At 35.2% G+C, this 144,179-nt stretch overlaps 1 protein-coding gene and 1 non-coding gene across 2 annotated transcripts; one reads left to right on the forward strand and one right to left on the reverse strand.

Annotated features, from left to right (window-relative positions):
• Positions 1-1,329: 1,329 nt before the first annotated feature.
• Positions 1,330-1,450, reverse strand: LOC149580293 (U6atac minor spliceosomal RNA). The gene has a single exon (XR_016358082.1). It is a non-coding gene; the product is annotated as a U6atac minor spliceosomal RNA (small nuclear RNA).
• An 11,342-nt stretch (positions 1,451-12,792) lies between these two features.
• On the forward strand, positions 12,793-70,721 carry CLC-F (chloride channel F). Its single transcript, XM_089790231.1, has 9 exons — positions 12,793-13,532; positions 41,742-42,144; positions 51,760-51,954; positions 57,135-57,589; positions 57,789-57,893; positions 59,903-60,142; positions 60,418-60,630; positions 69,974-70,206; positions 70,354-70,721. Exons 1-9 carry the CDS (start codon positions 13,230-13,232, stop codon positions 70,433-70,435), a joined length of 2,229 nt encoding a protein of 742 aa, XP_089646357.1. The 5' UTR covers positions 12,793-13,229; the 3' UTR covers positions 70,436-70,721.
• Positions 70,722-144,179: the final 73,458 nt, after the last annotated feature.

Genomic DNA, 144,179 nt, shown 5'->3' on the forward strand with positions numbered 1-144,179 from the left:
GGTTGAGTAATTTAAATGTAATTATTTGTTTATACATTATGATTTTTAAAATTTTCCTCTACTGTTCAATTAACAAATTTTCTCCCTAGATTTAACTTACTATGAAATGTGAGTAAAAGAGTAAAAAATTTCAACTACTCACTTGGTTTTTCTCATTTATACTTGAAAGATGCTGAAAACAAATGTCCACTAGAAAGGATCTTTACAAAAGTATCATAGAAAATTGCATTGTCCTATACTTTAATATTCTCTTTACAAAACTGTTCCTAAAACATTGTCTAGGATTTTTAAATAAATTACTTCTTCTAAAATCATTAATTAATTAATTAAAAATATCTTATAATAATTATATTTATTATTAATAAAAAATATTAAGATCAAATAGAATATTATTTGGCGTACCTATTGCACCTTTACCTTTAGGTGTGATTACTATTTGGCGTACCTATTCTACCTTTACCTTTAGGCCTCGTTTGGTTTGCTCAATGTAGAATTCAATTATGCTAGAATAAGCTCTCTTTTGAAATTCGTGCATTCTGAAAATAAATTCTAGACTATCATTTGGAGTTGTTTGGTTTTCCTAGAAGAGGAATCAATAGATGACCATTTCGTGTCTGGTTGCATCAATAAAAATAGGAATTAGAATAAGGTTTTTAAAAAAAAAATCTTAATATGAATTTATAAAAAAAAAAAAATTGTTAATTTTTTAAAAGTCAAATTAATTTACTACCCTCTTCATTATAAATTGACTTTATCAATAAGAAAGGTATATCACAACCTTTAAATATATTTCACTTAATATTGAGTTAAACGTGTTTCATACTTTTAATATTTAGTGTGGACCTTGCTTATCCACAAATGTATTTGCTTGCTTAGCCCACACATTATTTTCCCAATGAAAGCAACCCAAGTTTAATCAATTCACTTTTTCATACCAACATTTCTGGATCTTAAATTCATTGGATTTAATTGCTTGCTTAGCCCACACATTATTTTCCCAATGAAAGCAACCCAAGTTTAATCAATTCACTTTTTCATACCAACATTTCTGGATCTTAAATTCATTGGATTTAAATCTAGTTATTTTAAAATTATATTCAATATTGCCTAAAATTGTTTCCATTATAAGCACGATTTTTAAATATATATGTTTATTGTTAAAGAAGTCAAAAGTTAAATTTTTTAATTATAAATATTTGACAACATTTTTAAAAAAATTAATTACATTTGAAGAATTTGATTATAAATACTATTGTATGCATAAAGAATATAAAAAAATAATGTTAAATATAGCTATAAATTTGAATATAATATCAAAACTTAAATCATTTTATTTTTGGGTAAGATTTGTCAATGACTGATAGCCTTAACCATGTGTGAAAGAAAGTCTGAAGACTATTCTCATCCTTATCAAGGGAGATGCCAACCGTCTCTCCTCTTCGACGAACAGAAACATTTTAGTTTTAAATATTAAAAAAAATAAAAATATAAAATATTTGAACATAGTCTTATTTAGAAGGCTAAAGATAAGATTTTTTTGTAATGATAATTTTAACAAAAGTTTATAATAGATATCAAGTTCGATATTAGTCATTTTGTCATTGATAAAAATCCTTATACAAATTATAGCTATGCATTTTTTTGTATATGTTCCCAACAAATAAATGCAATTAAAAGGCAAACTAGACATCGTAAAAAGTAAATTTCAGCCTTCTCACTATTGCAACACTTGCACTCTACTCCATCATCACACACTATACTTGTTGCTTGTGCATCACTAGCCCAATCAAAGAATCCACATCCATCGTATCCCTACAATAGAAAATCTTCATTAGTACCTAGTATAATAATTAATTATTCATTACGCTAATTTCTAACAAAATCAATAACGACCTTTTTCTTATTTGGGCAACACCAAAATTTATGCCCAGGATTTTTGGGTGTGTTGGAGATTTTTAACAAACAAGGGCCAGGACCACATCGACATGTTGGCACATTGATCAAAGCCATCAACCCTGCAACGTAAAAAATACATTAGTTATATGAAAATACACATACTATAATAAAAGTGTTTTAAATCACTATACGAAATCTTTATAATCATTATGAAAAGCCTATTTAAATATCAATATATGTAGCCAAGGGTTCGTTTACAACAGAATCAATCACCGCATCTATTTCAATGGTGCAAAATTGAAATTCGATTGGATTGTTATATTGAGCGATATGAAATCCTAAAAATTGGAAGTATAGTATCTCCTATTGCTGCATTATTCATGGGAGTGAAGAATCAAACAATAGGTTTCTGAAAATGATCATCTGTTTTACCAACTGACAACCCAACTAGAAATGAGGTTTATATAATGAAAGATAAGATTCTTTAGAGCATGAGAGGCTCATATTTAGATTTTCTTTCTTTCATAGAAGTTAGAACAATGTTTTCATATTTTGAATAGCAAATCTAAACTCTTGCACTTTTAAAAAGCAATAAAAGCTATCTGAGTTTAGACATCAATGATAGTTGAATGGAAATAAATCAAGTCATCTGTTGTCATGATATCTATGTTGAAGTTTAGAACTGACTACAACGGAGTGGAAAATAACATCTAACTAAATGTCTGCATCAGATATTTCCATGACTAGAAAGAAGATAACAACATTGTGCAGACCCAAAAAAAATATGACATTGTCCAAATTAAGACATTATCCATAGGAGCCAAACAATACAAGAGTTAAAGTGAAATGTTGATGCAAACATTAGTAATGTTGATGCAGATACTACTGTTGTAATAAATATTGAATAAAATGATAAAAATTCAATCTAAAAACTATTTTAGACACAATAAGTAACTGCAAGATCACCACTAATTCATTCTAGAGAAATTAGGTGGCATCTCATTTTGATAGAACAGTTAGATGTCACGTCATTTTAGTTACTAAATGATGAATTCTCAGGCAGAGCACGTATTATTTAGATGAGAAACATATAGTGTAAAATGTGCCACATGAAGGTGGGAATTAGTCTCATAGATAGAAACTAGAGCTTAAACAAAATATTAGAGGAAGTTGAGGGATGACAAGAACTTGCTCTAGTCTACCATGGAGCAACAAGATGCATGGGTTAAAATCATATCCAAACAAATGACAATTATAGGTCAGGCCATATAAGAATAACATCACAAAATCTTTTAATTATAGACAACTCACATGTTTGAGTAAAACACATTACAATATAGTGATGTTGCTTAAAAGCTTTATACAATAGAAGCAAAGGAATGACTTCTTGTAATCATACACAAACTGCATAAGACAATTACATGAGGTCAAACTCAGGCTGACCGCAGAAACAAACATGTGCATAAACATTATCATTCATATAAACATCTTCAATATCAACTAGAAATAGAGTCAAGGATAAAAGTATACAATCACACTAAGAAATGAAAACATGTTTGCAGCTAATAAAAATCACAAGGCATGCTATGAAGTAGTCAAATATAAAGGTCAAGAAATGAAAATATGTTTGCAACTGATAAAAATAATAAGGCATGCATAAGGTGTGCTATGAAGTAGTCAAATATAAAGGTCACTATAATTTGAAATAGTTTTAACAAAGACTCTAGAGTCCTCCATACTTAAGTTGCATGTATTTGACTCTCTCCCCCTCGATCATTCTCAAGAAGCCTTTTGCTCTTTTGGTTTCAGCCAAAAAATCATCATAGGCCTTTATCATTGAATCTTCACTAATCCCAAGAATGCCTTTGAGGGCATCATATATTTTCTCTCTAACAAATTCAAAATCCTCTTCATCCACTTTGACAACATAAGGCTTTAACATGCCCTCGTGGATCCTATTCATGGCTTCAAGAATAGTATCCATCAAACTAGCCATGCTCGCCTTCTTTCTCTTTCCCTTCCTCGATGAAGATGGTGATATTCTTTGACTACCACTTGCACTTGATTGGTTGGATTGAGAAAAGTCTTCATCCAAATGACTATCAGCATCAACTAGTATACTGAAATCTCCAACATCATCAAGATCAATGGCCTCGTCCATAATGTTCCCTTCCTCCACCTCATGAGTCATGACAGCTGTAGTACCTTTTGCCATGCCATTTCCCACAATGAAGGCTATCTCATTATAGTATTGGAATGGCTGCCTTTGATACACTTTTGCATTTTTGAATTCTTTCCTTTACAAATTAGGAAACAATTGAAATGGTTAGTTGTCTTTTAATACAAAATATACAAATATAAAGTTAAACAAAATGAATATTAAATACCATTTTACCTTAAACAACTCATTCCAAACATTGTCTTTAGCATTCACACACAGTGTACCTTCATTCCAAGAAAATCCACTTGTATTTCTTAAATCTTTCATTACTCTAAATCCTACTTTCTATGTTTTCAATTTATTCTTAAAATTATCCTTGGTCAGATTTTGCTTTAGCTCATCATTGAATCGCCTTTCAATGGCAGTCCAAGCTTCCTTTTTGAAACCACCTTCACCTTTTCGACCAATCTGTACTTGCTCTTGAAGCAACTCAAGGAATTTGTGCTCCATATCCCTAGTCCATAACACCCTATTCATAGAAGGTGCATTGATGACATGTGTCTCTTGAGACATGCTAAGGAACATAACAAAAAAGGGTAAAAAATACTTGACCATATAATATTAGACCTTAATAATGTTTATGGAAAAATGAAAGTATAAGTAACTATAATCAGACCTGTGAAAGTATAATCAGAGATCAGATGTATGCATGTGATTTAAAAGACCTAGTAAGGAGTTTTGAGACCATAGTATGCATTGAAGATGGTAAAATATATAAACATAATACAAACCCACACCAATCAATATACATATAGCCACATTATATATCCAAAAAATCCAACATAGATTACATCAAATATGAAAACTAAATATCATTGAAGACACTAGTCACAACACCATATGCATTGAAATACAAATCAAATAAATAAATAGCATACAAACTCACACTAGTCAATTACTTACAATCACATTATGTATCCTGAAATTAAACATAGAGTACATCAAATATGAAAATGATGTGTGCTAAATGAAAACTAACAAAGCTCAAAATGGAGCCTGAAGTTAAAATTGCAAATCCAAACACGGTGCCTGTGGGGTTTGAGTTTCAATCAATATTGAAAAATAGTTGAAACATCGATATTTTTATTCATGGGTATGTAAGTATGCTTTCCTAGTAATTCTATTTGAGAAGTAAGAAGAGGAAATGATTTTGCAGGTGGATTATGCAAGGATCTTTTTGAACTTTAACACAAAATGATTCAAAGATTGTGTATTGTATTCTCTCTACAACATTGGATGCTCCAAATCCCAAGAATAAGACTCCATGTCCTGGTTCATTAGTGCTTGCGACTCCTAAATGGCAGCAAAAATCTATTGTACAAGGGTATAAAATAATCTTACACATCTGATAACTTACCTAAAGAACTATCTGAATATGGACATCAAGATTTCTATGTACCCAAATACAAATATATAGAGTTATAATATCAAAAGAGCCCTAGATTTTGGATAGACTTAGGGTGTACTTCATTTGTAGCCCTAAGAAGGTATGCTATTATTCAGGTCCCTTGGTAGCTTGAATGCTAACCTAATCATAAACCTATAACTCTACAGGCTGTTTCTTTGAGATGATAGGCAACATTGCTAAAAAACACACCAATATATGAAAGAAGGATAGCTTCTCACAAGGACACTAAGGATTACTAAACGTGGGTGGAACAGGTAGTTAGCTATACACAATACTCTTCTCTTCACACAACTACCCCACGCTCTGCACCCATTTACATAATGTTTGGCAAGGAATTATGTGCTTTTAACATGCTTTCCAACATGGTAATCTCTTCCTTTCACAGAGTACCAAAACATGATATGCTTGAAAAAACATTGTATAACACAGGTAAAGGACCATGCATTCAAAGGACAAAATGTGCAAAATAAGGATACCTATATTTTGTCCTGCTTAAGCTAAGTTTTCTTAAAGTAATGGGGGCAATAGTCTATTGAGTTTCCCCAATTCAATAAAAAAATAGCATTTGGGTACCGCGAAATGGGAAGTTGGGTCATGAATAATCTGATCTCTACTCTCTTATCTCTAAATCAAGGTCAAAATTCAATCAGACACAAATGATCGCAACACACAAGTACACCAGGATGTTCCCAAAACATAGGAGAAGTGCAGTTAGGTGGATTTTGAATGGAAATGATGTATCTCAACTCAACTTCCTCCACTAATCTGGAAGAATGTATGAATGTTTTTACCAAGTTGGAAGCAGCTGGAGATGATAGTAATGATAAATAATTAACTTCTTAAATGCAAACTCAATTGAGAAAGAAAATGAGGAAAAAGAATAAAAGTTGCTAGCATTGCAGGTTGCAGCACTGACTAATGAGTCAAAGCACTAAAAGTATAATCAGAAATCAGATTTAAAATACTACATAAGATGCTTTGAGACCATATTATGCATTGAAGATGGCCAAATAAATAAATATCATACAAACTCACAGCAATCAATATACATATAACCACATATTGTATCCAAAAATTCAACATAGATTACATCAAATATGAAAACTCAATATCATTGAAAACACTAATCACAAGACAACAACGTATGCATTGAATTACAAATCAAAGAAAAAAATATCATACAAACTCACACTAGTCAATATACTTGCAACCACATTGTAGCGATGATGAAAATGTCACATATAATTCATTCATTTGAAATACCACACAAGTGTCAATATATATATCAAAAATATCTGCCAATATAAATTCTACAACAAAATGTAATGTTCCAACTACAACTAAGCCCTCGCTCTATAGTCTTTCCACATCCTTCGAGCTTTTTCATCTTGAAAGTTTCCCCAATCATCTCTATCTCGCTGAGTCATCCCATATGTCTCAAGTATGGGTACATTTATCCCATCGCACTCATCCTCTTCACTTTCAACTTCATAAAGAATGTCGTCCTCTATTGTAATGAAGTTGTGCAAGATGCAAGATGCTAAGACAATCTTAGTTTGTGTCATGATTTGATACAATGTTGCATGCCTCATGATAGGAAAATGTTGCTTCAAAATGCCAAATGTATGCTCTATTGTATTCCAAAGTGAGGAGTGTTAGTGATTAAATAGTTCTCATGGAGAGTTAATTGGATTTGCTCTGCAAAGCTCCTTTAGATGGTAGCATGTACATTGATAAGGGGGGAGAAATCCAGGTACATTTGGATATCTGACATGAACCAGATAAAATTTACCTACACAAATGTACCAAAAGTATATTGATATAACCTTGACATGTCTCTCATAAAATCAAAGGAACTAAACATTAACAAGTTGATTGCACATACTGGGAAGAACTACTAGTGGATATGATCTGGACAAAGCAGAAGTAAGAACATGACTATCTGCTATAGACCCTTCCCAACCAGCAAGAATGTATTGAAACTTATAATCAAAGGAACACACACCCATAACATTCTATGATAGGGTGCCTTTTCTATCACGATATTTAGCTTGGTTGTCGACATCAATTGTAATCGGTATATGGGTCCCATCTATTGCTCCACTACAATCCTACAAATCATGAATTTTCATTTAAAAACATATTATTATGAGTAATAATCAACATAATGAATATATGGCAATAGGAGATGTACCTTGAAGTAGGGATCAAAATGATCCTTCCCAAGAATTTGAGGAGTGTTTGGCTCAACGAACAACATATAGTCAGCATGGAGCACTAAGAAAGCCCTCAAGACCTTGTGGAAGTATCTACTAATTGTCTCTCTCAAGTGACCAAAATTATGAGAAATCTTACGATTCCTCAAATTGTGCCCAAGTGTGTGGAGGAACATCACTAGTTGTTTTTCTAAAGTGATGTTGCAAGAATCTCCAATGATTCCTTTTTGCCTAAGAATAGTGGATAGATGAAAGAAGGTTGTTCTAGTCATACGAAGCTGGTCATGGTAATCAATCTCATCTAAATGAATAACACTCTTATAAAATGGGATTTCATCTCTTCTGCACTTACACCTCTCTTTTCTAGCTTCTTGTGCAGATGCTGCAATGGATATTGCAAGGGTGAAAAGAGCAAGCATGATTCTAGTCCTCCTAGCAACGAGACCATGAATCCTTGGATCATTAGCAAGATCCATCGATGACCTAGATACAAATCAATACCAAAGATGAGGAGAGTGAAATTTGAAACAAAGCAGTTTGCTAACATGAAACAAATTGAGCATAACAGAAGTTGAACTCTTGTTGGAGAGTGATGCACATTTCTAATGATAATAAATGAAACATGTTCCTGGCTCAAATTCTTCACATGGAAAAATAATTAATTATTCAATATCAAATTAACTACATCCTCACTTTAGTTGGAAAGTTTAACATCCCTCAAGAAAAATCAATTGCATGAATTCATTGAATTGTTAAATAATTCTCTCAATACACAACTAAACATCATAGACATTCTGGATAAATAGATTCATTGAACACTAGAGACTCTCAACAAAATAGATAGTAATAATCATCAATACATGCCAATCAAGCTTCCTGTTTTAGCTTAGTTGAATTTGTAGATTTTTGATTCCCATCAACTTGTTTATCTTGCCATTTTCATGCCATTTCATCTAGAATGCTAAGATAAGCTAGCTTGGGTGAGCTCTATATAGATTGTTTGGGATTTACTAAATATGTCTTGAATAGCCTTTTGGATAATGAATGTTGCATTGAAAGAGCTCTAGCAGAAGTTTTTTGCGAGCAAGGCCATCTAATACCCAATAAAGTTGGTTTGGGGAGGTTTTAGATAAAAAGGAGGATTTGTGTTTAATAGATAGAGGTAGCTCCATTTCCATTTGAATTCACAGCAACAGAACAAGAATTGAGAGTGGAAGAGAAATAAGCTTGGACCTTGGACTTTGGACTTTGAAAATACAAGATAAGTAGATCAAGGCAGCCCATGTCTTCTCAATATTACTCACTGATTTGGATAGCTCTGGTTCATATAATCATGGTAGATCATAACTCATAATATATACATTCTAAGCATAATATGAAACTTGCAAGTTACTAGGCATCATATCAATATGTTAGATCGATTAAGGATATATATGGATTTATATTGTCTGAAACTACCTAGACATTACAATGTGCTTTATAGGCTCTATAACACACATTGTACAACACCCTTGTTCTTCCCTTCAATAACTATCATTACACATTAATTATCCACTCATTAAGTCAATATGCAAATCAATGTTTTGCTAAGATGCATAAATAATTATGAATAATGTTGTTATTCATTAATAGTCATTCAATTAGTTAACTCCTCTCGTCAATGTTTAACATTGTAAGCATTTCTTACCTCGATGTTACTCTCTCCCCCTATACTAGCCTTAGTCAATCCATCATAACTCTTGCAACCTCATTACACTTTCATAGTTTTATGTTTACATCATTAATTAATGTCAAATTATTATTTCTCTCTGGTCTTGGTTGATCCTTGGATGTATCAACAATACGTTTTGCTATGATATAACTCTATAGCTTCCATAGACTTGATGACCTTTTGAGTCCTATATTGATGCTCCTAAGTGATGGTTGAATTTCACTAGTAGGATAATATTTGATTTAGATGCTTGTATGGTATTCATCTCATGTAAGTCTAATGACCATAATCTGTTGTTCACTTTACTTGGGGTGATGAAAATGTTGCTTACTGTCTCTCTTTGAAAAGCTGGTCATTTATTTGGCGATCTAGAAATCATTCATCTTAAATTTGAACTTATAATATTATTTATGGAAAATTTTCTTCATTCATAAGACTTCATAATTTCATAAATACTTTATTGTATTAACTATCAACTAGCTATGTACATTTATTCCTAATTATCTTCTAACTAGCCATAGGTGTTCAAGGCCTACCACTCCCTTAACTACTAAAGTATTTTATTGCTTTATTGGGAATGGTTTACAAATGGGGTCATTATAATAGATTGTTTTGTCACGTGTCTTCTTGCAAAACCTAGACAATTACTCCATTTTATGAAATTCAACAAAAATGGTTGTACAAGACAAAATAAAGTGAAACCATTGACTAGGCATGTGAACATACGATTGCGTGCAGATGGTAACATGTACAGAGATACACATACCTAATATAGTATTGCATGCACATGTGGGGTTAAATTTGATAGAAGACTATATCGCATATAAGGTGATTTTTTTGAACCCCATAATATTGTACAATATCATATGAATGCATGAATATAATGTATAATGAGTGTTGTAAAACCATGACATTCTTATAATTAAATATTCATATAAAAAGTTGGAGAGCTAAGAATACCCAAAATACTTCATAAGAGATCTATTCACCTAAAATTGTTTTGACTTTGAAGATAGAATTCATGCAATATTGGAAATCACTTCCTTGGACTTGGATCAGAAATCTCCTCTGATTTAGCAATTGGGGCTCAAATTCTTGAATTTTCTTTTGGTTTAGAAGTACCGTCATACAAGAATGCTGCCCCAAATTGGTATCATATCACTTTTTAACATTTACTTGTTTCAAATGTTGGGGAATACCCTTGTTATTTAGGCATTATCAAGTATCTGAGATGAATTTGGGAATAATACTTATGGAGACTGTACTAAAAAAGAAGATACATACTTGTGAAGCTTTTCATGGAGTTGTTAGATCTAATTAAGAACACAATATCAGGAAATGGTCGAGGCAATGCTCAATATGTTTCTTTCTAAAAGATGCATAACATAGCAAACACTACAACAAAAGGCCACTTCCTTGCTTCTATGGATAATTTTTTTGCATCTTTGGCTTAAAAGTGTACCACATGAAATGAAAGGGAAACTTTCAGGAAGACTCAAATAAATTGTAACAAACTTCCACAATCCATGCTATTCTATGTATGCTTCTGGGTGCGATTGTGTGTTATTTTAACAGCATCAACATTTCAGATCATACTCAATGATCCATCATTAGGATGAGAGAGCTAAGCGAGCTAAGACTCAAATATTTCGATTAGTTTTTGAAGGGAATTTATAAAACTTAAATGGACATTGAAAACATCTACACTGTATCCTATACATATGTCATAAACAAGGTCGTTCCCTATTGTCTGCTGACCCCTACTATCTCACAAAAAGATGGATTGCATAAAAAAAAATCAAAACTTAGTCCATAAATAAAATAAACTAGCATGTCAAAATATTCCTTTTTTCAATTCACATTTTATAAGTTTGATTTAATACTTCATCTATAAGACTGTAAGTATTGAGTTGCAATAATAGACTTTCATGATAGAATGGTAATAGCTATATTGGAGCCCACCAATAGGATTTCACTTGAGAAACTTACTATCTCGACTCTAGAAAATTTAGATCCATGTATATTATTAAACAACTTCACAATTTCCTTTCCACAATTTTCAAAAGTGATCTACTGGCTTCTAAGAACATTGGAAACTTGGAACTCTCAACTACAAACATGGTGTCATCTCCTAACAAAGAAGTTGCTCCAACCAAACCACAACATTTTAAACAAGGGTAAAAAAGAACTGTACTAAAACTAAAACCTTGCTTCTGATTCCAAAAAATAACAAAGACTAATCTATTTCCTTGTTTTCCCTATACATTAGCTAGGTAAAAGAGCTTGATTCCATACTAATAATACCCACAAAACCTCACCTTTCACAACTTATTGAGGCAATGCTAAAACTCAAATGTTTCTTAAAAAATTGCATCACACACACACACACACACACACGCGCGCGCGCGCGCACACACACAAATGCTACTTGATATAGTGTGCCCACACACATGCACTCAAACATATGAATATACACATAAATAGTCGTCCCTACCATCCCCTTGCTCAAGGGAAAATATTCATTCTGAGAACCTATTTCCCTATCCCCCACTACCATTTCTTTGATTGACAAGGGACATTTTCACAAAATTCTTTGGGGAATAGAAACAACATAGCAAAAGGAAGAGAATTAACAACACCAAAACAAATTTTATAAACCTTTGTGTACCCATTTAAAAATTCGGAGCTAAATTGACGCAAAACAAAACTTGACAGCAAACAAAAGTTAAAAATGGAGTCCCAAAAAAGTTCAAAACAAACCCTAGCTTATTTAGAAGCATAGGATAGCATTGTACCTGGAAAGTGGGGAGCGGTAGTTGTAGAGCTCTATGCTTGGCAAGACACAAATATCTCCACCTCCTATGACTCTGTTTGGCAAGACGTTTATGCTCGCGAACATGGGAAAATGCGATGAAATGCCCTAAACCTCAATGTTCTTTGCGGCAAATGTGCTTCGAGCGACAAAGAAGAAAAATCACGGACCCGACAAGAAATTGAATTGAGTTAATTAAAACATGGAATAAGTATAGCTTATTTTTATTCCATGTTTTTTTAAGAATTCCGCTCTGCCCAATTTGAGGCCAAATGAGGAGAGTCCAATTCTAATTCCGATTTGGTGGATTGCAAACAAACATAATATTGATGAATGCATGAATTGCCGATATCTTATTCCACCCGAATTCCTGCTACCAAATGGGGCCTTAGGTGCGATTGCTAGTATAGGATTGTTAAAAAAAGACACCATCATCTTCCTAATTGACGTTACACAACTCTTCCACGTACCCATTGCTTGCCTTAGTGCAATTGCTAGTAATACTCCACTTTGAAATATTGAAACGTTGCTTCGCGCATTACTTCGTGGAGCCATTTTCTCATTTCACATACATACAGACGCTTCGTGCCATCTTTGACAGTGACTCACCAGGGATCCAACCAATAGTTTCAAGGTTTTACAGCTAATTCGGCGCAATCAGGAGGGAATTTGAGAACTCGTTGGGCTTAAGGAGGGCAAATTTAAGTACACAATTTCAATATTCACAGTTTTGATGAATACCTTACATTTATCATGATTTACATGTCAACGAGAATGGTTAAACCCTAGATTTCTTTACGCGGTTAAGAAAATTCACTAGACATGATTCCGGTTAAGCGAGAAACAATTCCGGAACAAAGATGTGTCCATTTTTTGGTTTTAGAATTATTCAGCTCAACGAATTTGATGTAACCGACCTGGGTTAGATCAGGCTCAGGGCCAAATTAGCAGTAGGGATTTCCAGAATGTCTGGGGATCACAGTGATCAGAAGGCCCTGATAAGGTCGCATTCATCCTCAGGTTCATCAGAATCTGATCTTGAGGCTGCACAGAGAGGAGGGAACAAGAAGTCAAATTTGGAGAGGAGGAGGTCTGGTAGAAGGGGAGAGTTTATTAGGAAAATTTTGCTAAGGGAGCGATTGCCATCTGCAAATTTCGGATCTCAGGACCGGCTTGGTGAAGGGGCACCTCCTGAATGGGCTCTGCTTCTGATTGGATGCCTGCTTGGATTGGCTACAGGGTTATGCGTGGCAGCCTTCAATCACGGAGTAAGGGATTTGACTTTGTTACATGTTACTATATGCCAGCTTTAGGAAATTTATAAGAAAGACCCCCAACAAGCGATTTTCCGTAAACAAGAATGAATTCACCAAGTTTTGAGGAATTAGATTCACCTAAGTATACTTGTTCTTTGTAGTGATTCTATCAATTTTCTCTGAAGTAGCTATAATGAGTGATATATTTCTCTTTGTGAGGCTAAGATTTGAAGTTATTAAATTTACCAAAATTTACTTGTGATAGAAACAAATTTAATGTTTTTCCTCAGAATTTGGCTAGAATGGTTGTCACATTTTATTTTTGAGTCCGAGTTCAGAAGTTATTTCCCCAGAATTAAACTACGGTCTTTGATTCATTTATTCAAGGCAGAATTCTGTTGTTAAATTTGCAAAAATAAACATAAGCTGGGAGCAAATCATGTGTTATTTCCCAGAATATACTTACAACTACATTTTGTTCCTTGGGTCTTGATTGCGGGGTGCCTATGCTGTGAGGCACATGTGTGTTCCCTATATTTACTTCGATATATTCAAAGCCTGTCTTGCCTTCAACGTTCCATTGAATTTCCACATCTCATAGTTTTTATAGTATGTTTTCTTAGTTCAACAAAATGAGGAATGAACTTTATGAGGAAATTGTCGTACTGAAATTTGATTGCACCCTGGGTTTGCCGGTAGGAATTGAGATATTGTAATGTCTACATGCATAGGGGTTGTCTTTGTACCCTCATTTGACACAATGTGCCCTAGGAGTTTCTCGTCCATTTTAGCACACATTGCTTTCTTTGAGTTGAGAGATATTCCATTTGATCTGCATCTTTAAAAAATATTTTCTAATGACCTGAGTGATCTTTCTTTGTCTTGGATAAAACTGTGAGATCATCCATGCGGACTACTATTCCCTTATATTTGAGGCCATTAAAATACCATAACCACAATCTCTTTGAAAAGTAGTGCCTGCATTGATCAACTCAAAAGGCATTTTTTTGTAAGCAAATTTTTTTCATAAATTTGTTGCTCTATCTTTTGCATCTTATGAGTAATTTCCTGACAGATAGCACCGTATTCCATGAATATTGTTAGAATATCACCCTCAATAGGGTGATCTCCCTCTGCATATCACCTCTTGTGCATTTTATGAGTGTTTTATTGAGGGTGATTTCCCTGAACATATCACCTCTTGTGCATCTTATGAGTGTTTTGCATCAGGGATCAGGAGAAATCCCACTGAAAGACAAAGTTGTCATCATATCTGCTACAGGCAGGTGATAAAAATATTTATCTTTCAAACTGTAACATCACAAACTATGATATAGAGAGAAAACACAACATGCAACAAAATCTGATCTACTAGGCATGATAAATTTAAATTTTATTCAACAATCTGAATATCATATCTTGTAAGAAAGGAAAGTAGAACCATCACTGAGCGCCACTGCATTTTGTCATGCAAGACTGGCAGTTTTTTGGTGTTTAAATTAGCAAATTCCACGGAAATGATAACATTAACTGGTGCAATGTAGCATTCCACACGTAAAGCTCATTGCACCCTGAAAAAACTCGGTCTTCCCTTACAAATCAATTCCAGATTGCCAAGGATTATGCAGTCCTCTTATCAAGATTGGGGGAAAGAGTCACAATTGTTGCTGATACTCGAGATCAGGACTTCAGTGACTATATTTTTGCCACAGATGCCTAATCTGTGACCAATTATGGCATTTGGGAGTATAGCGAACGCAAGAAATTTATTTCAGCCTCAACCGATTAGAGTATTTTCTGTACCAATGTGGTCACCCTCTTCACAGAGGTTCCTATCCTGGAGTCCATTGGACTAATCAAACAAGAGAGGTGAGATTGCCAACTTAGTTGAGTTGTGTCGAAATCAACTTTATTCACTTTCCAGGGTATATGATGTATGAACAATTAGATGGAATTGCTATAGGATCTCCTTATCCCCCTGTTGGAGTTCTTACTGGTAAGTATTAGGTGGGTTTAAACCTAATACCAGGAAGCATAAGATAGGGACAAGTCTAAGGATCAGCTAAGTCCTACAATCATCAGGACTAAATCTTAGTTCTGGGCTGACATTAACACAGTCATCAGGACTCACTTCACTTTAGGCTCTGCAGGGTCAAGGCGGGCAAATCTTAGGGATTGATCTTACTAATTTGATACTCTTCTCTTCAAGACTACCCCCTATAGCAGATATTGGTCAGTATTCTTCTATGATTTGCTTATAAACTTCTTGATTATAGTAGCTAACTATAACTGAAGGGAAAGTAAATGCAAGTAAGTAATGACCAGCACTTTTAGTTCATCATTACATAAAAATGGTAAAGTGATTTGTTTGTTTGTATATTCTGCAATTATATGAATCATCAACTTGTTCTTGAACTTAATTGACCGGTGTCTTATCCATTGATATATACAGTCAAAACCAGCAATCTTGGACCAATTTGATCAACTTGTAATTAAATTTGTCAACAGTGAGCTCTGAATTTCATTCTTACCATATCCTTCTTATAAACCCTAAACCCTATCAATTATAGAGAGTGATAATCTAATTCTTTGAATCAGCAGCAATCAGTAAGAGATATACATTTTGTATGAATTGCATTAAACTGAATGAAACTTATTCATTTTAATCTCAAGATTATAGTATATAAGAAAGGAGACAAAACCCAAAGACACAAATATATAGAGAATTTCCTTCTTGTACTGATTTCCTTTGAAAATGTTTACAATACTGACAGAGACTCAAAAATGGTTCAGAACTTGACAACTGATAGTCAGTATTCACTGTATATATTCAAGTATACAAAAACTGATTACAGTCATATAGCTACAGAAAATGGACGGATTGTAAAAGAAACATAAGAAATAGAAAATTCTACAGAAAGCCGACCTCTACTCCACATCTTGGAAATCCTTATATAGGATTGCAACAAGCTACAGATGGGAGGAGGACACATGTCAAAATTCGGATGGATATAAAAGTGACAAGACATAAACAAAAAGATATGCAAGACATTCCTCAGTGTTCAATCCAAAAAGAGGATGTAGCTGAAAAAGTCAGTAGGTGAAAATTTATGTCATGCTTTTCTGATTTTACTCCCCTTTTTCCTTTACTGTCTTCAGCAAAATATCTCAGCTACCTCCTGCCGGCAGGGCTTTGATTTCTCCCACTGCTTCCCAAATTTAGATCTCCCTTTTGGTGGGCCACTCTGTAGTTCTAACCTCTTCTAGGTCCTTGGTGGCTTTAGTCCACCTCGTATCTGTAATTGCTTTAGACTCAACAGAACATTGTTCAAGTCCATTTCTGCTCTGAATAGGGAGTCGATCAATTTATTGTAAGGGGTATCAGAGCTGTCTTCAAAAATTGCCATAGTGGCCTCTTGAGTCAAGATGGCACCAAAGGAATTAGACCATTCCCACCAATCCGTCACTGTACTAGTGGCATCCAAAATTGGTGGTATACAAGGCTGAGTTCCCTGAGATAAAACTTTCAGCTTCCTTTGTATAATTTGCAATTTACTAGTGAAGAAGCCAATTAGTTCTCTGACTACCTCTAAGCCCTCCTTCACTGTGATTATCTTATCAGGCAGATCTGGCTTTTTAGCCATCAATACAATAAGCCTCTCTAAGAACTATGTATATGGCCCCCACATATTGAAAGTGGGTGATAGCTATGAAAGTGCCTCATTGCAGAATTGCTCAGCACTTTGTAAAGCAACATAAAAATTATGAGCAGGTTGTGATATATTCTTCAGAGTTTCAACCATGTGGCTCATTAAACTCTTAAGGACAGCTGTCCTTACCTCATCTCCTTGCCTAGTAGGTGGAGCATCAGTGCTCATTCTCCTTGGTTCTGCTACATCTTCTGCCTCCAATCCATCTATTTATGTTGGGGCCTCAGTTGTGTCCTTAGCTAGTTGTTCCTGATCTTTCTGTTCTTGGCTTTGCTCTATAGCAACCACCTACTTAGCATTTACAAGTTGCTCTTTTGAGAGATGCAACCTCAGCCTCTAGTGCTTGGACCTTAGCCTCAAGCTCTTCAATTTTCTCCTTATACACATGGCTTTTTCTAAGCTCATCCTCATAGAGCTTCCTCACATCAATATAATCATGTATGGACTTTGAAAGTCTGGTCTCAATCTCCTCTACCTTGGCCTCATTCATGAATGAGAAATGCTTCATGGCCTTTGAGATATTCGTACTAGAGGTGCCCTGCAGAGTCCACACAGTCATGTTACCCTATTCTGTACTCTGCACATCCATCAGCTTTGGTTTGTTTGATGCAGGGGCAATGCTCCAAACTGCCGAAGATTTGGTATCTATGTTGAATTCTGTTCACTTTTGCAGTCCATCAACACCAAATGTCTCATATGAGATGGCATTCTCCTATCTCCTTATCTAATCAAGCATAAAAGCTTGCTCCAAGCCGGGTACCAACAACATACCACTTCTTTGCACAAGGTCCCTTGCCTCCTCTAGAGTCATAACTTCACTCTCAGGATCATAGGCTTGTAGCTTCTCAGCCAATTCTAGCTTCCTTTCATCTGATTCTCCTGGCTTCGTCATAAGCACCAACTCACTCTATTTTATCTTGTACAAAAAACTCTTGAACTCAGTTGTTTTGATGAACTTACCATCCTCTATTAATTGTTGGGCTTGGATGATCCTATCATCCGGCTTTGCTGCAGCTAGTTTCAGGTCTGTGAGTGTGCTCTCAGTTGCATTAATTCTATCTTGGAGATAGCTTTTCCTTTAAGTCAGCACAATATTGACTATTGCTTGGTAAAATTTGTAGAGTCCTTTGTTTTACCTCTGTAGGTATATGGATAACCTTCTGTTTCTTATTCCCTTTTGTGACCCATGATGCCTCAGGAGCGTTATCTTCCTCTATTTCTAGAGTCACATTAGGTTCAAGACTGTCTGGGCACACCCTCCCTTCTTCTCCTATAGGTCCCTCTGGCAATTGGGCCATGATTTCAGCATGGTCAGTGACCATCTTCCTAATCCTATGAGGATAGGGGATATCTAAATAAAATCCCTTGAAATTGGGATCAATTCTCTTCATCTCCCTTTCTACCCTCAAAACATCATCGAGTTTGGCCAGTTTATCAGCTGCCTCACCCTCTGTAACTATATTAGGAATAACATCCTCATGTGGTAGCTCCTTGGTGCTAGGTAGCACATAGTTCCTTATTTCTTTAAGGGAGGTTGTAGTGGTGGAGGAAAGAATGGATTTGATCAAGGGCCTCCCAATTGACAAGTCCCCCACCTTTAAACATCAACATAAGAAAGCTCCTTTATGCACTTTAGGCCCTAGATACTCCCTATTAACCATAAACAACTGCCATATAAATTCCATTATACCCAACCTAGGGGAATAAACTTCGGTAATATGTGGGGTGGCTGGGGACAACCATAGACTCTCATCAAAGAAAAAGTTGGAAACAGGAAAATGTCCCCCCAATTATGGTCTAATCTTTTACCCTTAGGAAGCGGGATTGGTCTTAACAGACTCTTTAAAATATCAGGTGCCCTAAAGTAACTTGGATCTAACATTCTCATTATCACAACACTACAATTATTAAAGAAAGAAACAGAATCAGAAAAATGGTAATTACTGTCCATACTCGTGTCCATAGCTGAACTGATAGCTCTCCATTTGCATTTGAGGTGTGGTCAATGAAATCAGAGCTCATATACCCCACATTTCTGTAGAGGATTAGGTGCATCAACAATGAATAGTGATGGAACTTGAAATCTTTTAATTCTCCACTTTGAGGTAGGGCAATGTTTTCCTTCATCACCTCCAAAATGTATTCGACATAATCATACTCCCCCCCATGATAGGAGTCTTGCACATCTATGGTTATGATGAACTTAGCACCATACACCATATCAGTTCCATCTTTTTCAACCACCTTGTGGACACCATATACTGTTTTCACAAAGTAATTCTTGAACTTGTCCATGGGAATATGGGAATATGCTGTAGCATAGACTTCCAAGTGTAGGCTTTAGTATTTTTCTCGAATTTCTTCTGCAGATCCTCCAAATCTACAGGTTGGCCCATGGTTCCATCCAATCCAAAAGCTTCAATGAACGAAGCACAGTCAAGTGTACAAAGAATAGTTCCATCTCTCCTATGAAAGGATTTGGTGGCCGGATTGTATGATCGAATTAGGGCCTTCACCAAGTCCACATCCATGAAGACCTCTGGAAAGATCAACTTAGCCAGGTTCTTCCACGAATTACATACTGGGATCTTCTTCTCTTTGTTATGATAAAAATACTTGAATAGTTCAGAACCCGTGACCCTAGGGCATACAACATCTCTGCAAAGAGCATATGGGTCGACGAAAGCATGGTTGTTTGCAACATTAGCATCTTAGAAACCAGGGAAAAGCTTAATCCATTCTTCAACAAACTGTATGAACTCTGCTCTCAGGCATTGAAAACAATTATCTGTATGAACTAAAAACTTTGCAACCACTCAAATTCTCTTTTTCTATAAATAGTAAATTGTATTTGATCAATAGAATGTCTTTATAGCTCAATGTTCATTACCAATGTTCATCTTTGCATTGATTCTCAGCATGCTTGAGCCATAAAATCAGCTTATTCTGTCACCTTAGGGGAGTGTCACCATTATTATCCAGCAGTGCACTTTTTTTAACTATACTCACACCTCATTAGTCGAGAAGTCTTATCGTTTCCAGCTCATAAAAGTGAAACACATTTCATGTCAACTTAGGGTTTATGATCCTACGATAGCCACAAAAATCAAAACCCTTCGTAATATCTCAGGCAAGATCAAAGGCTTTACAATTTTACAACTATCATTGAGGAAAGAGACTCCTCGTATTATCTTATGATTGAAAAAGAGGTTCTACGATCTTACAACACCTTGGAAACAAACCCTTATCGAACAATCATAAACCATGGGAAAAACCCTTACGATTTCATGACACATTAGTTATCGTGGCATTAGAGCTGACTGTTGAAACCTTTATGATCTCATGACAGGCGGTCTACATTGAACAATGTAGCATTTTAAGTTACCCATCAAGCCCCTATGATACTACGAGAAACTGTTACCTTTCTTTTCCGTAGCATCGCCGGCTTTATCTTTCACTTTTACGATCTCATGACACATCCCTCTTCATAGCATCGTAGCACTTTATCCATTGGCTTGAGATCTTATGATACATTGTTTATCGAAAGATTGGAGATCGCAATATGCTACATTAAAATATAACTTATGTAAAAAAAGTTTCTGGCTCTAGCTGTCCAACTAAGCATCCACGTGGTGTACATTTCACAATTGACCAATCAGGATTGGGCACCTGTCACTTGTCTGACATTGTACTGCACCTTACGATCTTACGATCATAAGTACCTCGTCGCATCGTAGCACTTTCAATCTCACTTTTCAATCTTACGGCCAGGGCTTCATCGTAACATCTTACAACTTTTCAAAGACCTTCCTGATGTCTCGATCACCTCCTTGTCGTAGGATCAAAAAACTTAAAATGCTTCCTTGTTTGATACTTCTACGATCCTACAACAAACTACCTGGTTGCCTGGTCGTAACCTTTGTCAAATGTCCTTATGATCCCTGGATCGCCTTCTTTGTCTTAACATCGCACACCGGGCTTAGAACCTCTTCAACATGACACACGACCATATGATACAAAGAGAATTCTAAGATTAGTCACTTTAACTTTTTCATCTACGATACTACGACACATTGCATATCTTAAGATCGGGGAACTAAAAACATTACGCTACGATCCTCCGTTGACCCTTATGTTGTAACATCGGAAGAGACACTGTGAAAGACAAATAAACCCCTGCTTAGATATAAAACCTAGGGTAAGTGCTAGACTTTGATTTTTATGAAATTTCTTGTAGGATTGGATGAAAACATAACCCTAAGGCATCATTTTTCACGTTAGGGCAAGGGAAAACTAATTGGATTTGGGTAAAAATACCATGTTAGGGCTATCCTCTAAAAATGAAAACTGATAACATATGAACCCTAACATCACAACACTCTTTTAAAATATTTATTTAGGAGTCTGTCCCTTATAGTTGATTGCAATTTTAAGTTCATGAAAATAGGGGCTATCACCTCCATTGTCACCAATTTCTTTATGGATCATCTCAAGTATCTAGCTCTTTGTTCTTGACCCCTCAAATTAAAGTGATGGAAACACTATGTTGATGACACTAACATTTGTTGGCTCCACAATTGAGAAAATCTTGAACATTTTGACGTAGTGCAAAGCAGGAGAATCCCCAAAGGAGATGTCCTAGCCCCTAGAAAGTAACCACACATCGGAAACACAATACAAGATACAAGATTTGATACCAAACACAATTCTTTATTCATAAAATAACTAATTACATGCAATGTGCCGGGCTGTAAGGCCTTCCCGAGTACGACCAAATACAATAGCAATTACAATAATAGTTCTGCAATCCTTCAAGATCCAACCCCAAACCCTAGCTAGTCCAGATCCACACTCTAGTAGAAACCTCCAAGGAAGATTTAAACTTGTGCTCGCAAGCCTACCAAGCAATCTCCTTGTTTGCCAAACCTCACCTACCAGTCCTTCTCAAACTTTACCCAAGATCCATGTGTAAACTGCCTCACATTCAATGCTCGGTCCATACACATAGGAAAACTTCGCTCACTCAGCTACTTCATCTTCTCCATGCTAGATCCCACGTTGAATAATGACTCACTCCACCGAATGAATGCCTTAAGACTCCACAAGACCCCCTTACTTATACCCAACTAAGCCACAAGTCGGCCTAGCAATTACAAATTAAATAAACCCTTACATTAAATGCACATTTAAGCCACAAGTTGGCTTACAATAGAAATTAAATACAACCAAATTAAATGCCAAGTCGACTCACAATAACAACCAACTCCCAGACAACTCGGGCAACACAGAAACTGAGTGTCAGTACTACCTCTGAGCATCAGCAAAACCACAAGCATTGCCGAGCTCCACTAGCTACTGAGTAACCAAACCCCTTTATTGACTAAGCTACTCGGGCAATATTGCAATCCGAACCTAGCTGTACAAATTGAGCACAACCAGCATTACCGAGCTCCTTTCGATGACCGAGCTCCACTAGGAATTGCCAAGTCCATTCATTCACTAAGTTTGTCAGTGAGGCCACATTCCTTCCAACTGAGAATTGTCCAAAGATGATCGAGCTCCTTTAGTCACCGAGCATGAACCAGTGCTTAACCGAGACCACTTGGTAAACACACAAATTACCTCCAAAGTAACTACCGAGCAAACCCAAGATTGTCTTGCATCACATTTCCACTCACCTAAATTGCTCATGTCCTCACATCTCCTTCATCAAGGAGAGAAGATGACAACCAGTTGCCCTTTTTAAATATTCTCCTCATCAAAATCCTGATAGTTCCATAGCTTTGTTAGTCTTACACATCCATTTACAAAGATGCCTACCTTTATGACTTGTCGTATCACCATCCAACACAAGAAAATTAGGAATTCTTAAAATCTAAGCTACTAGAGCTTTTGGGATTTGTGATCATGATCTCATAGACTTTGAGATTGACCATCTCATCCGTGTCTTCCAATTGAATGGGTATAAAAGAAAACACATCTCAAAGGCTTTCAAGCAAAGCCAAATCCCTATGTGATCCCAAACCTAAGATTGCAACCCCTCTCCTCTTCAATAAAATCTCTAAAATTCCCCTAGTAAAGGACTTGTATTGTACCTCCAAACCTATTTGGACTAAGTTTTTTAGTACGACTTTAAGTACAAGAATATTTTAATTTTGAGAAAGCGAGAAAAAAAAAGAATGTAGAGAGCAAAAGGATCTTTTTATTAGGCAAAATTATGCAATTAGGAACGTTTTAGGGTTTTTGGATGCAAAAAGAAGAAATCATTTGCTTATTTTTCTTACTTTTAGCACTTTTCAACACCTTTTGGTATGCCTGGGTACATTCCTAGGGGTACCCAAATGCTTGATTACTGCAATGATAATTGATTGATATTCAATATTAAACAAATGACAGGAATAGTCTTCAAATGAGCAATTACAAGATCTTTCCATAATGAAAATGATCACGATTCAAGACCTAAAGCTAGAATAGAAAGTTCTTAACCTAGCCAAAGAGCTTAAAGAAAAAAATATTACTAAAAACTGAGTGACTTAAAAGAAAGTTACTTACATTACCATTATACTAAATATTACAATATTACTATAATAAGTGTATACCCCAGGACATAACCAAGTGAACTTGTTTCTTGACGTGTTGGATATGCCTCAAGGGTGTACTTGATAGTGTAGCATTTGGATTTCTAGAAACCACACCCCCTCCCCAAAGACCCTAGAGACCTCCTCTTTAATGTTTGTGTTTATAGAGTGACTTGGTCATGTGGCACCCTCTTCAGTGGGGAGACAAGTAACTTGATTCAGACTAGAATGAATGAACTTCAAGTTGACATAACCCATTGTAAAAATCTGGGCTCTTGGGATCTATTCTTTTATGTAATTTCCAATAAATATTTCAAATACTATGCAGATTGTTTAACACTGTTATCAGGGACGTGTCCCTGGTATATTTTCAGCTGTCCCCGTTCTGGAAATGTCTTGGAGACTTGGGGACACCTAGGGGACTTTTACTTTTAACTTCTAGAACAAATTAGACTTTGACTCTCAAAGTAACACAAATTTGGCAAATGAATTCTGTTGATTCTTATATTTTAGGTTCTATTATGTATAAGTACATGCTTTATCCATGTTTTCATATAAATATTTTAAATTTCTCTATATATTTTAATTTTCCCTATTGTTATATAGTCGTCCCCATTTGCCATCTCCCCCCGTCTCCAAAATCATCAAAAAAATTTGCCGTCCTAGAAACCCGTCCTATTGTTCCCTGCCATCCCATCCCAAAAACTCGGGGGAACATAGTTATTTAATGAATTAATTATATTGATTACACAGGGAAAGAACAACTGATATCATTTAAATCCTGAATACAATATTGGTGTCTAGACTTCTTTATTCTATCAACATGTATAAAATACAAAGATATTAAAATCTAGTGATGTGCACCTAATGCTGGTTCTACCCGTGATAATCTTTGTTATTACAGAGTCCTTTGACTTTAAGGTAAATGATTCTTATTTGCACCCAGGATCCTGACACTTCTCTCTGTATTTAATTCTTTCTAAGATTAGTCTGGAGACTTGTCCTGCTTTCAGTAACCATTCATTATGCCCGATAATTATAAGAAGACTTGCTTAGTGCAAAAGAACAAACTTCTTGTCACCTCCCAATTATAATAGCCGCTGCCAGATAGGACAAATAATCTCTTACGCTCAATGATAGCAATTCACTATGCCGGATGATTGTAAGGAGATTCGCCGATTTCTGAACAAAACAATTGTCTCTTTCCCGTTGCAATAATCTCCAAATAGGACAAAAGCCTCTTGTACACGATGGGTTACTTGAACCGAATGATGTCTTTTCTCCGCCACGCGATGGGAAAGAGCATTTACCAATCAATTTACATTCCTCTAGACTTTCTCATCTACATTGGTTCTAACAGGATTCCATGTCAATATTCGCTTCTCAGAATTCTTTTGTTTTTTTTTCCTATCACAAATAATACTTGATGAATTTCTCCGCTATAGATAAAGGAAGCCGCCTGATGAAGATAAACTGATTTTTGTTGTTGTCTACACAAATGATTTCCCAAGACTGGTGTAAAAAGAAGTCCACGTTGGGTTTTTCCTTGAATTAATCTTTCTGTATTTGTTGGCTCCTAAAGGACTGTCTATGCTTGGCATGTTTCTTCCACTAGGTTAGGGAGTTCGTAAGGAAAGGAATGCAAAGTATATCTTCTTTTGCAACTTTCAGAAATCAAGCCTGCTATCTTCCTTCTTTCATCTGGCTTTTAAAAGATGAAATTTGGTTGTGATTCCTGTAATGTGCCAACTGCCTTATTAATTAAATAATAGTTTGTTAATAACTATTATATTTTTTATTCACAAATTCGTATTATTTATTCATTTTCCAATACTAATTATAATATAATATTTTTTACTAATATAATATAATTAATATGATGTCTTTCACTATAGAAAGAATTCTAGAGAAGGATCGCAATTCGAAACATTACACCCATGGGAGTCTTGAGATCTTTACTTGCAGAGCATTCTGCCAAAACCAAACACCACATCCCATTGAAGACACCCGATTCCTTGCTAGAGAAGATAATTTCTTCAAGAGGACACTCTTAGAAGCCATTGAAATCTCTAATCATGCTTCTAAACTCATTAAAGATGGTGGTTGGAACCTTACTTGCTCTTGGTAGACCCTATTGTCCCAGCTTTAAAGTTAGCCCCCACCTCCCTTTCACTCGCCCTATTCATCCCCTTTACAGACCAAACGCATCCTGCCCGTCCTTCTCCCATACCTTCTCCCTTACTTTCCTTTTCCCTCATCCCTTCTCCTCCTCCTCCTCAGTCCCCTCTCTCTCCTTTTGCCCCCTCTCTCTCCTTTTGCCCTTCCCCAGCTTCAAAGTCAACCCCCTCCTCCCCTTCACTCGTTTTATTTGTCCCCTATCTAGACCAAAACCCTCCTCCCTGTCCTTCTCCCTTGCTTTCCTTTTCCCTCATCCCTCCGCCCCTCGTCCCCGCCCCCCACCAAGACTCCTCTCTACTTTTGCCCTTCCTCTCATCTTCTTGGCCCCCCTCCTTTTCTTCCTTTGTTGTGGCTACTTTCTCCCCCTCGGGTCTTTCCTTCCTTCCTCCTCCACCCTTAATGTTCTTGGTCATATACCTTGCCCTTCCCATCTTTTTTTCCCTTCCCCTCTTGTTCCATTTCCCATCTTTGTTTTAGTTTGGGTTTTTTTTAATGTTTGTTTTTATGCCTTTTCTGGTGTTTGGATATGTGGAGGTGTTTTTTGATGGGTTTTCATAATTGCAATCATTTAGTGAAATAGCAAAAAAATTGTGGGAAATAGTAGTAAACCTAAAAGCAATGTTGATGGGGAAAACCTTCAACATGTCATGATTCACTACAAAACTGACTTATGATGTTGAAGATGCGGTTAGGAAATTTTGGTCGAAAGTTTCATGAAGTGCTGAAGTGTTGTAGAGTCGAGAAGTAGCATGGGAGATAGGTAATTAGAAACAAATTTTCTCTCTCTCTCTCTCTCTCTCCCCCTCTCTACATTGTATATATTGCATAGCTTGATTGATACTATTTTTTTAACATTAATTTTGTTTGTATAAATTTCAAATATTTAAACTTTTGCAATCGAAAACAAAAAGATGGTAACAAAGCTATTTATTTATTGCGATATGATCTAAAAGAGTATTCTAACAAGTTTTGTCTCATTTATTTTGGTGGAAAGGAAGAATCCTATAGTAATCATTATTATCATTTTAGGCTTGTCAATTATGACATTTAAGCTCTTACAATTAATCAAATTGCTAGATATTTATAACTTTACCCAAAACTAAATTAAATAGTTAATGCAATTTAGTCTCAAAGTTCAACATATATAAAGTTGATTATTTTCTCTTTTGGGATCGATTGTGTGATAGTTTTTATCATCAACATTTTGGATAATACTACATGATCCATCATTAGGATGTAGGAGAGAAAAGGAATTCAAAATATAGATTGTAGACTTAGCAAGAATTAGAAAGAGGAGTAGGGGGGAGAGAAAACACATAAAACAAGGTTGACAAGACAAAAAATGAGAAATTAAAAATAAAAATAAGGACAAAAACAAACACCTTCAAAAAATACAAATAACCTTAGTAAAGAAAAAGAAAAAAGAAACAGTAGGAGGGTATATTATACCAAAAGACAAAAAGGCCTATGCTATATATATATATATATATATGCATGTGTGTGTGTGTGTGTGTGTGTGTATGAGATTAAGGGGCTCTCTAATGAATGGTTCATAAGGCACATCACTGACTAAAGGTTTCACAAATGGGGTTGCAAGCAAAGTGGCCTTAGCCTTGGAAGAAACAATATGGCTAAGCATGCTTAGCTCTAAATACTAGGATGAGTGACCTCTTGGGAAGTCCCAGTGCTTAACCTCTATAAGCATCATCTAGATGCAATAAGTGCTAAGTGTTCCATTCATTTTCATGAGAGATGGGTTCTTGTAAACTGGTATTCATGAAACTTGGGTCAACGAGTTTAACTTAAAAACTACACAAATGAATCTTGAAAGGAATATTACAATTTGATTTGTTGTGGAAAATATCTCCTCGTTATCAATTGACGAGCTTAGAGGCTTTTTAATGAATGGTTCATAAGGCACAAACTTGATGAAGGTTTTGCAAATGGGGTTGCAAGCAAAGTGGGCTTAACCTTGGAGTGAACTTTGTGCTTTAGTGTGCTTGAGTTGGAGTAGTATTGGGATTGTGACCTTCCAAAGGTTTCAATGCTTCACCTCTGTGAGCATCACTTAGATACAATGAGTGTAAGTGTTCCTTTTATTTTCTTCAGAGATGTGTTCTTGTGAACCACTATTCACGAACCTTGGGTCACTGAGTGAGTAAAACTACAGAGTTGAATCCTGATAGCAATATCACAATTTGACTTTTTGTGGAAAATATCTTCTACTCATTAATTGATGTGCTTAAGGGGCTTTGTAATGACTGGTTGATAAGGCACAACACTTGCTGAAGGTTTTGTCAATGAGGTTGCAAGCAAAGTGGGCTTAACCTTGGAGGAAACTCTGCGGTTAATTAAGTGTGCTTGAGCCGGAGTAGTACCAGGATGGACGACCTTTTGGAAAGTCCTAGTGTTTCACCTCTGTGAGCATCACTTAGATGAAATGAGTGCTAAAAGTTCTGTTGGTTAGATATTTTGCAACCGACAGTTTTGGGGTAAAAATCCAGTAGCAAAATAGGATGACCAGCTACAGTGTGTGAGATAGAGTCTCTCTTTACCTTAAAGGGAAGGCTCCCTCTTCTCACCATTCCTTGGATCAACTCAAGGTAAGCAAGAAGTCAAGAGATTTTGTAAAAAAGGTGTTACCAATATCCTTTCTTCTTAACTTTCAAGAAAGAATCCACTTACTCGTAGAGCGAGTAATGGGCAGGGTGAATCTCTAACTACACTTCTATCAAGAGCTGAAAACAATGATACCGATAAACATTCACTAACTCAAAGGCTAGCTGAAAATATACCAGTTTGACTCTAAGTCCGGTCGTACTTCTATATGGAAAAGCTTTACAATTAGGACACAAAGACTCCTAAAAGTAAGAATAACTTAAACTATTTTATGAATTAAGACTGAAAATATAAGCTGCAGACAAAGCTTCTAGCTATATATTCTCACAATTGCTCCTGGTCAAAGCTTTGGCTTCAATTGCTTCTTAACTCTTTTCTATTCAATTCATGAAATACAATTATCAATAACACAAGATAATATGAATCAAAGATAACTTGGATGAATTATAGACAAAGCTTACAACTCACACAAATAACAGTCTCACTTAATCAAAGTTAAGTCTCAAATGCTCTTTTCTATTCACTTTCTCTCAAAAATAGTGCTTACACAAACAAAGTTTTGTTGGCACAATTTCTCCAGAGCTCTCTTGCATAAAGATAATGATGATTTTACAATGAGGGGGCACTCCTTTATATAGGCACAGGAGTTGAGAAAAAGGTGGAGGAAAAAGTGGGAGCAACTCAACCAACTTTGACCTAGTCTAACTACAGAAGAAAATAAAGGGTTACATGCAGTTGCACATGCAACTCACATTACATGTAATCACATTTTTTCATGTAATGCATCCTTTACACCTACTAACATGAAATAAAAACAAAAACAACAATTTTAAAGATTGTTTTTCAGTTTTGAATTTGACAATGATGTCACACACTGTTGGAAGATCAGCAATTTCCATAGTCTTTGATATGGCTTCCACTCTCACTGCATTTTCATATGCTGATTGCACAACTCTGGAATTTGCTGTTGTAGTATCTAACAAGTGTTTTGTCAAGGATTTATACAATACAAACTTGTTCATATTGTTGAGATGATGAAAGGCAAGACTGCTTTCCATTGGAACTAGGAAGGAAGGAGAGCATCTGTAGAAATCAAGGACGCTATAGCACATGCTCCTGTGTTGGTATGTCCAGATTATACTAAAAGCTTCATTATGTACAATTATGCTTCAGAGCATACTCTTTCTACTACTCTGATGCAGAAAAATAATGAAGGTGTTGAATCACCTATTTTATTTATGAGTTGTCCTCTAAAGGCTCATGAATTGAAATACAATCAAATGGAGAAACATGCTTATGTTGTTGTCAAGGTAGTGAAGCATTTCAGATTCTACATTTTGAATTCACATATCATTGCTCTAGTTCCGGATACTGTAGTCAAGACTATCCTGACTCAGCAGCATTTTGGGACAAAAAGAGGGAACTGGATTGCCAAGATTCAAGAGTATGATATGGAGATATGCCCTACCAAGATAGTTTGTGGTAAGGGACTTTGTCAGCATATGGTTGAAAATGAACCATTGCAAGTAGAAGATGAAAACTCTTCCTCACTTCCTACTGTATTGTTTGTTAGCACAATGGATGATTGGTTTTCCGACATGGCTTATTATTTAAGTTATGGTGAATGTCCTCCACACTTGACATGCAAAGAGTGAAGGACTCTCAAGTTGAAAGCTTCTAGTTTTATTCTTTGGGAAAACGGTCTCTACAAGTGAGCACTACATGGAACATTTTTAAGTTGTGTTGATAAAAGTCAGCAAATCCAACTTTTGGATTCTTTTCATAATCAGGTTTGTGGTGGACATTTCTCAGCACCTATCACTGTTCATAAGATTTTGAGAGCACAATATTATTGGCCCACGCTTTTTCAAGATGCTTATCAATGGGTAAGGAAATGTGAGTTATGTTAGCAGTTTGTTGTTAAGCAGAAACTTGCTGCCCTTCCATTAAAAGTCAGTTGTACTTGATGAGCCATTTCAACAATGGGGAATTGATTTCATTGGTACTATTAATCCAACTTTGAGTAAGGGGTCATACTCATATATTAGCAGCAATAGATTACTTCACCAAATGGGTTGAGACAATTCTATTAAAAGGATCTACATTAGAGATTATTTGTGACTTTTTGAAGTAGAACATCATTTCACGTTTTGGTATTCCAAATAAGATTGTCACAGATAATGCAGCTGCTTTCTGTTCCAAGGAAGTTATTGAATTTTGTTTCAATCATGGAGTTGCCTTGGCACATGCATCTTGATTATTACCCTCAAGGTAATGGTCAAGCGGAATCAAGCAACAAAAATTTGGTCAACATCATGAAGAAGTTGATTGATTCAAATCAGTAAACTTGGCACATAGCTTTGTTTGATGCTTTGTGGGCAGATCGGATCACTCCGAAATGGGCGATTGGAATGTCACCTTTCCAATTGTTATATGGGATCAATGTTGAGATTCCAATAACTTTAGAGCTTCTCGCTGTCAAGTTAGTATGTGCTATTGAAGATCAAACTTATTCAGATGCACTAGATAAGAGAATTATGTTTCTTCAATAGTTAGAGGAACAAAGAAAAGAAGTGGTTGACACGCTTGCTGCTCATCAGCAACAAGTAAAAGTTCTTTTTGACAAGAAGGCCAAGTATCGAGAATTTCAAATTGGTGATCTTGTCCTACTTTGGGACAAGAGGCGAGAACGAAAAGGAATGCATGGCAAATTTGATTCTCTTTGGTGAGGTCCTTTCACAATTCATCAGATTGTGGGCAAAAACAGTTTCTGGCTTGCATATCGTGATGGAACACCAATGGCGCTGCCCTAAAGTGGACAACATTTGAAACATTACTTTCAGTAATTATCAAATAAGTACACCTTGTATATAGTTTTGGTTTTTGAGTTGTAGTTTAGTTTTTGTTTTCTTTTGTCGCCTAATTCTATTGCCCAATGGAGTGGATAAAGGCACTTAGAGAATTGGATTCTATGTCACTCTATGTTTCCAAGAACAAATAACATTCCCCAGACAGAGCCAGCTATTGTCTTACATTTTGTCACCACAAAATGTTGGTAACAACACAACTTTTTCAAGCTAGTTTCACGTTTCTCTAAGTTTGAATTTGATATTCAATTGTTTAATGTTGAACCATTGATCAATTTCAATTCATATATCAAATTGTTTTACTGAAGGCCTTCATCAAGTCTTTTTGTTTTGCTTTTTGTCGAGCCTTTGCTTGATTTTTGAAGCCTTCATCGTCCGTTCTTTGCTTTTGAGTTTGTGTTTGTTTGTTTTTAGTCCTTTAGTTTTTCTCATGTCATGCCTTTCGTTTTTCCCTTTGATTCGGTCTAGCCTAGAGGTCAATCGGAGTTGTTAGTCAAGAGTTATGCCCATTTTAGTGCTTCAAAAGTGGACCTTTTGGGTGCAACAGCACAAATTAAAAATATGATGTTATATTTTCAATTTGATTTTCACTTTTTGATAAATATAACTTATATTCACTTTTTGTTATGTTTTTAAGCTACTTTAACTTTAAATTTTTAACTTAAAGTGACTATAATGCACTTTATGCGATAATTTTAAGTTGAGTTACTTTTTAGTTTTTCACTTAAAGTAACTATATAACTATATAGTTTCAGTTTAATTTTTGGTTTTTAAATTCAAATGTTTATTTAAATGTTACTTTTAAATGATGTTTATATGTTATATTTCAAAATATGATAAATAAATATTGTTTATGACCCATTTTGTAACATTTTTATAATTTTAAGTGAATTAAATGACTTAAAAGTCTCCATAAGTGGACATTTTATATGCAATAACATGTAAAATCCATCAAAAGTGGACATTTTACATATCACTACATATAAAGTTTACTTTGGTGGACCTTTTTGATGTGATTAATCAAAAGTACATCATAAGTGGACCTTTTTGATTCTATTGCATCAAAAGTGAAGTTTTCATGCTTAGGCCTCTAAAAGTTGAGTTGCATTTCAAAATATGCTTCCTCCCTGAAAAGGTCTGTTTTGGCCTATGAGCACATATTAAAATATGTAATGGCACCCAAAAAGTGTGATTTTGGAGAGATGCATGTTTTAAAATGTGCAAGTGACCAAAAAGGTCCGATTTTGATCAAAAGACATGTTTTAATATATGCATTGACACTCCAAAAGTCCGGTTTTGAAGAACAACATGTTCTTGCCCTCCAAGAACCCGATTTCGATCATAACTAGAGATTTTCTCAATAGATATGCATGAGATTTCTTCCATTGGAGTTGTTTTTGGTTGGCAATGATCTCTTGCTTTTAAAATGGATTATTTAAGCTCAAACGTTTTTGAAAGCTTCATGATAGAGCACATTTTTGGAGAAATCAACAAATAAATCCATTTTTGATGCATGTTTTAGCTCCCAAGTAAATCGATTTGGCATATTTTGGAGGTTACATTGCATTGTGGCTCATATTTTGGTGTTTAATGATCAAAACGTTTTGATCTTGTATCATGGGGAAAAATGTTTTTACCAAAAATGTCCCACAAGCATGAGCATCCAAAAATGTTGGATTATGGAGCATGGATAGGGCACGTTTTGGCATCATTTAACAAGAATTCCTTGTTTGCTGCCCTCTCCCATTCGAATTGGTTAGGTTGGAAAAAGTCTAAGTGTTTTTGAAGAATATTTCAAATATTGGAGCATCTTTTTCCTTCATTTTTGGCGCATGTAAGTGGACTCTTTCTTTCTTGCTTTAAATTTATGCTTATCTTGCTGATTTTATGCATGTGATTACTTGATGGTTGCCGCTTGTAAAAATCTTTGCCATGGAAAGTGCATTTTTCCTTTAAAAATGAAGTTTTTGTTCATTTTCATATTTTTTGATTCTTTCCCAAGTCCCAATTTCGAATTTGAGTGTTGAAGTGAATTGCATCTTGGTATGTTTGAGTCACTTTCCAAAGGTACGTTGTTTCTTTTGTGTTTTGCGTTTTGTGCTTGCTTGCCAGTTTTCTCCACTTGGAGAAATTGCAAGTTCTTTCCCAAGAACTTGTTTTTGCTTCATTACATGAGAAAGCATCATCACATTCCACTTTTCGTTTCCATGTCACAACACTTCACATTCCATCTAACAAATGCAATTACATGTTTTCCATCTCATTCACCATCTGCACATGCATGTAATCCCATTTTCCACTTCCATTTTCACCCATCTCACTTTCCGCATCCACTCGCACGACACGATTACACAAAGTCTTACATGTAATTACATCCAAAAGGTCCGATTTTGATTAAAAGTCACTTTTTGAAAAGTCAAAAAGATGTCATTTTCATCTCCCATGTACTTTGACTTCCCCTTTTTATCAAAAGTGACTATAAAACTCATTATCTCACTTTCTTTTTCCATTCCTCCATATGCATTTGTGCCTTCATGAGCAAATACATGTTTTCGCATCTTTCCGTGCTTTCCATCTCATCCTTCATTCACACTTACATGTGAAGTGCATCCTCCACCTGTATTCACATCTCATTCCACCTTCCATCTCCCGTTACATCTTGCATTTACATATATTCGTGCAATAATTTCTTGAAAATACTAAGTCACTTTTGAAATCAACAATTTTCATTTGCACGCATTCCCATGCATTCCACTTTCACACATTCTCATTTCATTCCATCTTCCATATTCTCATGTTCATATCATTTCATTCCGCATTTCATTCATTTCATTCCATACTCCACTGCATATGCATATGTTTTCTCTTTAAAGTCACTTTGTCAGATTTGCAAAATCTCCAATCCATTTTCAAATCTTCACTGCTGATCCAGAATCCACTTTGGAGATTCCTTCTGATGATGTATTTATGTTTTGGGATTTTTGTGTTGCAGCGCAAACACAAGACATGTCCTCACCATCAAAATCCAAAGGCAAAATGAAATATCAATATGATAAAGAATTGGCTCATGCAGCTCCTTTGTCAGTTATATCTATTCTGGATAACATAATGGACACAAAGATTGGTCATGTGGATGTGGCTGATTTTCTACAAAGAGTCGAAGCTCTAGCTAGTCATGAAATGAAGCGTATTAAGAGAAGCAACATTCACTTGGTGTCTACGTTTCCCATGGCAGCTATAGAACCTGATTTCATTCTTGGATGTGCACGTCGTTTTACTCCCAAGACGAAGACTATCAAAGACGCTGATGGCAAGGTTATCATCACCCTTGATCTTGAGGTCATTGAGCAAATATTCAAGGTTCCACATAAAGTAGAATGTGCTGATTTGACCAAAGAATCATCATTGGCATGTTGGAATGGGCAAAAGGGTGATTATCAGAAGTATGTCAACCTTTACTGGTTAGACAATAAGAGAAGTAACTTCTCTAGATGGCCAAAGACCGTTCATCGATCTAACTTCAAACAAGAATATAAGGATCTCATCATCCTCCTCAGCAGGATTTGTGGCTTTAAAGATTCTATTGGTTTCAAGCCATGGATGTACAAGTTCATGTTTCAAATTATGGAGAATAAAGAACACATCTTTTGGAGAGAACTTATTAGTACTACACTCTACCAGCAGATATGCAATGTGAGAATATCAGTACCCTTTACATGAATTCTTATCTTGTTTATATTGCTGTTGCCATGGGATCTTTCTCTGGTCTTTCTACCAAGGGAGATCGTCTTCAGGTTCCTATTTGGGATTACTATGACCAAATTACTTTGGCAAATAGTGAATTCCATTACAAAAGAGTCCAAGATGCCTTCTTTGGGCATTTCCGGTGCTTGTTCAATAAGTAGTTATTTGTCAAAAGAGTATCTGATGTAGCATGGGAGAAGGTGAACCAATATGGCTATACTTCATTCAGTTTTCCACTTTCACATACTTGAGAGTTGGATATTTCAAAGGTTAGCCATATACCTTACCTAGGTATGCTACAGATCGAATCATCTTGATGGAGCTAGTTAGACAGCTCATGGACATGCAGAGTGATCAACATGCTTTGCATAGGCTTGGTTTTGGCATTACCTCAGCTAAACTTTTGGCTATTGGCAATTATTCAATCTTTTCAATTCCTAAAGCAGAGAACATGGAAGTAGAGTTACAATTGATAACCTTGAAGAAGTTCAAAGCCAGATATGATTTTGATTATCGAGAGATGAATTCTCAAATGAAAAGAGCCTAGACTCATGTTCATTTCATTGAGGATATCTGGATTGATATGAGGACAGAACTTGACATCATGAAGATGGACTATTGCAGATTAACCCTGCAACAGATAATTGATTTTAACATGTTGGAAATCCCTTCAGATTTCCAAATTGAAGATAATGGCAACATCCTTGATTCAGAATTTCATCAAGCCGGCTTTGATAAGAAGTGCCCTTTTCCTATTCAATGGCAACAAAAGGAAGGCATGTCTATCATGGATAGATTTCAATCTATCTTGGTAAACACCAACAAATTGTTGAAAAGTAAAGGCCTTAAAAGAGTAAATTCTAAGATGGGTTTGGATTGTGGAAGTTTTGGTCCTTCTGGCAGGAAATTACAATTGGAAATCATAGGAAAAGATGGTGCCTCATCTTTTGATGCTAAGGGTTCCCTCAAATTCAAATTGAAGGGTGGAAACAGAGCTAATTCATCTCAAGTTCCTGAACCAATTCAAGAATCAGTGGAAGAATTAGAAGAGGAATTGGAAACAAACTCTGATAAAGGAGATTCAGATGAAGGGGAAATCACGATCATATCTCCTCCAAAGCCTGCACAAGCTTGTACATCTTCTATGCATAAAGAGCCTTTTTTGCATGAGGTTGATGATGATGTGGATTCATTCTCCACTCTTTTCATTCCTTCCATTCTAGTTTCGGAGGTTAATATCATGACTCTTCCTATTTCCTCTGCTACTCCTCGCATCTTGGTATATGAACAATATGATCATTTAGCAAATGTGTTTGAAAATTTTCCAACTCTTACCAATGGTCAAGTGTCCCAACTTGATACATCTTTGACATCATTTGAGCTTTTCATGATAGAGTCTTCTCAACATGTTTCTATGACTTCAACAGTACAAACTGAATCCTGCTCTATTACAACGGAAATACAATTAAGATCAATGCCAATTGTTTCTACTATACCTGCTTCTATGGATGAAAGTTTCACCTTGCTTGCATGGTTGAGCAAAATAACAATGAATAGGAGAAAAGTGGTTGTTCCTCTGGACAATCTTCCTGTTAGGAAGACTAAATCCAAATTTTTGAAAGACAAGATTGTTTCTAGAATTTTGGTTGATTCTGATAAAACCAAATTTGTTGAGGTTGTTGAGCCCTTGGTGGATAAATCTGTCAAGGAACTTACTCGTTTTGGTTACAAGTTTACAAGGTTTGAAATTGGAAAGCAATCACGTTTGAGTTGTTTGTAAGATGCTTAAGATGCATTGGCTAATGTATCAAAGAGCAATCATGAGCTTTGAGAAAAGAAAAATCAATTGAAATAGGTCTCTCGTCTGATTGAGGTCATCCAAAAACAATCTTCACAGAGTATTGTTGTTATGTCTCAAACATCTAAGGAGAGAAAGTTGATTGAGGCCGCTAAGTCTTGGATACATGAAATCATTTCTGAAGGAGTTCAAACCATCACGGAGACATTTGCAGTTCTTAGGCGCATCAAAGAGATGAATGAAATGGAGCGAAACTTAATCTCTTCTTTGACTCAAGAAGCAGATAACCTGAAGGAAATCCTTGATGATTGGGATGAAATGATAAAATTTCATTTGGATGCTATGGTCTCATGTGACATTCTTCCGTCATGTGAAATGTTCTTTAGGTTTCAAGGACTCATCGGTTACAAAGAGGAAACATTGAAGACGCTGATCATGAAGTTGTAGGTAGCCTTTGGAGATTGTCAAGTAGTTGAAACAAGTGTTACTTGTGATTTGGAACAGATGGGATGCCATGTTACTGATGAATTTGGTAATCTTTTTGCAGTAGAGAGTAAATTTAGAATATACAATCAGGATCAACGCTGATGTAGATTTTGAAGATTTTGGTTCGCACACGATGAACAAGTTTGTCTTGTATAAATCCTTGACAAAACACTTGTTAGATACTACAACAGCAAATTCCAAAGTTATGCAATCAGCATATGAAAATGCAGTGAGAGTAGAAACCATATCAAAGACTATGGAAATTGTTGATCTTCCAACAGTGCGTGACATCATTGTCAAATTCAAGGTACTGAGAAACAATCTTTAAGATTGTTGTTTTTGTTTTTATTTTATGTTAGTAGTTGTAAAGGATGCATTAAATGAAAAAGTGTAATTACATGTAATGCGAGTTATATGTATGTAAAAGGATGTAATGCGAGTTGCATGTAACCCTTTATTTTCTACTGTAGTTAGACGAGGTGAAAGTTGGTTGAGTTGCTCCCACTTTTTCTCCACCTTTTTCTCAACTCCTGTGCTTATATAAAGGAGTGCCCCCTCATTATGAAATCATCATTATCTTTATGCAAGAGAGCTTTGTTTGTGTAAGCACTATTTTTGAGAGAAAGTGAATACAAAGGAGCATTTGAGACTTAACTTTGATTAAGTAAGATTGTTATTTGTGTGAGTTGTAAGCTTTGTTTATAATTCATCCAAGTTATTTTTGATTCATTTTATCTTGTGTTATTGGTAATTGTATCTCGTGAATTGAATTGAAAAGAGTTAAGAAGCAATTGAAGCCAGAGCTTTGACTAGGAGCAATTGTGGGAATATATAACTAGAAGCTTTGTCTGTAGTTTATATTTTTGTTCTTAATTCGCAAAATAGTTAAGTTATTCTTACTTTTAGGAGTCTTTGTGCCCTAATTGTAAAGCTTTTCCATATAGAAGTACGAGTGGACTTAGAGCCAAACTGGTACATTTTTAGTTAGCCTTTGAGTTAGTGAAGGTTTATCGGTATCACTGTTTCCAGCTATTGATAGAAGTGTAGTTAGAGATTCACCTTGCCCATTACTCGCTCCACGAGTAAGTGGATTCTTTCTTGAAAGTTAAGAAGAAAGGATATTGATAACACTTTTTTTACAAAATCTCTCAACTTCTTGCTTACTTTGAGTTGATCTAAGGGATGGTGAGAAGGGGGAGCCTTCCCTTTAAGGTAGGAGAGACTGTCTCACACGCTATGGCTGGTCATCCTATTTTACAACTAGATTTTTACCCAAAATTGTCGGTTGCAAAATATCCACCCAACAAGTTCCATCCAGTCTCATGAGAGATGGGTTCTTGTAAACCACTACTCATGAAACTTGGGTCAATGAGTCTGACTCAAAAACTACACAGTTGAATCTTGATAGCATTGAACAATATGTTACAAGATTCAAGAATTGGCAGATTAACGAATTTCTGGATGATTGATTGATTAACAAAGGAACAAATGTGTTCCTTATAAAGAATTACAAGGACATTGTTTCTTTTAGAAACAACGTAGACTGGAGATGAAATTAGAAACTAAACTGAAGACAGGATAGGAAACATTCCTATTTGGACTGAAGACAAAAAGAGACAGGATAGGAAACATTCCTATCTAGACTGAAAGACGAAAGAGATAGGATAGGAAACATTCCTATCTAGACTAAAAGACGGACTACAGACAAGTAGTTGACCATTATAGAAAGTATTTAACTAAGGAGATAATATATTAATAAAGATATTAAAGATATTATCTTAATACCCTCCCTTAATGGTCAATGTACGGATGTCGAAACATTCCGGGATAACTGAGACCCTCCTTGGATCTACAGAATGGTGAAACCAAGAAGCTTTGCCAGAAGAGTGCTATGACTCAAAATAGATTACAATTACAAAACTTCATTTTTGTGAAAAAAAGGGTAAAACCCAAAATCTCACGCAACCTTGCGTATTGCAGACAACATGAAATGATTTTTAAGGAGAAAATCAACAAACCCAGAAACATAGAAACAAATTCAGAAGGTGATAATGCAGCTTCGCTTTGATTAGGAAGCTCGACAACTTGTTGTTGTCGGTAAAATGTATAATATAGCTGACGGGTAGAATAGTATCCGAACGGGCGCGTAACGCTTGAGTCACCCCTTCGGAAAGGTATATGTACACGTCCGAGATGGGCTTTGGAATCATCGATAGATCATTGTAGTCATTGTAATCGGATTGTAATCTGCAAGTGCATACATGAATAAAGTACCTGTTCTGAATTGAATCGTGTTATACATGTGTTAACTTCTTACCCTATGCGGTAAACACTTGTGCTGTTGGCTGGGAAGCATTTTGCCTTGCTTGGGCAGCGAAACGTTTTCGGCACTTGAACTTCATATGGCCAAACGCAGGCAGAACACAGACTAACCAGAGAAAATGTAGACCGACCAAGACAAAACGTAGATGGTCTAGTTGCAGAGCCACGATTTGCAAAGAAGTTCGGCCCCCAAAAAAAGACCATTAATGCCACGCGATTTGCAGACCCGAATTCGGGATTTCCTCTAGGCCAAAATCCTAGGCGGGTTTGACAGAAAATTTATGGAAACAATTTTGAAAAAATTTAAACAAATAATTTCATGAAGAAATTATAAATTTTTTCGAAAAAATTTAAGAACTAGGCTTTGATATCATGTTACAAGATTCAATAATTGGCAGATTAACGGATTTCCGGATGATTGATTGATTAAAAACTGGTTAGTACTTCTGGAATTTGATTGTGTTTTAAGTTTTTTGCATCAACGTTTCGGATCACACACAGTGATCCATCATCAGGATGAAGAGCAAGAGAAAAATAATGATTGATTGATTAACAGAGGAACAAATGTGTTCCTTATAAAGAATTACAATGACGTTGTTTCTAAAAGAAACAACGTAGATTGAAGACGAAATTAGAAACAAAATTGGAGACAGGATAGCAAACATTCCTATCTGGATTGAAGACAACAAGATAGGAAACATTCCTATCTAGACTGAAAGACGGACTACAGACAAGTAGTTGACCATTATAGAAAGTATTTAACTAAGGAGATAATATCTTAATAAAGATATTAAAGATATTATCTTAATACAATATCACAATTGAACTTGTGGAAAATATCTTCTGTGTAATGTCCCCACTACTAGAGTTAGCTTGGTATAGGAATACATTCAAAAGAAATACTAGAATTAAACAATAACAATCTTAACTACAGTAATCTAGGTGCAAGTTCAATCTTAATTCTACCCCAAGCCTTAAGGATGTCTCCAATTTGGGCTACCTAATCCTTATGAGAATCTTCACGGTTTTGAATGATATAAGATTTAGGACCATCCTCAGTTATTTCACTATCTTCTCTGGAGTACATCCTTTGATGTCTCTTCTTAGAAGAGACATTCTCTATCCAAGGCTTATCACATATTTTGGCTTTGATCTTACATCATTAATACTATGGAAATTCTATTATCTTTTAGGTATTTGGTACACAAGATCTATTTAATTTACTCATTAGTGATAACGGCATTTAGGATCTATTGAATAAAGTAAATTGCTCAACATAATTGTTTTCTCTTAACATGTGGAAGATAACTAGAAAAGCACAATAGGGAAAGGATTGAATATGACAGGTTCACATTCATCACTCATTAACAATATACAGTATCAAAGGTCAATATGACATTGATTGGGATGAATTGAATCTCAAATAGCGAAATAAATCTATAACCATTAATGAACACAAAAAATCATTGGAGCAATTTTCAACTGTTACATGGGTCTGTAGTTTCAGGTGAATTGATTGGCAATTGTTCTTTTGATTGATATATGAAATTTGGAGCCTTGGATTCTCCCTTCTTGTACAAATTGTATGTTTTAGTAACATGTATGGGTGCTAAGCAACTGATAACTTGTATGCTTATACTAATACATTCTCCTTATTGCATTTGAGTCAAATGCACATCACCTTTCAACACAGTTCAACTGATGCACTCAAATCTTTCTCTTTGTTTTGTTCACTTGTGCTAGTGGATTTTTTTGGAACTTGTCACTGTTCTAAGGGTTGCTCAACAGGGCCCAGAATCTGCTGTCTGTGGCCCAGGTTGTTTTTCTTTTTGCATTGTAAAGTCACAATGACAAAAACATAAATTCAACAATGGCAATGTGATTTGTCTGGAATTAAAATATTTAGTTTTCAATTTCAGGTTCATACGATACATGAGTGGGCATGGGCAGGGACACCCCAAGAAGGTGCTGCTTGGTTTCGATTACAGAGACTTGCTGATACCTGGCATCGCATACTGCTGATTCCTTTAACTGGCGGAGTTATTGTTGGTGTGATGCATGGTTTACTTGAAATTATTGACCAGATTAAACAGTCAAGGCCTCCTCAAAGGCGGAGCCTTGATTTAGTATCAGGTTTGTGCCCAACAATTAAGGCAATCCAAGCTGCTGTCACTCTAGGAACAGGATGCTCGTTAGGGCCAGAAGGCCCTAGTGTGGACATTGGAAAATCATGTGCTTATGGATGTTCTGAAATGATGCAAAACAACAGGGAAAGAAGAATAGCCCTTGTTGCAGCTGGTGCAGCTGCTGGAATCTCATCAGGTACAGTAACTACCTTATCTTATCTTTCTGTTGGACTTTGGAGATTGAAATAAATCTTTATCAATTCCCTGCAAGCACCTAAGTTTTTGGCTGGAACAAGAATTTTCATTTGGCTATTATAAAATTAGTTGATTTTGACTTCAATATGCATTTTATTACAGCTTGCAAATCAACATTTATAGTGATTGGCATGATAACTTGTGCCTTAAGGATAGATTCAATCCAGCCATCTCCATTTGCATACATATCTGATGCTTGTTGTCTCAAGAGATGTAGTTATCTTAAAAGCATTGCAGTGCTTTTGTATATCAAATCAGGCAACATTGTTATTATTTCCAACTTAAAAGTTTAATCAACTAGTCTAGAAGTTCTTGGCATCAATATGCTTCATAGAAACCTCCATAAGTTGTATTTGTAAGTAGCTTGAATATGACATGATAATGTCAGAATTAATCATGTAATTACGAAGTTATATTCGAGTTACATTTTACATCTAAACAGTTGGAGATTGTAGATGTTCCAGGTGACAGATATGCCACTAAGAAAATGATGATTAGAATCTAAGTTTTTAGAAGTTGAAAAGTGTTTTACATTTCACAAGTTTCCATTAACTAAACAGGTTTCTAGGATTATGTACCTGATCTTTAGTTAGTAGATCTATTTCGTATTGTGATTATATTTTTTCTTGCAATCTTGGTACTGTTGTTCAATCATACATTGTTGCTCCCTTCAAGTCTATAATTAAGTTATAAGTTAAATTTAATTTAAAGATCTTACTTGACTGGCATTGGTATAATCAATATTATATTGGCAGGAAAAAGCAGTGTCAATAGGATACTTAAGGAATATTTGTAATTTATTTTGTATCATCATATATAATGTAATGTATATCACTTGGGAAGTTGTTGATTCTTCAATGAACATTTTACAATACACGGATGCGACTTCAATGGTGGACAGAAATTGGTTATGGGCATACAATTTTGGTTAAGAAAGCTCCAGTGACTGGTTTGCATAAAAGCTAGTGTATATGGAGAAGAATTAACATGGAGTAGAGGATATAATATTGAATGTGATCTGAAGATCTATATGAAGTATTTGAATATTTGAGTATTACCTACAATGACACTTGGCAAACAGATATTGGCATAATATGGCAATCTATTGATCATTTAATGTGCCTTCAGGAAAATAAGATGTTCACGGGTGAACTTTATGTTAAAGTTGTAGCTTTAGTCGGATTGATTCGATCTGATATATATTATTGTTATTGGTAAATCATCATTTCCTATATATACTTATCCATGTTAAATTATATATATATATATATATTGTCATACTTTATTATTTATGTTAATATAATATTATTAAATGATGGTTACACTATAGAGACATGTCTTCTCCTCTCATTTATAAGTCTTCATTTGCATTTGGAACACAATCAATACAATGACATTATTAGTACATTTGCAGCGATCCTAGGAACTAACATGGTATTAGAGCCAATTTGCAAATGTGAGAAAATCAGAGATACGATAATGTGAAATGCACATACTTATTTGTGGAGAATTGATAAAACATGATAGAATTTGAAGTAGAGAAATGACACCTCACAAAACTGTTTTCTCCGTCTCCTATAGTTTGATAGATATAGTTACAATATATTCATGCCATCTTAATACAACAATATATTTTCAATCAATACAATGAAAAGTTGCAATTGTGGGTCCAAGTGCGAACAATGGTTTGAAAACTTGGCACATTTGTCAATAAAAGATTATTTGTTGGGAGGTGAATGAATGTGTGTCAGGTCTTTTGAATTTGTTGTGTTCATTGATGTCAAACCAATTTACCTTATAAGTGAATATAAGATTTGTGAGTGGATTCCCCATGCTGCAGTGAAAGATGTGTGAGAGATATTTGATGGAAATTTGTGTGATCCATCGTGTCTACCTAATCATAATAGCATATAGCTAAATAAATAGAAATAGTGTGGAAATATATGGAATTAGAAGCAACAACCTTCTAATATCCATGTCAACCGCTATCTATGAGAAATCAACAATAATTATGGAAGGCAGAGCACGTAAAGATTACATGGCATTAGCCATCGAATAGCCCAACACAGATATCCGTACCCTGGATTTTTGCAGTGGCCAATTGCTAGAAAATGAGAAATTAGAGAATGAGAAATAGGGGAAATCCTTCAGTTTGAATAGCTTGCATCTCTTGATGAATAGCAATGATGTAACATCCCGTTTTCCCGGGTCTTAATTTAACAACCAACATACTCAAAGAATATAGTTATTACTTCAATTTCATAGGAAGGCAATTATATTAGTCATGTTCGTGTGAAAGAGATTGACGGTTAAAAACAGTTAAACAAAATTTCTCAATTAAGAACTTAAAACACCATCAATGAATTTACTATAGAAAATAAAATCCACATACCATTGAATTTGAACCAAAAAATCATTGTAGGGATGCTTTTGCAATCACTCAAATGAGTCCACAAATACTACTATAACAATATCATATAATGACTTCCATCCATTGCCGCTATATCAAAATCAAATGACAATTACTATTAAAAACCACTATATAAAATTAGGGCATCACAAACCATAGTATTAATTAGGGCATCGATTACCATTGGATCATTTAGGGCTTCAGATACCACTATATTAATTAGGGCTTTAGTTACCACTGTATCATTTCTCTCCTTCCAATTGCTTAATTGTGGCAATAACTCAAGATCCAAAATATGCTCATATTTAATATTCTTATAAATGAAAACAATCCATAAATCTATCTCTCGCTTCTAGGTGTAAAAATAACTGCAAGGATAATATAACTCAATCAATCTTACCTTCTTGCATATACATTATAAAAGTAAAATACTTGTTTTCGACAAACAATTGAATGTATAGCTTATTTTTGTCTGTTGAACGTCCGACAACTTGGGGAGAGGTGAAACATTGTCAAGGGCTTAACCACCCAACTTTAGACCTTAACTTATTCCCCACACAATCTCTAACGAGAAAGGCCCTCCCTACTTAGAATAGACAGGGAAACATCTGTCATCTATTGAGCTTCCTGGTATCTAAACACACCATTTGACAGTAGGAGGATAGAATTAACAGGATCATGCATGAGCTATGAGTGTTTTATTACTTAGATTTTCGCATATGATTTCATTCTTGGTTCTTGCAAGTTAACTCCACCTCTTCACCATTTCATGGCTTCTTTGCTGGTGAATCCTAGGTGCCTGAAAGATTACGATCATTCTGTTTTATTTACACCTCTTCACCATTCTCATGGCTTCCTTGCCGGTGAATTCCTTGGTGTTTGTAAGATTATAATCATTCTATTTTTATTTACACCTTTTCACCATTTCATGGCTTCATCGCCTGGTGAATCCTAGGTGTTTAAGATTCTAAGAGCATTCTGTTCTTTGTTTCGGGAGTTATAATAGCATGGTTATTGATGATGGTTCATAAAATCATTTAAAGCTCCTTCAGCTACCATTCGGTTCCATAAATGATATTTCAATCACAGAGATAAAAACTAAGAAGATCTACAATGGAACTCTAGGAGATGCAAGAGATCAACAACAAAGTATTTGTAAATTAATCTCAGTCTATCAATGCATAGCTGACTACAGTTGGACATTCCAATAAAAAAAGAAGAATTAATGAACATGAATGCATATACTGTATTACTCTTAGTCCTAGTAATATGTAACCGCTTACAATCGGACATACACTTAGAACAGAAAGCATTTATGAAATACAAATGCATTTAATCATGACTTGGGATATAATTGGAACCAGCTGAAGTTTTGTAAATCAAATTGTCAGTCAACTCTTCTTCAATTGTTGTAAACGTAACCAAAGTGCAATGAAGATTTATATCCTCGGCATGAACAGAACAAACACAACAGGTTTTGGAATGGCACCGGTAATGAAAGTTTAAAAGAAACAGTAGCAAATGACATGGAACAATCACCAAGCTTAAAACATAACGAGAGAATCTGAAACAGGAGGAAGTTCTCGAAACCTAGCTGGCCGCTATGATATGGCCTCTTCCTCCAACGCTATTCCAGGCTCAATACCAAATTATAAAAAGAATCACTTATCTTGCAACACACAACTATAGCAAAGATGCTTGAAATCTATGGGCGTTAAGGATTTCTAATGGAAATTGCAGGTTGCCGTATTCTAATAGTAAATCCCCAATAAATAAGAGAGGAAGTCGGTTTAAAATGGTAGTCGGGTGCTTAAAAAAATTGATTACTTCCACTCCAAATTCTCGATTTCTTATATATATAAAAAAGTGGCTCTTTGGCTACCGCTGGTTTCAAGATTATAACCCTTCAAATTCCAAGCATTGAATCGATTGGAAAAAGAGAAGGAAAGAAAATAAAAAAGGTTGGAAGAGAAGTTGGAAAGATTATAAGACAATTTGAATTGCCAAATATTAAATCGATTTATCATGCCAAGTGTTAATCAGTTAAAAACAAGAATATTAAATTGGAAAGAATAGAGTTGGAAGATTATAATTCAAATGTTATTATATTTTGAATATTATTATAATCTTATATGTACATGTAAACATCACTTTATTAAATTATAATAGTGCCAAATCATTTTTATATTTATATGCACGTATTTATTAAAATAATATGATGAAAGATTGAAAATCCTTTGAAGTATGTTTTATATTATAACTACATTATTTTAATTAAATTATTTTACGTTTTAAATTATTTATTTAATAGCTCATGTGAGTCCCACAAATGTATCCAGTTTCAAGTCGCTAGGTCCTCAACCCATTTGCCTAGTGATGGTGATGCTCCTGCCTAATTTTTTTCTGACAATGCTTCCACCCCTTCGACGTGTTTCCTGCAAGGAAATTCTCCGCAGTTAAATTATAAAATTATTTAATCATAAATAATCATAACGGTTAACCATCTTCTCAATTCCATGAATTCGTGATAAATGATCAACTAGCTTGTTATCTTCACTTGAAATTATAACTACCAACCATCTTACCATTTCATAGGATTATAACCAAATTAAATATCAACTGACTTCATGTGAATCTCAATGGCTATATTCTAAATTAGGTCAAAAATTGGAATGTAACAGATGACATGTGAAAGGCGTCAAACAACTTCCCTTTCTGTGTGCTGGATGTTGTCAAATGGAAAATAGAGCTTTGTTGAAGATGTGAAATGACCATTACACCTTTTTTCAGTACAAGTGGAATGACAAATGAAAGAAGCATTCCCATAATTAATGGTATTAATGTTTTGTTGGGAAGTGCGTTACCTTTCATGAAGACAAAAATGAGAGACCGTAGAGATTTGCAAAATCCTCCAACGTGGTTGATCCCTTCTTGAAAAGTAATAACATTTTTAACAGGTGTGGAATGAATACAAACTTACATCTCCTTCAAATCTTTCGTAAACATTATCTTTAATTTGAGCGGAAAAGAGGTGCATCTAGAATGGAAGAACATGCAAAATTCTCTTAGAACAATCAACAAACACTACCAAGACCATGTCCCCTGTGTTAGAGACGCACTGCCATCTCAAGGAGTAAGTACATTTCGTGGGTACTAGGGGACCTGCTTACAAAGGTAACACATATTACAATCCATACATTTTCAATTTGTTATTTTTATGGTTATATTAATAACTATGTTATTCCTATTTTGGATAACGGTAAAGAATTAGTTTGTTAATATTGAATATATACAAAATGGAAGTTTCATTCTCATTATAATAAGAAGTAATGATTAATATATTGTTTTAGATTACAATAGATTCATGAAGTAGATAATTAAAATATTGTTTTTAATCATATTTACTTATAGATTTAAATAACAATGGAGTTAAAGATAATACAAATGAATATAATCATTAAGTATTATGTTATTTTATTTCTATTATTGAAAATATCTTATGAAGAATCATCTATTAGCTCGCTCTTATTTTTCTATATATATACCATAAGAGCTATGTGCCTTGATCTTTTCTTCCGAGAATGTTATTGTAGGAAGGAGATTTAAGTACCCTCTGTGCAACCTCTGGAAACTCTCTTCTATTTATCATAATCTGGTGCAATCTATTCCCACATTTTATGTCCGATGAAATATATGAAGCGCATTCTCCACTTAAATCACAGAATGTTTCCAGAACAAACAATGCCTTCACGATACCTGAAATGCTCTCTAAGGCAAATCTGCACTAGTGCAAGATGAAATAATTCACTGTAATGGCCAAAACCATTACAATTTAGTAGTCAATTCAAATGAATCTAAAGACTTCAAGAAATGCTTGTCCGTTTGGAAATGACAAATCAAAGTTTGGCTACGTAATATGAAATATACCATTGTCAACATTCTAAATGCACGTGGAGAATCTATATTAAAAAATTGATTGATATAATTCCTTCCTAGTAAAATAAATATAGATTGACAACTATCATTTTATATTGGTTGAGAACATACAAAATCAATGTTAGATGTAAGCTTGAAGTAATTTATTGACATTAGTTTAAGAGTTACAAGCAACTATTACAATATTTAACTAATTGATGATTAATCTAGGAAGATTATCATTAATTAAATGGAAATTTCTATTGTTCAATTGATTGGCAATTTGGAAAGTGATGTGACTAACTTGTAAGGCAAAGAAGAAAATTTGAACATACATTGTTCTTGGGAACAGCCTATCATTACAATCTGCAAGATTTAAAGAAGATAATTAATACTTTGTACCAAGTTAATTATTGGCAATCTTCCTATGATAAGGTTCTAGTACAAGAGTTTGAGGATGTCAAGTTAAATTTCTTCATTAGTACTAATGGTAACATGACAATGATTCCTTACTAAGATTAATACTTAAAAAGAAGTTATAGATAGAGGTTGATATCATTAGACTTGATATTGATTGAAAACCATATAAAAATTATGTGGGAATTTTACATTGTGAGGAGATGAATAATTACCTAATGTTTCATTCCCATATGGACCTTCATTGGAGAAATTAGTTCCATGGATGCTCATGTGCAGATAAGTATTCTTATCTTTTACATCTATCTACTCATTATAGTCTCTCTCTTATTTGTATTTCTATATGTACTATATGAACTATTTATCCTTGATCTTTTCCCTTGTATTTGAAGATGATCTTGTAGGAAAAGAAGGTTGGTACCTTACACTTGCTATCAAATATTGTGCAGATTCAATCTTATGACAATAGCTCCAAAGAAGTTGTGATCTAGAATTCTTTAGTCATTTGATGATCAGGCTAGATAAAGTAAGGCTCTTAAAAGGGAATAATCTTGATGATGATTAAGAGGGAGTCTAACACTTCTTCAAAGGCAATATAAGAGTTCAGAAGGTTGATATTCAGAGGGAGTCTAAAAATACATGGTGTGACTGCATGATTTTAAAATGGGCTTACCTATGTATACATCATGAGGAAGTAACAACTTGTCACTAGAAGTCGGAAGATTAATATCAGATTCAGAGGGAGTTCGACAAACATCCTTAGGCGAAGAGAGCTCTAAGGGAGTAACTAGAGGACCTAACTTCCTAGGATCATTGTTCAGAGGGAGAATTTTGAGGTACAATCCTTTGTAAATGATATCTTCTCTATGAGGAGAAGTTCTAAGTGAAATTCCCTGTAATGCATTCTTTTGTGTGAGAGAGAATTGAGGTGAATGTCGTTGTACCACCCTCTGACTTGGTTCATGGCGGTTACTATCACATATGATATGCAATGAAAGGTGACGACTTTTCATGTGTATAAGGTCACTATTGCAAGGTGACGACCTTATCAATAGTTTGACCTATCTCCTAGATACGCTACATTAACTTGTAGCACCTAAATGTGCTGAATGTCTAGGAGCAAGTGTTATCATTGTTCTTTGGGCCGGATTTTTCCGAACACCATGATAACCAACTCATCATGTTTCTTTGGGCCGGATTTTTCCGGACACCATGATAACCAACTCATCATGGTTCTTTGGGCCGGATTTTGCCGGACACCACGATGACCAACTTGTTATGGTTCTTTGGGCCGGATCTTGCCGGACACCATGACATAGTTACTATTATAGACAACACTTAAGGTGGTGTTTAAGCTTATATTAAAGTTATGGAAATTGCTCCAATTGTGTATTATGAAAGGTGAGAAATGTAGCCTCATAGTGAATAAAATATCATACTGAGATGATATCTCTTCACATACTTGAGAGCATAATGTGCTCTACAAATCCTCCTTAGCTAAGAGGGAGTGTTAAAGTTGTAGCTTCAGTCGGATTGATTCGATCTGATATACATTATTGTTATTGGTAAATCATCATTTCTTATATATACTTATGCATGTTAAATAATATATATTATTGTATATAATACACACACACACACACATATAATATAGTATATAATATATATTATATATATATTGTTATACTTTATTATTTATGTTAATATAATATTATTAAGTGATGATTACACCATAAAGACATGTCTCCTCCCATATTTATAAGCCTTCATTTGCATTTGGAACACAATCAATACAATGGCATTATTAGTACATTTGCAGCGATCCTAGAAACTAACACTATAATGATATGTATTAAGTTATTAACTTGTCAACTGATCCATGGTTCAGTTATAAGGTGGAGTGATTGCTGTCCTGATGATCTAGGTTTGAACCCAAAACATGGAGAGTGGGAACTGTGACTAGGAGATGGAGTAGTCATAATGAGGGACAATCTTTTAAAGTCTAAAGATGATATTCGTGAAGAATGTAACAGAAGCATTTGGAAATTCAAGTTCTTATATCTTGAAAATATAATGAAGAATTATGTCTATGCCTGAACAAGAAACTGTATAAATGTATTCTCATTCCTTTAATAAGATGATATGTGCTAGTGTTTGAGCTATTTTGCTTATGCCTATGCGTAAACATTAGTTTCACAGTTCACCAATTCACAATGCTTAAGTAGCGCAACAACGTCATTGTCGTGCATTTTTACCTTAAAATCATACATGGAAGTTTCTGTAATTGGCATCTGATGAGTAGCTTATGATTTTAGTGTGCCCCCTGATTTTTCGAATTTAGAAATTTCCCACAGCATAGTAAAGATGAGATTTTGAGGCAAATCAATTACCCTTGACAATGTGTATGATATTGATAAGGACTTAAATAACTGAATTTGTTTTACATTTTTGTCTGTTCGGATGGAAAACATGCTAAAATCAATTCAGATGTAAAGTGGAGCTATCCCAAAATATATAAATTGAGCCTTGCATGTCTTCCTTATGTTATTCAAATTCCTACTTGACTGATGGATAAACATCATGAATGTTAGTACAATTTTAGGCAGTTGTTGTAAGATTGAACACAAGATGCAAGCAGATGTACAGTGCTTTCCAGTGTTCTCAATCTTATATATATATATATTTTAATTTATTTTTTGTCTACGGGACTTTTTTTTTTTTGTCTGCAGGACATTTTTTTTTTCCTACGGGACCTGTTACTAATTTAGTATTTATCTCCTGCATCATTTTTTATTTTTTCCTTCAAATTGGCAGGGTTCAATGCAGCAGTTGCTGGTTGCTTCTTTGCTATAGAAACAGTTTTGAGGCCGCTTCGTGCAGAAAATTCACCTCCTTTTACAACTGCTATGATAATTTTGGCATCTGTTTTATCATCAACAGTGTCTAATGTTATGATTGGTGGAAGGTCAGCATTTACGGTGCCTACATACGAGCTTAAATCTGCTGCAGGTATTTCCTCTTTTTCTTGAGTAACAATTGCATTCATTGTATATTGAAAAGTTATATTGTGTATTCCTTGAGATTGTGCTTTTGGTTATCGTCATTATAGGCCATTTTGATCAACTGCTTTTATTTTTAGTTGAACTTTTGAAATCCACATCTGATGTTTTTGAAGACTATTGTTAGGAATGCCTATGACAGGTGATGTCTTAATTGATGCACAAATATTCTTTTGAACATTGTAGTGTGGTATGATAAGAACATTGTGGTGTGGTATGATAAAACCTATCCATAAGCAACATGTTTTTGTTCACATGTCAGCATTTTCATTAACTTATCTGAAAGTAATTATTAAAAAATTGGCATGAACAGCTTTCATCAAGCTGGATTTCCTTAACATTACAATTAACTGCATTCCAATATCACTTCCAACAATTCATTGATCTTGATTCTTAAATTACATCTAAGAATTGATTGAAATTGCCAATCACATAATAATTAGCATAACCACAGACCAATTCTGTCTGGCAAATACACGAAATTGCATCTTAAAAGTTAGTAAGCTTATCTTTCTAAGCCACTTGCAGGCAAAACATGTAAGCTTATCTTTTGAACATTGTAGTGTAGTATGATGAAACATATCCATAAGCAACATGTTTTTGTTCACATGTCAGCATTTTCATTAAGTTATCTGAAAGTAATTATTAAAAAATTGGCATGAACTGCTTTCATCAAGCTGGATTTCCTTAACATAATTTTCAAGGTTGATCTCTCATATTTTCTCACATTTTTGTTCGCTCTGTAATGAATATACAATTAACTGCATTCCAATATCACTTCCAACAATTCATTGCTCTTGATTCTTAAATTACATCTAACAATTGATTGAAATTGCCAATCACATAATAACTAGCATTTTCCTAATAGGTGGGGTGACAACTGCTAGGGCTTTACCCTATTTCTCTACACTCTCTTCCTCTTCCTTAGCATCACTGTCATTTTCATTTTCCATACCCCCTCGAAGACCTTGTGTTAGCATGGAATGTTCTTTTTCTTTGTTTCTTTTAGTCTTTTTAGTTAGGTGTTAGTTTTCTTTGTGTCGAGTCTACATTTTTTTTGTTTTTTGCATCTTTTTGCTTCTTTTTTTAATAGAGTCTTTGAGTCAAGGAATCACTGTGTTTTGTCAGGGTTGTTCCCAACATGTGGTCCACCCAACTAGTCTCAATATTTGGAAGGGGTGTTTTTTCATCAAAGCGTTTGGATTACTTTGTTTCTTGTATGAACTAAATACAAATGTCACTCATAGGTAGAGAGGACTTTGAGCCTTAAAAGTGGATTCTAGATTGATCGCTCTCAACAGTTTTTCAAATTTAAAGAATTTCATCTAGGTTTCTTTCAACCCAAGTGGACAGTGGCTAAGGGATAGTCCAAAACTTTTTGATTTGAACAAAGGATTTCCCCTAGGGCTTATCAAAATCACTTGTTGGCATGTCAGTTTTCCAAAGTTCATTAAAAGAGGAATGCATGAGTCATCATATAGGAAAAGGTATATAAGAAAGGAACACCAACACCTTGACCATACAGTCAAATCATTTTCAAGAGAATATATATTTTTGAAGAAAAACTGGTGTTATTGTTGGTCATTTTGTTCCCATTCAGCCCATCATTGATAACCGATCAGAGAGATCTTCAATGGGTTGGATTCTTTGATATGGGTTAACACACTTTTTGGTCGGGTTAACATTTCGTGTTAACTCAGGTCCTTCATATGCCGAGCTAGTCGACCAATTTTGTCTGGCAAATACACGGAAAATGCATCTTAAAAGTTAGTAAGCTTATCTTTCTAAGCCACTATTCAAAATGTGTAAGGTGTTTACAAATTCTCATTTAGGAAAATTTCAACCAAGAATGAAGTACTCAAAATGTTTAAGGTGTTTACAGAGATTGCAGAAGGTTTTGAAGTTTTATCTGGACACCTTGGGTTGTTCTAAAACAGAACTGGAGGATATACTTGAGAAAAATGAGAAAAGCAGGTCCAATCTTGCCTGTGAATAAACTCCCAGTTGCAGCAGGGTGGTGCTTGTGGAACTGCCTACTGGAGCAGATGGGGGTTAGGCAGGTGCCATCGTGGTTGCTGATTTCCATGACAGTTGTGCATGTGTTATAGAATTGCCATGTTGTGTTTACCCATGGCTGTAGCTGTTGCATGTGTGATGATGTTTGTGTAACTGCCATGGCAGGTTTGCCCATGACGATGGCTGTTTTGTTTGTGTAATGGTGCTTGCAGAACTGCCAAAGCAATTTTACCCATAGGTGGCATTTTTGTTTTGCCTGCAAGTGACAGTTCGTCTAAAATGGTGATTCTGCTTTCAGATGGAAATTTCACCCTTTTACTGTGAGTTTTTCCTATATAAACGAAAATACAAGATAATGGTAAATAGGCAAAGAGACACTGATAAATTTACCTCCCTTAATTTATAACAGTATCACTTAATCTGCATCTATTATAATGCTTGACAACTTTGTATAGCCTGCCTAAGCAATGAGTAAAATATCAATTTCACACAGTAAAATGATTAATCATCATCACATAATCAATACTCCTATATACATTAATATATTTATCAAATATTGAAAAATATGCCCTTACACAAAATGTTTGTTTCCCAACAGTTAAATATATCAAAGAGAATAATGATGAAACGAGAGTTTGAATTAACCGTGCATGTTTGTATCCCAGTAAGAACTCTTTAATGTAGAGAGATGATTAATTAATGCCGATAGGCATTCTGCAATGACAGAAAAGGTAGAGTGGTATGGTGTGAGTGTGTCAATGTTAACTTTTATCTTTCTAGATTGAATTTGACAACCATCTACATGAGATCTATTAGATTTCTACAATCCATATTAATGCTTTTTGATTTCTGGATTAGATTGTGTATAGTTTTTTTACATCAACGTTTTGGATCATACTATGTGATCCATCATCAGGATACTACATCTACATGTCAAAATTCTAAATTTTATTATAAACAAAATATACTGTTACAATAATTAATAAACACCACATTAAATAATTGTTCAAATTATAATCTTTGAAGATATAAATCATTAATGTTTTTAGAAATTGAAATCAAAAGTTAAAGTTTTTGCAAAAAAAAAATGGAGATAAAAGAAATATAAATAGTTTTGGGTGTAGTAAATTAAATTTTAATCATTTTGTAGTGGATATCTATTGGTATTTCTTTAGATAGATTTGTTTAAGATATCTATACTAGTCTATAATGTAAACTAGTTTATCATATCTAACTAGTTGCAGTTATTTTATGACAAAATTAATATTTTTGGGATCGGTATGTGCTCAAGGTATCCAGAAATTGGTATGTGCCAAAGGTATCCCTTTGATTGCTAGTAAACATATTAAAGTGATTTTGATCATGGCATTTAATGCTTTTCAATCTTGCAATATATATAAGAAAAGATAATTGCTGCACATTCTATAGCAATCAATTGATCTCAGCCTTGATTTAAGTCATTTTCGATTTCCTTGAAGATTTATTCCTTGTGGTTTACGTTTGGGAGGCCTAATCTGATACAGAAAACACTTACGGGTATCTATTAAGGTCATTAGATTGATCATTTTGTTTTTTCAGTTTCAGGCTATTACTAGTGTTTGGAGCATTAAGCAGCCATTCAATGCAGCTGGTTTACTGGAAGATGGTAACAGTTGGCGTGACGACATCCACCTCCCCTACTGAATGTCTAGAGCACTTTAGTTCCACTTCATCCACAACCTTACCATGAAAACTGTAGAAACCCAACTCTTAATTAATGCAAGCCTCATTCCTATCTGTGACTGCTGTAATAATTGATTCAATGATAAATTGTTGCAGAGTTGCAGATGTAGAAAAATTAAAAATAGCCAAACAACATTGATTGTAAATGCAGATTGATAATAGATCCTCAACTAAAAAATGCTGAATTCATAACGTTATAACAGGTGCTCAGTTTTTACATTAACAGCAGTAAATACATCAAACAAATGAGTGTCCAAATTTTTCATCTCTAAGGTCTGTGATCAGACAAATTGCTAATGGCAACTTCTAATATGAGACTATATGTTGGTGGCTGCGATCTGGATGTTTGATTACACTACCTATCAGGCCTGAGATAACTAACTTCTGAAGCAATCACAGGCTGATGATGGCTCGATTTGGCGCCTTGAAGTGGTACCCCTATGTCCTTCCTGCGCCTTCCCAGACGCATCTGCAACAGGTGAAAAATCTGGATGTTTGATTCTGCTACCTATTGCCATGCCTGAGATAATGTGCTTCCGAAGCTGTAACGGGCTGATTGTTGGCTTGATTGGCGCCTTGAGGTGGTACCCTTATCTCCTTCCTGCACCTTACCAGTCGTGTGTGCTACAGGTGTGACTGTGTGTTGGTTTCAGAATATTCACTTACATTGAATTGCTAATTATCCTTCAATTAATCTCAACCCTTCTCATTCAATGATTGTGCCTTGTACTTTAAATCCATAACCGTACAGGGCTATGATATTGCAGTAGAGAGTCTATAGGTAGGAGTTTCATCCCACCTGAAAATGCTTCTGAGATTGGTCTCCCAGAGAGCAGTTGTGCTCAGCAGTGGCTCCCCAAATTCGTTGTGATTAAAATGAAATTCCAACACCTCTTAAATAGCTGTTTAGAAGTTCTCCAAGCTGGCTAAGGGTCGGCTCACAAAACAGGTCAGCCAAACAAAGTAAATACTATAATAGTTCTGGCCATTGGGAAATGTTATACTCCTAAAAGCTAAAATAGAAAATATTTATTACTTTATTTAATTTCCTTATGAAAATATTCAATATTTTTATTATTCATATTTAAGTGTTTAAAGATATTTTATTATTCATATTCTATATTGTGACATTCTTTATGAGAGGACTTTATGTTGGTGTTTTAAAATGATTTATTTACTTAAGTGTAGCATCTATTATCCAGCTATGTTCATTGATCTGACTAATTAAAATCTAGTTTGGGACATGTTTTAATTTTTTTAACTAAATTACATTTAGTCTGCAGAGTTTTCTTGTATCTGATATATATTCATCCAGCAATGTTTGATGGTCTGACTGTTCAAAATCTAGTTTGGAGCATGTTTCAAATAATGTTATTCTAATTTATTTTGCAGAGCTTCCTTTGTATCTTATATTGGGAATGATTTGTGGAGTGGTAAGTGTGGTCTTCTCTCGTCTAGTGTCATGGTTCTTAAAGTTATTTGAATTCTTTAAGGAGCGATTAGGGATACCTGCAGTTATCCATCCTGCTTTAGGGGGCTTGGGAGCTGGATTAATAGCATTAAGGTATCCTGGGATATTATATTGGGGCTTCACAAATGTTGATGAAATATTGCATACTGGCAAGAATGCAACAGCACCTGGAATATGGCTGCTAACTCAGTTAGTTGCTGCAAAAGTAGTGGCCACAGCCCTTTGCAAGGGATCTGGACTCGTAGGAGGTTTATATGCCCCAAGTTTGATGATTGGTGCTGCAGTTGGCGCCGTGTTTGGTGGCTCAGCAGCTGAGCTAATTAATGCAGCCATTCCAGGCAATGGAGCCGTTGCACATCCACAAGCTTATGCTCTGGTAATCTGCTCCTCTTTTGCCATATTCTTAGCAGTGAATTTTGTTCATCTTTACTAAAATTTATCTAAATATCAATGCACAAAAGTATCTATTCAGTTTGTTTTATAGAATGATACTGAACAAACTCATGATCTTGGGTTTTTTGAATTTTACCACTGTAAAATTGATTTATTTATTTGTTTGTCTATTTCTCTTACAGGTTGGCATGGCAGCAACTTTAGCATCTGTTTGTTCAGTTCCTCTTACATCAGTACTCCTTTTGTTTGAACTGACTAAAGATTATCGGATTTTGCTTCCATTAATGGTATGCTTTAGAGGTTGCTCATAGTATTTTGAGTTCGATTTATACTTTAATAATATTTACATCTGAAAAAAGTTTTTTGATGATCATATTGATAGAATCAAGGAGTTTCTATTGAGTACAATGTGTTTCAAGAACAAGTTAAGCATATATTAATCAGGATATGTACTTTATGTACATGACATGGAAGCAAAAAAACTTATGAAATCTTGTAGTGAATGTAGAGTTATGATGTCTTTATTAAGGAGCTCAGCATGTTCATAAAGCACCCAAGTGATAGCTGAATTACAAGGCGCAGTTCCCAACACCTTTGATGAAAAAACACTTCTTTAGGAGGGAGTGTTTATCAGTCTGTAGTCATTGCCTAAAACTATTGACCCTGCAATTTTTGCATGAATTCACGATCAATGAAATTGTCAGCTAAGGTCATTATATACATGTAATTCCAGTTGCAACATAAATAGCACCAATGAGTTCTACCCAGTACAATCTATACAATAGAGAATGATAGGATGTTACCTGCACCTTAAAGAGGAAAAACCTTGACGTTGTGTGTATTGAGATAGGGGTGGAAGAGATTAAACAAGTTCCTGTCACTACTTGAAGGGTTAATGCCTATATAGGGACATATACACACGACTTGGTAAGCATAGAGACCCTCTAGCAATTTTTTCATATTTGAGAATCACAATGTAATATGTGTCTTCCACATGGACAAGTGTACTTATTTATTTTTGTTGTGCTTTGCTGTTTTTTCCTACACACAAAGTTAAGATTTCAGGGTTCAGCTGTATATATTATGAAGCAAAAATTATGAAATTTGGAATCGTTATAATACTCTAGTTTTTACTTCATATGATGTTTTCGGTAAATTGTGCCTATTTAGATTCAACAAGCACAAATTGTATTCTGTAGTAAATTAATTTTTCGTAGACCTTTGAAAGGTCTATAAGTTTTCATGCATCTAACCAGAAAGAAGAGTGTTGTTAGAAGGAAATTGTTAGAAAGAAGACCGTTGTTAGAAGGAAATTGTTGGGATTTTATCTAGAAACCAAGGAAATTAATTCATCGTTTGCATTTGATGGCAGAATTTTTAGAATTAGGAAAGAAAAGAATTCAAAAAAGCTCCGTTACCAGATTCATACAAGCAGCCCCCACATCCGATGTGGATGTGCTCGGATGCACATTTGGAGAGCTTCTGGGCCCCATAAGCAATTTTTCACTTATAAACATATTTTAAAGTGTTATAAAATATTTTTTTAGATAAAACCCTAAAATGGCCCTTTATGAGGATCTTACAAGACTCACTACAGCTTATGATGATGATGACATCCCTACAAATGGTGCATCTAGTGTGAGTAGGGATTAAACAAGAGGAATTTTTAAAATGATACATTACTCTTCAATTCGCTGGTTCGACTCAAGCTATATGGATGCTCGATGGATAGACTCAAAGTGTAATGGTTGTCTGTAACCTCAAAAATGCATTGAAACTTGGTACTTATGCTCTAAATCATAGCACATGATGTTGAATCAGATTTTGCTGTTAATGTTTTGATTCCAGTGACAAACACCCGTAAAATAAGGTGCCACAGTGAAAAATAACTTTCATCTCCTGTTTCCAATTGGGTGATATCTGTGTTATATAGGTTATCTGGGATTGTGAGAACATGAATTTGTAAAAGAGCGTAACATTATGCAAAAAAGATGTGATGCCTTTGTTTCTTCTTGTTATCTATCATCCTATATTTATTTTATATGGAGGATTACTGTACTAGATTGGCTTTATCAAATCTGTTTTGATTGGAAGGTTTTATTTGGTGTCTAATTTAGATTCATAAGATGATGGAAAACTAATTTCCTACTATTTGTGGACTATGTTATGCTTTAACAAAAGCTATAGTAAGACCTGAAAACACCCATTTATTTGCTCTTTGTTGACTCTAAGCCCATTAACTCAATGTAATTATCACATCTTTCTACTTAAGGAATGAATGCCATGCTTTACTCAGGGCGCTGTTGGGTTAGCGATTTGGGTGGCATCTGTAGCAAGTCAATCAAAGGACACTGAGTCTAAAGACAAACAAGGGTCTGTTCATGCTTATTCACCTTTGACAGATAATAGAGTTCAACATGATGTCCAGGACCTTTTGAGGAAAATGGCCAATGGGAAGGAAGTGGAATTATGTGTTGTAGAGAATGGAACCGGACTTGACATGATACCCGAAGACGATCTCCTACATGAGTTGAAGGTATGGTTTCAGGTTTTAAAAATTATCTTTAAATATTGGGTGTTAGCCATTTTATAAGTTTCCATTCTTTATACAGTAATATACCCATGCTATCATATGTTTTGTATTATATTGTGTAACTATGTGTTAAACCATGTGTGTCTTATGCATGGTTGGGCAAAGTTTTGTTTATATATTTTTTTGGCCAGATGGATTAATTGCATATCGTCCCTCGTCAATATTCCAGTTCCATCTGGAGAAGATTTGGTAAGCACACTGACTCAACATTTTTGCAGGTTGCCCAAGCAATGTCAAAGAGTTATATAAAGGTGTCTGCAAATCATTCGGTAAAAGATGCAATACAATTAATGCTAGAATATCAGCAAAATTGTGTACTTGTAGTTGATGATGAAGATTTACTAGAGGGCATTATGACACTTGGAGATCTGCAGAGAGAGGTGCAAAGCACTGCTGATGATACTGTAAATGGTGATATGACAACTATAGATGTAAGTTTGTTTTCTTATTGGGTGATGGATTTTTTATACAAAATTTTAACCTTACTTGGTAATATTGAAAACTGGGTAGTCGATGGTTATAGAATGAATTTTTCAATTGGTTGTATGTATAATAGCAGCAAAAATTGTTCTTGGGAATAAATCAGCCAACCAAAAGAAAAATTGTATATTAGAAAACACAATAAAAGGAGAAAGAACTGCACTTAAAAATATTTAATGGCATTTAAATTGTAGAGAAACAAGATAGCAAATAAAACTGAATTTTCCCCATAAAGTTATGAATATAGACATTGTTTGTTAATATTCATGGTGCCTATTACATTGCATTGCATAATGCTGTAATGCCCCCATTTAAGATAATCGTAAATTTTGTCCTAAAAACAATAGCAATAACAAAATGTATTTGCAAGAGTATTTTCTTATTAAATTACATATTAGTAATTGCATCAAGGAAATTAATTATTTGGTATTAAAACAATGGCAATGTAAGATTCTCATTTACAAACACACTTTTTAGACTACAGCCTTATTAAAAGCTTGAAGGAAGAAGCATCGTAGGATGCCGAGAGACTATCCAACCCAGTTAAGCCCAAGAACATCAAACAACCAACAAACTCAATGCCCTCATGTAAATGTAATGTTCCCTTTTTGAAATAGGATTTAATAATAAATTATAGTAATATAATTAAAAAATAAAAGAATAAAAATAAAATTTAAATGAAAATATAGAAGAAGAAAATTAAAATATAGCATAATTAAAAAATTAAATATTAATTAAAAATTTGAGAGAATAGAATAAAATATAACATAATTAAAATTTAGCTAAGTTAATAAATGCATAAAAGGCATGAAATGAGAAGTTGTGACTGCCTCAAACACGAGATATAAAAGAGAAGAGATCTTCATTTGCTAGGAGGAGAGAGGGGAAGGAAGAGAAAAGGGAATGTGTAAATCAAGAAAGAATTTATAGAAGAGAGAAAACGGAATGGGAAGAAAATAAGGCAGTGGCTTCTTCAAAAGGCAAAAGTTATGAAGGGCTGTGACTCTTCAAAAGGGTGGCAATTATGGAAGGTTGTGATTCTTTCAAAGGGTATAAATGATGAAGGGTTGTGACTCTTCCGAAAGGGTGGTTATCGTGAAAGGTTGTGACTATTGCAAAGGAAAGACATGATGAATGTTAAGTTTTTGAACCAGAATACATGAAATGAAATATTCAGAAAAACAGCAGTACAAACAAGACAAGATGACCCAAAAAGCTAATTTGGAAAAACCCTCCACTTGATGATGAAAAACCCAACCCACAAAACTGATCCTTTATTGAATGGCCTAAGCTTGGGGATGATAAAGGTGGGGTGGCAGGGGGCGGCACTGATATACATATAGTACTAGAAAAACTAGTTATGAAAATATGTATAAGAGTTATATTTTAGCAAAATTGCAAATACTAAATGCCAAGATATGAATTGTATGTGTCAAATATGATTGCTGATTATGACTGATGTTTTATGGACAGTGATACTGTCATTCACTACTGATTATATGAAAATGGAATTGGATAATGAATTGATTGATAAATATGACATTTAGCACCACATGAATTGCAAATTGGGAAATACCAACATAGGAATCCCCGTTCTGATTTTTATTTAGGGTAGCCAGTGTAATGTTTTGCCCAGAAATAAATATAAACATATAGTTCTAGAAAAACTAGTTACGAAAATATGTATAAGAATTATATTTTTAGCAAAATTGCAAATACTAAATGCTAAGATATGAATTGTATGTGTCAAATATGATTGCTGATTATGACTGATATTTTATGGACAGTGATACTGTCATTCATCGCTGATTATATGAAAATGGAATTGGATAATAAATTGTTGGATAAATATGACATTTATCATCACATGTATTGCAAATTGGGAAACACCAACATAGGAGTCCCTATTCTGATTTTTATTTTGGGTAGCCAGTGTAATGTTTTGCCCAGAAATAAAGATAAACAGCAGTATCATCAGAACATAAGCAATAATAAACACTAAAACACAACAATTTATCCTCGGAAAACCCTCCAACTTGATGGGAAAAATGCAGCCACGCAATAAAATCACTTTTTATTGAATAATCTGAAGTCTGAAATACAATATGCCCAAACACAAGGTTCAAACTGCAGTAATATTCAGAAGTGCAAGATGTCAATATGTTTTCATATGAACTCCTCTTGAAGAATATATAAAATTGCCTCGACCTTTCATTATCTTGCTGTTACAAAGTGAAGATCCCTTTGTTGTCTTGACCTTCCATTGTCTTGACTCTTCAATGTCTTGACTTGAATATCTACACATGGTATCTTCATCAGCCAATGCTGAAGATTCTTCATGCTCTTCATATGAAAGATCGTTCATAAATAAAGACTCTTCACAACCTCATCATTTTAAAGGATTAGATAATGCAGCAAGAAGTATCTTAAATCTAACAATCACAGGTACGCAGATATCTCCTGCAGCTACCAAACTTTAACACCTTTTTTAGCAAGGAGATATCATTTCAGATTTTTGTCATCATGACAAACACAATGGCTACACCCATGTGTGTGAACAACAAAACTTTATCACGTGATATCGTCATCTCAATATGATGTTCACCATGGCTACTCCCAGAGGGGAATTACAAAAGAGCTAAGTCATGGAGTCTTACACATGACTACCATCATGGCTACTCCCAAAGTATGGATCCTTCATGGCTATTTCCAGAGGGTGGAACAAGGTTTTCACGTCAAATTTCTCTTGCAGAGAAGAATGCATTAACAAGGGATTGCACCTCAAACTTCTCCCTCTCGAAGATATCATTAACAAGGGATGCACCTCGAACTTCTCCCTTATAGACAAGAACTCATTAACAAGGAATTGCACCTAGAACTTCTCATAGAGAACTCCTAAACAAGGATTGCGCCTCAAACTTCTCCAGTTCTCCCTTATAGAGAAGAACTCGTTAACAATGGAATGTTGTTAATGCACCTCAAACTTTTCCCTCGTAAAGAACTAATTAAAGCACATAAAAGGTCATCTAAATGTTGAGACTCACTATCAGCCGAGACTCTTTCTCGACAATGACAACATACTCATAGCTTTGATTATCACAATAAATTAATCAACTCCAATGTTTGACCAGACAAGGATTTTTTGCAGTCCCATTGCTACACGAGCTTGTTGATCTTCTGCAAAGAAATCAACACTCTCCCTCTACCATACAAGCTCCCTCTGAATCTTATTGAGCCTTAAAAAAGACCTCCCTTCTCAGCTTGTCAAGCTTTCCCTTGAATTCCTTATGTAATTTTTCATTATCCTAGGGCTTCACGATCTGTCCTGGAAGCATTTTAGCAAGACTAGTAATAGTCTCAACCTATGTTCGGAAGACAAATATACAAATTAATGCTAGAAGCATACACAATTCACTCTTTCCTATGTTATTGCATTAATTAACTACATAAAATTCATAATTAATATTAAAAAATACTTCTCTTTTTTGTTGATCAATTTAGCAAAACCCTTTTGGATTTTGATCATCATATCCCATACAATTCAATGGATCTAACTGCTACAGAACAGGCGTCCATATCTTATCCAAGAATGTCTTATAGAATCACATAACCACATGTAATGTCCCCATTTTTTGGTAGGCTTCTGCAATTGGACAAGTTATTTCATTATGGTGACCCTCGTGAGCTGATAGGGTGATTAGGGTGTCTCAGTTGCGGTTACTATTTTTAGTAAGTCTATTTTTGGCAGTTGCCATTTTTGTTAGTGCAGTAGTGGCTCTAGCAATTGGGTGTCATCTGTAGTGAATGTGGTTGTTAATTGTGTGAGCTTATATGTATTGATTAATTATTAAAGTCACATTATTATAATAATGTCATTAAGAGATATTACTAAAATAGTTGTGTTGGGAAGTTTCAGGAGCTGAGCTCTTTTGGGAATCTTTTGCAGTTTATGAAGTTGGGTTCATTTGGGAAACTTTTGCTAACAAGAGATTATAAATATGAGATCTTTTAATTGGAAAAGGCATCCGATTGAATATTATTCGCTTTTGTTGTCTTTGTGACATTCTTAAGGTTTTGATATTTGATGCCCTTGCTGAAATAAAAATGTTGAGTTTGAGATACTAAGAAGTGCCTGGCAATTGACAGCTGAGGTATTGTGAGTTGTTTGATCTGAATTATATAATTCCCCCACTGTGTTGTTTGTGTCTAAGGAGATTGATTTTGCCGGAGGTAATTGTGAGACTTGTTAAGTGAATGGTTGTGGATTTATTGCCAACCTGCAAGCTGATTTGAAGCCACAATCTGGGCATTGTATACTGCTGGTTAACAATCTGGAGGGCAGCATTGTAATCATTTCAGGCACAATTGGCATTTACCAAGCCAACACATCTCTTGGGAGGCTGGGTGACATCTCTTTGGTCCTTCGAATTGAAATTGACCAAAATAGTGGCCGTAGGTTTGTTTTCAAGGATCTGTGCTAAAGTTTATAGACCTGCAATTTACTATCTTTCCCTACCATTCCCATTTGAGAGCCAACGTTTCATATCTCCAGCTTGTGATTTGTCTTTCCAAGGGCCATGGTTGCATAACATGAACCCATGTGGGAGTTGTTTATTGTACAAGGTAAATGGATTCTTATCGCATTATGGTATTAGAATATAACGCATAACATGATACTTTATTCATATAAGTAGTATGCAAACAATGATTACAATGATAATGCTGATCCAATAGTTCATTTAGACGATGTACATATACTTTCCCTAAGGAGTGACTCAATTATCATGCAAACAATGATTACAATGATAATGCTGATCCAATAGTTCATTCAGACGATGTACATATACTTTCCTGAAGGAGTGACTCAATTGTCACGCACCCTTTCGGATACAACTCTACCCGTCATCTATAATACTTTTTATTGACAAAATCATCCCCCCCAAAAAGTAAAGTCGTCTTTGGACAACAAAATAGATACAACTTTGACAACAAAACTCAAATTAAAAACGACTAATTACATCAAGATTTAGACACTAAGAAGAGGGATGCATCCCTGGTGTAGTAGACATCCGTGCTGTAAGCTCGTTTAGCTCTGCTCGTAGCTCTTGCACTTGTCCAGTCCGTACTCTTAAATCTGCTTCAGCCTCCATCTGAATCTCCAAGGCTGTTTGCATCATTTCAATAATCTCTTCAAGCTCCCTCTCCTTCGTTGCCACCTGCTCCTTCTCTGCTGCCACCTCCTGTAGCTGACTCCACTGGTCCAAAAATGCTGTCCTCTCAGATTCCCAGGCTGCTCTCTCTGACTCCCAAACTGCCTTCTCTGCAGCCAGTTCTGCCTTCATCGTTGCTACCCTAGCAGTTAACTCCTCTCGAACCCTCTCTGCTGTTACTTGGTCTGCTTGGCTCCTTCGAAGGGCATAATAAGCATCCCTATGTATCTGGACTATCTCCTCAGTCAGAGCCTCTATGCGGCTCTCCATGCTTGTTTCTCTTGTAATGGCCCAATCCTGGCGCATCTCCATAGTTTGTACACTCGCCCATCTGCGCTCCTCAAAACAAATTGTAAAAGCCACTGGACATCTCACTCTCATGAAGGATATGACATTGTCTAGCTCCTTTATCCTTGAATTCAAGACGTGTTTTTGCAGAGGCCACCACTTGGTGAGCCCGAGTCGCTACATCAGCGAGGAATGTTTCCATAACCTCTCTCATCACTGTCTCTAGTCCCATTGTAGGCTGCTATTGGGCACCCATGGCCGTCTCCACTACTTCCGCCATCCACTCAACAATGCTATGTGGTATCCCATTGGTCTGTGTCAGGTGACTCTCCTCCACCTGAGTCTACGTGCCTACAAGATCTCCTTCCGGGGCTACTACTTGTGCAGGTGTGAGAATGTAAAGCAAAACAGGATACTTTATTCATATAAGCAGTATGCAAACAACGATTAAAGTGATAATGCTGACCCAATAGTTCATTGGGACGATGTACATATACTTTCTTGAAGGGGTGACTCAACCGTCACGCGCCCTTTCAGATACAACTCTACCCATTGGCTATAATATTTTTTACCGATAATAGGAGCAAGGAGGATATAAATTTATTTCTTAGGCCTACGGTTAATGTTTTTGTGGATCGGTTCGTTCTCTAGGCTTGTGGACATCGATAAATTGCTGCTGGAGGCAAGATTAATTGCCATTGCAAAATCCGGTTATTTTGTATTTGTTTTGGCCAAGTAAATATAAATCTGAAGCATTAAATTCTAATGTTTCTTATTGTTGCATAATAAAGATACTCAAATTGCTTGTGATTATTGAGAGTTGAATATTACAGAAACATCAGTATTTGTTTGAGAGTCATCCATTATATCTAGTGTATGCATCTATCCATCTAGAATTTATATGCTCTGAAGATTAAGGTTGCTAGCCAAGTGTTCAACAAAATGCCAAATTACTGATTAGTGAAGGAAATTAATGTTGTTTAAACTATAACCAAGTCGGTATTATTACACTACAGAATTCCAACAAGTCATACAATTGCAGATGCTGATCCTTGTCCAGCACATACAACACCGATGTTACTCAATGATAGATCGCATGTGTATCCAACAAAATCATATTACTCATCAAGAAAATAATGAGTCTATCGTAGAATGACCACAACAGACTGTAGCATCTATGCTCACCAGTATACTCTGCTAACAGAATTTGTAAACATAAACTCTAGTGGTTACAACAGCAATAGATTCTTTTACAAAAATTCCCCATCAACATACAACAGGGAACCAAATGCTACATCAAGCACACTAGAAAGATCACAGTATGTGTGCTGGTGAAACCATTGCAGGTATGCAGAAAGGACTGTATACAAGGAAATACAGTGTTATCCACACAACAATAGCTGTATCTTGAACTAAATAAAGGAAAATCTCTCAAGTAATAACTACTACTGTCACTTCGATCCTAATGATGTTTAAATCCGCTGTCATACCATGTTAATGTGTTGTCCAAAAATAAAGATAAACAACAATAATATCAGAACAAAAGCAATAATGAACACTAGGGCACAAATTGATCCTAGAAAAGCAGTCCAACTTGAGGGAAAAAGCCCAACCACACAATAAAATCACTTTTTATTGAATAATCAGACGTCTGAAATACATATATGCCCAAACACAAGGCTTAAACTGCAGAAATATTCAGAAGCACAAGATGTCAATATGTTTTCATATGAACTCCTCTTGAAGAATATATAGAATTGCCTTGACCCTTCATTATCTTGCCATTATAAAGTGAAGATCGCTTCATTGTTTTGACCTCTTTCATTGTATTGACTCTTCAATGTCTACACATGATCTCTTCATTAGCCAATGCTGAAGACTCTCATGATCTTCAAAATGTGTGGCTCTTCATATGAAAGATCATTCATAAACAAAGACTCTTCACAACTACATAATGTTAAAGGATTAGATAATGCAGCAGCATCTCAAATATAATGCTGATACAATCACAGCTACGCAGATATCTCCTACAGCTACCAAACTTTAACAGTCAGCATAATCAACATAATGTATGCCATAGCAGCTGGAAACCCTTATAAATTGCCCATATTGGGTTTGCAAATGATCTGAAAATGTCCTTTAATCAACTAAAAATATATGTATAAATTTGGTTTGCTTGCAAATTCATAAAATCAAGGTTGCATGGGGATGAGGGTAATTAGGGTATGGGTACGTGTACGATTTTTTTTAATAGGGACGAGGATACTTGTGTACGTCAATCGTTTTCAAAATATAATTTAATATTTTATAGAGAATCTAAAATATAAGTCATGACAATGAGTTTTCAAAACAATAACAGTGATAAAGTTTGCAGATGTAATATATTGTTTTCAGTGTCAGAATTGCAATATGTTTGTAATAATAATATATGCTAAATATTTAGATGCATAAGAGAGAAGGCAAACTTTAAACATGAACAAGATCATAAATCATATAACAATGACATATTGCAAATGATAAACTTCTGACTTGAACAATGATACAGTTTACTGCTAATCAGTATTATTTCAAAGTTTCAAACTGTTTACGTATTGAATTAAGCTTGATAAATATCAAGCTGATAGGCAAAAAAAAATCAGAAATTTAAACCAAGGTCCTCAAACATGATGCTCTCCATTGAGTATATGCACTGAGTGCTGGTACATGGGTACATGTATCAGTACATACTACGCGTCCCAGGGTTATGGGTACGAGTACCCATGCAGCATAGTATGTAATTTTAAAAAAAAAATTACACTTTTGAGATGTCTAGAGATGGGAAACTTTACAAAGTCATTGAGATGCTCTGGGGACTTCTAGGCATCTTGGAGACTCCTGGCTGTCTCCTGCTGTCCCAGTGGTGATGGCAGGACCTCAGGGGGAAACACATCCCAAATATCATGTCCCCGAAACTGAGAGAAATGCTGATATTTAGTGGAATAAGAGAAAACAGCTTCACGAGTAATGAAGTTTGTGGTAGAAACTATGAAGATAAATGATCAATGGTCAATAGGAATTGTGAACATGCATCTTCCTTCCTCTGCAAATGCTGATATAAAATGGGAAGGGTTTGGAATATTTTAGAGTGTTTATTTGCAGCGTTTTGAAAATGCGTTTTTGGGCTTAGTAGGGGCATGTTATCTGTGGGGATGCCTTGACATCCCGAGGATGGTTTTGGATGTGTTGCTTGCAGCCAGGGAGGTGTCCTTGTGGATCCATGACAAATATTTATACTAATCACAAATAGCATGTTTTTCCATTGAATTTGACTTCTATCCACTCTACTAAAAAGTTAAAATCCATCGGAAGCTTCTCAGTAAACGTAGCTAAATCATATGAACAGCAGCCAGGTTCACAAAACAAACAGAGTAGTTCCCACAAACAAAAATTAAGTTTGAGAAAAAAGAGAACTGATCATGGAATTTCTAAATCAGGACAATTTTAGCTGGACATGTAGGTCAATTGAGGTTAGGATGAGACATTATGTCAGTTAATGTGGATCCACTCTGATTGAAATAAACATGTGGTTTTGTGGTTTTTCATTTAGAATTTTAGAAAGGTCTATTGCTACCATTATTTCATTTCATTCATACTGTAGGTTGTGTGCAATATTTGTGTTTTATTTGATCTGTGTCTTCACTCCTGTGCATTATAGAAATCTATTTGACTGGATTCATAAATATGCAAGCTTAGTCTTTTGTTTCAATAAAATAATTTTTAGTTTCCTGGAGTAAGAACTAATAAATCTTTGCTTCAGGTAAATTCAACACTTGTTTCAGCAATTTGTACCCGGCGAATACATTACAGAGGCCATGAACGTAGAATTCTGATTTGTTATCCTGACACAGATCTAATGATGGCTAAGGAAATAATGGAGGCTAGGGGAATAAAGCAACTTCCTGTGGTTACAAGAGTGGGTGAGCGAAGGCAAGAGCAGGGGCATAAGCTTGTTGGTTTACTATATTATGATGCCATTCCTGATTGTGTCAGGTGGACTTTTTCATCCAATCTTTATAATAACTATTTAGGAACATTGAGTGTTTGTTGTTTTAACTTTACATTTGTGGTTTCCTACTGAACATGTTTTTGTAATTAAAATTTAACCGAATTTCTGGTATTTTCAATTATGTGATTCAGGGAAGCTAGACAACAGGTTGTGATGCTAGTCAACCAATCAAGAAAGGATAAAAATGATGAGATACTGCTTGCTGGGCATTGAGAGTATACATTTTGAATCAGCCCTCCAGAAATTGCCTAGGTGGTACCTGCATATGAAATGTAGTTTTCAGGCAGAAAAGCTTCCTTTCTGACATTTATGAGTCATTAATTTGAGTGGCATTTGACAGCTCTACATAATAATAATGTTATGTATGATGCTTGGAGCTACTGAGAGATAGGACGTATGTTTCCATATGCCAACTTATTCTGTATACTATGACAAGCCATCATCCATTGAAAATATAATAGCATAATATAGTATCACAGATCTCTCTCTTTCCTCAGCATTTGCCATGTTGAAATGTACTGATTTTTATTTAGAAAAGGCAAAAAGGCAAGTCATTATTATAATTCATTTTTCCAATAATGCGTTATAACTTATTACATTATATCATACAGATCTTGATGCCATAAATGTGTCACCTCTAGGTTTATCTCACTGAAATATATTTGTCTTTAATTGTCCTCATCTGTTTTCTTAAAGGCACTTTGCCTGTACTCCCCTTTGCTTACCTCTCAAATTAGTATTTCAGAATATTCAATCAGCTGAACTTACTGAAAACGTTGATAGCCATGTTTCAGTACACTGTGTAGAAGATATTGGTAGGCCAGGTGGCATAGTTCACATTGGAGCATTGTTTTGAACTGTTATTGATACATTTCTTGAAGGCACTTGTGCTTAGTCCTGGTCTTATGTATCATTCCAACATAGTGTTCCAGTGCCTTCTCCACTCCTTTCTCTTGTGGGAATCATCAAGGAATTACAAAATTGCATGATTGGCAAGATTGGGAAGATGTCGGTGCAATGAATCATTTTTTTCCTAGCAAGACAACTGATCATGAAAAGGGAACAGATTTTTCTTGAACAGCCCTTCAGGCATATGACAGGCTATTGGAAAGAAATAATTATCAATAGGATTCTCAAAATAGAATGGAATTCAATTACATCAAATACGAGGATTTCTTCACTAGGTATGCACATTTGATTCGTTGTCCTTAAATTAATGGTGCTGTGACAAATGTAGGAGCTTTGTTGGCAAAACCACTTATCTTGTTACTTGACTTGACCAACAAAAGTTAATTTATCAGTTAAATGTTGCTTCAGAGTTATAGTACATATAGCTCAAAACTCAAGTGTTAGGTTAAATTTAATCTTATTGCAAGTCTTCATGTTTCTTGTATTGGTTGTCCACCGGTTGACTTTCATGATCTCCCACATGGTATTAAGTGCCCAATGGAATGGGTGATGGGTAACATATCCATGACTACTACTAATTATTCACATACAAAAGTATGCTTAAAGTTATGCAGTCATATCTATGGTTATGAGTAAGGCAATTTTTTTTGTTTGGAGGTTGAGACCTGCAAGCTGTACTTGAAGAGCACAGGATTATATTGGGGGGCGGGTGGTGAATCAACATAACAAAAACTTATACCTTTTAAAACTTTTATCCAAACAATTGCCTAATTAACTTTGAATGCTGAAATAAACAATTATGCACATGAACACAAAAACTCAAAGATTTACGTGGAAACCTAATGCGAGAAAAACCATGGCAAATAATTGCTTTTTACATAAATTTGTTCTTTACAATGATTTGTAAGCTGACCTACTAGAGGCACCTACCCCTATTTTATGAGCACCAACACTGAAAGCACAAACTCCCACACTTGCAGGCACCAACCTACTACTAGAAGAATCAACTCCACTTTTGACTTCGTGAGCACCAACCCCCTGCACACACACTGCTTTTTCACCTTGGCGATGTCACTTAACTGATGATGAATACGCTAAATGCACAATATTTCTTCTTTAATCTGAAACTTGTCTCTGCATGGACTCTTTTCTTTCGACACATACACACATACATAATGAAATATTTTGATTTACTGTATATATATATTCTTGTAAATTCTTATATTTCTTATACTTCTGCATTAATCATCTTCTATTCTCTTTTATGTCTGCTTATCTCATTCATTCTTTTTCTCCACATTATAATCTTTCTCACACATTTTCTTCTCTTCCGCTCTCTTATCCACAACTTTCATCTCTAGATGAGTCTATGTTTATATCTTTTTATTCCAAGAGTTATGTCTCTTGACAAGAGACGTCCCTTATCAACATAACTTTTCATTTAATAACATTCACTAAGACCTTAATCACATCTTTATTTTTTTAATTTTTAAAATTTTTTATGGTAATAATGCACTCCTTCAATTTCTTTGATCATCGGGCATCTTCTCATTCATTGCCACAAATTTGGATTGCTGGAACGTCACTTGCTATTGCGTCTTTTTATCATTCTCTATGTCGATGCTATACTTGTAATATGTCAATCATTGTCTTCATATATTGTATCTCACTAATCTTGCGCGCTTCCTTGATTGTTTACATATGCTCACGATAGTCATCATTGCTGACTTATCTCTATTTATAAACTCCGTGTTACGTTTTTGTACTGAATTGAAGTCTTAACTTTGTCATTTTGTTTCATATCGATATATATTCCTTCAAACTTATTTTGGTTTCATTTTTACGTAGTTTTCTATAAAGTTGTATTATCTCTTGGGAATAATTAAGTATGTGTTAGGAAGTTGTAGTTATCGAAGGGAGTTATAACGTGACGATTGAGTCACAACCCTTCAGGTAGTATCTGTATGTTTTGTCATTTACGAGAAAGGCATCAGATGATTATCTCATATTGTCTTGTATTGGCATGTGATGTACTTGAGAGAAGCATTAATGGAATAAACAATTGTGGTTTCCTGAAACATTGTATTTGCATTTAATTTTGTATTGCCTTCCTATCTCCGTAGCATGTATTAAACTTAGTTTATTGTAGCCAGTAAACATTGGGCGTCGTTACCTTTAAAAGATTCTGGGAAGTAGCGGTGATTAAATGATGAAGGGAATGTGATTAGACAACCATCAGATAACGAGCGTAACAAGGAAGACGAGAACCTTGAGTTGTTTGAGGGTGAAGGAGTGCTAGCAAGAGACTTTGTGTCACTACTTCAAGCATCCGTAGAAACACACGTGCGTAGAGAAGAAGCACAAGAAGGAATTCCTGAAGGTTTTGTTTGGAGTGCACTCGGAGTTAGTCCTATTGTTGACTGTTTGATGAGTCGTCTTCCACGGTTACTAGCACAAACATTGTTGGCATTCATAATTGAAGGGTGGAAATTAACAGAGTGAACTGATGTCAACGAATCTTGAAAAACTTCTACCGAGAGTAGGAGGAATGTCGTCATCAGGAAGAGGAAGATGAACCCTGTTGTAGGGGAGACATGAAGTGAACCTGAAGGGAAATGAATAAAGAGAACAAAATGTCATGATTATGTCCAATAGAGACATGAATTGTAGATAAAAGATTATATAAATAAAAATGTTCTTAAATTTTTAATTGCGTGTTATTACTTTTGTGTGGATTAAGTGAAATATTTATGACAAACTAATTGAATAGGAATAGAAATACAAAAATGAAATAGAATGGGAAGCCATTAGAAGGGTTGTACTATTGCAACAACAAGCCGACAAAAGCCGACAAAAGGCAAAATTTTTGGAGAATCGTTGAAAGACGATTAGAAGAGGTCGAAGGTGAGGCAGTAGGGAGTGGACACGAAGAGGAGTTTGGCTACGATGATGAACGAAATAGTGAGGACTTCATTGAAGAAACGAGAAGTTTTCTTGGGAACCCAACCTTAATGTATGAAGGTAAGGGAGGCTCAAAGGAGGGAGAGAGGAAGTCGAGAGTAGAGATGCTAAGGATACTAGTGTTGCCACAAGTATCAAAGTGACTGAGGGGCATAGGAATCAAAGCACTTTACCATGCTTAGATACTCTCAGTGGTTCATAGACACCAAGTAAAGGTGTACGAAATACTTTCGGCAACTAGACACTAAGCTCAAGGATACCAACATAGCCTATGGTATCAACACCACCTACACAACTGACACAACTAGTCGCACAAGAAGCACTTACTCTAGCCATTATGGTGGGGTAGAAACAAAACTGCCTAAATTCACAGAGACGGGAAAGATCTTGTGCGACACTGCAAAACATGCAAGGTGATTTGGACAACCAATGGGGTCACAAATTAGGATGATTGGGTAAGGCAATTCCCAACCACATTGTGGGGAGTAGTCATTGACTGATTCTCCGATGTTGAGAATACAAAGGTGGCCACATGGGCGAACTTGAAGAAAGAATTTCAGAAAGAATTATGGTTGCTAAGGGATGCCAATGAAATTTTGGGGAAAACCCATAATACAAAACAAGCCAAAGATGAAACCATTGGAGGGTACAAATAGAGACTCAAAGAATTGGTGGGGAAGATGGAAAGTCTACCGACAAATTGAAGAAGCATTTGTTTGTTGAAGGGTTAAAGCCTAGCCTTCGAAGGCAAATGAGGATAGTATCTCGAGCATTGTACATCGATGCTTATAACCAAACAATGGATCTCAAGAGAGACCAAAATGACGAAGAAAAAGAACAAATTGTTTGATGACAACAATGATGACTCTTCTGGAGAGAGTAGTAGTGAAGAGTCAAGCAAGAAGATTCAAGCCCTAAAAAATGATACGCTCCAAATGATGAAAGAATTAAACACCATGAAAACAACACCACTAGAAGTGATGAAGGGGACTTGTGTTGTACGGATTGCAAGGAGGAAGGTCATACGAAGGGTTCTCGTTTGAAGAAGCAATTTTGTGACATCTGTCAAATTGCTAGACATTCCACTAAAGAATGTCCATACAACATGAAAACAAGAGGGCCTCAACAAATCTTAATGACAAGGTAAGCATCCACTTTAAGTGTGGATGCGACAAACACAAACACAAATATGGCTTTGTGTAGCAGGTATAGAAATAATTGGTGTGGAGGAAGAGGTGGAACCAATAATAATAATAATAACGAGGGTCGTAGCTGTATCCAATATGATGAAAGTGGACGCCCAATGATATACTGTTGAACATGTAACCAGTGGGGACACTTTGCAAGAGATTGCACGAGGGCAAAACTGCCACAGTTTCTATGCAAATGGTGTGACCCAGAGACCACGATAATGCGAAGTGCCCGAAACTTGGAGTAAATCATTTGAACCTTGAAGGGAACAGAGAGGAGGTCCTCGCAGTCACTCGAGCACAGGCAAAGAAGGCTACCTACCCAAACCTCAAAACTAGGAAAAGGAGAATGTGGGAAGCAAAGGCAGACATCAAAAAAGAAATGATGACACAACGAAGGTCGATGAGCGACACCTCTAGCACCTCATTAAGGTGTCAGGGGAAACAGAACATCGTTCAACATGTGTTGCAAACTGAAATCCCCATCAAGTTGAAAGACCTAGTTGCTATGCCGCAACTAAGAACAACCTTGCTAAATGTGATACCATCCTTGAAGGCGTCGAGTGGGACAAAAAATAAGGTAACCCATGGTAAAGGGGAAAACTCTTTCAAGAAGGAGAATCCTCTCAGTATTGCAGAAGACCCCATGTTTCTCGCGGTAAACACTAGAAGGCATCCAACAATGGTAGAAATGGGCATTTGGGAACCATTTTGATAGTTGTGTACGATGGTTTCAGGGTCAATACTTTACTAGAAGAGACATGGAGAAAATTGGGGCGCCCTACATTGTGGCTGCAAACATTTAAGGTCAAAAGTGCCAATCAACACGACATCAAACCCATCAAGACTCTAATGGCACAATGAGTCATGATTGGGACAAAACCCTTTGTCTTGGATTTCGTGGTGATACCACCGAAAAGAAAAGGGTATGATGCTATCCTTGGCAAATTTTGGTTGGTGCAGGCGAAGGAAAATTGTGACTGGAAGAGGAATGCTCTCCTAATGGAGAGAGGGGGTCAAAAGTTTACAATCGACCTACTCACACAAATGGTGAGCGAGGACTTGGCATCTTTAGAGTTAGAAAGAGAGGGAGAAATGGATGAAGGGAAACAACGAATGGAACCAAACAAAGGTGGAGTTTTGGAAATAGAGGGATGTTCCGACAATGATTTGGACTCATTGAATGGACTCTTTCATTGGTAAATGGAAGATTATGAACTGTTCCATTGCACCATGTTATAGGTGGGTGAAGGAGAGAAAAAACCTAACTTCCCTTCAGAGCACACTGAATATAAAGGAGAGATGCAAATTATGGATGTAGTTGAGCATTAGTTTGACAAAGAGAAACCAATTAAGTATGAGGAGCCTTTGGTGAAGGCAATGAACTTGGGAGACAAAGCCAATTCGAAGAATATTTTTGTGGGTAATGACTGGAACCCCATACAAAAGGCAACTATGTTCAATTTTTTTTTATCGTGTATAAATATGTATTTGCTTGGACTTATAAGGATTTAAAGGGGGTTCCACTTGAACTTTGCATCTATTAGATACTGCTAGTCCAAGGGGTCGTACTTGTACGCAATTGTCTGTACATGATGAATACAAACAATGTAGCAGAGGTGAGCAAAGAGATTGAAAGGATGCTTGATGTAGACATCATCTTTTGGCTGTAGATGAGCGAGTGGGTGTCCCCAATCGTCATTTTGTTGAAGGATGCTAATCAAATTAGAATGTGTGGACTTTTGATGTTCGAATGGAGTCACCATCAAGGATTAGTTTCCAATACCTTTCATGGATAGCATTCTGGAGGAAGTGGTAGGACATGAGCTCTATTTAGTCATGGTTGGGTTTTCTAGGTATAACCATATATCCATCGTTGACGAGGATAAATTGAAAACAAATTTCATAGTGGAAGATGGAGTTTATGCCCTTCAGACTCTCTAATGCTCCAACAATATTCCAGAGGATCATCCTGCACATTTTGATGAGATGTCAGTTTGGAACTTCAAAGCTTTTCTTGATGATTGGTCCATCTTTAGTGTTGAGGACAAGCACCTGGTAGCCCTATGGGAATGTATGGAGAGATGCCAATGAGCTAGGTTGGTACTTAATCCTCAAAAGTGCAGTTTTATGGTGCCTCAGGGGAAACTATTGGGACACATCATGTGCAAAACTAGATTGAAGATTGGGACACATCAGTTTTATGCCCTCTATTTATGCGTACAATTGAATGCCCTTCAGACTCTCTAATGCTCCAACAATATTCCAGAGGATCATCCTGCACATTTTGATGAGATGTCAGTTTGGAACTTCAAAGCTTTTCTTGATGATTGGTCCATCTTTAGTGTTGAGGACAAGCACCTGGTAGCCCTATGGGAATGTATGGAGAGATGCCAATGAGCTAGGTTGGTACTTAATCCTCAAAAGTGCAGTTTTATGGTGCCTCAGGGGAAACTATTGGGACACATCATGTGCAAAACTAGATTGAAGATTGGGACACATCAGTTTTATGCCCTCTATTTATGCGTACAATTGAATGCCCTTCAGACTCTCTAATGCTCCAACAATATTCCAGAGGATCATCCTGCACATTTTGATGAGATGTCAGTTTGGAACTTCAAAGCTTTTCTTGATGATTGGTCCATCTTTAGTGTTGAGGACAAGCACCTGGTAGCCCTATGGGAATGTATGGAGAGATGCCAATGAGCTAGGTTGGTACTTAATCCTCAAAAGTGCAGTTTTATGGTGCCTCAGGGGAAACTATTGGGACACATCATGTGCAAAACTAGATTGAAGATTGGGACACATCAGTTTTATGCCCTCTATTTATGCGTACAATTGAATGCCCTTCAGACTCTCTAATGCTCCAACAATATTCCAGAGGATCATCCTGCACATTTTGATGAGATGTCAGTTTGGAACTTCAAAGCTTTTCTTGATGATTGGTCCATCTTTAGTGTTGAGGACAAGCACCTGGTAGCCCTATGGGAATGTATGGAGAGATGCCAATGAGCTAGGTTGGTACTTAATCCTCAAAAGTGCAGTTTTATGGTGCCTCAGGGGAAACTATTGGGACACATCATGTGCAAAACTAGATTGAAGATGAATTCGGATAAGGCGCGGGTAATTTTGGAGATGGAACCTCTGATGGATATGATCGGGGTGAAGTCGTTCTCGGAACCCACTGGACAAGTTGATTTGGAAGGGAGAACCCTACATGTGGGGAACAGAGTAGGAGAAGGCATTCAAAGAGCTCAAGTCGAGGCTAATAGGAGCACCTATTCTCACTTACCCAAACTAGGACAAGGAATTCCATATCCATGTGGACGCATCAAATTTTTCCATCAGGGCAACCCTAGCACAAATAGCTGACCATGGACTAGACAACCCTATTTATTTTGCAAGTATGCTTCTATCAAAGACTGAGAAGAACTACAATACAATGGAGAGGGAAGCACTCAGGATGGTTTACACCGTACAAACATTTGACACTACTTATTAGCGACTTTATCTATTTTCTTTGTGGACCACTAGGCTATGATGTGTTTGGTGAATAATGCCATCATTCAAGGGCAAGTAAGTAGATGGCTAGACTTATTGCAGGAGTTTACATTCAACATTGTGGTACGACATCATAAGAGCCATGTAAGCAACGGTCACTTATCATGAATCAAATCGGGAGAGCCACTCGAAGGAATAAATAATGACTTTCCATCTGTACATGTGTTTCAGATAACAGTGCTACCATGTCGTACATAAGTATTGGAGAATATCTCTTCGAGGGGCAGTTTTCATGAGAGAAGCAACCAAGTAAACGCTGAAAGTTGGTGTTGAGGAGCATGATATTCTAGTTGACTAACATATTGTTGTACAAGATGGGGCTTGATCAAGTCCTTTGCCAATGCGTTATGGAGGTCTCGAGTGTATTGAGGGAAGCACATGAAGCTCCCACAGGAGGACACATGAGACTAGACACAATGACATGAAATGCGGTGCTAGCTGGATTGTGGTAGCCAATGGTCTACAATGATGCACAAGAATGGGTAGTAAGCTGCGATGTGTTAGAGAGAAGGGAAGTTGGGGACTAGATTTTGTTGAGCGACTCAAGACAAGTTGAGCATGGTAGTGCATGTATATCATCGTAGCAACTGAATACCTTACTAAATGGGCTGAGGCACGAGCTCTCTCGAAAATGATATACCCATCCAACTTATGAGCGATCAAGGTGGACACTTCGTCATGTCATGTGATAAAATTGGTCATGATCAAATTCAATTTTTTTAATCCTATTTCAAGCCCATACTGCTTGAGAGCAAATGGTTAGGTTGAACCCATAAACAAGATATGGGTGTCAGTAATATACAAATCATGCATAATTGAGGAGGATTTCTATTATCATCCATACTATGGGCTTATCATACCATTTACAAGGTCATCAGGGGACATACACCCTTCCAACTGAAGTATGAACATGAGGCTATCATACCAGCTTAGTTTATGGTGCCAAGTCTTAGGATTGCTATTGAGAGCGAATTGGGAGATATGGAGAGCATGAGGGAGAGACTGTATAATCTCAACAAATTGGATGAAAGATATCTCATGACACAGTGGGCAACCAAAATAGTGCAACAACAATTGAAAGTGTGACAAGATACACACTTGAAGAGGACAAGATTTGCATCGGTACAATTAGTGAAGATGCTTGGGCCTTACAAAGTATGGGAGATTGGTGACAATGGAGCAATTAAACCGTGGAGTCTAGATGGAAAGGAGATAGTAGACCCAGTTTATGGTTCAAAGCTAAAGATTTACCTTTAGAGGCATGAGAGTCCATGAGGTAATGACCCATGCCCAAATAGGCGAAAAAAGATAGACTTAGGCAAAGATTAAAAAACAAAACAAAAACAAAAAAAAATGAAAAAAGGAAGCTACCATATCATACAACATTGTACAATCACGAAAACAAAGACATGAAGCACAACGTACAACTAATGCATTAAAGTAAATAACATTCCAAAGGCAAAATATAATTTCTAGTACCGTACGGAGAAAGGAAAGGAAATTGGAGGTGAGGATAGGAAAACAATATAGGATACAAGGCAATTGAAGGGATAAGATATCATATTGTCTTATATGAAAGCCATTGTGCACCCTTTCTAGGAAGATACAAGTCTTTCGGTGAATGAGAAACACATCTACCGCCCGCGAGTGGCACCGTACAACAAGAAGGAAAGAAAATTTGTAAGGGTTCATCGTACAATAGTGGAAAAGTGTGAGTAGAGCATAGTGAGATTGACCATATCGTACGGTAGTTCAAGAGCACTTCAGATGAAGAGAAAAGTGGACCGTATATTACAAGGAAGACGAAGAATGAAGAGAGAGAGTTTGTAAGTGTCTGTTGGTGTAATGAAGTATTACTAATTACACTTTACTTAAGTTTACTTAATGCATTTCATATTAGTTGTCATGTAGATACATAGGAGTTTGCACTTTGAGCACATGAAATCTCACACCTCTCTTTGTGCTCTTATCCTCTCGTTGTTGCACATACTTTCATGCACAATTTTGGATAACCCACCTTTGGTGGACATGTGCTTAGTTATTATGCTTATCACTTGCATGACTCCTAGCGATCTTGCATTGCCTATATATTCAGGCACATCTACATGTATTGTATCTCATTATCTGAATCCAAATAATGGCATGAACATTGTACTCTTGACCATTATTGACTTAATTGATCATTTTTCCCATCTCTCTCTTGTGTTATCTATTGAGCTTCTAGATCTTGGCATTATATTCATTGCCTAAAGCAAATTCTTACATGGTATTAGAGCCATAGGAGTTTCATTTCATAGCTTATTTGGAGATAATTTTGTTACACGTCAAGATTGGAGTTTGTTGGTGCAAATCAGATATTAGCATCACTTTTAGACAGTCCAAAAATCCCTACATTGACTTTTGTTTCATCTGAATTGGACATCTGAGGCCAATCTAGAGTCATAGAATTTTGGAGGTGCGACGATGGTGATTGAGAAAAATAATTACATAGGTGATTTTTTCAAACATCATCTCACTCATCCAAACTCCTTTTTTCAAGCTTTTTTGTTTTGTTTTGGGGTAGAATTTTGTGATCTACAAATTGGTGAAGGTTGTTTGTGATCTTTATTCAGCATTTTTCTTCTTCTGAAAATCACAAATCTCAAATTGTACAACTTTAGAGGCTTTGTTTGGGCTCATACAAACACATTTTTAGGTACACTTCTTTTTTAAGTGCATAATTTCTTTAATCCCCTTTCTAGATCTGCTAGCAGTTTGGAACAAATCTAATTGGACATAGCGCTTTCAGTATTTGGTCTATTTTGGCACTTATAACTGATTAGATCTTTGAGAGATCTTGTGTCTTATTTTGTTGAGTCTTCTATAGCTTCATATTTGTTGTTGTGATCATCCAAATCAGATGTCCACTTTGGTCCATTTTGACAAATGACAATTGTACACGCACTACGTATAAAGTGCCAAAATCTTTTTTCTTTTTTTTGTGTGGGGGGAGGGCATTTTTCTTTTATTTATTACATTTTTGGGAGGTGCAATGCTTTGTTGATCTCGGTTTTATTTAGGAGATAAGTACATCAAGGATAAAATCAATGAATATACCAAACATCTTACAGTTGTATTCTTTATTGGGGATAATTAGGCATCACGAGAAATTGGCATCATCACATATTGTAGATGGCTAAAAATATTGCTGAATCTTTATGGACTTATTCCTAAGACAAAGTCCAACAACATAAAGTTTTCTTGGAAGCAAAGGAATTTATATATCATGGGATTTATTGATTACACCACGTGTCCTTACTATTATGAAGTAAGGTATATTCTTGATGATATTAGCCCATGCACATTTTGGACCATTATTTGGGAGCACTTTAGAGATTCACATTTTCCTCCTTTCCCAAAAGACCCAGTTAAATATTGTCTCATTCCATTTGACGATGAAGATAATATTCCCTATGATGAGCATACATTATCAGCGATTGCATTTTGTGAACATATTAAGAGTCTTGATGATCCAAAGCCTCTTGTTGCAGCTTCTACTTCTTTGGTTGATATCACATCTATTGTTGTTCCTGAAGATGCCTTCATTAACACATCTATGGATTCAAGTGATTCAATGCAACATGATATTCATTGTCTTCAATACTCAGTTCCATGGGACGACTAGTTGACAAACATTGCAGATTTGTTTTAGAGCCCTACATTGTAGATTTGGGAGACATCCTTGATGCTATTCTTCTTTTTCATGAAGATGATCCTTCTTTAGTTGTTGTGAGGGAACATGCTGACCCTCATCTTCATTCTCTACTTGATCATTCTTTCAAGGATGAAATGATGGTGGATACTTTGATACAACAGTTGGAGGAGGTCATTTTATTTTCAGAGGAGACATCTTTGTCTTTAGAGTTTGATCCACATTCTTACATGGGCTAGTTACCATTGGTCCTTTATTTGTCACCTTCTTTTATCGGGCTTGATCCTAATTAGTTTGTGGCATCTTCATCAACCAAGGACATGGTGACACATCAACAAACTTTAGAGACACCATACTTCATTTGGATGCCCCTTCTTCCTATCTGCAATGGGAAGTCTTCTTGCACTTGTACTTGGTTTATCTTCTTCCTAAGTGGATAAATGTTGTTTATAGACATTGGACTACCTTTTATCTTCAAGCACTTGTCATAATTGTAGAACATTTTTCACTATGGGGCATATATCATGTCTCCTTTTTTCCTTCCCGTGGGAAGATACTTTATTATTGTATGTGCATGATGTATTTCATAATGGGGGGTCTTGATTACTCCATTCATGCATGCATTTTTCTGTTATTTTTCATCTCTCTTTTTGGGGGAGGGGTTTTCCCATGAGGTTTTCCTTTTTTCTCCACTTTATGAGAGATTGCATTATTTTGTACTTGCATATTGTACTTGGGCACCTAACATGGCCTAGTACTCGGGACCCATCTTGCATTGTCATCTAGCTTTTGTAAGCTTAAGTACATTACCCTAAGTTACACTTTAGGGGAGTGTTGGTGTAATTAAATATTATTAGTTATACTTAAGTTTACTTAGGATGATACATTTCATATTAGTTGTCATGTAAACACTTAGGAGTTTGCACTTTATTTCGGCACATGTTGTCTCACACCTCTCTTTGTGTGACACACCCTTGTGTTCTTGTCCTCTCATTGTTGCACATACTTTCATGCACAATGGAAGATAATACACCTTTGGTGGACATGTGCTTAGTTGTTATGCTTATCACTTGCATGGATTCTAGTTATCTTGCATTTCCTATATATTCAGACAGATCTACATGTATTGTATCTCATTATTTGAGTCTGAATAAGGTCATGAGCATTGTATTCTTAAGATATCATTATTGACTTAATAAGTCAATCATTTTGCGTATCTCTCTTATGCCATCCATTGAGCTTCTAGATCATGTCATTACATTCATTGCCTTATAGTGTCCAAATATAACACACCCTACAGTAAATAAAGGAATCACTCAAAAGGCCGATGGATCACACCATACAACACAATAAAATTGCCAAAATACAAAGTTACTTCACCATATGGTGATGCAAAGAAGAAAATTCTTTAAAGTCCAAGTATGCTGAAACTCCAAACATTGGGGAAGAGATATAGAGGACCGTACACATAGAGTAGGAGGAGGAATGACATTACACAAAAGCATCTCAGAAATACCATTATTGCAAGATCACAACTCATAAGGAATGGCGAAGGAAGGATACTACATTTCTTGCTTAAGGAAGAACATTAGAAGTTGATGTACATCCTAAGACAAACAAGTTGGAGACCAAAAGAGAATAAATTCATGATGAAGGCAACAAGATGCTAAGACAGGCAAGTACTCACAAAAACCCATTTAGGGAACACTGCAAAAGGTGCTAAGGAGATGTAGGCAGATGAGTAATTTGAACAGAGGAATTCACCAATGACAAGCAAAGAAAGGGCTTCCAAATTTACTAGACGACCATCATATGAAGAAAGGAGTTAAACACAAGTGAACGCAAGACAAGGACATTGGTCATATTCAAAACCTTGTACCATTTAGAAAAGAAATGCGCCAACGACACTAGAGTAGAGACAAAGTTACTCACGACAAGAGAAAAAGTAGAGTCGTACAACACCAAAGGAGGGAGTAAAGGAAGAGCTAACTGAGCCCTACTCATTTTTTGTTCACAAAAGACAAGGCAAGAAACCGTTATGGACTCAGTCAAAAAGAGAAGTTGGAAAATGACACTACTGACATAGGCAAGTGTCTCTGGTTCCATTAGTAGTATGAATAGAGTGCACTAACTCTACCTTCAGGAGTACGAGTTGCATGTTGCATTGACATGGGAAAGAAGAAAACAAGACAAAAAGTACAAGTGCCCATGATGTTTGCAGTCTTATCAAAAGACTACATCACGTGTCAGATCATACCTTTTGAGGGTCTAAGTGGATTGGGCTGTCAGAAATGGTGGCAGGAGACACCTGAGAATGACTAGGTTAAATATAGTCTAAGAAAGGAACATGCACATTTTGCAATCTAGTGTATTTTTTGTATCAAGGAGTTTGAGGCTCCTCTGTGTGCTATGATCAAAAGTCTAGATAGGTTCTCCAAGACGAGTACCTTTTCTTACCTTGGTCATAATTTGGATATTTCTTTTACTATAGTTGAGTTCACATGAGTATTTGACATATCTGTCAAAGGGAAAAAGATTGATTTGAAGGCTCATAAAATGAAGGGGCGAAGGACTTTTACATCAAACTGGTATGTAGGGATGACCTCTCACAAGAAAAATTAGGGTCTCTTGGGAAGACTTCTAAGGGAAGGTGAGTGAAAAAATCCTTTATCAGATAATGATATTGTCATTGCCTTATGGATGTGGTGAAAATTAGGCTCATTGGATTAGACCATGCCTCAAATATCGCTTTTCCATAGATAGCACTCATAAACAAATGAATGGTTGGTAAGGTGTATGATTAGGCAATATTACTATTTGAGCACATGTATGAATTTATAACATTACAGTGCAAGACTTCTACTTGATGTCAAACCAGTACCCTTGGCACCAGGAGAACCTTCTATCATGTGTTGGAATCACTTAGACACACCTCAAGGAGATAAAGCTTCCGTAGGATCAACAACTACCATGGGGTAGAAATGAAATAGGCAAGAAGTGGTTTTAGGATTAGATCATGGAGAGATAGATGGTGGTCAACATGATACTTCTAAGAGTGAGAGTGACATGGACGAGGGAGAAAACACTTAGATGGTCAAGGAGGATGAGGTAGAGGTAGCCACTCCAACACCTATACTATTTTCATGACCTCTCCAACCTACCACAACACACTTGACCACCATCGTGAGCACAACATCTATTCCCAACTTTGGACAGGTTAGGCTGCCCATCGATAGGACTCCATTAGTAGTGGTTAGGGAGATGGTGATGGAGAGAGCTCCTATGATTCTAGAGATAATAAGAGTCTTGCACATCACGACCTAGAGATGTGTTGGAGGAGGTTATGGAGATACCTAATGAGACACCCGAGATATAGGGTAGTGAGATGCATGAGGAGCCATAGGTGAGACTAGAGGTAGTCGGTTTGGATGCATGGTGATTGTGGATGTTGTGTTGTTGGTTGAGCCAGTTAGGATTAAAGAAACAGAAATAACAATTACATGTAAATATAACCAATATCAAAAAATAATAAATTGCATAGAAAAGAACACAAGACAAAGATTTAATGTGGTCCAAGGCTACATCCACCAATAACAAGCCCAATATTATTATTATCCAGTGATTATAATCTGCAATCTCTTACAACTTAATACTGCCACAAGAAGCTACAATCTCATCATACATTACGAAAATCCCTAACCTTAAGCCATTTTGTACAAATGTTTTGCCACTTACAAAAATTAGGGCTAGAATAAATCATCCAATAAAAAATAACAATCGATGCCTTTTACAATAGTTAATTTATTTTTGGCTTTGAGGGTGTTGCCTCTCAACCCCACCCTATACTACAACATAAAGCGCATCTGGAGCTTTGCCCCAGAACCCCGTCTTGGGGGTGCTACCCCCAAATCCCTATGCTAAAATCAAGGGGGAAATTGTGCCGAATAAAGTGGGGAAAAAATTAACCTTCAAGTCTGATTAGGCTCCACATCACAACAGAGCCAACTAGAGAGAGTTTTTTGGTTGAATGGGTACATAGCCAACCATGTTGGTTAGATCATGTGAGTACCTACTTGACATAACAATTTATCTTCTCCAGTCACACGTGGGCCTCTTATACTCTCACTTATGAGAGACACACCTGCTTTCGAGGTTGGGAAGTTAGAAAGAGGAGAGGAGGAGAGCCTGTCATGGCCGCCACACTTGCACTTGAGGAGGGATGATGTCATCCAATGGAGATTGATGAAGGGCCCCCTGTAATGGAGACCTCGTAGGCTATGGTAGAGGTCATACAAAAAGCACTTAGTGCACATGGGAAACCAACCACAAAGACATCTAGAGACATCCTGGTGAGGATGTAGAGGCATATTTGGTGGATTTTGTGACTCAAGACTGATAGGCGGTGGAGGCATACTTGGGAGATATGATATCTCAAGGCCAATGGGTAGTAGTCTCTACACAGGCTTGAGCTTTAGAGGATGTAATTTGAGAGTTGGAGCATGTATTGTCATTCATGCGAGTAGGGTGTCTTGCTACATTTTCCACCTACTTTGAGGCATGAGGATGGCTTAATAACTGAGACTCCACAAATGTTAGAAGATTAGACTATTGGGAAGACCATAGCACAAAAATACATAGAGTCCCTTACCCACCAGATAGTGTAGGTGTATTGAGACACCTATGATGCTCAGAGGTGTAAGGCAGATAGGGTATTAGTAGAGTGGACTCAAGAGGAGTCACAGTGGATTTGCGAGGAGCGAGCTACTCGGTTAGTTGTAGTGGAGAGTGATTTGGTTAGCCAACAGTTGGCTTGGTATACAGAGAGAGTGAAGCTCATGGAAGTTGGAGGCCACTAAGTCTCACTTGAATCAGATGCAAAAGTTTGAAGGGAAGGAGACCAAGTTAGTGTATATTGTAGTGATGTTAAAAGAAATAATAGAGACAGAGATGTGGGAAGAATAGGATTTGTAGGTGCGGACTTAGTAGGTGTATGCATTGCGGGCATGATTGAACCCTTCAACATCATAACCAACATCTCTGGGTACGCTTCCTCAACCCCCTTCAATCTTCATCTTAGTTTTTCTTCTTAGTATGTATATAGTAAAAATCATTGTCTTTATTTTGTTGTGCATTGTCACAAGATGACTTTATTTTTAGGGGGATGATGTTGTCCATAAAGTTGTATTACCTCTCATGAATAGTTAAGTATGTGTTAGGAAGTTGTTAGTTATCAAAGGGAGTTATGACACGATGATTGAGTTGTAACCCTTCAGGTAGTATATGTGTGTTTTGTTGTTTATGAGATAGAAATCAAATGATTATCTCATATCATCTTGTATTGTCATACGATATACTTGAGAGAAGCATTAATAAAATATATAGTTGTGGCTTCTTGACACATTTCATTTGCATTTACTTTTGTATTGCATACTTGTCTTTGTAGCATGTATTAAACTCAATTTACTATAACCAATAAACAATGGGTACCGATGTCATTTGTACAACATGTGACCTTCATTGCATCTTCACTATTTCAATTAAATGATAACACAAGTTTCCATAATCAGTTAGAACTGATAGCCACTTCTTGTCTCTTGTCTTCATCTGTCTTTTTTACTTCAAGAATCGCTATTGGTTTTGTCTCTCAATTGATAAACACTCCCAAAGGATTCTTGTGATATTCTCGACCTTTTATTATAATTTGTTCCTCTATTGTTGTTTTAATCTGCATGCTTCATACTTGGGTAGACACACAACTGACAAACCCACATTGTGACTGTTGATTCATTTAAAGTCCTCATCTTCATGCTGCCATGTGGAACCACTAACATTTTTCCTTTTGTTTGATATGATCAATATATTTATTCCTGTAAGTCAATGTTCTATTCTATCACATAATTTATGATTTGTTCACATCACTTCATTGATTTTGTGTTTCATGGGAATAAGAACATGATCGATCCATTGGCTATGCTCAAGAATAATTATTCTTGTCTATGAATGGTCAATCACTTCATTGTTATTTCCTCTGATTGCCTTCAAAAAATCCTCCACATGAAAACACTATGCTTCCCAAAAAAACATGTCATCCTTTCATTAGATATATTTAACATATCAATATTATCGACTCCAATGTTACCTATCTTTGTCCCTGAATTGTCCAATAAGACCTTTTAAAAAAAAATTCTTTGAGTCCAACTAGTATATCAAAATGATAGTTTGTATAGATTTCCATATTTTGTCTTTGACTGTTGCCTCTAATAATTAGTCACTGTTCAACATACAATCATTTCTTCTCCCCATCTTTATTTACTAACGACATGTTGTATGTGATATTCACTATTTCCTTATTAATGTTTGTTGTTTAAAGTATGATATCATTTTGCTTATTTCTTCTTGATATTGTTGTTTAAATCTTTTAATTTAAACAATCTCTTCCATTCACTCATATTCCTTTTAATATATTTATATCTATACTTCATGACATGTTCGCCCCTTTGACAGTGATGATGCTTATAGTTTTGTTCATCCTTTGACATCAATGACAATGCTTCCATTAAGGCTGCCGAACAGAGTCATGAAGCCTGAGAGCAAACTAGTCCAAGCGAGGGCCAACATGGAGAATCTCTGCCACCCAAAATGGGAGTAGGAGGCTATATACTGAAATCTCTTTGGCTAAGAGCCAAGGACTGAGGGGTATCCATTCTGCCATATTCGCTTGGAGCATGATCCATTCCTCATCTCTTATGATGTTAGAGCTTTGTACTCAACAAGAATTGATCTTTGGTGGGCTCATTTAGATCCATTCAACTTCACCAATAGACCAAAGACCTATTCCTGAATATGACATTTTTTGATATATATATATATATATATATATATATATATATATAGAGAGAGAGAGAGAGAGAGAGAGAGAGAGAGAGAGAGAGAGTCTTCTTATTTGTTATGTATTTCTTGTACTAATAAGATTTTATCTATTGGCCCAATCCACACTCAATTTCAAATGTAAGATCATATCTAATTTCAATATAACACATTTCTTGGGGATTGGACCATGAGACCCTATCATGGAAGTCACATCTAATTTGAGGTTTTAGTACTTATTGTTGGGGAAGTTCTTGATAATAAATAACATCTTGAAAACCAGTTACTACTAAACAAGGATTGGGTAGTTATAATAGGTGTCTTAATTTATTGTAGGTAATATGGCTTTACTGTAGACATTTTTAACAGTTTGAAATTTTTGTGTAGTGTTGATCCATGTATGACTTTGAATGATTTATTTTTGATGTTCACTAGACAGGTTTAGATTGTATTGTTAAAATCCTTTGGGGATTCAATAATTGTGTTTCAAAGTGAGGGTGATGATTATTGCTTTAAAAGTAAATTGACCAAATTCTATAACATGACTCTTTAATTAATCAAATTCCAAATAAAACATGACATTGCACTCTGAGAAATTACACTATATTCAAATTGCAACTTAAGTTTACAACAATACTAGATCATTGAATAGCCTATTAAACATGTTTTAGTTGTAGTTGATCTTAAGCGAGAATGAGAAGAACATGTATAATAATTTGCAATGAAAAATGGAGAGCGCACCTCATGAATGTAATTCCAACCTAGGTTGTTCTATGCATGGATTCATAATACATTTGGAACAACATGATATTGATTATAGCAATTTTTTTTGCAGAAAAAAATTAGAAAACCAAGCCAAGTATTAAATGCATATCATGCTAAATAAACAATCAATTTGGTTTTATGAACATATAAAATATTGAGTGATATCTTTTTTTAATACTAATGCGTTTGTGGCTCAAAAATGGTCCCCAACATTTTTGGCATGGACAAAATCATAACTAAATGTGATTCAGAGTTAGATTCTCATTTCTAAAGGTAGGTTTGAGTTTAGCCTAAAGATTCTCTAAGATGAATTTAGTGATCTTGAGCATCTAGATTTAAAATGTTCATAGAATAGAGTTAAATGTACAATTGCCTTTAATTTAACAAAGAGGATTTTCTAGACCAATTAATGTCCGCTCCCATGTCTGCGACCACTCTTGCTTCTACACTTGTTGCTGCTCTGGCCTCTACTTCTGTTATGTCCATGTAGGCTTCTTCCAAGGGTGGTGATGTTGCTAGATGTCTGCGCCGGTCTTCTCTTGACCTTTCTTAGGTAGACTTTGGTTAGGTTTTTGCCCTTTGCCCATAAGGGGGGGTGGCCCCTTTGCAACTTTTAGGGCTAGGGCTTCTCCAGTGGGTCCTATTGGTGAGGCTATCCATTCCCCTGGCACTGTGGTTGGTTTTTCCATTTCTTATGCAAATGTGGTAGCCTATGAGGCTAGTCTTGGTGGTCAGGCTATGCGTCCAGGGGCCCGTGGTGCTGTGCCTATTGTTGTAAGTAACCCTATTATGACCAATCTAGAGTTTGATATTTTTGATGAGATCTCTACTTATGTGGAGGACTTATCCTCTACAACTGCCATTTTTTTGTTTTAGGGGTTTTTGGCCCTCTTTGTCATATCTGCATGCTTGGATTTCAAAATTTTGGGAACCTATCAATTTCATATTTAATCCAAATTTTCCCTATGGCAAGGGACTTTTTCATTGTGAAATTTTCTACTAATGATTATCAAAATGCAAATCCTTTGGCGTGGTTTCTCTTGGGAGGAGAGGCTCCCCTTGTGGCCAAACCTTGGTATGTGGATTTTGATCTGTCGATTGAATTATTTAACAAGATTCCTTTGTGGGTAAGGTTGCCTAATCTTCCCCTTCACTTATGGTTGGATTCTTTGGCGATTTTCTGCTAGTCAATACTACATCTTCCAATGTGTTTTAGATAGTGTATGATCATATCCTTGTGGAGATCGATGTCTCCAAGGGGCTCCCAGAAATGATTATGCTAGCCTCTCCTAATGGCTCTTGGATTTAACTATTGGATTATGAGGGAATCCCCTTTAGATGTAGGTAATGCCATAAGACTGGCCACCTCATTGCGCGCTGCTCCTTTGGAAAGATTAGATCAAAGAAGTATCCTACTTGGTGGATGGGGGTTTCAGATGATCATTGCACGGTTCAGAAAGCTCCCTCTAATGGGGAGGGGTTGGGTGATTCTTCTCAGGTTTCTTTGGTGGAGGATTCTATTGCTGCTTCTAATGCTTTAAATGTTACCCTTATGGTGGGGACAATACAGTTGTCCCTCCCTTGGATGCGACAACTATTTTTTGATCTCAAAATTGGTTTTGACAATTGAGTGTCAACACGCTTAAGAAATTTACTAAGTTCATGCCGAGCTAGTAACATATGTCGAGTATAATATGTATAGATGTCGAGTTGTAATGAGTGCCGAGTCACTCATTTGCCGAGTAAATCAAGTGTTGAGAAAATAGTAAGTGCCGAGTGAACAGTTAGTGCTGAGCAAGTTCAAGTGCCAAGCCAAACAGAATTATAGCATGTGTCGAGCACCAATATCAACAAGTGCTGAGTAACACAAAATTGGCCTAGTTGTTTGTGATGGCACAAACAACTATGTAAACCATTTTTGAGTTGACATATGGATAGATCTTGAAGCTTTGAAGATAAGATCAAATCTATTTGTATTCCCTATGTGATCAACATGCAACCAATTAGAAAAATGGAGGGAATTGAGCGAGAAAGTTGGATGAATCTCAATCATAGATTCATACCTAACCCTAAGCCACCAAAGTCTTTTTAAAGAGAGAAGAAGCCCCATAATTCATGTATGAATGAGAGAGCATTAGAGAATGCATGCGAGAAGGTGATGATAGCAGTGAAAGGGGTGGATTGATCAACATACATTCAAGGTGACTTAAAAAAAGAGAACAAAATTGTAGAATCAGTTGTCAGAATAGAGGATCTAGGTTACAACAATTTCATATCAGATCAGAGAGTATTGAGATGAACTGAATTGAGATCTAAAATCAGAAATATCGAATTGTAAGTGTATCAAATCAAACATTCTACTATACTTTCTAACAACTGTATCAGTAGGATGAAGTCCTTTGTATTAAGGTTGATTTAACAATCATTGATAAATCCTTTAACATGTTGACATTCCAAGTGAGTGTTCTAAAGTCCTTTAACCAGGAACACTTCTAATAGGGTGTTAAAATCTTTTAACAGGGTAGGATCTAATAATCCTTTATAAGCCTTTAATAGGACAAGCCTTTCACAGGGTATATCATGAGAATGGTCAAATAATGTAACTTTAATAGGTGAACTTTATTGCTGCAGTAGTGAAGAATTGTGAGTGTCATCCCCACCCCAGTTTTACATTCCCATTGGAGAGTTTTTGGGTAATCATATCTGGTGTCAAGTGTTTATGTGGATGCATTTACTTTACATGTTATTTCAATGTGTTTATGCATGCATTGTTTTAAAATTGAAAGTTTAATTGGTTAGAGTTTAGTACTTCTGATTCACAACCCCCCCCCGCCACACTCTTAGAAGTATACATTTCCCATTTGTATTTTCAACAATTGGTATTAGAGCCAGGTTCTCATCTAGAAAAGCCTTACAACTTGGAGAAAAGATCTTGAGATGGAAGTGTACAAGTTGGAAAATACTATTGAGAATCAAGAGATTGAGATACATCTCTTATTGCAACAACTGAATGAAGCTAGAGATGTCTTGAGAAGTTCGCTAAAGAGAAGGAAAGAGATTGCTATAGCAGAAAATGACATCCAATACAAAGAGATTAATACCACAAAATTATTTGCAAATAGTAACTCTTGTGAATTTGATGCAACAATTGTAGATCTCATGGACAAGAACATAACACAAGATGAGGAGATCAAAAATCTCAAATTGGAGCAAGAATCACAAGCAATGTTACTATGTGAAGTGACTGAACAAAAGAAGAAAGCTATAGAAGACAAGGCCATGATTAAAGAAGACAAAAGAATTTTGTCAAATAGATGGGAAGAAAAATCAGCAGAGTTGTCTAGGATTTCAAACATGCAATTGGACACCCTAAGCTAAATGATGAATGCCCGTCATGAGTTGAATGTCAAGGACATTGAGATAACTACATTGAAGTTGTAGAATGAGCAATTATAGAATGATTGAAAAAGAGAGGAGTTTGCTGAAAGCTTCGACAAGCCAAATGAAGCCATCAAGTACTCTAAGCAATTACTGAAATCCCCTAGATCCAGTAAAGACACATTAGGATTGGGCTACACAAACACTGAAGAAGGAGAATCATCCAAAGCTATTGAGGAAAGAAGTAATAAAGGTAAGAATTCTAAACCTACTTGTCATCATTATGGAAAGAAAGGACATACAACTAATTTTTTTAAGAGCAAGAATGGTAGTCAGAATGCCAAGTGAAAGGATATGATTCATTGTCACAAGTGCAACAAGCAAGGTCATCAGGCACATTAATGCAAAACAAGGACCATGCATGCACCAAGATATGAAGGACACTGCTACAATTGTTAGAAGTTTGGACACAAAGCCTTTGAATGCAGATCCAAGCCCACATGGTCATCAAACAAGGGAAGAAGCCATGAAAATTCCTATAATTTGGATTATAATATAAGACATAGTTGTCTTTATTGTCAAGAGTATGGACACATTCTTGAGAATTGCATAAGAACACATTTAAGAGGTAGCTACAACAGATGGTTGAGCCAAACTACATGCTTTAGTTGTTTGAAGACTGATCATATCAGCAAGCATTTCCCAACAAGGACAAAGGCACCTAACTCAGAGTCAAACAAGGGAAAAGGAAAGGTAGATATTGAGCACATTAGAGGAGAGATGAACAAGACATGGAAGAAGAAAGATGGATGTAGCACATCAAATGAAGGGATCACTTCACCTGAAGGATTAAGTGATCACATTTCATCAAACTAAGAAAAAGGAGGTATGTGGGACTGGTATTTAAATGCCTCACTATACATCAGTTCCAAGATAAAATTAGTATTGAAAAGGAAAAATTAGCATGAATAAAGATGCAAGTCGACAAGAAAAAACCAAGGTAAAATCTTTAAGTTTTCATCTTATTGCCGAGTGCAAAAAGTTCTCTTCAATTGCTGAGTAAATTTTAGTGTGTGTCAAGTTGTCAACCAAAGCCATTTGAAGCTGAGTAAGGGTAATTCTAGTGACTTCCAAGTGATGAAAAATCAATGGATGCTGAGTAACGCAGAAATTGCATAGACACTGAGTTTATAGCTGTACATACACCATGCATTAAATGAGACGTTTTGAAAAGGTATAAGGCAAAATTTTGCCCATTTTTTGTCATTACAAATACAGAGCAAGAGCAAGCAAAATGAAGAAGTGATTGGAAAGAAGAGATTGAAGCTTTTGCATATATTCCAACAGAGATCAAGCATTATTTCATCGATTTTAAAGGTATTCTTTATGTGTCGAGTTACGTAGTTACACAGTTTAACATCTATTGAAACCCTAGTTTTGCAAAATGGCCTTTAACTCTAGAAATACCAAGGATAAGGAACCTTTTGAACTTTAGTTGTTTAGTAATGAGGTTAAGCAACCATATTTTAGGCCTATTCTTGAAGTTGCATATAAGAATGATCCGACAGGGGCATTGTCAATCATTTTGCCCAAGGTCGTAATGGTTCAGGATGTAAGAAAATGCTATAACTACCAGGTTGGAGGGATAAGAGATATGGAAATTTGACAAGCATATGACAAACTATGCGAGAATGGAGTGTTGAAGGAAGAATTTCAAATTGTTGAAAGGAAGGGCTTAACTCGTGCCCTAGATTTCCCCATTGTCTTTAAGACTGAATGGATAATAATTATTTTGAGTAGAATCCATGATGGATTCCTATGGTTGGAAGGAGGACCCATTAATTTTTCAAAAAGGATTGTGCATAAGGTTACAGGATTTCCAACCCTAGAACGACCCAACACCCTAAGGAGCGATTCTAAAGAAGCAATTGAGAAAAACACAGGGGCAAGGTGGAATAAGAGGGGAATGACCATTGATACCATCAAAGATCCACTTCTTGAATTTGCAGTGAGAGTCATATCTCACAAATTCTATCATTCAAGCTAACTGAATAGTGTGCCATTCATAGCAATTGATTTAGGGTACAAGAGTGTAAAGAAAGATCACACTTATGATCTGGCAGAGCTATAGTTGCAACAAATCATGGAGAATCTAGGAGCAATAAGGAGATCAAAAGGTGCTCAATGCAAATTTGGTTCAATTTTGATATGTATATTTCTCTATTTTCAAAATGAGTTTCCTTATTTTGGTAAGGTGGGATGGAAGACCAATAGGTCTATGGCAGTACAAATAAATGAATAAGAAAATCGTGAAACAAAGATTGAGGATCCCAGTTTCCTTGGTGGAGAAGTATTACAATGACATATGTTTCTTAGTAGACATTGATTACACATTTATCCAAGATGTAGTACCCAGAGTAAGATGGCTAAGGCCATTGGGGTATGAAATTAATATAGATGAAGCATCAACAACCATCACTACATTACTTGCAGAGGACATTGATAAGTCAATAAAGATCTTTGGAAACTATGATTTTGTGAAATCCAAAGTTGAAATGGAGTTGAAAACTACCTCAACTCTAAAGAAGAAAGATAAATTGGTGAAAAATCTAAAAGCCAAATTTGGTGAAAGTGCTAAAGGAGATGAAGAAGAAGAAGAAGAAGAAGAAGAAGAAGAACAAGAACAAGGAAAAGAACCTCTTGCCCTAACACAAGGTATGGGAGAAGATGAAGAAGAAGGTGTTGAGGAGGAACAAGCTGAGGAAGCACTAGCAGTACATGAGCCAAAGAAAAGAAAGGCTAAGACACAACCTACAGCTCAGCCCAAGGGTAAGAAGATTGCAAAACCTAGCCCTACCAAGCATAATGCTCTAGCCACAAGAGCAATTGCAAGGGCCACAACTCAGAAGGCTAAGGAGAAAAAAGAAGAGAAGAAGAAGGCTACTGAGCAACCAGGTCCAGTGCAAAAGAAAATAAGGAGGGAATATGTTGCACAACCTGAATCTAATGAAGAGAGGACCGAATCAGATGACAACAACTAGTTTAGAGTGGTAAGTCATTCACCCAAGTCCAATATTGAAAATATTTTTGATAATATCGGGGATAATGCAAACCTGACTAGTTTGAAAACTATTGAATTCAATAAATTAAGTAAATAAGATCAGAATAAGATTGAGGAATCAATGTATGCCATGATGGAAAAATTCAATTTTACTCCACTTGAATTTGATACTACTATGCCTAAGGATTAATATTTAATTGTTGAGAATAAATCACATTATTGCGTTATCCACATTGGCATAAGTAATGTCAGACTTGTCAAAAGGCCAAATAAAAGAAGAAAATAAAAAGCATGGTAGAAAATTTGCACCTAAGTATAGGGCCTTCAACATTCCTCAAAACAAGATTGAAGATGCTGTAAAGAAGTCTACTCAAATGTGGAAGCTAATATATGGGCTAACTACTATTAAGGAAGGAGAGGAGGATCTCTTTTAGGGAAGAAACGATGGAGAAGAGGAAGAGAATGATAAAGAAGGAGAAGTTGAGAAAGAAAAGGAAGGAAACGCAATGGAGGAGGCACCACAAAAAGGAGAAGAAATGGCAACTGCTGAAGAGCAGCAAACAAATCAAAGTGTGCATGACACACAATTGCCACCACTAAGCCCTCCACATGACACCAATACACCTACATAGACAATCAAAGTAAAGGATGTTCTTGAAAGCTCAGTTTAGAACATAAATCCACTAACTGCAGTGGATCTAAAGAAGATCCTTGACCAATCAATGTTACAAGTAAAGTTTTGTGAAAATCTAGTATTGGTCAGTGTAGATGAGTTGCAAAAAGAAGTAGTTGACTTAACTAGTGATAAGGTGAAAACACAAGAACCACCTTCTATCATCCCTATAGCTACCAGTGGACAACATCAAGAGCAAAGATCAAAAGATACATCAGCTAAGGTTGATGCCACAGTTAAAGTTGTTATGATTGAACAAAAAACTCAAACTGCAAAGGAGCCAACAAAGGAACAAACATGACATATAGAGTTATATGTTCCTACTACACAAATACAGGGTGCACCATCAATAATTGTGATTGATCAAGGAAGAATAGAGGAAAAAAAGGAAATTTCAAAGGAAAAGGAGCATGAAGCAATTCAAACATTGGTTATTCTACCGACTACTGGACCTCCTACAAAAGTTTTTCAGCAGCCAAGCACTGAAGCAATGCCAGTTCAAATTTCAGCACCAAGCTCAAGCTCCACAAAGGTTGCAAGGGTACTTCACTATGGAGACCCAACATTCGATGAAGAAATTTTCATACCAAAATATGATTATGCAACTATGAACATTGAATAGATCAATGAGATGTAGGAGGCTTTGGAAGAAAAAAAGAACTAAGAGATACTCAGAAAGGAGTATAAACAAAGACAAGCACTATATGAAATCAAAGACATCTTTTTAGATGCATTTAGCTTGCAAACACCTGATGAAACCAAGCCAATATTGGAACAACTGTTAGAAATTGTTGAATAGGTAACAAATGAAGACCAAGAGACTAATGCAAAACTCATGGAATGGTCTAAAAAGAAGTTTCAAGGTAAGGTAAATGAGAAAATATCTAGTGGAATAGCACTATTACAAGTGGAATTGGCTACAAAATTAGAAAAAGTGAAGAAGGTACTTGAGAATATATTCTCACTGTACACCAAATTGTGTGATCCCACACTCTTCACACAAGAAACAAGCCAAAGAATTTTGAGTCTGGAGAGAAACTTGAAAAAATCTGGTATGCAATTACCACAAAACCTAGCTCAAAGTGAGAAACACTTTCATTCCACGCTTCACACATAAAACAAACTAGTTGTATTGACAGCAAAAGAGGCTAATACAAGAGCCAAGTTAGTTCAAATTCAAGCCTCCCTGACCCCACACATGGAATTCCTACAAAAGGAACTAGCCTATGCTGAGATAGTACTCAAGAAAGATCCTAATCTTTCAACATTAGATGGCTTAGTTCACCTTGTAATAGAGAGAACCATCTAAATCAAGTCACTAGATGTTGCAATAGACAAGTAGGATGCTGCTCTCAAAATTGTAATGGAAGTTATCAAGAACTTCGTGGATAAATACACACTTAGTGTATAAACCCTTTGACATCAATGTCAAAAAGGGGGAGAAATATTTAAAGGGGGATAAATAGCTATGCAAGGGGAATTAGAGACATGTGAAAGGGGGAGAAAACAATAGGCAACAGTAGGAAAAACTTCAGATAAAGAGTATCAGAATGAAGACAAAGAGTTACAACAGAGGCAAATTTACTTAGAGAGATTTTGGATATAGCAAAGACACATTAACTCAAGGGGAGTTATACAATTTTGAGGTATATAGTTCTTTACAAACTTTTGAACATCTTTTTTGGAGTTTTCTATATATGTCGAATTGGATGTATATTATACTTGAAGAGATTAAATTCATAATGTATAGTTAAGTGTTTTTGCCACTCATGTCAAAGGGGGAGATTGTTGATCTCAAAATTGGTTTTGACAATTGAGTGTCAACAGACTTAAGAAATTTACTAAGTTCATGCCGAGCTAGTAACATATGCCAAGTATAATATGTATAGATGTCGAGTTGCAATGAGTGTTGAGTCACTCATGTGCTGAGTAACTCATGTGTTGAGTAAATCAAGTGTTGAGCAAATAGTAAGTGCCAAGTAGTTCAAGTGTCGAGTGAACAATTAGTGCCAAGCAAGTTCAAGTGTCGAGCCAGACAGAATTATAGTATGTGTCGAGCACCAGTATCAACAAGTCTCAAGTAACACAGAATTGGCCTAGTTGTTTTTGATGGCATAAATAACTATGTAAACCATTTTTGAGCCGACATATGGATAGATCTCGAAGCTTTGAAGATAAGATTGAATCTATTTGTATTCCCTATGTGATCAACAAGAAACCAATCAGAAAAATGGAGGGAATTGAGCAGGAAAGTTGGATGAATCTTAATTGTATATTCATACCTAACCCTAAGCCACCAAAGTCTTTTTAAGGAGAGATGAAGCCCCATAATTCATGTATGAATGAGAGAGAATCAGAGAATGCATTCGAGAAGGTGATGATAGTAGTGAAAGGGGTGAATTAATCAGGCATACATTCAAGGTGACTTAAAAAAAGAGAACATAATTGCAGAATCAGTTGTCAGAACAGAGGATCTAGGTTACAACAATTTCATATCAGATCAGAGAGGATCGAGATGAACTGAATTGAGATCTGAAATTAGAAATATCGAATTGTAAGTGTATCAGATCAAACATTCTATTGTACTTTCTAACAACTGTATCAACAAGGTGAAATCCTTTGTATTAAGGTTGATTTAACAGTCATTGAGAAATCCTTTACCAAGGTGACATTCCAAGTGAGTGTTCTAAAGTCCTTTAACCAAGGACACTTCTAACAGGGTGTTAAAATCCTTTAACATGGTAGGATCTAATAATCCTTTGTAAGCCTTTAATAGGACAGATCATGAGAATGGTCAAATCATGTAACATTAACAAGTGAACTTTATTGCTGCAGTAGTGAAGAATTACGAGTGTCATCCCCATCCTAATTTTAAGTTCTCGTTGGAGGGTTTTCGGGTAATTATATTTGGTGTCAAGTGTTTATGTGGATGCATTTAAATTACATGTTATTTCAATGTGTTTATGCATGCATTGTTTTAAAATTGAAAGTTTTATTGGTTAGAGTTTAGTACTTCTGATTCACCCCCACTCTTAGAAGTATACATTTCCCATTTGTATTTCCAACACTATTGATACTTTTGTTGCCTCGATTGCAGCACTATCTCATGTCAAAGTTGTCCCTTCTACTGCTGTGGTCCGTATTCTGAGTGGTGGTGGAATTTCTTCTCCTGCTACAATAGTTTTGGGGGTGTTTTTTGGTGTGGAGGACTTTGTGTGGCAGAAGGCTATTGGGTTGGTGGAGGATGGATGAACAACAGTTAAAGGAAAAAAGGTCAGGCCCTCCAATCCATTGTTTGATATCTTTATGCTCTCAAAAGACAGGACATAAATGTAAATCTTGAGGCTTGGTTTTCTTAACCTGTTGTTCTCCTATTCTGTTTGAGGCTGTCCCTTTTTGTTTGGCTCTCTTGGCCTTTTTGACTTGTTGTTTCTTTGTAGTTTGTCAAGGTTCAGGAATTGGAACCTTGGGGTTATAGGATCCCATTCAAAACCTGTTAAGATGGTAGTAGTGCACTATGTTATCTGGGTGTGGTGGGGTGACCTGTTTCACCTTTAGATTGTTGTAATTTTTCTTTGGGCTTCATTGAAAATCATTTGATCTGTAAAGGGTTTCAGGCCCCCTTCAAAACCTGTTTTCCTGAATAAAAAACAAAGAGGATTTTCAATGACTTCTCAACATTATGATTTTTAATTTTCATTAATTTAAGTTATAGATTTTTTTGGTTAGAGGTTCATATTTTTTTGGTTAGATTCATATGGGGCACAATCTTGGCTTCATCTCTTACTGTATTGGAGCCTTTACACTTAGTAAGACTTGATATGTGGCAGGCTCATTCAAAACCAAACAAATTCACTAAAAAATCTAGGATCTATTGATGAAAAATTATTTTTCAAGTAAAAAACATATAAAATATATATTTTCTAACTAAAGTTAACATATACATTGTTTATCCATATTATATACCTAAAACTGTGGGGCTCCTATTTTGAGGGAAATGATTCCAACTAATCCTTAAGCCCCTCCAAAAAAATTCTCATGAGGCCTCTATTTAAAAAATAGTGTTTTAGGCCCCCTCATGGGACTGCTACATAAACTTGTTATACTTGGCTTACAAATGATGAACAACAAGTTTGGCATACCTTGAGATTCATGAATTTGAATTTCATAAAAATGAGGATTTAACAAGTTGACATTAAAAACTCCTAAACTAATGAGTTTTATGAATATCCCTAATAAGTGTCAAGCATGGACGAAATCATAACTAAACCCGATCGAGAGTTGACTCTCCTATATAAATGTAGGTTGGAGTTTAACCTAAACTTTCTCTTAGATGAACTTAATGATCTTGAGCATCTAGATTTAAAATGTTTACATAATAAAGTTCAATGCAATTAAAGAGGGGATATTCATCAATATTATGATATTTTATTTGTATAAAATAAAGTTATGGAATGATTTATTTTTCAAGTAAGCAACATATAAAATTTGTATTTTTTCAACTAAAATTAACATATAAATTGTTTATGCATGTTATATACCAAAATATTCCACAAAGTTTAAGTGAAAGAAGAATTGAGTCTACCTTGTTTTATTTTTATTTTTTAAATTTAAGAATTTAGGTGCAAATAATTACACTATCTAAATAAGAGGAAGAACATATCAACATCATTGTTAGTAGAGTGACTGTCATGGAAAGGTTTTAAATGTACGAGAATTTGATTGTGAATCTATTTAAATTAGCCTTTATTTCTTTGATGTGGGTCATCTTATTAAGAATAAGGTGTCATGAAGGAATTTATATTGTTATTTATTTTAAAGAATCAATGAATATGCATGTAGAGGTAGTCAATTTTAATCGAAAGAGGTAGCAAAGAATAACAATTTGTAAAAAATGTAGTCAAGAGAAACCACTATAGCCTTCCTTGTACTAACAATTGAGTGGGGATTCACTATCTAAGCATATTTTCATTTGTCAAAAGCTTAATTTTTTAAACTCCTTAGAACAATTTAACTAATTGACATTGTTTTGTGAAATAATAGGTAGATAGAAAGCCTTCTTGAAATTGGTAATTATTTGCTTTAACATTGTTTCTCTAAAAATTTCTAACAAATTCTCATTATTATATTGGTTGAGTGATAAAGGGGTTTTGATGAGGTTATATGATAAGTTTCTTGAATCAATAATACAATCTTATGTGGGAGAATCTTGACGTGTAGTAAAGTATAAATCTAACATTTATGTTTAAAGAAAAAAAAGCAAGTTGATTTGTTTTCATTAGAAGAATATTGAGGATGGATCACCTTTGCGAGACTAGGGTTGTGTTCTTTTAATAAAATTTTACTTCTACGATTTTATCATAGTATATGCAGCTTAGAAAACCTTGTCATGGTTCATTTTCCATGGAGTTACGTGTGTTTGGATGAGTATGTGTTTTTCTTGCTCTTCTTTACTATTCATGATAACAAATGGTTAAATATTAAAATTATTACAAGATTGATTATTGATATAAAACATGTAGTTAAATATTGAATGTGTATCTCAACACCACAACAATCAAACAAATAAATTTCAATTGATATGTTGAGTTTAAATAAAATTTTTACTTTTGACCTAAACATGTTATGTGAGGACCTTGGATAGTTGGCATTAACCATATCTTGACAATGTGAAGGATGAAATTAGGTCAATTCAAGAGGTTGACACTAAAATAAAGTAGTAATTTTGAATAGGAATTTTCCTTTAGAGAGTCATTTTAAAGTATGCTTGAGGAAGTTGAGATATGTTTTATAACATGACAGATAATTGTTTCAAATGATTTTTATAATTTATTTGAAAGTATAATTTTTTTTGTCTATAATAATTTTTATTTATTTATCATTGAAAATGAAAGGTGTTTGGTTTTTATTGAAGTTTAGGTTCAGTTGAACAAATTGATAGTAAATTGGAAAATAAATCCATAAGATAAAATCTAATAACTCTTAAAGAGTTTCAATGAACCAATTTTATTTGATTATCTAAATAATATTTAAAAATAATAATTGAAAGCTCATATAGTCTGCTCCATTTTTTTACATTTCTTTTGTCCAAATTAACATATAATACTAGGATTATACTAGTAACACATCGCTTAGGATTTTAACATAGAGTTTCGTTATGAAAATACCAATGGTTTTATACTTCTTTTGTTTTTTTAAATAGCTCTTGATTTTAAAATTTGACACTATTTTAGTTTTTAAATCTATAAATGTTATATATAATAATTCTCAAAGTTTACAATATTAACTTGTTTTCTAAGATTATAAATCTAATACTCTTTAGTATTCAAAATTATTTTGAAAAGTTATTTTTATAAATATTTTTAGAATATTATTATTGGCTTTTCTAAATTTTTATGGCTTCAATTTATGGTGCAAATATATGTTTATAACTCAACAATAACAACTTGAAATTAGGATAGTTATGATAAGTGATTCATAGAACACACCAATTTGATATGCCATCCTCCAATTTCCTACCAATTTATGTTTGTGGATGGTGCTCATATGATACATAACAATGATCTTCTTCCACTCCAAAGTCACTTGACATATCATATTTTAAACTTCATATACTTTGTTTAATTTCTTATTTGTATAAATATTTTTATTTTATATTTTAGTATATTCCAATACTTTAATACTATTGAATAGAGGAGTGTGAAAATCATGTGAGAGGACATTTTACAAGTCTATCTTCCATATTTGATCTCCCATTGTGTAGGGGGAAATGTAAATCAAGAAAAGTAAACCTAAGTTCATCACATAACCCTAACACCTCAAAGGGGAATTAAAGAAGTCGATCTTTTCAATCATAATTCTAAAGTAACTGGATGTACAAATATTAGTGCCAACCAAATGATAAAGGAGCATTAATAAAATGGTGGTCTAGTCGGGCCAATGCACAAAGCCCTCTCAACAATGTATGGAAGTATGATTTAGGAAAACTAGTTACTCCTATTGTTTTTCTAGATGTTGACCTACTGTTAGGGTTGGTAGAAAAGTATGACCCTATGTCACACGTAATCAAAGACCTAAATGGGGATGTCCTGTTAAAAATAGACACTGATTCCATCAGAGAAGCTTTTGGTCTTCATCTTGTTGAAGATGTGACTAATAGTGTAAATTTCAAGATGTTTGTGGAAGCTTTTGATCAAGTAGGGAAATATGTGCAACAAAATTTGATAACTTCCTTCTTGAAAAAAATAGATGGGATCAAATTAAAACCTTTGGCTATTTCATACACCATAGGTAACTGCGAGCATTACAATGGCACTTTGGGGAACATCCATACTATCTTCTATCAGGTACTAGGGTTGACAAACAAAAGAAAATTCAATAGGACCACAATGTGGATGTGCTTGAGAATTAAAAAGTATGGGGATGCAATAATTCAAGACTTCCCTAAATACTTGGAAATAAATATCAATGAGTGATTGACAATTTTAAAGAAGGGAGAGTCCACAGATTTAAGATGGTACACATTTCTTATGCATATGATTCTCTTCTACATTAAGGACTACTTTTCAGAGTACATGGATCTTGAGCTTGAGAGAAATGGTGAAACATTGCCTCTTCAACTGTGGTCAACTATTATATCTGTGGATTGAGAGGGTTCTAGCTTTGTTCTGCTTGAAAATGAATTTGGAAACACTCAGAGGAGAAGAATTTCTCCAATGGTTGATGAATTTCCCTATCCATTGAAGATTTTCTTGAGGCCTGTTGACTATAAATCAAAGCCCAAGATGTGCCACCAAAGGGGAGACATTTATTTCTACCTTTATACCATAGTCACCAGGATATATGGATTGCTAATGAGGCCTTTTGTGCTTCCTAAATATGTCCCATTGATAATTAGTTTCCTTGAAGTCATAAGGCAGATTGTTGTGTTGTAAGATACTGGCTTCCCTCTAGATAAGGCTAGAAAATGAACTTTCTTTCCTGACCTCACAGTTTTCCATCATTTTGCAATTATTAAAGATGGGAGGAATAATCTGGTTTAATTTCTCAAACCCTATTACTTGGAGGTTATCTTGAAGAGGATGAATAATATAGAAGGTTTCTATGAAAGATTAATGCACAAGATAAACAAGCCTCCAAGGGGTAAACATGAGTTTGAATACCCAAAGGACATCATCATAAATGATGAGGATTTAAAATCTTAGAGAAGAAATTTTGGTGTATATATAAGGAGACCTTGGAAGAGATTCGAGAAAAGGACCCAAATTATGATCCACTCTCAGATTGCAAGAGCTTAGAACAGAGATTGAAAATAATTTTGGGAAATTTCCAAAGTATATATGATACCATGATTGAGAAGTTGGGGAAAGAAAAAAGAAAAAGGTGACTTATTTTGATGATGAAGAAAGCTTAAATGTATTGTTACAATCTACTGATATAGCCTTGAAAGAAAGAAGAGGACAAAAGAGAATAAGAGAGGATTCACAAGCCCATGATGCTGAGTTAGAAAAAGATCTTGAGACTCCAGAGGGTCTAAGGTTGTATCAAAGGAGGAGAATGGAAGAAAAACCCAATGACCCAAGAATAGTTGAAATACCAAGTATGGAGGAAATAATACCAGATGATCCAACAAGAAGATCTCCATCACTAGAGTCTCCAAGACCACCTCCTATAGATTCACCACATGAAAGGCATATTGATGACATACATCAAGAAAATGAGGAAGAGACTAATAAAGAAGAGATTACATGAGAGGCAAAGAAAATTCAAGATACAAAACAATTTGGAGAATTGAATCATCCTTATGGGGATGATGATGACGATGAAGAAGAGTATAGAGTATATCTATGTCCTTGAAGAAGATGTGGAAAGGAAAGATCTTCAAGTCCCTAGGAAACCAATCTCTGATATTACTACCCAAGTGATAAAGGGAGTATTCCCAAGGGAATTGAGAATATAGTCTTGCAAGGTGGATGTAGTTGATGATGATTTTTTAAAATCAATCCCCTATAAGCAACTACTGTAGCAGTACTACAGAGAAGATTGCCTCAAAATGGTTGAGGAAAAGAAGATACAAAGGCCAAATGATTATTTTGATGACCTTGCTAAAGAGGTTGAACATGAAATGATGATCAAATTTGATTCCATTAGCTTAGATGAAGGGAGGAAAATTGTAAAAGAATGAGGAGTCCAGTTGTTGCCAAATTTCAATATTATTGATGCAATTGCACTTGACTCAATCATGAAAGATATGAGATTGAAGAGACCTAAGAAGGAAGCAAAAATATATACCTCTAGGATGTACTATAGTTAAGATCTAATTGTCTTGGCTACTTGGTCTCTCTCACCTTCTTCTTTTGGTCAAGCTGTTGGTGAGGATAGTGGAGTAAGGGGAAATATGGTTTTGCAAAGAGTTGAAGATGCTAAACTTTCCTAATCCACAAAGAATATGCAAAGACATGTGGCCTATGTTCACAATGTAGTAGAGGGGATAGAGAAAAAATATCAACAACTACACGAAAGGTATAATCATGTATATGTGGCTTATTAGCATAGGACAAAGGAAAATGCTCAACTGCAGAGCTAGGTAAGTTTGTTAGAGAAAAGGATAGTCTATGTAATGCCCACCCATAGTTTTATTTATATTATATATGTTGAGTTCTTTTAGGCCTATTTCATACATGTGTTAGTTTTAGAGATATATGGTATGATGTTATTTGATTACTTGAAAATATCATTTATGATTACATAGTTGATTATATTTCACATGTTGTTTAATGATTATGATTACTTACGTGTCAATGTTGCTTTAATGATTCTTAGTTAGTAAATATGATTGCTTTCATAACGATGTTAGATGACATGTATTTAATGATGTTTTTAAACATTCATAGTAATGCATTGATATCTGATCATTTGATGAGTTGATTCGTGATTCATTATGGTACTTACCCCATACTTGCATGTGTATGGTGTGTGTGCCTATTTTACTTTTTTGTCTGATGTTTTTGATGTGGTTAAGGGAGGGAGTCATAGTCACCAGTTAGTCGAGATCTACATGATGTACCACTCCCTACCATTGCCTTTCTAGTTTTGTTAAATATATATGCATATGCAATGCTTGTCTTTAATGCAGGTTGCAGGTATTAGGCATTGACTTCCCTAAATTGCCAGGATGAGCATGTCCTACACAATAACTCAATGGTAAGAATGAGAAGATAATGATCAGATCTAATCCCAACCATAGCCTAAACACTTATCCTGCAAGGAGGACTCGTATTTGACTCTCTACCCTTGTTTAAACTAGCAAGTTTGTCTTTGTCTGTGTTGTTTGAGTTTGGGTTTTGAATGGTTTTGCTTATGTGGATTTGACTATGTTTTTAATTTGGAAAAAGGTTTAATTATTATATTTAGATCAATCACATAATATTGAAATTATTAAATATTATTTAAATAGAAGGAAGAATAATTATATAAGGATATTTAATTAATTAGGAAATTAAATTAATTAAATATTTATATATTTAAAAGACTTGACTTAAAAGTCTAAATGTGAAAGTTCGAAAAAAGATAAATTAAAATATTGATTTATCATGAATATTTAATCTATGATAATTAAATTAGAGTTGCACATAATTAGTGGGCTTTAATTAGTATTAATGATTAAACTATTTATATGCAATTTAACTGCACATTAATTAATAAAATAAAAATAAGATTTTTGAGTGGGGAATAAATTATTTAATTTAAAAGAAATTATATTTATTTATTTTAGTATAAAAAGATAAATCTATTTTGTGAAAAGAAAGTAATAAATAAAGAATATTTGTCTATTGAATATTAAAATAAGGGGAAAAAGTAAAAATTGTGTATTTCTTTTCTTAAAAAATAAATAAAGTGATTCTATTTATTTTTAAAAATATAAAAAAACAAAGAAAAACTATTATTTTTATTTTAGTTGAGTTACCTTTTTTTGTAAGCTTACTTATTTCAGAAACTTTAGTTTTATTAATTAATTAATTATTCTTTATTAAGAGGCCATTCTAGTCATTTTGAGTGAGAAGATTTTTGGAGAACAATAAAATAATTTAGAACAGAGATTTTAGAAGACACATTACAGGTTATGCATTCAAATTTTGAAGTAAAAGATTTTTTTTCAAAACTTGGAGTAAATTCCACAATTGGATTTTTCTTCTTCTTCTTAACAAATCAATTTGGTGTTTGAAGGTACGAGTTTCAAAATCTCTTTGTGATTTATGTTGGAAAGATTGTCTTCTCTGTGTTTTCCTAATTATGAATAAATTTGTTTGTAGTTACTTGTGTGCAGTTTGAGGGTTGAAGCATGTGATTTTGTTATAACTTTTATTTAATATATTTTATCAAAAATGTAAAGATACTTTTAGACACCCATTTGGATTTATTTAACATATATGATTTTTTTATATAGACATGGTCAACTATTGATTGTCATGCTAAAACTAGGCTTATTTGAGCTTGATTTTTCAATTAGAGACACATGAACAATCACTCATAACTTTTGCAAAATATATAGTTAGGAAAATATATTCTTTGCCATTATAAATAAGTCTATTATGAATAATTTTCTTGATTTTGATGAAGATCCAATAGTTAAAAAAAAAGTTATGATCTTTCTTCTAAACTGGTAACCTTCAAATCTGAATAGTGTTGCTAGGAAGATTTATATTTTACACCATTCATATGAACTTTTCTTTAGGATTGCTAATAATTAAAGATATGAAAAATTTAATTATCTTTCCATTGATATAGGTTGTAGATCCGTATCATTCCACGTGAGATTATATCATTTAAATTACCAGTTGATTTACATAGAGAAAATGCATAAAAATTCATTGTTATGAACTTTGAAAATGTTTCATCTTTATTGTTAAATATTATTGATTTAAATAATAATAATAAATTATAAAATTATTAAATAATTAACATACTAAATTTATCTACACTTATATATTATATAATCAAATAATTTTTTTGAAAACAATCTAATCCAAATCATTCGATGAAACCTTGTATTATTTGATGTGTGTTTATTTGACATTCTGTGGCATTTGTTTTGTGATGGGTTTTGGAAATTTTAATGTGATGTTTTATTTTGTGATAAATTTTATATGAACTATTTAGCCAACCAAACTAGGATGTGCACAAAAGGTGTGTCTTTTAAGATTTCTTTTATGATGGTTATTTGACTAGATGTTAGGATGTACTTTAAGATTCAAAATTGAGGCTTATGGTTATGATATTTTTATTTGGTGAGCATATATGATGACTTGAAACCAACTTATTTTTGGGTTTCCTATTAAGGAACCAAATTTGATCATTATGATTGTTGTGATATGGGACACAACTATGGTTTATGTGAGTTTTAGGAAGGTAGTCTAGGTGCATGTTTATAAGAGTAGCTTGCAATGGGGGCTGGGGCTCAAAGTGGCTACCAAGGTAACTCATTATAAGTTGTGTAACAAGTGATAACATAGTAATTAAAAAAATTTCCTTCCCCACGCCTTGAGATAAATTAAAAAGATAAGTTAGAGGATTTTCCTTGTCCATGCCTTGAGTACTTGTATAGACTAAGGATGAGAATGCGATGATACCTTGAGAGGTATGACTAGTCTCTTTGTCTTCACAAGAGGGTATTCTGGTTTTGCATAGAATCACTAGGGGGCTAGGGTGCTGAGAGACTTCCAGGGTGACCTTAGAGTTGGGTCATGTGATGAAACTCTATACTATGTAGCCTGAGTCTCCTTCATAGTTTTTTTTTTTTTGCATTTTATTTGCTTTAGTGGTGTAGTTATTGTTGGATGTATTTATTGTTGTGTTGATCTTAGTTTGGTTTTGACAATTGAGTGTCAACACACTTAAGATATTTACTAAGTTCATGCCAAGCTAGTAACACATGCCGAGTATAATATGTATAGATGTTGAGTTGCAATGAGTGTCGAGTCACTCATGTGTTGAGTGAACAATTAATGCTGAGCAATTTCAAGTGCCAAGCAAGATAAACTTACAGTAAGTGCCGAGCATCAGTATTATCAAGTGCTGAGTTACACAGAATGGACCTGGCTATTTGTGATGGCACAAACAACTATGTAAACCATTTTTATGCCAACTTATGGATATATCTCAAAGCTTTGAAGATAAGATTGAATCTATTTGGTTTTCCTATGCAATCATTATGAAACCAATCAGAAAATTGGAAAGGATTAAGCGAGAAAATGAATGAATCTCAGTCGTAGATTCATACCTAACCCTAAGCCACCGAATTCTTTTTAAGGAAGACAAAGCTCCATAATTCTGTGTGTGTATGCGTATGGAAGGAAGTGATGCGAGGGAAGAATTGAAGGAAGTGAAAGGGGTGAATTGATTAGAAAGCATTCAAGGTGACTTAGAAGTGTGAAAGAATTGCATAATCAGTTTGCAACCCAGAGGAGAAGCTATACAACATTGTTATAACAGATCAAGAGGATCAAGATGGATAGAACTATGATCTGAAATCAACAAGGAAAATTTGTAAGTTATCAAATCAAACATTCTACTATTACTTTCTAACAACTATATCAATAGAGTGAAATCATTTATACTAAGTTTGATTTAACAATCATTGTAAAATCCTTTAACAGGGTGACATTCCAAGTGAGTATTTTAAAGTCCTTTAACCAGGCACACTTCTAACAGGGTGTTAAAATCCTTTTATAGGGTAGGATCTAACAATCCTTTATAAGCCTTTACTAGGGCAGGCCTTTCACAGGGTAGATCATTAAAATGGTCAAACTATGTAACCTTAACAAGTGACACTTAATTTTTGTAGTAGTGAAGAATTGTGGGTGCCATCCTCACCCCAATTTCACCTTCTCATTAGAGGGTTTTGTTAGATTGTGGTGACTGATCAGGAAAGTACTATACATACTTCATAAATAGTGGGGTTCGGGGCATCGCCCCGAAATTTTTTTTTGGGCAGTAGCCGACATGGTAGTCGACATATTATGGCCGACATATGGCCGACATGTTATAACCCTAAAGCAGTTTAATACTTGTACGAAAGGGCTTAGGGTTGGGTATTTTTCATAATGTTGTGATACGAAATTGGTTCTTGCGGCGGTATTGAGCTGTAAGGGATTACGGATTGTAATCAGGTTGTAATCACTGGATTGTAATAAGATCGGACTTGCTGTTTGGTGGACGTAGCCCAGGGATTGGGTGAACCACGTTAAATCTTGGTGCCTTGTGTTCATTTCTGTGTGTTCTATTATTTTCTGTTATTTGTTATATTTGCATGTAGTTTTTATTTCTGTCCATGGTTTATCCTAACAAGTGGTATCAGAGCAAGGTTGTCTTTCAATTATCCTCTGCAGGAAAGTCTCACGGTTAAGTGGGAGTCTCACAGTTGAGTGGGAGTGATGGCAGATGAGGGTAAGTTGAGGGTTGACAGGTTTAATGGGTAGAACTTCCAGTTATGGAAGATGCAAATGGAAGACTATTTATATCAGAAGGATTTATGGAAGCCGTTGGAAGGAAAAGCCAAGAATCAGGGAACTATGTCAGAGGCTGAATGGGATCTTTTGGACAGAAAGGCACTCGAAAGCATTCGGTTATGCTTGGCACCATCAGTGGCATTTAATATTACAAAAGCAAAGACAACAGAAGATTTGATGAAAACCCTATCGACACTGTATGAAAAGCCCTCCGCTTCAAATAAGGTATTTCTCATGAAGCATTTATTTAATATGAAAATGGCAGAAGGTGGATCTGTTGTAGATCATTTAAATGAGTTTAATACTATTACTAGTCAATTATCTTCTGTGGGTATCAATTTTGATGAAGAAATTAGGGCTCTCTTGATTTTGTGTTCTTTTCCTAAAAGCTGGAATGGCTTGGTAATGGCAGTGAGTAATTCTATTCCTAGATCTAGTACCCTAAAATATGATGATGTGATCGGTGTTATTTTAAGTGAGGAAACTCGTAAAAAATCCTCAGGTGGATCTACATCAGGAAGTGCTTTAAATCCACAAAGCAGGGGTAGAACGACTGAAAGAGGAAGTAACTTTGGAAATCATGGGAAATCAAGAGGAAAGTCAAAGGGGAGGAGGTCTCAATTGAGAGGACCAAATGATTGCTAGTACTGTGGGAAACCAGGGCACAAAAAGAAAGATTGCTGGAATCGAAAGAAAAATGAAGGAGATAAATTAGATGAAGACAAGGAGGCAAATGTGGTAAGTAACAAATCTGAAGAGGATGCTTTGCTTCTGTCTTTAGAGAGTGTTGATGATTCATGGGTTTTAGATTCTGGTGCTTCATTTCATGCTACACCTCATAGAGGTTATTTCATTGATTATGTCCAAGGGGATTTTGGGCTTGTTTATTTGGGGGATAATGAACCCTGTTAGATTGTTGGAAAGGGAAAAATTAAGATTAAGTTGCAGAATGGAAATCATTGACTACTACATGAGGTAAGACATGTTCCAAAACTAAGTAGAAATTTAATTTCAGCAGGGCAACTTGGTGATGAGAGTTGTGTAGTTACTTTTAATGATAAAAATTGGAAGGTTTCCAAAGGTTCCCTTGTAGTAGCAAAAGGTGTGAAAGTAGGCACCTTATATCTTTGTACAGGTCATATTGTTCCTTCTACTTTGATTGTTTTAGAGAAAAATGAATATTCAGGAACAATTACTGCAGTTGAGCAGGGAGAACAAATAGCTGCTGTAGATTCTGATACAGCGCTGTGGCACAATAGACTTGGGCACATGAGTGAGAAAGGTATGAAAGTACTTCATTCAAGGAAAGTTTTACCAGGTCTAAAATGTGTGAATATGGATTTCTGTGAAAGTTGTGTGTATGGAAAACAAAAGAGAGTGAGTTTTGTAAAGACAGGGAAGGAAAACAAAAAGGAGAAATTAGTGCTTGTGCATACAGATGTATGGGGATTAGCCCAGGTATCTTCCCTTGGTGGCTCTCATTATTATGTTACATTTATTGATGAAGCAACTAGAAAAGTATGGGTTTATTTCCTTAGACAGCAATCTGATGTATTTCAAACTTTTAAGAAATGGAAATGCTTGGTTGAAAATGAGACTGGTAAGAAATTAAAATGTCTCAGATCTGATAATGGTGGTGAGTATTGCAGTCATGAATTTGAAGATTATTGCTCCACTAATGGTATTGGTAGACAAAAAATTGTTCCAAGGACTCCACAGGAAAATGGAGTGGTTGAACGCATGAACAGGACTATAATGGAGCACGCAAGGAGCATGAGGTTGCATGCTGGGTTGCCCTTACACATGTGGGCGGAGGCTGTCAATACTGCAATATATTTGATTAATAGAGGTCCCTCTACTCCTTTGGGCTGTGGTATTCCAGAGGAAGCATGGACTGGTAAGAAGGTGAGTTATTCTTTTCTCAAGACCTTCGGTTGTGAAGCTTTTGCTTATATAGACTCTGAAAATAGAACCAAGCTAGAAGCTAAATCAAAGAAATGTGTCTTTTTTGGATATGGCATTAATGAATTTGGTTATAGGCTTTGGGATTTTGAAAATCTTAAAATTATTAGAAGTCGGGATGTCATATTCAATGAGAAAGTGTTGTACAAAGATCTGTTGCAGCAACAGGAGAAGAAAGAAGATGATTATATAGTGCTAGTTGATACTCCAAAAGCTGATGTTCCAGCCATTCCTCATGATGTGCAACAACTGCAACAACAAATACCGCACACACCAGTGAATGTTAGACGGTCAACAAGGAAAATTAGACCTCCACAAAGGTTTTCTCCCTCTTTGTATTCTATTTTACTTACTGATGCTGGTGAACCTGAAAGTGAAAGTTATGATGAAGCTGTGCAGGTGGATACTAAGATTCAGTGGGAGTCTGCAATGAAAGATGAAATGGACTCTTTGCTAAAAAATAAGACATGGGATTTGTGCAAGTTGCCTGCAAGTAAAAAGGCTTTACAAAATAAATGGGTTTATAGGTTGAAAGAAGAGGAAGGAGGTAAGAAAAGATTTAAGGCCAGGTTAGTTGTAAAAGGATTTGCACAGAAAAAGGGAATTGATTTTGATGAGATATTTTGTCCTGTTGTTAAAATGACTTCTACTTGTATTGTTTTAAGTCTTGTGGCTACTGAAGATTTGCATTTAGAGCAGATGGATGTTAAAATAGCCTTTCTTCATGGTGATTTGGATGAAGAAATATATATGGCTCAACCACAGGGTTTTGAGGTCAAAGGTAAGGAGAACTTAGTGTGCAAATTGAAGAAAAGTTTATATGGCTTGAAGCAAGCACCTCGGCAATGGTATCTGAAATTTGACAGTTTTATGCATGAGCATGGATATAATAGGTGTCATTCATATTACTGTGTTTATTTTAAGAGGTTGGATGATGATAGCTACATTATTTTATGTTTATATGTTGATGATATGCTTGTAGCTGGGTCTAACATGGATCATATTAAGGGGCTGAAACGCCAATTAGCACATGCATTTGCTATGAAGGATTTGGGGGTAGCAAAAAAAATCCTTGGTATGAAGATTTGCAGAGATAGGCAGAACAGAACATTGACGCTATCTCAAGCTGATTATGTTGAGAAGGTGTTGCAACGTTTCTCTATGGAGAATGCTAAAGCTATCAGCACACCTTTACCTGGTCATTTGAAATTGAATAAGGAGATGTGTCCCAAGACACAGGAAGAGGAGGATAAGATGTCCAAGGTACCTTATGCTTCAGTTGTAGGAAGTTTGATGTATGCTATGGTATGCACTAGGCCAAATATTGCACATGCAGTGGGAGTCGTTAGCAGGTATATGAGTCATCCAGGATTTGAGCATTGGAATGCTGTCAAGTGGATTCTCAGATATTTGAGAGGAACATCCAATAAGTGTTTACACTTTGGGGGCTCTACTACTAATTTATAGGGCTATGTTGACTCAGATTTGGTTGGGGATATTGATACTAGGCAGAGTACTACAGGTTATGTCTTTACTGTTCGTGGGGCAACCGCGAGTTGGGTTTCTAGGTTACAGAAGATTAATGCTCTCTCCACTACATAGGCAGAGTATGTTGCTGCTACAGAGGTAGCCAAACAGATGATATGGCTTCAGTTCTTCTTGGAAGAATTGGGACATCCTCAGAAGGATAATTATTTATTCATAGATAGTCAGAGTGCCATTCATCTTGCTAAGAATTCAGCTCTGCATTCTAAGACCAAACACATACAGTTGCAGTACCATTTCATTCGATCAGTTTTGGAGGATGGACAGTTAAAGCTAGAGAAGATACATACCAATGACAATCCAGCAGATATGTTGACAAAGGTTGTAACAAGGGAGAAGCTGAACTCCTCTTCAACTTCGGTTGGTCTTTTAGACTGAACATGAATCAAAGAACAGGAGAGTCTAGGATGGTTTGATCCAGTGGGAGCCCCATGTGGTAGTGGTATTGCTACAGGATCAGTCTCCAAGTGGGAGATTTTTGTTTAGTGTGGAGCCTGATTAGTCCCCAAGTGGGAGATTGTTAGATTGTGGTGACTAATCAGGAAAGTATTGTACATACTTCATAAATAGTGGGGTTCGGGGCATCACCTCAAAATTTTTTTTTGGGCAGTAGCCGACATATTATGGCCGACATATGGCCGACATGTTATAACCCTAAAGCAGTTTAATACTTGTATAAAAGGGCTTAGGGTTGGGTATTTTTCATAATGTTGTGATACGAAATTGGTTCTTGCGGCGGTATTGAGCTGTAAGGGATTACGGATTGTAATCAGGTTGTAATCACTGGATTGTAATAAGATCGGACTTGTTGTTTGGTGGACGTAGCCCAGGGATTGGGTGAACCACGTTATATCTTGGTGCCTTGTGTTCATTTCTGTGTGTTCTATTATTTTCTGTTATTAGTTATATTTGCATGTAGTTTTTATTTATGTCTGTGGTTTATCCTAACAGGTTTTTGGGTAATCATATCAGGTGTCAAGTGTGTGTATGACTATATGTTTGATGCATTTTTTGTACATTTTATTTTAATTTTTGCATGCATCTAATGAATGGTAAAAATTGGTTTAAGTATTAAAGTTTGTACTTCTGATTCACTGCACCCCCCACCCCCCCACTCAAAAGTATACGTTTTCCATTTGTATTTCCATCAATTGGTATCAAAGTTGAGTTCTCATCAAGAAAAGCCTTATAGCTTGGAGAAAAGATCTTGAAATGGAAGTTTACAAGTTGGGAAAGACCATTGAAAACAAGGAGATTGAGATACATCTCATTCTACAACAATTAAATGAAGCGAGAGGTGCTTTGAGGAGTTTCTTGAAGAGAAGGAAAGAGATTGCTATGGCAAAAAAATGACACACAATACAAAGAGATTGACACCACAAAGTTATTTGTAGATGGTAACTCCTATGAATTCAATGCAACAATTACAGATCTCATGGATAAGAATAGAACACAAGCTGAAGAAATCAAAAATCTCAAGTTGGAACAAGAATCACAAGCTATATTGCTATGTGAGGTAATTGAACAAAAGAAGAAAGCTATATAAGACAAGGTCATGATTGAAGAAAACAAAATAATTTTGGCAAACTGATTGGAGGAAAAGTTAGCAGAGCTATCCAGGATCTCAAATATGCAATTGGATTCCCTAAGCCAAATGATGAATGCTCATCATGAGTTGAATGTCAAGGACATTGAGATCGATAACTACATTGAAGTTGCAGAATGAACAACTACAGAATGACCTTAAAAGAGAAAAGGAGTTTATTGAAAGTTTCAACAAGCCAAATGAAGCCATCAAGTACTTAGAGCAACTACTGAAATCCCCAAGATCTAGTAAAGATACATCAGGTTTGGGCTACATAAGCACTAAAGAAGGGGAATCATCCAAAGCTACTGAGGAAATAAAAAATAAAGCTAAGAACTCTAAACCTACTTGTCATCATTATGGTAAGAAATGATGTATAGCTAATGTTTGTAGGAGTAAGAATGCTAGTTAGAATGATAAGCCAAAGAGCATGACTTATTATCACAAGTGTAACAAACAAGGTCATCAGGCACATGAATGCAGAACTAGAACCATGCATGCACCAAAATTTGAAGGACACTGTTACAATTGTCATAAGTTTGGACACAGAGCCTTTGAATGCAGATCCAAGTCCACATGGTCATCAAACAAGCCAATAAAGGTAAGAAGCTATAAAAACTCTTATAACTAGGATTACAATACAAGGCATAAATGTCATTATTGTCAAGAGTATGGAAACATCCTTGAGAATTGCATAAGAACACACTTTAGTGGTAACTACAACAAATGGTTGAGTCAAACTACATGTTTTACCTATTTAAAGATTGGTCATATCAGCAAGCATTTCCCAACAAGGTCCAAGGCACCTAATAACAAAGGAAAAGACAAGGTAGATGTTGAACACACAAGAGGAGAGATGAAAAAAACATGGAAGAAGAAAGATGGATGTAACACATCAAATGAAGGGATCACTTCACTTGATAGGTCAAGTGGTCACATCTCATCAAATTAAGAAAAAGGAGGTATGCGGGACTGATATTTAAAATGTTTTATCATACATCAGTTCCAAAAGAAGTTAGCATTGAAAAGATATATTAGCATGAAGAAAGATGCAAGATAATAAGGAAATTCCAAGTTCAAATCTTTAAGTTTTCATATCATGGCCGAGTGAGAAAAGTTCTCTTCAGTTGTTGAGTAAAACACTATTATGTGTTGAGTTGTCAGCCAAAGTTAGTTGAAGTCAAGTCAGTAGTAGTTGTCGGGTGATAGTAAAATGAATGGATGTTGAGTAAAATAGAAATTGTATTGAAGCTAAGTTTAGAGTTGTACATGTACCATGCAATAAATGCTATATTTTGAAAAGGTATAAGATCGAATTTCACATATTTCTTTCATCATTACAAATTCAGAGCAAGACTGAGTAGAGCAAATGAGCAATTCACAAGCGAGATCAAAATCATTTGCATGGATCATCGTGAAGATCAAGCATCAATTCATCAATTTCAAAGGTATTCTTTATCTACCAAGCTACACAATTTCATATTTGTTAAAACCCTAGCTTGCATAATGGCCTCAAGTTCAAAGAATGTAAAGGAGAAAGAGACATTCAATGTTCAATTAGTTAGAAACAAGGTCAAACAATTAGATTTCAAGGCTATACCAGAAGTTGCTTATAAAAATGACCTAGCAAGTGCATTATCTATGATTTTTCCTAAGGTTGTAATGGTCCAAGATGTGAGGAAGTGTTATAATTGCAAGGTAGGAGGCATTGGAGACATGGAAATTACACAAGCATATGACAAATTATGTGAAAACAAGTTGTTAAAGGAGGAATTTAAAATTGTAGAGAGGAAGGGCTTAACCCTTGCCCTAGATTTCCCAACAATTTTCAAAACTGAATGGATAAAAATAGTTTTGATCAGAATACATGATGGATGTCTATGGCTAGAAGGAGGGCCTATCAAAATTTTAAAGAGAATTATACATAAGGTTACTGGTTACCCAACTATAGATCGGCCCAAGACATTGAGGAGCGATTGTAAAGAAGTAGTTAAGAGAAACACATGGGCTAAGTGGAACAAGCGTGGAATGACTATTGACACCATTATAGATCCACTTCTTGAATTTTCCATTCAAGTCATATCACATAAATTCTCTCTATCAAGCGGACTAAATAGTGTTCCCTATATATTAGTTGATGTAGGCTATAAGATTGTCAAGAAAGATCATACCTATGGTATTGCAGAACTTTAGTTGCAGCAGATAATGGAGAACCTAGGAGCAATAAGAAAGTTAAAGAGTGCTCAATGTAAGTTTGGATCAATATTGGTATGTATATTTTTCTATGTGCAAAATGAGTTCGCATCTTTTAGCAAATTAGGATGGAAGACCAATAGGTCAGTTGCTATGCAAATCAATGAGTATATTGAGCAAATGGGAGAGAATTTTGTCAGTAATGACTAGGTATTTTGAAGACTTTGTGAAGTCCATGAAATAGAGGTTAAGAATTCATGTTTCCCTAGTGGAGCAACATGATAATGATATTTGTTTCCTTGTAGACATTGACTACACTTTCATCCAGGCTGTTGTACCTAGAGTCAGATGGTTAAGGCCTCTAGGATATGAAATTAATATTGATGAAGCCTCAACTACTATCACTACACTACTTGCTAAAGAAGTTGATAAGACTGCCAAAATTTTTGGTAATTATGTTGTTGTAAAGTTAAAGGTTGAGATGAAATTGAAGACAACCTCAACTTTGAAAAAGAAAGATAAAATGGTGAGAAAACTAAAAGCTAAGTTTGGGGAAGGTGCAAAAGATAATGATGAAGAAGATGATGAGGAAGAAGAGGTACAAGGTCAATAACCTCTTGCTTTGACCCAAGGCATGGGTGAAGATCAAGAAGAAGAAGGTGCCAAGGGAGAAGAAGTTGAGGAAGCACTAGCAAAGCCACAACCAAAGAAAAGAAAAGCCAAGACACATCCTATTGCACAACCAAAGGCAAAGAAGACTACAAAACCAAGTGCAAAAAAGCCTACAACTCCAGCAACAAGAGCCACTACAAGGGCAACTACTCAAAAAGCCAAGAAGTAAGCAAAAGAGAAAACTAAGGCTACTAAATAGATTGGTCCAATGCAAAAGAAATCAAGAAGAAAATACATAGCACAACTAGAGACAAATGATGACAAGACAGAGTCTGAGGACACAAGTTAGTTTAGAATGGTAAGTCATGCTCCCAAATCTGATCTTGAAAATATTTGTGACAATGTTAGGGGTAATGCAAATTTGATAGGATTGAAAAACATTGAATTTGGAAAACTTGGTAGAGAAATCAAAACATGATTGAAGATTCAATATATGCCATGATGGAAAAATTCAAGAACACTCCTCTTGAATTTGATAATATAATGCCAAAAGAATTGTACACCATTGTTGAGAATAAGTGGCATTATTGCCTGATCATGGAAAAAGAAATAAGAGAATCAACATTAGCACAAGTGATGCCAGATTTAACAGGGGGGCAAATTACCAAAGAAAAAAAAATCATGGAAATCAATTTGCACCCAAATATAAAGCTTTTAGCATTTTGCAGAACAAGATTGAGGATGTTGTCAAGAAACCCACCCAAATGTGGAAGTTAATATATGGATTGACAACTGTCAAAAAAAGGAGAAGAAGATCCCTTTGAGGGAAGAAATAATGAGAAGAAGGTGAGGACAAGGAAGAAGAAATAAAAAAAGAAAAAGAAGACACCATTATGGAGGAGACGCAATAGAAGAAAGATGAGATGGAAACAACTCATGAGCAGCAAACGGAACAAAGTGTGGAAGACTCACAATTGCTAGCAATAAGCCCTCCACATGACACAAACACACCTATAGAGACCATAATAGTGAAAGATGTTCCTGATAGCTCACCTTAGAACATTAATCCATTAACTATTGAGGATCTGAAAAAGATACTTGACCAATCCACATTAAAAGAAAGATTATGTGAAAATCCTATATTGGTCAGTGTGGATGAACTTCAAAAAGTAGTAGCTGATATAGCAAAGGAAAAGATGAACACACAAGAACTACCTTCTGCCATCCCTATAGCTACCAATGCTCAACCAATAATACAACCAAAGGATAAATCTACAAAGTTTGACACTACTGCAAAAGTTGATGTAGTTGATACAACTTAGATTGCAGAAGTAAAAGAGCCTACAAAAGAACAAGCAGGACAGACAGATGTTTCTATACCTAATGCACAAACACAAAGTGCACCACAATTAATTGTAATTAATCAAGGCATATCTAATGAAGAAAAGGACACACCCAAGGAGAAGGAGCAAGAATCCATACAGGCATTGGTAAACTTACCAACATCTGGCACTCCTACAAAAGTCCTTCAAAGGCTGAGCATTGATGCAATACCATTGTAGATTTCAGCACCAGGTTCTAGCTCAACAAAAGTTGCTAAGGTATTTCACTATGGTGATTCACTTTTAGATGAAGAGATAGTGATACCCAAATATGACTATGCAACCATGACATTAAAATAGATCAATATAATGCAAGACGCATTGGAGAGAAAGAAGAATCAAGAAATACTCAGGAAAGAGTACAAACAGAGGCAAGCACTTCAGGAGATCAAAGACATCTTTTTAGATGCGTTTAGCTTGCAAACACCTGATGAATCTAAACCTATATGAGAACAACTATCAAAAATTGTTGAACAGGTGACTAATGAAGACCAAGATACTAATGTTGAACTTATGGAATGTTCTAAAAAGAAATTTCAAGGGAAAGTCAATGAGAAAATATCCGGTGAAATAGCACTATCACAAGTTGAATTAGCTAACAAAATTGAGAAAGTGAAGAAAGTATTTGAGAACATATTCTCATTGTACACAAAATTGTGTGATCCCACACTCTTTACACAATAAATGAGCCATAGAATTCTAAATTTGGAAAGAAACTTGAAGATATCAGGTATGCAATTACCCCAAAATCCAGCTCAAAATGAGAAGCATTTTAATCCAATGCTTCATACACAAAATCAACTAGTTGCGTTAACAATAGAAGAGGCTAACATAAGAGCCAAGTTGATTAATATACAAGCCTCCCTTACCCCTCATATGGAAATACTCCAAAAGGAATTAGCATATGTAGAAATAGTATTAAAGAAAGATCTCAATCTTTCAACATTGGACGAACTAGTTCACCTTGAAGTAGAGACAACCATTAGAGAAAATCCTTAGAAGCTACATTAGACAACTGGGATGCTACTTTAAAGATTATAATGGAAGTTCACAAGAACTTTTTGGACAAATACACAATCAGTGTATAGATCATTTGACATAAGTGTCAAAAAAGGGGGAGATAATAACAAATAAAGGGGGAGACAAATATGAAAGGGAGAGATAAAGAGTATTAGTATACAGAGGAAGATAACCTAAAAGGGGGAGAGCAAACAAAGGGGGAGCAAATAACAAAAGAGCAGAAATAAAGTATATCAGATAGAAATAGAGTGTCAGTACTTTTGAAGACAAAGAGTATCAACATGAAGCAAATCTACTTAGAAAAGCAAAATTTTGAGGTATATGAGTCTATTACAGAGTTTTGAAAATTTTGAAGTTTTGCATATATGCCAAACTGTGTATATATTATACTTGAGGAAATTATATTTGTTATGTATAGTTAAGTGTTTTTGACACTCATGTCAAAAGGGGGAGATTGTTGATCTTAGTTTGGTTTTGACAATTGAGTGTCAACACACTTAAGATATTTACTAAGTTCATGTCGAGCTAGTAACACATGTCAAGTATAATATGTATAGATGTCAAGTTACAATGAGTACCAAGTCACTCATCTGCCAAGTGAATAGTTAATGTCGAGCAAGTTCAAGTGCCAAGAAAGACAGAATTACAGTAAGTGTCGAGCATCGATATTATCAAGTGCCAAGTAACATAGAATGGACATAGTTGTTTGTGATGGCATAAACAACTATGTAAACTATTTTTATGCCGACTTATGGATAGATCTCGAAGATTTGAAGATAAGATTGAATCTATTTGGTTTTCCTATGAAATCAAGATGCAACCAATCAAAAAATTGGAAAGGATTAAGTGGGAAAATGAATGAATCTCAGTCGTAGATTCATACCTAACCCTAAGCCACCAAAGTCTTTTTAAGGAAGACGAAGCCCCATAATAGATTGTGTGTGTGTATGTGAGGAAGTGATGCGAGCGAAGAATTGAAGGAAGTAAAAGGGGTGAATTGATTATAAAGCATTCAAGGTGACTTAGAAGTGTTACAGAATTGTAGAATCAATTTGCAGACTAGAGGAGAAGCTATACAATATTGTTATAACAGATCAACAGGATCAAGATGGATAGAACTGTGATCTAAAATTAGCAAGGTAAATTTATAAGTTATCAGATCAAACATTCTACTATTACTTTCTAACAACTATATCAACAAAGTGAAATCCTTTGTACTAGGGTTGATGTAACAGTCACTGTAAAATCCTTTAACAGGGTGACATTCCAAGTGAGTGTTTTATAGTCCTTTAACCAGGCACACTTTTAACAAGGTGTTAAAATCCTTTTATAGGGTAGGATCTAACAATCCTTTGTAAGCGTTTAATAGGGAAGATCATGAAAATGGCCAAACTATGTAACCTTAACAGGTGACACTTTTATTGCTGCAGTAGTGAAGAATTGTGGGTATCATCCCCACCCTAGTTTTACCTTCTCATTGGAGGGTTTTTGGGTAGTCATATCAAGTGTCAAGTGTGGGTTCATTGGTCTTGCCCTTGAAGCTATATGGGTAGTGGATCCAGTTGTCTTCCACAACTCCTAACAGGGTTGGAATCTCCTAACAGGGATTCAAAGTCTTCTAACAGGGACTCATATGTACTGAATGTATTCATAGACTCCTAACAAGGTCCATCCTCTAACAAGAAATATTTATATTAGTACATCATCTTGTGGGTACCATCCCCACTAGGGTTTTCCCTCTGATCAAAGATTTCCCTAGTTAACATATCTGGTGTTATTGTGTATGAGTGTATTATTGTGGTTTTAGTTTATTTTACTTATATGGTTAGGTTTGTTTAAGGTTGATAATTGTGATAATAGTTGTATAATTGATTTACCCCCCCTCCCCCCCACTTAGTTAAATCAGTGGACTATATATTCTAACAATTGGTATAAAAAAATAGGTCCTTGAAGGATAAGTTTAACATCTTTGGGAGATTGGTGGTGAATTTTTCAGAAAAGGATAGTCCTATATTTGATTGGGCCAACTATGACAGTTGGAAGAAGAAGATGAAGACTCATTTGTTGTGCATGGGTCCAGGATATTGGATCTTGACAAAGGGTAAGAAGACAATCATTGAAGAAGAAAAGATTGAAGGATGCAATGAACAAGAGAGAGATCTATTCATGTGTAACATGAGAGCAAGCGAAGTTCTGCTAACATTTATTCCAAAGAATGAATACAGTCAAGTAAAGTCACTTGTAACATCTTATGAAATTTGGAAAGCATTAGAATCTACTTTTGAAGGTGATGATCATGTAAAGAGAATGAGATTACAGAATTTGATATGTGCATTTCAAGATGCTATAATGATGGAAGATGCATCTATAAGAAGTTATGTTGGCAAAATATCAGAAATTGTTATAGGAATTTGGTCTCATGGTGGAACCAAGGAAGATGATGAAGTCATATGGAAGATCTTGAAAAGTTTTACACCAGCATTCAAGCTAGTAGCTTAGATGATTTAGCTAGCAATGCCTTGCACTAAGGATTTCACAAAGGAAACATTTCTTGAAATATTAGAATCGGTAGAAGTAGATTTGAGAAAGTTTGGAGATCTAACAAGAGTCAAAACAACTTTTAGTGCCTTGAACTTTTGAACTAATCTGACAAGGATTGCACGTACACATGGAGATTTTTCTAGTAGCGGTAGATCTAATGAAGAAAAGAAGATTGAGGAAGGAATAACCCTTCTTGTGAGAAGAGAAAAAGGATGGTAAGAAAATCTTTGAATGTTGGATTTGTAATGAAATTCGGTCATTATACGTCTAAATGTCCTAAAAGAGGGAAAAATTATAAGGGAAAGTTCAAACCTAGAAGAGATAGGGATAGAAATTATTTGTATGCAAATGAAGATGAAGAATTTAATGAAAAAGGTCAAAGTAAAAGTGATGATGAATTGGGATTTGTGGCTATCAAGGAAGATGATATTGATAGAGAAATTACAGAAGAAAGAGCTCTAGTTTCCCAAGTGGAAAAGAAATCTGATTGGATAATTGACAATGGTTGTTCACATCACATGATTGGTGATATGAATAAATTTATTAAGTTCAAGAATCATGATGGAGGTATTGTTAGAGTTGGTAACAATGCAACCTATCATATAACTTGAATTGGATCCATTACTCTTGATGGTAAAAATAACATTGATGATGTTTATTTTGTTGATGGATTGAAGCATAACTTGTCGAGTGTTGGACAGTTGGTGGACAAGGGTTATCTGTTATAGTTCACTGAGAAGACCTGTATTATCAAAGACAGAGATGGTAAGATGATTAGAACTAGCACTAGATATAGAGGTAATGTATTTCAGTTGAATCCCACTAAAATGAAATGTTTGGTAGCTAAAGTGGATAATAGTTGGTTGTGGTATAGAAGATTCTATCACATAAAATTTGATAATATTGTGAAGGTTAGTAGCACTTTTGCAGTCAAAGACTTGCCTAAGATTACTAAGTCTACTAATGTTGTGTGTAAGGAATGTATTTTGGCTAAGCAAAAGAAAGTATCATTTCCTAGCTAGGAGTTCACTACTACAGAGAAGCTGGAGATTGTTCACACAAATATTAGTGGTCCCTCTAGATTTTTGTTGATGATTTCACTAGAATGATGTGGGTAGCATTTCTTAAAGAGAAATCTGAAGCTTTTGAGAAGGTTAAGGTATTTAAGAATAGAGTTGAGAATGAATTTGGTGTTAAGATAAAGTGTTTGAGATCTAATAGAGGAGGATAATTCACCTCTAGAGAGTTTAGCATATTTTGTGAAGAGAATGGAATCAAAAGCAAACTATCTGCACCTAGAACACTTGAGCAAAATGGGATTGTTGAAAGAAGAAATAAATTAGTAGCAGAAGCAGAAAGAGTGATGTTGTTTCAAAATGATGTTTCTAAGACATTTTGGAGAGAAGCAATCAATATAGTAGTATATAGTTTGAATAGAGTACAGATCAGAAAAGATATTTGCAAGACACTTTATGAACTATGGTTTTCTCATTCACCATCAGTTAAGTATTTTAGAATATTTGGGAGAAAATGTTACATTAAGAGAGATGATGACATTAGTAAGTTTGATCCAAGAAGTAATCAAGGTATGTTTCTTGGTTATTCATTGAAAATATAATCTTACAGATGTTTCAACTATAGAAATAAGACAATAATTGAAAGTGAAAATGTAAGGATTGATTAAAAGTTTGGAACTAAAGAAAAGATGGTAGATTATAATTCAGATGGAGAAGAAGATAATTTTGGAATTGTTAGACAAAATGTTGAAGTTTTCTTTGAGACTAATAATTATTTGCAGAATGATGTGCTAACAATTGAGCAAAGAGGAGAGAAGAGATTTGAACTAAGAGAATAGATAAGAGTTGAGATGTCAACTCCTACCTGTAATAGGAATGCGACAAAGAATCACACTCCTAAGTAGATAATTGGAAGACAAGACAAAGGTGTGATGACAAGGAACATAGTAAATGAGGAGATATGTCTAATATATCAAGTTAAACCTAAGAGCGTAGATGAAGCATGTAAAGATGATCACTGGATTCAAGCAATGAAGGAAGAATTGGATTAGATTGTGAAGAATGATACATGGGAGTTAGTTCCTAGACTTAAAGATAAGAATGTGATAGGAACCAAATGGGTACTTAGAAACAAGATGAATGAGCAAGGAAAAGTTGTGAGGAACAAGGCTAGATTTGTATGCAAGGGCTATTCATAGCAAGAAGGCATAGACTATGAAGAAACATATGCATATGTAGCCAGAATGGAAGTAGTAAGGATTTTCTTGGCTTGTGCAGTGAATAAGAAGTTCAAGGTTTATCAAATGGATGTTAAATCAACCTTTCTGAATGGAGAACTTGAAGAAGAGGTATATATTGAGCAGCCTGAAGGTTTTCCTTTATCAAAAGAAAAAGACATGGTATGCAAACTAAAGAAATCTTTATATGGTCTAAAGCAAGCACCTAGAACTCAGTATGCAAGGTTGGACAGTTATTTGGCACAGCTTGGTTTTTCTAAAGGTATAATAGATAGTAACTTGTATTTGAAAGAAGTTGGAAATGGTTTGTTGATTATTGTAATATTTTTTGATGACATCATTTTTGGAGGTAATGATGAAACAAGTGATAATTTTTCTAAAGAGATGAAGACTGAGTTTTAAATCAGCATGACGGGAGAAATGAAGTTTTTCCTAGTATTGTAGATTGCATAGAACAATGATGGTATTTTTATTTCACAACCTAAGTACTTGAAATATTTTTTGAAAAGGTTTGGTTTGGAAAGTTGTGAACCTATTGATACACCTATGATAACTAGTTACAAGTTATCCAGCAAAGATGAGACACCTACAATAGAGCATAAAAAGTATAGATCCATGATTGGAGGTTTGCAGTATCTGATTCGCACCATACCAGATATAGCAAGCGCAGTGGGATTGTAGCTAGATTTCAAGCTAATCCTAAGGAATATCATTTTGCAGCTATGAAGAGAATATTTAGATATTTGAAAGGGACATTTGAGTATGAAAATTTGGTACCACAGATCTAGTTATTTCACTCTATGTGCATATACTGATGTGGATTGGGTAGACAGTATGGATGTGTTGGTACACATATGGACCCATAATTTTAAACTTTTAGTTTCAAGTCTTGAACCTTTTAGTTTCAAGTTTTGAACCTCTTTGAAATACTTCAAACTTGGTTCAAAGTAGTTCGAAGTGGTTCGAAGTGGTTCAATTTGTTCAAAGCAGGGTTCAATGTGGCTTCTTCTAGGTTTAGAAAAGTTCATGTGGAGTTTTGAACCTCTTTGAACTAAGATTCAGAGCAGTTCGAAGTAGTTCAAGGTGGTTCAAAACAGTTCAAAGTAGTTCAAAGTGGTTCGACTCGATTGGAACAGGTTCAATGTTTCTTTGTTTCGAAAGGGTCTATCTCGTAGGTTCATCTAGTTATCAATGTTCAAGTTCAGCTTCTAGTTTCCAATCCGAGTTCAAGTTCAATGGTCCAAAGACTCAACGTCTACAAATTTAATTTGCAAATTTGAAGATCAGTAGCTCAAAGTTCATAACTAATTTAGTTTAAAGCCACATTCATTATTTCAAAAGTACAAGTCTTGACTATGCCATACAAAATAATGATAAAGAGACTAGTAATTTGAAGATGGTTGGAATGCATTATAAATCCACCAAATTGATATAAGAAAACACGAAAAATATAAGACTTGCTGTCAACTTTATAATTTTGATTTTCTGATAGTCATATAGACCATTTGACTTAGACATTATTTTCAAAATCGCTTTGGTGAGAATGTGGAAAACTAGTATTGTGACAACATATCCAGAATTTAGCAAGATCCAACGGTGCAATAATTAGTTATGCCCCCCGAAATCAAACTTATTTTTACTATCAAAATTAATTCTAATCTGCCCAACATTTTGAATATTTTGTTTAAAACTAGATCATTCAAATGACAGGTGGCATATGAAAACTCTCTCACACAATGCTGATATATGATAGGTGTCATGGTCTAAAGATTTAGATTCTACAAGTATTCCTAATGTTATCTCTATAAAGACAATTTTAAAACAAACATCGGGTCTAGGGAAGTGATAATAAAGAAAAGCTTCTAAAATGTAAAGAAGAATCAGTTTTAATAACTAAAAAGTTATGAGGAAAGGAAGGAGAGATAGATTTTGAAAAGAATCAATTATGCTAGGAAATCGAAGAACAGAAGGAGGCTTATTTATTGAGGATTTTCTCATTACATGGGGTTCCACTTTTCCTTCTGGTGACTGCAGACTGTGTGCTACAGTAGGAAGAGGAAATTTTCAGATTTATTCCAATCCTTTAGAGATTGTGAGAGGCAGAGCATGGGCTGATTTTCCTTTCTTGAATTGTGTGTTAGAGATAGGAGTAAATTTTGATATGTTGTATTTAATCCAAGAAAAGAGTTTCAGTTTTTCTTTAGGCAATGATTTTAATTGTAAATGTGTAAGGGGATCTTTGTTGTCTTTTACATTTTGGAGAAGGAAGGCTGGGGGATAATTGTATCAGAACTTTGATTATGATGCATTTTCCTTCCACTGATCACAATATTTGTGTTGTTTTCAGTTTTCTCTAAAAATACATTTCATTGTCATTGTTTTCAGATTATGCTATCACTTCAAGATATTTCCTAAAGGTTTATTTCTTCATTTTCTCAAGAGGATGGAAAATACTTCTTTGATCTCGTTTGCTTTGTAATGCAACATTTTAGCAAGTGAACTTTGTGTCATCTGTTGTTCTTTGTTGTTCTTTTCTTTTCAGTTTCTTAGTTTCCGCATCTACTTTGTGTTTACGGGTAGATGTTTGTAATCCTTTCATGCTTTCTGGTTAAAAGCATCTATATTCAAATTCATTGTAAATCATACACGGGGAGCTATACCTGGATAAACTTAGAGGGTGCTTACACTCTTCAATAGTGAAGTGACCCAACTGTTAGTGCTGATTAGTCTTCTTACTTGGGCATTTAGAGTTAATTTGCATGTATTTTCCTGGAGGGGAATTTGTTCACTAACAGGATGACAAAAAGAGCACATGTGTTGGAGCATTCTTTCTTGGAGGAAGATTGGTTTTTAGGTTAAGCAAGAAGCAAGATTGTATTTTACAAAATACTACTGAGGCAGAGTATGTTGTAGTAGAAAATAATTGTAATCACATTATGTGGACGAAGAAGATGTTGAAGGATATCATAATTGAATTTGAAGAATTTGTTATTATTTAATGTGATAACACAAGTACTGTGAGTATGTCTAAGAATCATGTATTGCATTCTAAGACTAAGCATATATCTATCAAGTATCATGTGCTGAGAGAGAAAGCAACAAAAAAGGAGATCATATTAGAGTATGTGAGTACTAAAGATCAGATTGTAGATATCTTTACAAAGCCTTTGCCTAAATATACTTTTGAGTACTTAAGAGGTATGCTTGGGGTTATGCCCCTGCCTACTTTTGAGTAAATGATGTAGAGAGTTCATCAGTCCAGTGGTACATAGCACTATTGTTAGCTTGGACTAAATATTGATGCTTCCCATATGGGGGAGTATCTGTGATGATTTGAGTCACTGAGGACTCTTGGTATTTGGAATTGAATAGTGTCTTTAAACACTAGAGATGGTTGATGACTTGGTGCAACATATTGGCAATTAGTATTTAATAATTGGTGTGTTGTAACATTGAGATTGAGGTCTTTGACATTGATGTCAATGGGGGAGAATATGCATGCAAAATGCATCTCCTAAGGTATGGGTAGAGCATCTCCTAAGGCATGGAGGAGAGATCTCTTTAGAGAGATTTAGAAAGATTCATGAAAGGAAGTAGGAATATGCACTTGATGTATTGTGAATTGTTTAGTGTGAAGTAAAAAATTGATTTCTAAGAAGGAGTATGCACCTGTGTGCATCTATTATGTTTGAGATTCTTTTTGGCGTATGGACAATTGATGCTGGTTAGCAGCAACAACAAAACATTGTTTGGTATTCTTTAAACTTAGATGTTTTTTCATCTATATTGTCATCAATGCCAAAGGGGGAGGCTGTTAGCATGAATACTAATGATACTACATTAGGGAGTATCCTAAGCCTTGGAGAGTATTGACATGTTGCATTCATGACTATGTTTGTCATTGATGTCAACATAGCATGGTTTCTATAAAGATTGGCTAAGTAACATACATAGATCTTGATGGTACAGACAATGGTTTAATTATCTGGCGATGCACAATTACGAACATGTTTGGCAAAGTATCCTAATGATGATGTCAAGTGCGTAGAGTCTGAGTTGAAGACATACAGAAGTTGTACCTAATTTATAGAGAGTAGTTTAGAGACAGAGTATTGGGAAAGCAATTCCTGATGTTTTTTGGTTAGCTTACATCTGAGATATAATGAAGAGATGCGTAGTTAGGCAGTGATAGAGGATGGTCAAGTGGTGACATTTGCAAGTGCACAAGCCCTAGTATTGCACATGTGAAATTTTCTATAGACTGTGAGCCGACAATGCTATTGTACTTGTAATTAATTTATTATCTTACTATAATTAATAAGAAAAGCCTCAAGGTTGACTCAAGGAATTATTATGAAGATATGGTATAAAGGAAATATGTTTTCCTTGATTGTAATGGGTGTTCATTTATTATGATTGTTGTATGAAGTGCGAAGTGTGAAAAAGAGCAGAGTTCTTACTAAATGTGTGTAAGAGATCCAAGGGATTATTGGATGTGAGATTTGTGCTTTGGTTACAAGATCAAAAGGAAAAGAGGTCTGATTGACAGGATAGAGAAAGAGGAAGGAACAATACAATACCATTATATTATTTTGCAAGGAGTAATACAAAGATCATTTGGACAGTGGGTTCATTGGTCTTGCTCTTGAAGTTGTTTGGGCAATGGGTCCAATTGTCTTCCATAACTCCTAACAGGGTTGGAATCTCCTAACAGGTATTCAAAGTCTCCAAACAGGGACTCATATGTATTGAATGTATTCATAGATTCCTAATAGGGTCCATCCTCTAACAAGGAATATTAATATTATTACATCATCTTGTGGTTACCATCTCTACTAGGGTTTTTCCCTCTGATCAAGGGTTTCCCTACTTAACATATCTAGTGTCATTGTGTATGAGTATCTTGTTGTGGTTTCAATTTAGTTTACTCATATGGTTAAGTTTGTTTAAGGTTGATAGTTGTGATAATAGTTGTATAACTAATTCACCCCCCTCCCCCTCTTAGTTATATCAATGGACTATATATTCTAACAATATAGTTTATGATTTAGATATGAGATGGGTTAATGGTGAATGCACTTGATTTGCCATTTGTTTCAAGAAGTGAAAATTTTATTAGATCCCAATTCACCCCCCACCCCTTCTTAGTATCTTACTTCTGAATAAGTGGACTTCTTAGTATCTTACTTCTTAGTAACTAATTCACCCCCCTCCCCCTCTTAGTTATATCAGTGGACTATATATTCTAACAATATAGTTGATGATTTAGATATGAGATGGGTTAATGGTGAATGCACTTGATTTGCCATTTGTTTCAAGAAGTGAAAATTTTATTAGATCCCAATTCACCCCCCACCCCTTCTTAGTATCTTACTTCTGAATAAGACTTCTAATACTTACTTCTTTCTCAAATTTAGCTTGTGATTTCTTCATTTGTGGTGGAAATTAAGCTTGACTCTAAGTCATTATTCTTCTCTTTGTAGCAACATGTTGTATTTTTTCTTCTCTTCAATACTTTTCCCTTATTGGTCTTTATCACTCTTTCCCTAGTGGTTTCTCCTCGATTATTATCTACTACCTTCCTCCTCTTTTTTTGAAATAGTAACAATAACTTCTCCTATAGATTATATATCTATGTCTTTTCCTTTTCTTATCAGTGTTGATAGCTGAAGTGTCGATGTAGCTTGTGTGACCTCATGCACTGATAGACTGTTGGATGCCTATTGTACAACTCCAAATTTCCTCTTTATCTTTTTCTCTTTCTTGGCTGATGGGGCCTTCGAAGATTTTCTTTTAGAAACTTCCTCATAAGTCCTAAATCATGTAGTTAAGGTTTTGTTCGATAGACTTAGCATATGGTGAGCATAACTAACCAACTCTTTTTATGAAACTTCATAGTCTAGATAAGGAACCCAAGAAGTTCTTGACTCCATTGGTTGAATCTTATAGTTATTAGCGTCGACAACAAAACATAGAGTGTCTTTATACCTGTTGACTACTCCACCTAGGATCTAATAAGGTTCTTACACTCTCAGTTGAAATCCTTTGAAGTAGCTCCACATTATTTTCTTAAATTCATCACCTAAATTCTTGACACACTTATTAATTTTATATATTATAGGTGTATTTTCATTCCATTGTACATTTCCTATATCAAGGAAAAAGTTCTTAACATAGAAATATATACATACAAGCAGAGTACCAAATTTTATATCTTTTTGTCATTCCTTCTTCAACCTTTCCATATTTAAACTTAATTGATTAACAACCATTCCTGAGAGATCATATGATTTACCCCGTGTGGTGATCTCGTGCATTGTCCATATCATTGTTCATGGAACACTGTTGGGGAAACTTGATTGATATATTTTGTACCTAATTATCATTGTAGTGAAGCCTATTTTTTCATGTTTCACTTTATCTATCACCATAGCTCTTTTTTATGAAGTGCTCTCAATTATCTTTCTCAGCTTGTTCATATTGGTAACTCTCAATGGACATTCATTTCCTTGTGTTGATAGACCCATAAATTTATTGACAATTTCTCTTGTAATCTTTATAGGTTCCTCCATGTCTAACCAAATTTCTCCATGGTGTACTCTACACATTACGAATCTAATCCATTCATCAACAAAAAAAAATCAGCATATGCACCCTATGTGTGAGGCCTTGAACTTCTAGATGCTTGTATTCATTTTTCAATTCTCCATCTACACATAATTATTTTCTATACCTATCTTTAATTCAAAGATTTCTCAATACCAAAATCTTTTATCAATGAAGGAAGTGATATCCTTAGTATTACCCTTGGTGGTAGAGATGATAGGGCTCTACCATTATCACATAAGCTTGAATCTACTAGATAGACTTCAACTTCTAGCTCTGGTCTTTTGTTCATTCTTATAACACAAAGATTCTTTTCCATGGCTATCATTTCTTCAATAAATTTTCTTTAAAAAATGTATGAAAAAAATATTATTTTGCATACGGTAACTTTTAGGAAATGAATAACTCTATTCAACTTTTTCTCAATAACGCGTGCAATAAATCACTTTAAAATTTCACTTGTTACACACAATAACCTTTTAGAAATCAAGGTATCAAATAAATTAACCTTTTCATGTAATTATAATACAAAAAGTAAGAAAATAGTTAATTGTGCAATTAATGCATTCACAATAATAACTTTTCCCCAATAGTCTTCAAGTTGATAGAGTTCATCTTTTCTTATCAATAGTATTGTACTTACTCATTACACTTCTTTACCTTTTCATGGATGCAATAGTGTTTTACCATTATTAGTTGTCCCTAATAAGTACTTCCACTATCTTAGTTTGAAGATGTTCCTTCTTGACTAGAATTTGGTGATTTATTATCAGTTGCACTTTTATCTTCCTTCTTGACCCATAGTTGTTTGATGTTGTTCTTTAGTGTTTCAATGCTCACATAATTTTTGTCCATAGTTTGTCGATATATGTAGGTTTGTATTGAGTGACCATATTTTAAATAGACATAACATGATGTATTAGTCAGTCACGTGTATGTATTTTCACTTTATACTAGCATTATCTTACTACATGTCCTATTTTTCCATAGTTATTGCATTGTATGTATCTTGGCTTTCTTGTTGGTAAAGTTGCATCCTTGCAATCTTCAACCTTATGACCAAATAGGTTACAGTTATAGAAGTTACCCATACAAATTCTTCTTGTTGATGTAATTGTGTTCTCATTGTGTAATATATTTCTTTATCTCCAAGTCATGTTGCCTATTAATGTCAAACACTTAGTCATTTCCTAGGAAAAGTTGGTCAGTCATCACTACGACTGAGCCACCCAATGAACATCAAATGATTATAGACTTGTTTACATTTTGGTCTAAGCAGAGAAAGTTTTAGGTTTTTAAGCACCCCATTATATACCAAGTGCCAGTTTAAGATAAATAAAGAAAGAAGATGTTGAGCTAAGAAGAGACCGTTCATGTTGAGTCACATAGTTAGTGCCGAGCATACAAAAGCCAAGTGGTGCAAAGAGCACAACAAGAAAAGTGGTTTCTTTGTTATCCCTCACCCACTTCTCCAAAGAGGACTAAGGTTTCCTCTATTTCTAGGTGGCTTCTATGGTATCTTACTCAACCCTCTCAACAATCCTTACCTACTTCAACACTTCTCCACAACCTAGGTAAGTTTCTCAAGTTCTACCCTTTTTGGGCTTTAGGAAACTCTAGCCCTAAAAGTTGCTACTTAATGAAAATTCCTTTTAAGATTCTCACCAACTCTCCTGATCACCTAGAATGATGAATTATGTACTCAATTAGGGTGTTCCAACAACTTGTTTGATCCCCAACTTCTCACAATGCTCGAAACCCAATTTGGGCTAGTAGGTCAATTAGTCCTTCCTAATTATTTTTTCCTACTTAACTCCTAAAAATTCCAAAAGACTAACCTAAAAAATTATATTTTTAGATACCCTTTTTAGTTTTACTTCAGATTCCAAGAGATCTAGGCTTGACCCTACTCCAACATCACCTAAGCCTTACCTTGTGCGCAGACCTAATAGGCCTAATTAGGCTTGGTTTACAAAAGAAGTATAAGAAAATGGGTGCATAAGACCAATCTAACCACTTTGATATGTTCCTCCACACTAATTAAAAATAACTACCAAATTTCATGTCCTATTGACATGGTTTGATCCTTCAAATGCTTGTTGCTACATTTCTTGGGGTCAAATACATAGAGATATTTGACCTAGAGTTGATTAGGAAAAATAAAAAATCACTGAATCCAACCTCCAAACTCTGGAATCTATTAGTACAATATCCCAACTTTCTTTCCTGAAATGGACATTTAATTAAATAAGTGGAAAATAAAGTTAGGTCCTCATCTTGGTTACCCACTCCAATTGGTGAGGGTTTAGATGTTGTTTGGACCAAAATTGATATAACTTTTGATAGGGATATCAAAATAGTGTGAAACCAATTGCCTCAGTAACCTAGTTCATCCCTCTATATCATGTACTTTTTTCAGACTCGTCAATCTGTACAAGTCTTTACAACTCTAAGAAACAACAAAATTTCAAGTAAAACTCAATTTTATTGCTCTCTAAAACTCCAAATCATCACAATGTGTTCTTCTCTATCCTAAGAGATGTTTAGTGCAAAATTGATGACTTTTTATATTTTTCACTTAATTTCTCTCCAAGACCCTTTGATTGGTTTGGACAAGTATGAAATGACTTAATAAACCTATAGAACTTTATTCTAACCAATATTGTTGAAAAATGCTTGAAATCCTAGGGTGAGCCAAGGTGATATAGGGTTTATAATGCACCAATGGATACCTTGCTCTTACATTTTTGGATTTTCAAGACATGTGAGATACTTTACCTACTATTTTCTATCCTACTATGAATTTTACATCTTTTTAGTGATAATTTTATTGGTGCTCTGCACCACCAGGGGACATCATGAGTATTATTTGTGATCGAGTGTCAAGGTATTCAAGTGTCAAGTAAACCAACTTTGGTATATGTGTCTTTAGTGGCACCAAAACTTATGTAAATTATTTTGGCCAAATTCTACACACATTTCAATGATTGTGGAGTTAGCTAAGGAGTTGTTTACACATTTTGTCAAAGGTCATCAATCCCTATGAATACAATGTAACCGATCAAAAAAATGGAAGGAGTAAGAAACAAAAGGGAGAAATTTGGATAACTGATTATGATCTAGAACCTTCTGCAAATGGTTATTTAAGGAGGCTCCAAACCCTAAATTAATGTATGTGTGTGAGAGATGAAGGAGAGATTGAAGAGACAAGTGTATGAGCGAAGGAAGGCTATGTTTTGATGATTAGAAGTAGAGATTTGACATAGTTAATCAAATAAGGAGATCAAATTAGAATTGGAAAGAGGAGATCCATAATCTAGCATCATAGTGCTAAACAAAGGATTAGGTACTAATATATTCTAGAAAGTGAATCAGGGTAATTTATCTCTTAACAGAGTGGTCCTAACCAACCTATTCAAATATCCTAACAGAGTGCTTACTTATTTGTAAGTTTGAATCCTTTAATTAGGGTAGACTGAATAAGTCTTGTAAGTTCTTAGTAAGATAGACCCCTAATAGGCTATATCACCATAAGTGAATAAATGTTGTAGCCTTAACATACACACTTTATTATTGCAATAGTGAAGATTTGTGGGTTTCATCCCCACCCCAGTTTTACCTTCACCTAAGAGGATTTTTGGGTAACCAAATATTTTGCATTACGTATTTATATTTACTTCAATGTTTGTGGATGTGATGAATAGTTAGATCTATTTGAGTTTATGGTGATATGATTCATGATGTTGATATGAGGTAGGTTAATGGTGAATGCATTTGATTTGTTTGAAGAGATATAAGTTTTTATAGATCCTAATTCATCCCCCCTCTCGGTATCTTACTGTCCCAAATAAGACTTCCAACAATTGGTATCAAAGCCTAGTTCTCTTAGAAGAATCCTAACCACTTGAGAGTTAAGATCTTGGAGATGGAGGCTTATAAGTTGGGAAAGATCATTGAGAATCAAAAGCTTGTCATACAAATCATACTATAATAGCTTGAAGCAGCAAGAGAGGAGTTGAATAAATCCTTGAAAAGAAGAAAGAAATTAGCTATCCAATAGAATGATACTCTATATCAAGAAGAAGACACTAAAGGACTACTTAACAATATAAATTCCAGTGAAAGTGATGCAACAATAATAAACCTATTGGAAAGAATTAACCCATTGAATTAAGAGGTAAGAGCATTAAAGATAGAACATGAAATTCAATTGGTAAGATTGTGCAAAGTGACTAAATAGAAAAAGAAAGTTGAAGACAATAAAGATCATATATTTGCAAGACTTGATGACAAGAATAGTGATGTATAAAGGCTTACTTAAAATCAGTTTGATATGGGCAACAAACTACTCCTTACAATTCAAGAGTTCAATAGAAAGGATGTGGAGGTTTCTAGTCTAAAATTTGAGAATGAGCATCTAAAGTATGAACTAAAACATGAAAATTAATTCATTGAAAGGTTGAACAAACCTAAAGAAGTTGTGAGATATTATGAGGAGTTGATGAGATCACAATGAAGACATAATGACAAATCTGGTCTAGGCTATATCAAGCATTTATCTAAGGAAGGTGAATCATCAAAGAGTGGAGATAAAAGAAATGTAGTCAAAGAATAAACCTGCATGCTATCATTATGGTAAAATAAGCCACACAAAAAGATTTGTAGAAGCAAGAATGGTAAGTAAAACCCTAAATTAAAATTTAATAGATGTTGTTTTAATTGGAAGAATCAAGGACATCAAGCACATGAATGTAGATCAAAGGCTAGTAATACACCTCTTGCACCTATATTTGACTTGGGTATTGCTATAACTATTAGAAGTATGGACATAGAGCTCAAGAATGGAGATCTAAAGAAAAACCTAGTTGAAGAACCAAGAATCAAGGAAATACATACAAACAAGGTAACTTCCATAATTGGGATTATAACACAAGGTACAGTTGTCATTATTGTGGTGAATGTGGTCATATTGTAGAAAATTGCATTATGAGACATTTTTGAGAAAAACTCAAGAGTTGGATGAATGAAAGTTTAGTTTTTTATAGTTGTCACAAGATTGGACATGTGAGAAAGAACTGTAGGACCTGAGCACCATCACCTAGCAATGAATAGAACAAAGAAAAAGAAAAATTTGATGTAGAACAAACAAGGAATGAGATGAATCAAGCCTAGCGAAAGAAGGAAGTAGTGGAACCAATGAAGTCGAGGTCACCCAATCCAATGGATCAAACGATCACACTACTTATAACTAAGAAAAGAAGGCATGTAAGGAACCATACATTTAAATACTACATTATATACCAGTTCCTAACATAAGATGTGTTAAAGTCCATGTCTACATAAATCAAGATGCATTAGGATAGATTTGAAGCAAGAAATGAGAAAAGAGTGTTGGAATTATTTAAAATAATTGAGAGTGGGGGGGTTGAATCAGTTATCCAAGGTCTAGATGTAAAACTAAAACTTTTCACAGCTTACTGAACCCATATCCATAAAACATATTCATGCATGCATCCATTAGATCATACGATCACTTAAACTTGTAGATTATTGTCCAAGGTGAAAACATCTTTGCAAAAATGTAAAAATGAAACATAACATATTCAATAACACATTTGACATAAGGATTTTATGTGGAAACCCAATTTGAAAAAAACCACCAGTAACGTGCTACTCATTCTCATTTTTCTGAAGTGATGTCATGTGAAAGGCCAACCCTATCAAAGGCTACAATACAAACTATTAAATGTGACTTGGTTAGAGGATTTCAATCACCCTAGTAGGAGTGAGCCTTGTTAGAGGACTTTAGATCATTCACTTCGAATGTCACCTAGTTAAAGGATTTAAAAATGATTGTTACATCAACCTTAATCCAAAGTATTTAGCCTAGACTGGTACAATGATTAGAAAGTAACAGTAAGGCTTGATCTGATAAAAATTATAACTCACTTGTAGATTGCAGATCTATGTTTCAGTCCTCCATTTGTCTTGGCTTTCAGACACTTCATCTCTGATAGCCTGTTCACCTTCAAGACTTCATACTCTTAATCCTTCGTGCTTTGCTTGCCAATAACAGTCTCCTCTATTCGGTCACTGAATGAAGCAATACCTTAGACCTCTTGTCTAACTTAGGTTCTCAAACATGACCCCTTGCTTCTGACTAGCCATCTCTATAAATAGAAATTTAAGATCTTTTTTTGTTCAACCTCTATCATCCATTTTAGGGTTAGGTAGGATTCAATGAATCTACCCATCTTTTCATTTGAGTCCCTTTCTAGAAACTTCTTCTTCAATCCTCTTTGAATTTGCCTCAAAATGGTTTACCATGAATTATATTCTACCAACTCATCATAGTTATCTTCCACACGCTTCATAAAATTCAAGAAAACAAAATAGTTAGCTTAGATTCATCAAATCTATGATTTAACATGAATATTGGCAACTTGACATCAATATGTTGTCACTTGGCTTCCAAACTATTTTTTCACTCGTCTTCAACTAGATCACTGACAAACACTAAAGTTTATTGGTGCTCGACATCAACTAAGCTTTACTTAGCTTACACTATATGACTTGGCATACACTAAACTTTCACTTTGCTCAGCTCTAACTAATTTTTTGCTTGACATGCACTAACTTTGCTCCACACCTACTGTCCACTTAGTCAAGCTTGGTAGACTCAATTCTTCTTACTTGTTCTTCTAGACTTAGTCAATGTATCCAACCTATACAAACTTAAGTAGATAATAAATACACTATAACATCACTATCTTAACTGATCTTTGTACTCTTTTTTCTTACCATAACTCAACTTTTCCTCTAGGTGCTTTTGTTATCTCATTTGATCAAAACCTCCTCATTAATCAAACAAATAATAGTACTCAAATCAACTAGGTAGTTATCTTACCAGCAAGTAGCAAGTTTTACATTAGTGACAAAACAATGACTGAAACACATTCTCATACTTATGCCAATCTATTTTCAACAATCTCCGTCTTTGGCATTGATGACATACCATACCAACAATAATACCAAGAAGAAAATAATTCCTTGTATTGAAATCTCTCCCTCTATTAGCAACTTTCATCTTCTGTATAGGCTATAATCAACCCATCCTTATGACCCCCTCTTGATCACTCCCTCTTTCTAATATTTAGGTATCTTTGTACTATTCTATTCTTATATCTCCCTTAGCACTATCTCCCTCTTACTAGGTAGATGTATGTCTTTTAGTCATTTCTCTCTTTGTAGTAATCATCAGGTACACTATCTCCCTTTGCGTAGATATTCCATGTTTCTCCCTTGTTCTCGCTGTGTTTGGTATTATGTATTTCTCCCTTTCTCCATTTCTCCCTCTTTGACAAAAATTGCAAAGACTTGTCATCTTAATATGTAGATATGAACATTTTCAGTTTCTCTCTCTATCACCTAGCTTGTAACTAATCTGCATCTCCAGCTCTTTGATTACTTTAGGCAGCTCTTAAAGTAAGATCCACTGCATCAATGTGTAACATATGTTAATCATCTCAGTTGATACAAGGCACTACTCATGCTTCTTAAATAGTCTTGGATAGGGGTATCACCCTATTTTACCTCTCAGATACTCATGAGCATCCTTAGGTAATTCTTTTGTGAAGATATTAGCTGTTTTCTCTATTGTATTCACATATTCCATCTTCACCTCTTTTTCCTAAACTAACTCCCTCAAGTAATGATACTTGATTGCAATGTGCTTAGTCTTTGTATTCATCACAGGATTCTTTGATATATTTATAACACTTGTATTATCACTAAAGTATCATAGGTTCAATGATTTCCTCCATACCTTTTAGTAGTTGTTTGATCGACACAATGTTTGTACAATTTACTGCAGCAACATATTCAGCTTTAGCATCAGATTGAGATATGCAATTTTGTTTCTTTCTAGTCTATGTAACCAACCTTTTTCCTAAGAAAAATTATCCTCCACTGGTGCTCTTTCTATCATCAACATTTCCAACCCAATCAACATTAGTGTAGGTTCTCAACTCAAACTTCTCATTTTTCTTGTAGTATAGACCATAGTCTTTTGTTCCTTTCAGATATCTCAATATTCTCTTAACAACCATCAAATGATTCTCCCTCGGATTAGTAGAGAATCTCGCAACTATCCCAACAGATAATGCAATATCAGGTTTGCTATGCACTACATATTGCAATTTGTCAATCATAAACCTGTACAATGTTTGATTCCCCTCAGCTAAATCATCATTCTTTGACAACTTGTATCACGTCACCATAGATGTGCTTACTGGCTTGGAATCTTCCAATCCAAAAAAATTTAGTATGTCCTTTACATACTTAGACTAAGTGATGTATATACCATATTTCATTTGATGTACTTGCAAACCCACAAAGAACTTGATCCAAACATAGACATCTCAAATTCTTTCTTCATTTCATTTGCAAAAGCTTCACATAAAGTATCTTAACCTCCAAATATGATAGCATCAACAAAAATTTTAGATAGTAGAATACCTTTGCCTTTTTCTATCTTCAAATATAGATTGTTGTTATCATCAGTCTTCTCAAATCTAATCTTCACATAATAATTGTGTAGCCTTTCATACCATGCTTTTGGTGCTTGTTTTAAACCATATAAAGCTTTGTGTAGTCTACATACCAATATGCCATTCAGAAATGCAAATTTAACATCCATTTGATAAACTTTGAAACCTTTTTATGTAGAGTAGGCAAGCAGAGTTCTTACTCCTTTCAATCTTGCAACATGGGCGAATGTTTCTCCATAGTCTATCCCTTATACTTGTGCATACCCTTTGCAAACTAATATTTCCTTATTTCTTGTGACTTCACCATTTTCATCTAACTTGTTTCTGTACACCCACTTGGTTTCAATCATATTTTTATCTTTTGGTCTAGGAACTAGAGTCCATGTCTTGTTCTTCTCAATCTGTTCAATCTCTTCTTTCATGGCTTTACTCCAGTCCTTATCTTCTAAGGCATCCTTCACTATTTTAGGTTCATGCATGCTAAGAAAAAAAGTATCACTTCTCATCTTATTTATTGTCATTGGTCTTGCATCTTTATCTCCAATAATTTGTGCAACAGGGTGATTTATTTTGACATACTTTGTAATGCTCCACCCGAAGATACTTGGCACAAGGATTCAATACAAGCCAAGATTTTTTTTTGACAAGTATAAATGCAGATGATAACATCATATAGGGGTCACAAAGATCACAATGGAAGACTTTACCAACAATCCCATCAACCAACGAATCTCAAGATGCCACAACCAAATTGACACACTCAAACTGATGACAAAAATCCAAGATGACAACAGAACCTAAAAACTCCAATATGTTGAAGCATGAAAACACTAGCATTTCTAAAGGGTAATCAAAAGTCCAAATTGCATTCTCCAAGTAGAGATGCCCCTTACATTTTGTGTGAGAGAAATTACAACTAATAGTCTTGTGCGAGGAAGTACCTCTTCACATGAGAAACTACACCAAGCCACACGAGGAAGTACCATCTCACTAGTGTGGAGTTTCACATGATGATATACCATGAGTTGTGCGAGGAAACTTAGTACACCATGCGAACCTTTGCAGTCTCATGTGAGAAAGTATAATCTCACACGAGGACCTACAATAACATACCAAAAAAACATGAATAAAAAGATAGAAAGAATATTTCCTCCACATTGAGGAGTACTAGATACACGTAGATCAAGGAATAAACACTCAAGATCATAAATGACAAGATGCCATGAAACAAGAAAGAGAAACATCTATCCATCTAAACCATAACAACATATGAAAGAACATGCAAAAAGCAACATCACAATGTACATACAAGGTTGATAAACCAAACATCATTTGAAGTAAACATGAACATATAAGCACCAACATAACCAAAAATTGTGTGTGGTTCCTCCCAACCATACTAGCATCATGAGACCTCGAAGGTCCTAACCATCCCCTGCACATAACATCCCAAACTGCCAACTAGATAGTTGGAGTTTTCTTATGAGGGCATCACTATTAAAGCATAATAACATCATAAGAATAGGAAATCTAACATGCTAATCCGATAATCAATAGATAATCCAACTAAGCAAATTACATTATCTAATCATATGCTAAAGATCATAATAAGAAATGCGACAAATAAACTAACATCATCTAAACATGATATCCAAACATTCCAATGAAAGCATAAATCACAAGAAAGCATACTAAGGAACCTGAAGTACCAGGTAAAAAAATCTAGTAATGGTCACACTAGGACAATAGACTGTCTTTGTACACCAGTCCCTAATAGTGGTATAGGTAGTTAAGCCTCCCAACCACATGAAACCCATAGGTCCACTCCCACCGTGCCAATGGACATAATGATCCAACCACAAACACACATAAAGCAAAACATCCATGGCTAACACTCATGTTATACAGTAATGATGACCAAAACCAAGATCATGAGACAATGCAAGTACTACAGGTCCTAGTCAAACATTCAACATGCTACTATGTAGGGGTTGACATCATGGAGAGTCACTTAGCATTGACAAGCCCAAGCCAGTATTGGCAACTACTCTCTCCAATAGAAGGTGCACAATCTAGTTTTAATTATCTTAAGTTTTATTACCACTCAAACATTTTATTTAGTTATCACTTACTTTAAACTTCTCA

The sequence above is a fragment of the Cupressus sempervirens genome, chromosome 1, assembly GCF_028749045.1.
Source record: "Cupressus sempervirens isolate cs-2001-9-10 chromosome 1, ASM2874904v1, whole genome shotgun sequence".
NCBI classification, from domain to species: domain Eukaryota; kingdom Viridiplantae; phylum Streptophyta; class Pinopsida; order Cupressales; family Cupressaceae; genus Cupressus; species Cupressus sempervirens.

Excerpts from the sequence above, each read along its gene's own strand:
- CLC-F (XM_089790231.1), top strand. The coding sequence starts at position 13,230 with ATGTCTGGGGATCACAGTGATCAGAAGGCCCTGATAAGGTCGCATTCA. Across the intron at positions 51,955-57,134 it reads CGAGCTTAAATCTGCTGCAG|AGCTTCCTTTGTATCTTATA; the intron begins GTATTTCCTCTT and ends TTTATTTTGCAG. Across the intron at positions 57,590-57,788 it reads ATCCACAAGCTTATGCTCTG|GTTGGCATGGCAGCAACTTT; the intron begins GTAATCTGCTCC and ends TTTCTCTTACAG.